Source organism: Oncorhynchus clarkii, chromosome 6, assembly GCF_045791955.1.
Source record: "Oncorhynchus clarkii lewisi isolate Uvic-CL-2024 chromosome 6, UVic_Ocla_1.0, whole genome shotgun sequence".
NCBI classification, from domain to species: domain Eukaryota; kingdom Metazoa; phylum Chordata; class Actinopteri; order Salmoniformes; family Salmonidae; genus Oncorhynchus; species Oncorhynchus clarkii.
Window position 1 is genome coordinate 59193588 of NC_092152.1, and position 144179 is coordinate 59337766.

Genomic DNA, 144179 nt, shown 5'->3' on the forward strand with positions numbered 1-144179 from the left:
AATGACAACCACACACTTCCATATTGCTGTGTTTGTAGGAGGAACCTTGTCTTTTGCAGTCAACATTTTCCTATTATAAAAACTATACCAGTTATGCAAAACATGCCACCCTGTTTTCCCTCAGTCTCAACGTTCATTATTTGATCTATTTCAGACAGGAACTCCGAGCACCATTCAGCATATTAAGAGGGTGAACATCCTGCTTGCTTTGCATGTTACCATATATTCCAATCAGGGGAAGAGCCCTTATCTATGAGACAGACCCACAATATAGATGCGAACAAACACAAACACACACACAAACGCAGTCAAACGCAGTCATGACCATTTTGTTTTTGTTGTTTTGCAATAATGTCTTTCAAATACTATATCTAGTTCCAACATTGCCTCCTAGTGGCAACACTATTGCCAGTGTGTTTTTCTAAGACGCAGTCAACCTGTTTGGAACCGCAGTTTTTGGTTTTTGGTGGAAATGTATTGGATGAAAGAGACTCCAAGGTTAATTATGCCTTTGAAGTGGCAGTGGGGAATGGATTGATTGATTTGATTTGATGTAAGTGTTTTGACAAGATTAATTGAATTCAAGGCAGGGATACTGGTAGATTTCAGCACCTTGGACAGCACTACCCTCCTTTCCTGACAATTGCATGATTCATGAGCACATTTGTCTAAAGGCTTGATATATATCACCATGTAGTTAAATGTTACCCCAATGGACTATTTTAACATAACAGGTGCAAACTTTGCACCAATGCAAAATCGCTCAATAAATGTGGGCCATATCATGTAAACAAAGCTAATGATTAAAATCACACATTGGTCCATACATCTTGGTTTGTAATACAGGCTTTCCTGAGGATAATCCTTGTCAGCTGCCTCAGCACTAGGAGGAAGAGGGAATAAGCAGAGACAGAAAGGGGGAATAGTGGCCACACTTTATTAAGTAATAGAATGGGTAATGTGCCAGCCTCACAGTTATACAGAGGGCTGCAGTAAGCCCTGTGTCACAGACTTTAAATTCCTCCTCTGGAATACCAATACAATCTTCTTTGGAGCATTTAGCCATATTGGAAGAGAGAGCGCGTGTCTCTGCTGTACAATATTACAGCAATTGCCAAGGCTTTTTCCTGATGAAAAAATAAATGAAATCGCTGGAGTTAGCCGCCAACAAACAGATAGGCTATAGCCTTACACAGCACATGGCCGTGAATGTGAGCTAGATGTAACTGTGGGCCAGTGTGTTGGGTTATCGGTTTCACTCACACAGAAATAGGTCCAGTGCTTTATCTGGTCAGAAGTGCTTAATCTTGGATCTCTCAGAGAGTGGAGGTTCTGGCTGCACTGTACTGGAGCCATGTCAGAGATGGGACAGCTCAATCAGCCTGAGAAACCTGGCAGGAACCTGGAGGGTTCCGTTTCACCTTATTTGGATGCTGTGTGGAAGTCATGCTTTTCTCAGTACTGATAAGCTCATTGGGTAGTGATGGTCAAGGAAGGATCAAAGTTACGCAATGTACAACATGGCCCAATGCACAATCTCTGCAAACTGTGGGAGTGTGTGCATTCATGTGTCATGTTTCACTCCCACATGATTAAAAACCAATGAATGTGAGATCAAACAGGGACATGAGGTTGGAAGTTTGCATCCTTCACATCCTTAGAAGTGAGAACTTCATTATGCCAATATGTACATGAATATGTATTCCAACTTTAGAATAACATAATGACAGATGGTCCGACTCATTAAGTTTAATAAAATGGGAAAACTCAATATGACAGAGATATTTTCAACTCAGTAGAGATTAGAGATTGAGAAGTTCCCAGTCATTCCCTAAGGGATGTGACTTTTCTCAAGTGTTAGAGAGAAATGTCACAGTGAAAGTGAAATCAATTCCCCAGTGTCAAAAACAAAACAGTCTCTTTCTATGGGGCTATTTGCAAATGGCTGCCTCTACTCAGCTCCTCTCCCATATCCCTCATTCATCCATTAGCATACAGGCTTTATGTTACATCTCTTCCCAGCGGCTGAAACTCAGCAACCAATGTCATCAGTGTTAAAAAAAGGCTGTGAGACGGCGGGGACAAGGCAGGGAGACAGAAAAAAGGAATGTTCCCTTGGTGTGCCATGCACACTCAGACACCTCCAGGTCCAATTAAGGTGAGCAGAAGATCACAGCTCTGTCTTGTTCACGCTGCCTGTGTACTGCTGCACAGTGGAGGCTGGGATCATGAGGTCAACTGCACGTCTGCGTCTGCCACCGCCCGACTGTGCCGCCTGCCATGAGCAATGCACATCAGGCAGGACTGTGATCTGGATGAAGACGGCAATTAAAAGGCAAAAGGTGAAGCGGTTGGAACGCTTACTAACGGACCAAGGTGCCCTTGAGCGGCCCGGCGTGGTACTGTCTCCATGAGGACAGGCTTAGGTCGAGCCCCATTAGATAGACAGGACCCATGCAGATTTTGGAGATAAAGGATCTGACAGATAGGGCCCTCGCTGGCGCAGTGATAAATAAACATGATCTTCCCATTGTTTAGCGTGGCTGGCAGGAGTGTTTCTCCATGCGAATCCTACAAGGAACACAAGCCTCATGAATAAGCCACGAGAGCCGGGGTGACGTCTCCACAGCAGGGAGAAGTAAACATGTCTCAGTACAGCACGGAAACACCCAGACTACACCAGGATAGTGGATGGCAGAGACAGACTCTAAACTCTAGACTCTACAGAACATATCTTAAGCCTATCATTCAGAGGATGACAGACAGGCAAACAATACATTCCGTGTTATACCCAGGCCAGTAGTATGTCTGTTAGAGGGATGGACAACCATGGAACTACACTATATGACCAAAAGTATGTAAATATAGTGTGTGTTGGTGCTCAGGTGTAGGTGAGTGAGCATGCATGAAGGGGTGCATTACGGCATAGCTCAGTTAAATCCCTTAACTGACTGAGATAGAGATACAAAGAGATAGAGGACCAACCCCAAATGACATCAAACCCGATCAAAGAGTTTGTGTTTGTCCCAGCTGGAGAGCTAAGTTTAGGTGCACTTCACCCTCCGTATCCGACTGTGTGGCACCGACCAACCGACACATCCTCTGGCACCCAGTGGCCCAGCGGCATGAGGAGAGTGATACCCTCTCCTGCTAACACACCTTGTCCTTGAGCTCCCACGCGGCGCTGCGCGGCGTCACACTCCAGCGAAGATAACAGTGTCAAAGTCAGCCTCTCAATAAGGTTGATTCAATTTGTCTGTTTGGCTCAAGGGAAAAGGCAGGGGGTTAAAAGCTACAGGAGAAATAGACAGGGGGGAGAGAGATTAGATGTAGGGAGTGTGTGTGTGTGGGTGGAAGAGAGAAGAGGATAAGGAGTTAAACAAGCACTCATCGGCTGAGACAGGAGGAAAGAGGAGGTTGAGGAGGGAGGATAAATAGTAGGTTTGAGAAAAAGGTGGTAGAGACTTCCTTCACACCATGGGGCACTTAGACATATGGTAATGGCCTCGCTGGGGTGTAAAGCATCAGAGGATGGACAAGAGGAGCAGGGTCATAGAGCAGGGAACTCTAGTGACCTTGTGTAAAGGAGCTCTTTGTTTGCCCTGTGTAGGGTTGCAAAGGAAGGGTATATTACTAGACTCTTTTGAAGTTTACCAGTAAACTACCAGAATTTTGGATTTTATGTAATGTATTACAAGACTGTAACGGTTCTGTAATGACAGAAGCTGGGAGACGAGAAGCAAGTACAGGGTGTGGATTTATTAATAAATAGACATGAAACAAAACAAGAACAGCGTCTGGGCAGGAGAAACATAACATCAATGCTGACTCAGGAATGAAACTGAGGAAGTGACAGATATAGGGGAGGTAAATGACGTGATGGAGTCCAGATGAGTCCCGTAATTAAGCGCAGGTGAGCGTAATGATGGTGGCAGGTGTGTGTAATGATGAGTGAACTGGTGACCTCGAGCACCGGAGAGGTGGAAGGGAGCAGACGTGACAGTACCCCCCCCCCCCCCCCCCCCCCCCTCTAGGGGTGCCACCTGGCGTCCTGCCTGGGCGAGCCTGACGGGCCAGCTGAGGCATGGAAGCCTGACGAGCCAGCTGAGGCATCCCCGATTGCTTTGGCAGCAGCACTTGGACCCGACGTTAACAAAAAATACAAATACAAATACTCCCTGATATTTCCAATTGTAGAGTCAGCATTCTGTAACGGTTCTGTAACGACAGATGCTGGGAGATGAGAAGCAAGTACAGGGTGTGGATTTAATAATACATATACATGAAACAAAACAAGAACAGAGTCTGGACAGGAGAAACATAACATCAATGCTGACTCAGGAATTAAAATGAGGAATTGGCAGATATGGGGGAGGTAAATGACGTGACGGAGTCCAGGTGAGTCCCATAATTAAGCGCAGGTGAGCGTAATGATGGTGGCAGGTGTGCGTAATGATGAGTGAACTGGTGACCTCGAGGCTCTTTTGGGTACTTCAGATTATTACAGGTGTCTGTAATTATCTCTTGCCCCCTGTGTGGCCTTATCACGTGTAAAACATATAAAATAATCAAATAAGATGATTTCAAAAACGAAAATAGAATGACGAAGCTGTAAAACATTATCCTAAATATAAACCATCAACTTAGTGAATATCATTGGTGTTTAATATGAGGGTTTGAGCATGAAATATCCTTTATATTTTTTTTTACACACTATTTATTTTGTTCTAAATGTTTTGGGGACAAAATTGTGGCAGTTGTGAAAAAAGTCAATAGTTGGAAGAATTTCAGAGTTCATTGAAAATTAATGCCATTGTTGATTAGATGCTTTTTTTTCCTTAATTAGGCAATTTAATCTGTAGCCTTTTGGTTTATCCACTAGAAACTCATGGACAATAATGTATAGTGTACTATTTGTAGTTTTGTTATTCAAGTATAAATTACCAAATATACCATAGATTGCAATAGATTACCTGTTCATTTGCAAAATTACAGAAGATTTTGGTAAAATTACTGGTAGTTTTGCAATCCTAAACTATGCTCTAGGGTTGTTGCCAACACATTTCCGGTCTTTACTGTAACTTTTGAGCAGTTTGAAAGCCAAAGGGAAACAATGGAGCTCACAGGTAGACACCACTCATTCAATGAAGCATTGTGAGTACTGCAGAGATAACTCAACAAAACAGTTTTAAGATTTAAGCACAAAATGTAACCATTATCAATCTTGTGCTGTATCTAACAGATCCCCCCCCCCCCATGCTAGTAGAATGCAGTGAGCTCTTTTATGGTGTCAGTGATAGAAAGTGTATATCAGTTATATGATCATAGATAGATACTGTGAAATAAAAGACAGAGAAGGGCGATGGAGCTTTTAAAAACAACAGGACCAAATCCTTGAAAATTGTAACTTATTGGAGAGCTGAATGCTTTGTAACTTATTGGAGAGCTGAATGCTTTTCCCAGCCAGCACATAACATTCAGAGAACCATAGAGCTTGGTAAGAGCATGGTTGTCCTATGGTTATTTTGCATTCAACCTTCCCACAACTTTCTGGGAATGATGCAGGATGGTTGCTTGGTTTTGGAACATTCTCAGCACATTTAAGGAACTTGACAAAATAAAAGTATTTTCTTGGTATTTCATTACTTGAACAGAAAGTTTCCTACAAGTTTAGACATGGTTACATTTCGTTAAGAAACAACCTTCTTCTGTGGTATTTCAGTACTTCAGCATAACGTTTCCTCGTGGTTCTATTTAAAGTAATGTTCTCAAATTGTTCCAAGAACTTAAATAACAACTTTCTTCTGTGGGAATTTCAGTACTTCAGCATTACACTTCCTCGTGGTTCTATTTAAAGTCATGTTCTCAAATTGTTCTGAGAATGTTAAGGAACGTGCCATAAAAACCACAAGAAAAAGTTCAGAGAACGTTCTAAGAATGTTATTTAAAAACACATAAAGTCAGTTCTCAGCGTCAACAAAACGCTACATATCCTCTATCTTGCTAAGTGTGTTCAGGTGTGTTGGTCACACCTGATCTAATTGGCCACACCTGATCTTAATGAGTGCTTGTTTCCTTTGAAATGCGGTTTGTTTGAATAGACCAAAATGAACAGCTTTGTATGTGTAAAAAATATTGCATGGTAGCTTCATTATGGTGGCGCAGTGGACTAATTCCATGGTAAGACAACAGAAGATTATAGGTTTGAATCTCTCTGATGCCGTGTCACAATAAAAAAAATACATGTGTTTGCCTGATTAATGCCTAAGGAAAGGCATTTCCAAGTGTCAAATGTGTGCCTGGAGTTTAACAAAGTTAAACCAAAATAAGCTAGCAGTGTTATTAAATGTCTTCTTAAAAAATTCAGTGAAAGTTTTCAGGAAGTTATTCAAAAACCTCCAAATAACCTTTCATTTCAATTCTCAGAGAGTTAATAAAACCTCCCAGGAAAAATTGCAAGGAACCAGAGTAAAACGTTCTCAGAACCTCGCTGCAACCTAAAAATAAACATTCCAAGGACAAGTGAAATGTTCACTTTCAAAAGTTTCAGTTTTACTGGACGGGAAACGTATTGCTTCGTTCCTAGAACCAATGGGAAACCAAAAACGTACGTTCCCACAACTTCAGAGGAACCAAATGTGCTAGCTGGGTGGTGTGTTGGTGTGTATGTAGGGGGAGTTGGGGAGTGAAGTATTGGGGTCCTTATTAGTAAACTACCTCCAACGCAGATAAGAAGATATTTGGGACCTGTCTCGTTTCTCTCAGAGTTAAATAGTGTGCCAGCATCTGATTTTGTCCTCATTGATCCGGCTAGCTTTCAAATTGGCCCTATAATATGAATGGTCAACCTCAAGACAGAGCAGAGAGGGTGTTTGTGAGATGCTGCTGCTGCAGGAGACACTGACGCTTCCTCTAGCACAGGTATTCCCAAACTGGGGGTACGCGCAAAGCCGTCAGGTGTAAGGCAAATAAAAATGTAATTCACTTTCCTTTTTTTTTTTTTTACAAAATAAATAGATAAATATATATTCTTCTTCACATTTTCAAACAGACCATTTATATTTTCCAACAGAGCTATACATTTGGGTGAGTTTTTTTTCTCGCCTGAGTTACCGCGTTTCAATGCCAAAAATAAAATGAAAACCATCTAATGTTCAGCGAAAAAACAACACAATGTCAAATACAGGTAGCCTAGTCAAATAATTAACATCCAATCACATTAACCGTTACTCTCCCGCCGGAATTCCACTAATGGTCCGTATGTAGCCAAACGTAGCTAGTGCTCATTCCGTTTCCTCGAGAAATGGATAAAGGGTGAAAAGAGGTAAGGACCGCGTCCATAGAGACACACATCAGCTCTCCTGGTAGTACTGCCCTTCTTTGGACACTTCTTTGTTAACAAACATCCAAACAAGCTTCAATGCCTTGCAACACTCCTTCCGTGGCCTATAACTGCTCTTAAATGCTAGTAAAACGAAATGCATGCTCTTCAACCGATTACTGCCCGCACCCGCTCGCCCGACTAGCATCACTACTCTGGACGGTTCTGACTTAGAATATGTGGACAACTACAAATACCGAGGTGTCTGGTTAGACTGTAAACTCTTCTTTCCAGACTCACATTGTGCATCTCCAATCCAAAATTAAATCTAGAATCTGCTTCCTATTTCGCAACAAAGCCTTCTTCACTCATGCTGCCAAACATACCCTTGTAAAACTGACTATCTTACCGATCCTTGACTTCGGCGATGTCATTTACAAATAGCCTCCAACACTCTACTCAGCAAACTGGATGTAGTCTATCTCAGTGCCATCTGTTTTGTCACCAAAGCCCCATATAGTAGCCACCACTGTGACCTGTATGCTCTCATTGGCTGGCCCTCGCTACATATTCGTCACCAAACCCACTGGCTCCAGGTAATCTATAAGTCTTTGCTAGGTAAAGCCCCAACTTATCTCAGCTCACTGGTCACCATAGCAACACCCACCCGACGCACACGCTCCAGCAGGTATATTTCACTGGTCATCCACAAAGCTAACACTTCCTTTGTCCACCTTTCTCTGCTGCCAATGACTGGAACGAATTGCAAAAATCACTGAAACTCGAGACTTATATCTCCCTCACTAACTTTAAGCATCTACTTGGGTAGACTGCAGCATCCACCAAGAGGCTCTTGCTGCCAAGGGATTGCCTGACAGCTTGAAAGACGTTTTGGACACGAGAGTGAAAATGGTTCACTTTGTTATAGCAAGGACCCTGAACTCTCATGTATTTTCTGCACTATGCAATGATATGGGCAGCAACCACGATACGCTTTTACAACATATAGAAGTGCACTGCTTATCACAGGGAAAATAATTTACACGTTTTTTGTCATTAAAAGACAAGCCTAAAGTTTTCTTTACTGACCATAATTTCCACTGACCGCTTGCATGATGATGAGTTTCTCACACGACTGGACTAACTGCGTGATGTTTTTTCTCGCCTGAATGATCTGAATCTAGGATTACAGGGACTCTCCGCAACTATATTCAATGTGTGGGACAAAATTGAGGCTATGATTAAGAAGTTGGATCTCTTCTCTGTGTGCATTAACAAGGACAACACATAGGTCTTTTTGTGTGCAAATGAACTCAAGCTTACGGACAATGTCAAATGTGATTCGCGAAGCACCTGAGTGAGTTGGGTGCGCAATTACACAGCTACTTTCCCAAATGTATGAAACAAACTACTGAATTCATTATTCCATTCATGCCCTGCCTGCCAGATTTCTGGATTGGGTTGCGTTCAGAGTATCCTGCCTTGGCAAATCGCACTGTTAAGACACTGACGCCCTTTGCAACCACGTACCTATGTGAGAGTGGATTCTCGGCCCTCACTAGCATGAAAACTAAATACAGGCACAGACTGTGTGTGGAAAATGATTTTTAGACTGATACTCTCTCCAATACAACCCAACATTGCAGAGTTATGTGCATCCTTTCAAGCACACCCTTCTCATTAACCTATGGTGAGTTATTCACAATTTTCAATGAACAAATAAGGTTTTATATGTAAGATGGCTAAATAAAGAGCAAAATTATTGATTACTATTATATTATTATTTGTGCCCTGGTCCTATAAGAGCTCTTTATCTCTTCCCATGAGTCGGGTTGTGACAAAAACTCACACTCATTCTCGTGTTTAATAAATGTATCATATAGTGTGTGTGTGTGTCAGGCTTACAATGATGGCAAATAACAACATTTGAGAGTGCGCTGACCCTGGTGCTGGAGGGGGTACGCAGCAGGAGGTTGAATGTTTGAAGGGGTATGGGACTATCAAAAGTTTGGGAACCGCTGCCCTAGCACAACAAGTCACCTTTAATGAGTGTTCATTTCTGGTACAAACACTGGGTAGCCCACCCCCCACACATTCCTACCAACCCCCTCACATTATAGCCATGTGGTGGAAAGCATGGGGTAGTGGAGACAGACTGCAATGATGAGTGGAACCACTGACTGACTGATTGATTGTATACCTGACTTTGTTGCGACAAGAGTTCTATCGTCTCACCTCCTCATCCTGTTTGAGAGACACCTTTCTGATCTGTCTGTATGTCTGTCTCTTTCTCTCTTTTTCTCTCTCTCTCTCTCTAGGAGAGAGGGAAAGAGAGTCAGGAACTGGGTTGAAAGAGAGAAAAGAAGAGGGAATAGATAGAGAGAGGAGGGGGCATCTGACAATATGTGCTCTCAGTGACCACATCCCTTCTCACCCCACAACCTATGGTAGATAGAAGACTTTCAGAAATTACATCAAGTATTAACAAACTCCCACAGCAAAAAAAGTCCCAAATGCCACTTGGATGAGCCCATACCTCTCAATCCCATCTCTCCCCCACAGCACCCATCCCTCCCACTACACTTTCCAATGCATGCTATTAGGAGGTCAACGGGTATCTATGGGACTGTGCTTTCACTCAGGCACCCCACCGGTTCTGCCATCTACGTGATAATGGCTCCAACAAGAGCAACAGGGCCAAACATGACCTACACATCACTGTCTCTGACCCAACTCACATTGCAATTAAAGCAATTCCCCCTGCAAATGCACTCAGAGAAAATACATTCATAGCTAATAGCTTAGCTTTGTCCTATATTTATATATACATATATATTATTATTTATTTTTTTAATCCCAGCCCCCGTCCCCGCAGGAGGCCTTTTGCCTTTTGGTAGGCCGTCATCGTGAATAAGACTTTGTTTTTAACTGACTTGCCTAGTTAAATAAAGTGAACTAAAAAGTAAAAAAATAAATAATAATTAGCATTGCCACCCTAGTGTGCCAAGGAATTCATTACGGACCTCTCGATCAAGACGTAATACCTTCTTCTCCATGTATCTGAACTGCTTCATTTTATTGACACAGATCAGACAGCTTATGTGCACAGAGCCAGTAGGGGGGACTTTAATCTAGCAAGTATGTCTTTTTACTTGACTTCAGAGGCAGATTAACACTTGTAAAATGAACAGGGTTTATGATGCCTCCTGCTATGGTGATGGGGCCCTAAGGATAGACACTGTCTGCATGACGTTAAAATTAGTTTAATCTTACATCTTTAACAACTTGCTTTATGTGCCACACCGCTTCCTGAGTTAATTGTTAATTTATTCACCTTATTATGACTGGTTGTTAGTTCCACAGGCAGAAAACAGTGTGTCTGCGTCTCTAAAACAGTATGAATAATCATTTAGAAAGACTTTCAGGCATTGCCTACACTTTTGGGGAAAAAAAGGGTTCCAAAAGGGCTATTCAGCTGTCACCATAGGAGAACCCTTTTTGGTTCCATGTAGAACCATTTTTGGTCCCAGGTAAAACCATTTTGGGTTCCATGTAAAAACCCTATGTGGAACCGAAAGGGGTTCTACCTGGGACCAAAAGGGTTCTACCTGGAACCAACGATATTCTTCAAAAGGTTCTCCTATGGGAACAGCCAAAGAACCCTTTTAGGTTCTAGATAGCACCTTTTTTTCTAAGAGTGTACCACAGTTGCACACTCTAAGCAAAATGTATCCTGATTAATCAAAGACAAATAATGAAACTTAAGAGATACCTGTGGGTATTAAATTTCCAATAATTAATGCAATTTGATTTAATTACAACCAACATTAAGATGACAAGGACTATTTCCCTACCACCAGTGTAATTCTTGATTATTTTTTTTGACATATCAATGTCAACCAAGATGGATGAGGTATCAAGAGTTTGTGTTTTGAAAAACAAAGACATACAAGAAAAGTGAACAGGGAAGCACTTTGACATCATTGCATGCACAACCTAGTTTTACATGTAGGTATATTTCAGAAGTAATTTTGATATTACGCTGTTATAAAAGCTAACATTTTACTATGAGGCCTTTGATGCTTCCAAGAGGAGAGATATGGTGTGTGTGCATCCCATCACGGAACACATAAAAAGAAGACCTGTGGTGGATTTGAAGCTACAGTGAGGCAAACTTCAGGCTGAATCAATGGGGTGTCTCAAGGGTAGATGGAAAAGTTTGAGTGAAGGCTTACAAGCCAATCTGAGATAGAGTGTTTCGCACAAGAAACTGCTGTGAACCTTTTAAACTGAAATACATACAGTGCCTTCAGAAAGTATTCATACCCCTTGACTTATTACACATTTTGTTGTATTAGAGCCTGAATTCAAAATGGATTAAATATAATTTTTTTTATTCACAACCATCTACACACAATACCTACCCCATAATGACAAAGTGAAAACATGTTTTAGAATTTCATTGCAAATGAAATTTACCTAAGTATTCACACCACTGAGTCAATACCTTGTAGAAGCATCTTTGGCATTGATTACAGCTGTGAATATGTCTAGGTAAGTCTCTAAGAGTCTCTATAATCTTCCCATTATTATTTTCTAAATTCTTCAAGCTCTGTCAAATTGGTTGTTGATCATTTCTAGATAACTATTTTCAGGTCTTGCCATAGATTTTCAAGTAGATTTAAGTTAAAACTATAACTCGGCCACTCAGGAACATTCACTGTCTTCTTGGTAGGCAACTCCAGTGTAGATTTGGCCGTGTTTTCGGTTATTGCCCTGCTAAAAGGTGAATTAATCTCCCAGTGTCTGGTGGAAAGCAGCCTGAACCAGATTTTCCTCTAGGATTTTGCCTGTGCTTAGCTCCATTCATTTATTTTTTATCCGAAAAAACTCCCTGGTCCTTGATGATTACAAACATACCCATAACATGATGCAGCCACCACAAATGCTTAAAAACATGGAGAGAGGTACTCAGTAATGTGTTGTATTGGATTTCCCCCAGACCTAACACTTTGTATTCAGGGAAAAAAAAAATTGATTTGCCACATTATTTGCAGTATTACTTTAGTGCCTTGTTGCAAACAGGATACATGTTTTGTATTATTTGTATTCTGTTCAAGCTTACTTCTTTTTACTCTGTCAATTAGGTTAGTATTGCGGAGTAACTACAATAATGTTGATTCATCCTCAGTTTTCTCCAATCACAATCATTAAACTGTTTTACTGTAACTGTTTTAAATTCACCATTGGTCTCATGGTGAAATCCCTGAGTGGTTTCCTTCCTCTCCGGCAACTGAGTTAGAAAGGACGCCTGTAGTGACTGGGTGTATTGATGAACTAGCCACAGTGTAACTAAACAGTACTTGCAAAACACCAGTCTCAACGTCAACAGTGAAGAGGTGACTCCGGGATGAGAGTTGCAAAGAAAAAGCCATATCTCAGACTAGCCAATAAAAAGATAAGATTAAGATGGGCAAAAGAACACAGACACTGGACAGAGGAACTCTGTCTAGAAGGCCAGCATCCCGGAGTCGCCTCTTCACTGTTGACGCTGAAACTGGTGTTTTGCGGGTACTATTTAATGAAGCTGCCAGTTGAGGACTTGTGAAGCGTCTGTTTCTCAAACTAGACACTAATGTACTTGTCCTCTTGCTCAGTTGTGCACCCTCCCACTCCTCTTTCTATTCTGGTTAGAGCCAGTTTGCGCTGTTCTGTGAAGGGAGTAGTACACAGCGTTGTGCGAGATCTTCAGTTTCTTGGCAATTTCTCTTTTGAGCCTGTAATCGAACCCACAAATGCTGATGCTCCAGATACTCAACTAGTCTAAAGGCCAGTTTTATTTATTCTTTAATCAGAACAACAGTTTTCAGCTGTGCTAACATAATTGCAAAAGGGTTGTCTAATGATCCATTTTAAAATGATAAATTTGGATTAGCTACCACAACGTGCCATTGGAACACATGAGTGATGGTGTCTGATAATGGGCCTCTGTATGCCTATGTAGACATTCCATAGAAAATCTGCCGTTTCCAGCTACAATAGTCATTTACAACATTAACAATGTCTACACTGTATTTCTGATCAATTTGATGTTATTTTAATGGACAAAAAATGTGTTTTTCTTTCAAAAACAAGGACATTTCTAAGTGACCCCAAACTTTTGAACGGTAGTGTATATATAATAATCCACGTTGACATTATAGAGTATTGTGACAAAAATTCTCTAATTAATAAATCAATTCTGGCTAAAACACAACAAAATGTGGAAAAAGTCAAGGGGTGTGAATACTTTCTGAAGGCACTGGAAGAATAATTGTGTGTTCAAATCTTATCCATCATTATGGGATCAGTGGAATGGACGTGGGGCTGAACGATTTTAGGAGGAACATGACAACATGACCCTATCCTCTCTTGGGGAGAGGACCCATTCAAATGAATTTACAACTCTTCAAGGGAAAGTGTCCTTGTAGTTATTGAAAACAATGAATCCACTATATACTCCCGTCATTGATATACAAGAGGGAAGAAAATGAAGATATCTGCAGTTAGGATACCGCATGAAGATGGACTTTGAAGGGTCTTCAATGCTCGAAGACACTCAAAGCTGACTCTGTTCTGATATCAGAATAAATGTTATTACAAAAAATGACAACAGACTGTGAGAGTAGACACTGATCATTGAATGACAGGAACAGAAGGAAGACATCTAGTCTGATGAGATCTAGTGTTATGAAGTTCAAAAGGCTCAGTTAAGTGGTATGTTCACCTGAAATACCACTCAATTTATTAAAACTGAATATTATTGCACTTCCTGTTCTATTTGCACAACCCTTAAAGAGTTTCAGGCTAGGCCATGTATGCTATCTGTGGTGGGTAATTGTCTTGACAGCCAGCCGGCCTCCAAACCTCCTCAGTCCAAACTGTAGGGTTTTGCCTGAGACACTCAGCAGGACCCAGAATTCACAGGAATGAGTTCTGTTCCCCCTCCTACATTATTCATCCACCATGCTCACAATGCAATGTCATATACTACAAAATGGAAGAATTTATTTTGTTGATGCAGTACTACAATTATGTACCCTTTCTTCCTAGAATATGAAAGAATGCTTATTGTTACCACAGAGTCTTGAAACAGAACTGGATTTTGAATTTAAGTCAATGTTCAATTATGGAGCAAACCCAGGCTGGTGAAATGACCCCACTGGGCACAGACATCAATTCAACATCTATTCCACGTTGGTTGAGCATAATACAATTGAAATGACGTTGATTCAACCAGTGTGTGCCCAGTGGGAACGCAGCTGGATTGCCACATTTGCCAAGTGGAGCAAACCCCTAGACATGTATCTATGACTGAGTGTTTTAGCAGAAACCATCAATCCTCAAATCCACATTGAATATCCTGTTTTAGATTTGCATAATGTACGAACCCCACAACCCATAGAGCTATCCAAATGTGGTTTTGTTATGTGTAAGAGGCAGAGGGGAGTGTAGGATACGACAATATCTGTCAGAGAGTCTGTCTATAAACTGAGAATTGTAGGACATTATCGGTTAGGACAGATGGCTAGGTTTCATTGAACATAACAGTGGGGGTTCTCTTTCAGTGCAGACAAATGTACAGTACCAGTCAAGAGTTTGGACAACCGTACTCATTGCAGAGCGTGCAAAGCTGTCATCAAGGCAAAAGGTGGCTACTTTGAAGAATCTCAAATATAAAATAAATGTTTCTTTTTTTTAACTTTTCTGGTTACTTTTTTTGCTTATTACATGATTCCATATGTTATTTCATAGTTTTGATGTATACACAATTATTCTACAATGTAGAAAATAGTAAAAATAAAGAAAAACCCTTAAATTAGTAGGTGTGTCCAAACTTTTGACTGGTACTGTATATGTCACAGGTTGGTGAAACTATTGAATAAACTGTCCCCAGGCTACAGTACAACAATTACAGTACAACAATCCAACAGTAAGATTATCCATTGTACCAATCTGCGATACTTTTACCACACCTTACAAAAGACGGTGTCAAGGAATGGACGATTAGAATGATAACCAGGAGCGTAATGCCACTACAATGGAAAGCCATTAGTATCAGCTCACTGCTTTAAAATGTCCTTCTGTTATGGGTTGTAAAGGTGATGCGTTCTTTGGATCTTGGTTGAGTAAGCAGAGTGAAATAAAGACAAATCACAAATAATAATGCTGAATCATGCTCCTACGTCGCTTCGATCAGCAATCCAGACACACTCAGGCAAATATTGGTGAGGCCAATTCTGTTTCTCTTTTCTCATTCAGTTCCACTCAACAACTTCTACACTCACTTAGGTCCACACAATGGTGATGCCACCTGTCTGAAGAAGACTCAACAAGGTGGAGGGGAGATTGCTGAGGATTGTGGGGGATCAGAGCTGGTGATTCTATTCTAGAGATCACTCAAACCCAGTGGTGTAAAGTACTTGAGTAGTTTTTTGAGGTATCTGTACTTTACTATTTATATTTTTGACTACTTCACTACATTCCTAAAGACAATTATGTACTTTTTACTCCATACATTTCCCTGACACCCAAAAGTACTCACTATATGTTCAATGCTTAGCAGGACAGGACAATGGTCCAATTCACGCAATTATCAAGAGAACTCATGGTCATCCCTACTGCCTCTGATCTAGCAGATTCACGAAACACAAATGCATCGTTTGTAAATCATGTCTGAGTGTTGCAGTGTACCCCTGGCTATCCGTAAATTTAAAAAACAAGAAAATTGATTTATACTTTTGCTTTTGACAGTTAAGTATATTTGGAACCAAATGCTTTTTAGTAGAATTTTAATGGGTGACTTACACTATTACTTGAGTACATTTATATTAGAGGTCGACCGATTAATCGGAATGGCCGATTAATTGGGGCCGATTTCAAGTTTTCATAACAATCGGAAATCTGTATTTTTGGACACCGATTTGGTCGATATTTTTTACACCTTTATTTAATCTTTATTTAACTAGGCAAGTCAGTTAAGAACATATTCTTATTTTCAATGGCGTCCTAGGAACGGTGGGTTAACTGCCTCGTTCAGGGGCAGAACGACAGATTTTTACCTTGTCAGCTCGGGGGATTCAATCTTGCAACCTTACAGTTAACTAGTCCAACGCTCTAACCACCTGCCTCTCATTGCACTCCACGGGGAGACTGCCTGTTACGCAAATGCAGTAAGCCAAGGTAAGTTGCTAGCTAGCATTAAACTTATCTTATAAAAATCAATCAATCAATCAATCATAATCACTAGTTAACTACACATGGTTGATGATATTACTAGTTTATCTAGCGTGTTGCATGTAATCGATGCGGAGCCTATATTTGCTCCAATGTGTACCTAACCATAAACATCAATGCCTTTCTTAAAATCAATACACAGAAGTATATATTTTTAAACCTGCATATTTAGCTAAAAGAAATCCAGGTTAGCAGGCAATATTAACCAGGTGAAATTGTGTCACTTCTTTTGCGTTCATTGAACGCAGAGTCAGTGTATATGCAACAGTTTGGGCCGCCTAATTTGCCAGAATTTTACGTAATTATGACATAACATTGAAGGTTGTGCAATGTAACAGGAATATTTAGACTTATGGATGCCATCCGTTAGATAAAATACGGAACGGTTCCGTATTTCACTGAAAGAATAAACATCTTGTTTTCGAGATTATAGTTTCCGGATTCGACCATATTAATGACCTAAGGCTCGTATTTCTGTGTGTTATCATGTTATAACTAAGTCTATGATTTGATAGAGCAGTCTGACTGAGCGATGATAGGCACCAGCAGGCTCGTAAGCATTCGTTCAAACAGCACTTTCCTGCGTTTTCCAGCAGCTGTTTATGACTTCAAGCCTATCAACTCCCGAGATTAGGCTCATGTAACCGATGTGAAATGGCTAGCTAGTTAGCATGGTGCGCGCTAATAGCGTTTCAAACGTCACTCGCTCTGAGACTTGGAGTGGTTGTTCCCCTTGCTCTGCAAGGGCCCTGCTTCGAGGGTGGCTGTTGTCGTTGTGTTCCTAGTTCGAGCCCAGGTAGGAGCGAGGAGAGGGACGGAAGCTATACTGTTACACTGGCAATACTAAAGTGCCTATAAGAACATCCAATAGTCAAAGGTTAATGCAATACAAATGGTATAGAGAGAAATAGTACTATAATTCCTATAATATCTACAACCTAAAACTTCTTACCTGGGAATATTGAAGACTCATGTTAAAAGGAACCACCAGCTTTCATATGTTCTCATGTCCTGAGCAAGGAACTTAAACGTTAGCTTTCTTACATGGCACATATTGCACTTTTACTTTCTTTTCCAACACTTTGTTTTTGCATTATTTAAACCAAATTGAAAATGTTTCATTATTTATTTGAGGCTAAATTGATTTTATTGATGTATTATATTAAGTTAAAATAAGTGTTAATTCAGTATTGTTGTAATTGTCATTATTACAAATAATTTTTAAAAATCAGCCGATTAATCGGTATCGTTTTTTTTTTGGTCCTCCAATAATCGGTATCGGTGTTGAAAAATCAAGTGGTCGACCTCTAATTTCTATTAATGTATCTACACTTTTACTCAAGTATGACAATTGGGTACTTTTTCCACTACTGCTCAAACCAAGGGGGCAAAAAGTGAGGGTTAAGGGCATGACAAAGCCAACACCACTCCGTGTTGAGTATTGAAAGGGCCCTTATTGGCCCGTATAGTGTAGGGGCGTTGGGTTGACTCATCTAGGTCTCAATGGGGATTACCCAGAGTTTAGTGTAACTAAGCCTCTGTAATATTGATTTGAGTGTGTTTGTGCTCTGGTCTACTTCTCTGCGAGAACCTGTAAATCAATCCACTCCAGCCGCTAGCCACACCCACTGTCCTGTTGAGCTTCATCGTTCTGGTCGCCATTAGTTGCAACACACAACTCATCAATATTCGACACATACCTCAATACAGAGCAGCAGTCATACATGTATTTTATCCATGTGGCAACCAGCAATCTCAGTTTTCTGCAAAGAAAGTGAATACATTCAGTCAATGCATTTTTTTGTCACCGTAACTATGACCTCTTTGGTTACTGTTAAGTGGTTAGAATCCTGTGGTAGCCATGCTGGTTAATAGAACCTTACAGAGGTCAGCCAGGTCAGAGAGGTTGCTGCAGGTTGCTGCCGGCTTTGTGCCCTCTTGTAGGATCTGGTTGTCTGATAAACACTCCATTCTCAAATGTCTGCTGATTCATAAGCAGAGAAGCTTTTCCGTCCGTTTTTTAAGAACTTAGAGTTTGCTCCACTTAGGAGGACCTTTCACCATATTGCCTAGAACTACTGTGTTCCCTCAGGTCTGCAAAAACTGAAACGGTAGGGGCTACAACTAGGAGAAGGTCCTTGCGGGAATTGTTTTGTAACCAAGGCTGTTTTTTGCATGTATTTAACGCTGTTCCATCAACAGACCAGAGTTGTTAGTCATTAGAATTACAGTGTGTAAGCCCTCAGGTATATCCCCACCAGTGTAATAGCAGTGCCAGCAGTGCACGTCTTTATCCACAGACTACTCTGTTGAAAGATGTTTGACTCTTCTCTTCCATCTCCTACTGATGTGGCAATAGAAAGAAAAAAAAGATCCTCGCTGTAACACTTCCAGCTTTCTCCGCCCATCACGGGGGACCATTCATGTGGCAGCCTTATTCCTATGTATAATTCTTGGAGATGAAAATGTTATGGCTGGGGAACTTCATCTGTGTAACAACAACTCAAGCCAGCTGTTTCGGTGCATCTGGCAGAGCGGAATGGGTCACAGAGGCCCACAGATGGCAGCTTGTTTATGCGTCTTCACGCTCTGGGTCTGCAGCTTCTATTTTGGGTAATTCAGAGTGCACTTTTCTGAGCATTCAGAGTGCTCTGCACTCTGTGCCTCTGAGATATTCTGTAAAAGGTTGTGTTACCAAACCCTAGCACAGAAGAGCAGCCTCCCCTCTCCCCGCCTGTTTATGTTCCAGGTTGAGGAGGGAACAGAGGGAGTTATTCCCTCTTTATCAGGTTTGTTGCTCAACACTGCAGCAGCAGTAGCCTAACCATCCATCTGTAATTTGTGAGGGGCCGCCTCTCGTGACAAAAGGGATGAATGCACTGTAATTGTTATGAATGGGTGGAATCAGATAAGAAAACAAAGAGCGTTGGGAGAAAACAAACCCAATATGCTACATGACAAGGTTGAATTAATCTGAGGCTCTTTAAAGAGCCACTAGCGCCACTGCAACCAGGAGTCACTGAGGGTCTGATTTACTGGCTAACTGTCCGTATTGCATAATCATTAGGATAGGACCGAGGGGCCCTGACGGACCCCCGTCAAATGGACAAAGCCTGTTCAACAGGTGTAAAGCCTTGTCCAACCCCTCCATTAGGAACAGCATCATGAATGGAGGAAACCTCCACAGGGAGCGTGTGTCCTCCTCAGCGTAGCTGCAAAGGAGCCATGTTGTGTTGGAGACGGCTGGATGAGCAAGAGCACACGGAGCCTCTGGTGTCCTGAGCACATTCCCAGAGGAGAACGAGTGGAAGAACAGATGGAGGCGTGTAGAGATGCCATCTTTCACTACGAGAGTTTAGTGGCTGAAAGGAGAGGGCTGGGATGGGCGAGTGTAGGGGCCTGGATAGCTACATAAATTCTGAACTCCCCTGCCCACGGAAGGAGCTGGACAACCTGGTCCCTGTCTGGAATTGAATGTGTAAATCAGACTGAAAATTGGGAGTCAGTCCATGAAAAGCAACACCTGTTCACTTCTTAACTCGATTTCTCATCTTAATGTGGCTTATTTCTTTACTTTTAAACTTTCTAAAAACGCATGTCTAACAACTACTGTAGATTGCCCAAATTGAGACGCCTCGAAGTAGAGTTTCTTACGGTATTATTTGCACGTCTCTACCTAACACTAAACATTCATCAGTTAAAGCCACCTTGTTAGGTTATTATTCTCTCACATGTATATCATTGTATCGTGTGGCTGTGGCAACACTTGGATGAAACAGAATTCACACAATTAGTTTAACTTCCTTAAATAAAACTGAATAGACTCCCTGAGACCAAATCTTTTTTGGAAACAAAATTACTGTGGCAGAAACAATTAGAGTGGGCTTTTAATTCTAACATACTTGGCTGGTAATGGGGGGTCCCGAGTCCCATAAGGCGGCGCACAATTGGCCCAGCGTCATCCGGGTTTGGTCGGGGTAGACAGTCATTGTGAACAAGAATTTGTTCTTAACCGACCTGCCTAGTTAAATAAAGGTTACATTTTTTTTATTTTATGAAATAATGAAGGATAGACTGATTAATAGGTATGCTCATACAAAGTTACATTAAATGTGAATCTTATATACAGCACACAGTGCTGTGAACTCATACATCTTAGCTCATCCCCTTCACTATGGGGCTTGAATAACTGACTTTGCTGAAAATAGACTTCTGGAGAAATAAGAATTTGAAGCAGAGCAAACCAACAGCCACCCCAGTCACTGTCTATTCACAGTACCTATTTGTCTCACTTGAATGCATTGTGAATGGCTGGGTACTGTTCATGCTGACTCTGAAAGATATTTCATTACTTAACTGTCCATTGTAAATGGGACATATGGAAGTTTGTTCTGGGGATAGAAAACCCTTAGATTGGTTATTTTCTATTGATATATGCAGGATGACACATCCACTTCTGATATCTATGAATAACAAGGCTTTTTGGACTATGGGAATAACCTCAGAAGGTTCAAATGAAACACTTTGATTTAGCATATGACTGATACAGGTCATATGCCCCTGAAATAAGAGTAAATATGCCATGTACAATGGCTTCGATGATCAAGATTCCTGCAGCAACATTAAATGTGAATTATTATGTGGATTATTATTGAATTTACATTTTTGTAGGGGTTGCTACATTTTTCATAAGGGAAAATCAAGCCTCAAATTTCAAAGTGGAAATTACAAACTTCAGAAGCCTTTTCAAACCTGAAAAACATTGCAAGTTTTACATTTCCTGCTTTGCAGTAAAATTCTCCTGCAACAGGGTGACCAAATTAAGATCCCACTTCTGTAGACCATCAGGAAACAACACACTTTCTTCTCAATCTAGATTTAAACACAACCTGGTGAGTCTCTCTCTCCCCTGTAATTCCCATTAACATCCCAGTGAGTAATGAGTCTTAGCTGATTAAACATCTTTATCCCTCTCACACACTGATTATCTAAGCCAGAGAGGGATATGCTATCTTCAGGAGGGATGAGAAAACAATCACTACTAACATGCACACACACGGACATGCACATACCGCGCACACACACACACACACACACCACACAGATGGGATCATTCCCACAAGTCTTCCAAGTCTAAATCCTAAGCTAGATGAAGGATGGTGAAGGGGTTCTGGGAGGGGCTGACAGTGAAGTTTCACAAAGTCCTCAGAGGAGTTGTTCAATGCCTGCGGTATTTAATGAATTAATTAACAACATAGTCCTTTGTAAATGAAATACTATGTTCAGTGAGATCTAAAGACTTTAAACTTCGAGGACAGCAAAAACAATTGCTCTATTTTATTACGCATTCATATTTTTTTTCCTTTCTTCTTTTCCTAAGGGCAAATCTGTTCCAATATTGTTTGTGCCAAGAAAGCCGTCACTGTCAATTTAGATTTGGCTGTGATTAAATAGCCTACCAAGTTAAATTCAATGTGACATTGCCCCTGCTGTTAAGAAGCCTAAAATTATTTTTATTTGATGGAGAAAGGAAGAGAGAGAGAAGAAGAAGATAAAGTTGGAGAGGGAGAAAATTGCCCTCACAAAAATGTTCCATAAACCAAGGCTCTTGATCATGAAGTCAGCGCTTTGCCCGATTAATAAAACCTCCCTAATAAAAATGAGTTGTTAACATGACTGGGGTTACCATCTGTATGGACCAGTTAGGAGATCTAGATGTCAGCCTTTATAAAATATCCAACCCTCTGCTGTCGTTTTCTTATCCTTACTGTTTTAACCACTACTTCTCCTCCTCAGTCTCACACAGTATCCTCTGTTTTCTTTTTTTTCCCTTCCATTCTACATTTTCTTGGTCTAATATTCTCGCTGTTTATCTTTCCCCTCCTCTCCTCGCAGTGTTCACGGAGGAAATCTAGCAGCTCTGTTGGGGTTCTCTAGCTTGCATAGGGAGCCTGCTGTTCCACCAGCCCTCTGCTTTACACCAGTGGAGGAGATGCACATCAAACAGCAGAAAGACAGAGCCACAGGCTGTGAGAAGATGGAAGGGGACGTGGAGGAACCGCACGACTCAACCTCTCCTCACCACCGGCACCAGCTTGTTTCCCAATTATCCCGCCACCTCTGCTTTGCTCAGCCATATTTAGCAGACGCGGATAGAGACATATTCAAAGGTAACCCTGTTATTATGACATTTACAGGAGACCAATGCCCTTTGAGAGATCGAGAAGAGAGAGGGGACTTGAGTGGCTGTTACATTTTCCTATAGCTGTTGTCATCTTGAGGTTGAGGTCGAGGATGAGGTTGAAACCCAAGTGTTTGATTTCTTAACGCATACTTTGCACAGAGAGAAAGAAAAAAAAACGAAGCCATATATTCAGGATATATTTTTTCCTGGAAAGGCCAGATTGTGCAGAGGTCATGATGGGGGCAGTGTTAAGGGGATAGGGTGGTAACCAGCGGCGACAGAGGGTCAGACAAAAGTCTGTATCAAGGTGGACATGCATGCTTTGAGGGTAATGAATGTAAATGTTCAGAGTCAGACACACACAAACAGTCACACAGGGAGCCGATCATCACTGACCCTATAATAAACTCTGCGGGACAAGAGGCACCAGGCACAGCTTAACTGGAGGCCAGGAGAGACAGGTGGAACGGTTAAGTAGGTGTCAGGCATGGGTCCACCTTGTCTTGTTCAGAAAATAGGGGATAAATGTGATTTTAGTGTGTGTGTGCTTGGAGCCCTTAAGATTTCCAGAGCCAGCACTGTTGAACTAGGGACATCAGCAGAAAGAGAGGGGGCTTTCACACAAGGATGCTTATGAGGGTTATCCTATTTGTTCATTATTTGTTATCCTCGTGGTACATTTATTTGATACACAACCAATATCACAGACTGCATAAGGGAGTGAGGGGGTTGAATGGCAGGTTTTCTGGGTACTCTGACTAGACAGTTTCCCAGCTCGTTTTGTAGTGAGCCTGCTGTATATAAGTCTCCTCCTGCCGTCCACGGGATGCATAAACCCATCCTCCGTCAACAGTAATAAGACTCCGAGGGGAGAACACACACGGAGTCATTCAAATCCCCTCTGCAAGAAAAAGTCAGCACACTCATGCAAGCAATTAGCAAACAAAAAAACCTACGCACTATTTGTCAAATGATCCATCTGAAGCCCGTAATTGCCTCAACCGGATTTACATACTGAAGGATAATAAGTACAAAATGTATTCTAATGTGACAATGAGGGCCCTGACATGGGGCTGAATAGGGATGAGTATTAGCGTTGTCGGGGAGAGTATTTGCATTCAGCTCAAGGTGCGTTTATAGATGTACAGCAATCAATGCTATGATGGAGACCAGAGTCCTTTTATAGAAAAGCTGCCCTCACGTCCTTACTATGGCAATAATACGGCCAGTTTATCCCTCACTTGTGACGACAATTGGCATTGCTTTTGGCAGTACTGCTGGGCAGTAGAGTTGAATGGAGAGAGCCATGTCAGCTTACAAGATCGTGGTGGTTTTATGACCCTTAAATAAGGAAGTGGTAGGAGACCTAACCAATACCCACTGTAGGGCTGCCTGACACTTGAAAACAGCAGATTGGCTTGTACTCATCACAGCCTGGGGAGAGAAAAAAAAGGGAGATATAACAGTAGGAAGAGATTTTCATGCAGAGCAACAATCTGTAACAATCAGCGATGGAGAGAAATGCCGTGTTGGAGTACTATCTACAACATTGTCTATTTTTTCTGTTGCATATACATCAGTATCTATACATATCTGGTTATTTTTTTGTCCCTGTTTTTTTAGTGGCATATCTGTGTATGTTTTCTCTGTAGATGGACTAACCCATTTCTTTCCACTACACCATGGAGCTATGGTGCATCTCTAAGTTGATGTATGAGCCGGTTTTCTGCAGCATTCCTCTCCTGCGTACAGCGTGAGAAACATTCAGCACCGCAGGAGCAAGGGAATCATTACTCTTGATATCCACTGATGTGTCTTGACCTGCTTTCCGTAAATGGGTAACTCACACAGTCTTTGTTTTCTCTTCAATTTGTTCACTGTTACTCTTTTAGACCAAAAAATACAAAAGCCTCTGCTGGAATCTCTTGTATGAGGGATTCCATCTGTGTTTGGGTGTTGCTAAGATACCAGGTTTAATTCCTTTTTTCAAACTGTTGCTAGCCATAAAGACTAGTAGCCTATACAATACTAATGTTTGGGTAGGGGATTATAACTTTGTCCACTATTTTACTCCAACACCAAATATGACAAATTCAATGTTTACTGTTATTCCATGTACTGTAGGCCCAAGTAAAATCACAATGATAATGAAACTGACAAAGAACCTGAAAGATAAGCCAATAGAGACCATCAACATTTCTTGGTAAAAACGATAGCTGGGGGGGGGGGGGGGGGGGGGGGGGGTATGAGGAAGTTCACTGCTTTAGTGTTGTTGAAGAGAACTTCAACTTCAAAACAGTCTCTTGATATTAGCTTTAAGCCATCGGTGCGAGAAAAGAGATGATGCCTGCCCTATCAGTGGTATCAGAAATAGACTGGCAAGGGGCACCGTAGCAAGAGCTGACAATTACCCGTCTTTAATCCAGCCCAATTGAGTGGGACCCCCCACCTGGGCCTGTTGAGGATGACAGATGGTATGAGATATTGCAGTCATTAAAGCAAGAAAACTGTGGCAGATGACCCACCAAGACTCCATCGATCTGGCTCCGCAGCAGGGTCTGGGTTCGACACACTGATTCTGCCCCCCTGACTCCCAACAAAAGTAGAAAAAGGGGGCAACAAAATGAGATGAAGCAAGTGAACGTATATGGATGAAAGCTTTTGGTGTTAGCAGTAATTCTCTGTAGCCTTACGACTGTCTGAGGGGAGGGACTTTATGGATCACAATTAAATGCTGCATCTAACCAGCTAAATATCTAACTTAGTTACACGGTCATGGATTTTCTGTAAAGATCCTGTCTACTTCCTGTTTTAAAATAATTCATTAGCTCTCTGCGATTGGAGGTGGTCTATTCTTGAGAGTGACAATAATAGCCTGTTTCCGATAAAGGATTTTTAAAAAAAAGCTTTCAACACAGAACTTTTAAAGGGCTCAATTCATCCATTTTGGCCTACGGATAATTGTCTGCCATCTGTGACAGATCTAACATACTTCTCTCTCTCCTCAAACGGAGCTGTCTCCAAACACATTGGCTCTCCTTTTTTACTGATCAGGTAAAGAAAGGCATGTGTGATGGCAAATGAATAAGCTTACATGAATAGCTTACACACATTTTTTTCTCTCAGTCAAATCTACCTCTCACGTACGTCAAAGCCATTGGCCCCATTTCATGCTAGCTGTTGTGCCATGCCAAATGTGAGGTTTAGCTGAAGCCAATCGCTCCACAGATGGTGGCTGGTAGATCAGTTGAGGACAAACTTTATTCGGTAAAACAAAGCTTTTGGTCCTAGTTTGTCCATTGATTGTGTTCTGAGCACATAGTGGTAATTGTATGCCAAGAGCTTGACTGGCAGAGAACGGAAACATATTTTAAGTCCTTGTCAGTTGCGATTTCGTTTGTAGCTTTAGCTATGGGCGCTAGGCTAGACTTTGTCAGTGAGCAACATGTGAAACATAAGAGATGAAATAGTACTACGGATATCTGTCTGCAGCACAGACATTTACTTTCCATGTTGTAGCTGCCCTGTAGCACAACAACCACATTAGAGCACACTCTCACTCCCAACAGAGTACCTCATGATTATCATTGCCAGGCTGTCAGCATACAGTCACTGATGTATCAATTCCAAAAAATTCAATGTCAGTATGTATTGATCGGAAATAGTCTGGTTATAGTCTGCTGACACTGGAGAAAAATAATGGAAATAGACGAAAATCAGTCCTCCTACACGCCTCCTCGACTCCCTTTTATTTACTTCACAGGGACCTCAGCTAAAACCCCATATATCCATTGTGCTGATGGCAGGGTATTTTAAACAATCTTCACTCATACAGTTGCAATTAGCAGCTCCAAAGGATTTAATGTTCGACCCGCTGGTTGCCCTAAGGAGGCACATTCCAAACTGATCAAAACTGTCTAAAACAGCACTAAAGCTGTTTGGCCAAGATGATTACCAAATTTAACATGCGTGTGAATGTAAACAAGCAATCACATATGCGCGTACACACACAGGGCTTGTTCGACATTGCAGCTGACATTGTAGGCGACTGCGGACTGACTGATCTATCAAACCTTGCATCGTAAATAGCTACTCATTATTATTTGTAAATCAGTCAGTCAGCTACAATTTACCCACAATGCATCACATATTTGAACACACACCCAAGCACAAGAGTGCATTCAGACTCACCACATATGTTTGTCTGCCATCTTCAAGTCATGCGAGGACAAGAGACAAAAACCAAGATAGCAGACACAATTATTTGTTCTACAGTATTCTATATCAGAAGCCAGACTCTCCCCACAGAAATAAGTTTTCCCCTTTCTTTTCCCTTTGCTTTATCTAAACAGCCTCGTTTTTAAAAAACTGCCTTCCCTCAGATTACTTTCTGTGCCCTTCAATACCCCTGGCCAGCCTCCATGTTCAGAACAGATTTAGGCGCCATGGGTTGTGAGCAAATATTTCCATTTTCTGTCACAAATCCATTTGAGGTCCCGTTTCCTTCTCTCCCCACACACACACACACACACACACACACACACACACACACACACACACACACACACACACACACACACACACACACACACACACACACACACACACACACACACACACACACACACACACAAGTAGGGATGTTGAGGTAACCAGTCATGATCGCAGTAATCTCCTCTTATGCACTCTGGACATGCGTTGGTAGTACCCGACTCGCTAACAACCATCAGGTGGCTAATGGCCAGGTACTCAGGGTTCTATTGTCCCTCAAACCACTCTGACATCAATGTAAATGAAATCAAGAATCACATCAAACCCTTATCAAAACAGTATGTGCTTTTAAATCTCACCTAAATGTGTTTGATCAATTTGAAAAGAAGTTCAGCAGTTTGCAACTGAGTGGAAAACATGGTAGTTGTGGATGTTGTTTCATAGCCTAACACAACGAAATGGACAGCGCTTTTTAAGGTGACGATTCATTCAAAACACCCATAAGCATATTAGAGCTTATGCATTTGCATAGGCCTATATATGAGCCCAAGCACACCATATGGGCCAAGGCTATACTGTTGGTTCATTGATTGTGCAGAGCAGCTTACAGTGTTAGCCTACAATTATATTGAATTTGTATTTGATTTTGAATAGCCTAGTAAATAGGGCTTTTTTTCTCACAATTAATAGGTTGACATTACCTTTAGCTACAGAATATCTCACACATGCATGCACACACAAATCAAATCAAATTTTATTTGTCACATACACCTGGTTAGCAGATGTTAATGCGAGTGTAGCGAAATGCTTGTGCTTCTAGTTCCGACAATGCAGTAATAACCAACGAGTGATCTAACCTAACAATCCCACAGCTACTACCTTATACACAAGTGTAAAGGGGTAAAGAATATGTACATAAAGATATATGAATGAGTGATGGTACAGAACGGCATAGGCAAGATGTAGTAGATGGTATTGAGTACAGTATATACATATGAGATGAGTAATGTAGGGTATGTAAACATAAAAGTGGCATAGTTTAAAGTGGCTAGTGATACATGTATTACATAAAAATGGAAAGATGCAGTAGATGATATAGAATACAGTATATACACATACATATGAGATGAGTAATGTAGGGTATGTAAACATTATATTAAGTGGCATTGTTTAAAGTGGCTAGTGATACATTTTTTACATCAATTTCCATTATTAAAGTGGCTGGAGTTGAGTCAGTATGTTGGCAGCAGCCACTCAATGTTAGTGGTGGCTGTTTAACAGTCTGATGGCCTTGCTTTTTTTCAGTCTCTCAGTCCCTGCTTTGATACACCTGTACTGACCTCGCCTTCTGGATGATATCGGGGTGAACAGGCAGTGGCTCGGGTGGTTGTTATCCTTGATGATCTTTATGGCCTTCCTGTGACATCGGGTAGTGTAGGTGTCCTGGAGGGCAGGTAGTTTGCCCCCGGTGATGCGTTGTGCAGACCTCACTACCCTCTGGAGAGCCTTATGGTTGTGGGCGGAGCAGTTGCCGTACCAGGCGGTGATACAGCCCGACAGGATGCTCTCGATTGTGCATCTGTAGAAGTTTGTGAGTGCTTTTGGTAACAAGTCGAATTTCTTCAGCCTCCTGAGGTTGAAGAGCCACTGCTGCGCCTTCTTCACAACGCTGTCTGTGTGGGTGGACCAATTCAGTTTGTCCGTGATGTGTACGCTGAGGAAATTAAAACATACTACCATCTCCACTACTGTCCCGTCGATGTGGATAGGAGGGTGCTCTCTCTGCTGTTTCCTGAAGTCCACAATCATCTCCTTTGTTTTGTTGACGTTGAGTGTGAGGTTCCTGACACCACACTCCGAGGGCCCTCACCTCCTCCCTGTAGGCCGTCTCGTCATTGTTGGTAATCAAGCCTACCACTGTAGTGTCGTCCACAAACTTGATGATTGAGTTGGAGGCGTGCATGGCCACGCAGTCGTGGGTGAACAGGGAGTACAGGAGAGGGCTCAGAACGCACCCTTGTGGGGCCCCAGTGTTGAGGATCAGCGGGGTGGAGATGTTGTTACCTACCATCACCACCTGGGGGCGGCCCTTCAGGAAGTTCAGTACCCAGTTGCACAGGGCGGGGTCGAGACCCAGGGTCTCGAGCTTGATGACAATTTTGGAGGGTACTATGGTGTTAAATGCTGAGCTGTAGTCGATGAACAGCATTCTCACATAGGTATTCCTCTTGTCCAGATGGGTTAGGGCAGTGTGGTTGCGATTGTGTCGCCTGTGGACCTATTGGGGAGGTAAGCAAATTGGAGTGGGTCTAGGGTGTCAGGTAGGGTGGAAGTGATATGGTCCTTGACTAGTCTCTCAAAGCACTTCATGATGACAGAAGTGAATGCTACGGGGCGGTAGTCGTTTAGTGTATGATAGTGTATAACAGTGTATGATTAACGTTTCCCTTCCTTACAATATATTCCATAGAAATGGCCATGTGAGGGACACCAGGAGAATTGCAGGCTTGACAAAGTAATGGGGAGAGTTGGAAATTGCCTGACACAGCTAATTAACAGCCAACCTGAAGTAATTCTTAATTTAAAATAATATGAATTCTCATAGCAAATTAAAAAAATTATAATAATAGGAAGACAAAGGAGTCTCAAACTTCTCATTTAAAGACTAGAAGAGTATTCATTAACTCAAACAAATTCAGATATTGTTGTCACTAATTGTTTTTTTGATCAATCAGATCAGCTATTTTTGCCATTCATTGGGCAAAAGGTCAGAATTGGGCTGCTTATGTGAATGCAGCCATTTAGGCCTATCAAATTGTTCATAATGGTCTGTTGTCAGAAAGTGTCATGGCATAAAATGTCATTTTAGCATAAAAGCTAAGAGGGAGGGGAGCTACAAAAGTTGAGAGAAATAGTGAGTCTAAAAGCCAGCCTGTCAGCTATCTCCCCTCATATGACAAAGTAGTTAGAGGACAACAGACAGGCCCTTCCCTCTCCCCCAGAACGACGGCCACTGCTCGTTCCTGTAGACACTCACTATTTATAAAAAGGACACCACTTCAAACAGCACTTTCTACTGTCCTCCATCACCCAGAGCTCTTGTTTTTGTCATCCTAGAATTCTTCTATTGAAGATAAAACGTTTGCCAAAAAGCCCTGCAGTTTCTTTCTCCACCCGTTCTATTTGACATCTATGGCACGTCACTGAAACGTTGAGGAAAATCTATAATAATCGCCTGTAGTTTCTCAACACAAAACCACACGCTTCCTGAGCGGTCCTAGCAATAATTGGTTCCTCAGATGACAGTATGAAAACCCACCTCGATCCTGTTCATAGATTCTTTCCAATACCCGGACAGTGTTCAGACCTATAAGTTATATTTATTTGTTATTCCTATAGCTTAAATTTTTTTAAACAAAAAATATCAGTTTTATTGTCACATACACAGGAGCAAATGAGGGTTATGTGCCATGCTCACAGGTAGAGACAGATTGTTCCCCTCGTCGGCTCGGGTATTTGAACCAGGGAACTTTCGCTTAATGCAGAAATTACAAATATGCTATGATAATAAGGAAATAAGCAGAGGGGGGGAGTAACGCCTTAACACGACACATTCCTTTAAAGCCCCCCCCCCCCCCCCCCCCCCCCCCCCCCATTCACAAAACACTATGAAATGATCGATCCCTAGGTTGTTAGTGGGTCCATTAAATGTGTATGTAAAAATATTCAATTTAACAAAACCATTTCACATCCAATTAGTCCATTCTCCCAGTCAAATGCTGACCTAAATATGGACTTTTGTCAGTCTGTACTCATCACCAGATACATTTTTTTTTCTCCATCATTGGGCAGATGCTTTCACTGACATAATGATTACCGGCACCATTTAATTCAGTTTTGAATTTGTGGAATAAATTGGTCTATTGAGGTCAGCCTGGGACACCTCATAAGAGGCAGTACAATGTGTTGTATTTCACAGGGGCATGCTGGATTAGGTAATTAATCAAACTGTCTGTGGTGTAATGAGGTTTTACCAGCCCTTTAATCCCCAGAAAATTAATCAACTGGAATTCAACAATTGTGAGCATCTTATAAAAGGCATCTTATAAAAGCCCAGAAAACCAGTGAGCACCCTTCCAGATTTCACCCCTCTCATATGACCTGTATCCAATTGTAAAAAAAAACAAAAAACAGATCAAAACTTATATAAGTACTAATTTTAATTGGCTCATGATTTAGAATGTTTACAGAGTGTTTTCAGCAACATTTGATAAACAAATGGCCAGAACTAGAGGTGAGGGTGAGACACTAACTCAAAATAAGGCAACGTGATTTCTCCCAACAACAAAAGCATTTCAAACAGTGTCATCTTAACAATATCCATTACAAGAAATCATACAATATCCACCCCAAAAAAGTGAAAAAACATTTGAAGGACATTTGAGTCTCATCATTAGTCATAGTGAAAATAATTGTGTTTATCAGACTCAGGTCTCCACGATATCAGTATACTAAAATGAGAATTGTATTAAAAAGCCTTGATAAAAAGCGTATAAAAGTATGCATACCCACTCACTAGTCAGTGCAGCAAAATTTAGCAAAGAGGTTGGAATAAATCAAGTAAAAGTGTGATTGTGCATGTACGGAAAACAGAACAGGAAGAAGGGTCAGTTAGTCTCAGTACAAGGTGCCGAAGCTGCCCATGCCGTTTCTCCTGAACTGGTTGTCCTGTATGGAGACAAACATCTCCTGGGAGAGCAGGTTGTCATCTGCCTGGGTCACTCCCAGCTCCTTCAGCATGCTCTTCTGGCGACGCTGCTTCTTGGCTGACGTGGCCACCAGCTCCCTCTTGATGGCATCGTTGCCCTCCGTGAACTCCGGAGGAACGGCGTAACAAGACGAATAGGAGACTGGTTCCTTCACAGAGCAGTCGTCCACCACGATGAGCTGCACGTCCACATCCACCACGATGAGCTGCACGTCCACATCCACCCGCATCTTCCCCTCACCCTTCATGTCCTCGTTCCCTTCTTCTATATCCAGTTGCTCATCTGGAAAAGAACGTGAATCCGTTCATGACAGGCTTGTTAACACCTCGCTGTGACATTCAGACCTAATACCACCACTTCCACTTCCTTCTCCATCATGACATTCGGATTTGTCATGTATGAAAACACCACGTCTTCCTGTGAAATATTACTATATTCTGTTCAAATCAGACTGACAGTGTATTCTAACAAAGACTGCCCTTTGGGATCAATGGTAGATAATTGCCTTGCTCTTACCTTTTCAAATCCAAATGCAAGCAGCCTCTTTTCGACGTTTAAAGCGGAGAATGGAGTGTTGAGAAATGTTTTATTAACAGCTTTTTTGCAAATTCCGGATGGGAAATAACAAGGGACCATAATGGACATCATCTTTTCAATAACAACGCAAATGACAATTACTACCCGGTTGTTGGCTTAGTAGTGTCTCCGCAAAAATTAATGAATGTTGCAGATGATATTTTTAAAGGGTAATCTGAAGAGAAGAGATAGCTTTGTTTATTTCGTTTTTTTTTTTTTAAGGTCAAATTTCTGCCACTTTCGCTCATTCTCCTGTCTGGGGTTAAACAATAAGGGACATTCCATTACAGGACATCGGAGAGTGAGGGAGATGAAGAGAGCAACTCCAGATGTATTTTAAGCCATGCCACCTTCAGCTGCACCTTTTATTCTGTAGCTGCCCTGGACTGAAGGTCAAGCACATTTTCTCACAAACTTCCCAGTGAAACCAACTCAGGTTTCCAGAGACAGTAAACCCATTGATGTGGGAAATACTGAGTAAGACTTGGTTAGTACCTAGTCTCGTGTGACAATCCTGTCTTGTTGATTCTACCTAAGGAAGTCTATTGGAACTTCCGTATTGGATTATGTGCTTGAATGGGAGCGCTGGTATTCAATACTCAACCAAAATTTTCTCTAGGTAGAAATGATATTTCCCCTCAGAGGCATTACATTTTTTTCCTTGTTTCGTCCATGTCTCTTTTCATACCATGTAAGAAAGTTTGAGTAGCTTGTGCGGTGTTAGTTTTGTATCTTAAGCTTGCTCGCTTGTTGCAGATCTCAATTTTCATGAAGACAAAACTCGATTCGGAACGCCACCAACGCAAAATATGTGAAAGATTTGATAAGTGTCGATGCATCACTAGTTTCCATCTAGACTATGTTTTACGGCACCCCTTTTTTTTATATAATATTCCTGAGGAAAACTTCCCCAGGCTTTGGAACTAGTTCATACCTGTAGGGGTGTCTTCCTGTGCAGCCTCGCCTGGTACAGCATCACTAGGTTTGACCAGGATCACTCCGTATCCCTTGTTGTTGTGGATCACATTGTTCACCATGGGGATCTTGGGCATGGTGTCCAGCTCATCAGCAAAGTCCTGGTGGGGTTGAAGGGATGGAGGAGGTTGACAGATGAGCAACAGAGAGAGGGGGGAAAGACAGGCATAAACAGAGTCATCACGTCGGTCTTCCTGCTTAAGTTGTCCTGGCCAAGTCCAACACACCGAGCAGAGAGACAACAGGAAGGAAAGCTCTGTGTGAGGGAGCGATAAAAAACACACTACCGTTCTAGCCTCAGGGAATGAGATAAGACCCCAGAACTCGTCTGAAGGTAACAAGGGAAATAAGTCCATATTTGTTTTTGCGGTGTGTGTGTGCATTTTAACATCTTTCTCCACTAAATTCAATTTCGGTTGAGGGAAGATAATGCCACAGGCTTAGAATTGAACTGAACCTAGGAAGAGATGGAGGTTGGATGTGCTAGTGCTGGGAACAGTAATATACAGATTGGTAAATGACCAGTAGAACTTAAAATCTCCCAACTTGATCAGGATTCCTTCTTTGCAGTGATGTATGCCATTTCCCACCATACTGCAGACATTGCCAGGATAGATCTCCACACCAGCTCCCTATAGCACAACAGTTATCAGCATGTAGAGACACAGCTAGGCTACTGCACGGCCTCAGACACACACAATGATTAACACGAGAGCTAGATCTGTACTAGTAAAAAAAAACAAAGCCACCATGAAAGAGTGATGACTTCTCACCTTAGAGCCGTAGAGGTCACACGTGTTCATAGTCAAGTGGGCTGACGTCCGCACAATAACACCGGTCGTCTCGCACTGAAGGACACAGTTCTCCATCTCCAGCTTACCCTGATGTACACCTGGAGACAAGAGGGAAATAAGATGAAGATTGACACTAGGAGGTAAATAAAGACACCAGCTAGATCCTAGTATTCAGAATGCGTGTATGACCATAACCCCATTCTCCTCCTGGAAAGTCATTGATATATGGCTGTTGCCAGATGTTAAGCAGTGCCAGCAGCTTAGGCAGAATTACTAACGCAGGACAATGGGTAGAGTTGGGGGGCAGGGTTGATGTAGAGGCAGCATCACATTGGGAAAAGGACTAAGAGGACTCACAGAGGATGCCTTCGATAGCGTCGTGCTGGATGAACTTGACGTTGGAGATCTTCACGTCGGCTCCTGTTGACGCCACAAACGAGTCCCCTTTGTTCTTCTTCTCAATCACCACCTCATCAGGTAGGCCGAACCCTGAAAAGAAAGAAGATTTGTTTGCCTAAATCAGGGCCTAAAATGTTATTTTTGGTCCACCAGTCACCATTTAAAAATCTACCAGCCACTCAGCTCTCCCCCCCACCCACCCCACACAAAAAAACAGAAGAGCATGCTTTGTAGTTTTTCTAAAACAAATTCATTACTAGTAAGAAGTAATGTGGTATATTGTATAATTAAATTTGTGGCCTGATTATTTGGTTTGCGCTTAGTGGGACTAACATTTGTTTTCAACAGGAGAATGACCCAAAACACACCTCCAGGCTGTGTAAGGGCTATTTGACCAAGGAGAGTGATGGAGTGCTGCATCAGATGACCTGGCCTGCACAATCACCCGACCTCAACCAAATTGAGATGGTTTGGGATGAGTTGGACTGCAGAGTGAAGGAAAAGCAGCAAACAAGTGCTCAATATATATATGGGAACTCCTTCAAGACGGATAGAAAAGCATTCCTCGTGAAGCTGGTTGAGAGTATGCTAAGAGTGTGCAAAGCTGTCATCAAGGTAAAGGGTGGCAATTTGAAGAATCTCAAACATATTTTGATTTGTTTTTTGGTTACTACATTATTCCATAGGTATTATTTCATAGGTTTGATGTCTTCATTATTATTCTATAATGTAGAAAATCTTTTTAAAAAATAAAGAAAAACCCTTGAATGAGTAGGTGTTCTAAAACTTTTGACCGGTAGTGTATGTCTGCGGCAGAGGGACAAGAGAGCCATGAAAAAGGCATTTTGATCTGTCATGGAGATAAGTGCTGAAAACATGTTGGCTCAACATTTAAAAAGATGGCGAACAAGCAATAGAATGATGAGCTATGTTTTGGCGTAGGTACAGCCGACTAGCGCTAGCTAACATTAACTACCTAGCAATAATCTAAACTTGGAGCCACAGTATCGATAGGAACTCTGTAAAAACAATAGGGCAATACTCTATTACTGTATTGATCCCCCCTCCCCACCACCAACTGTACATAGAAAGAATACATTTAGATTAAATTGCATTTGCTCCATCTTTGCATGCTGACGGCTGGGACAACTGGGTCATGGCTCAATGGCCACAGTGTTGGGTCTGAACTCTCCTTCCAACCTCGCAGTGGTGTACATGACAAGTAGTGATTCAGCACAATCCCAGGCAGGCAGAATGTGATGGACAGTGTTCTGACTGCTAGGGTTCATTATTCTCTGTTCCTTGACAGATGGCCTGGAGACAGGTGTTCCACAATGTGGCCAACAATTCTACAGCATTGGCTAGGTTCCACACGCCGCCATTGGAAAGGCCAAAGGCTGAATATCGATTGGTAAAGTCATAGGCCCATGCACACATCCAGGAGAGGAAAACCCTATTCCCAGTGGGCTTCATGACTGGCAAAAATGTGCTGCTGCTTAGAGAATTATTTTTTTTAAATGCTAAAACGGGTGCACTGATTGCAGATCAAGAATCCAGTCTGTTCTTAACAAGTGCTGACTGACTGAACCTCCTCACTAATGAATTGTAATGTCTCCTTAGGAACACGCTTTTCGGGAAATTCTCGCAATACTTATTATGAAGATAGATCATATGCATTTTTTCCCCTCCGTCTTTGATACAGCAATATCCAAAAAGCAATAAACGCATGTGTGTGCCCTACTCCTCTAAATATCAAAGGCTCTTTGGTGGGAGGGAGAATTCTATTATGGTAATCCGGCAGTGGTCTAATTGAGTTGCTCTTTTCCTGTCATGGTGCAGTGCCAGGCAGCGCTGCATCATATTTCCACACCCTCTTTATCTCAGCTTTCAGGGGTTTCCTAGCACCACAGGAGGGCACGCACATAGAAACAGACGCATGTAAACAGCCCCTCCAATCTCCCCTCCCTCTATCCAACTCGGCAGGCCCCCTATTTGCATAAAGAGACTGACGTGGCGCCTCTGCTGTGACCTCTCCTCGCCCGAGCTAGCCTTCTCTATGCATTAATATCATCCCTGTTCTTATGCTTACTGCGCCAGCAAGCTCTATTTTATTCCCGAGGGCTCCCTCTGTACATCCCACATCCTCTCTGCTATACGTTCATTTCACTCCATGTGCTGTAGATTGAGTGGTTGTTTTACCTTCGACACGCATTAACACGCCACATAGTACAACCAGTACCATAACAGTATCATCTGCAGGTGAAGACTTGATTTCATCTGAAACACTTACACAAGTGTTCAATATGAAAACAACTTCCATGGCCGTAACAGTACTTCGCAGCACATTAGTCACAGATATAGCAACAGATTCTTGAGTGACAGAAAGGGATGGAAGGATTCAGACAACCTGCAAAATGTGTTGAACAACTCACTCACGTAAAAAAAAAAAAAAAAAAACAGAGGGACATTTTTGCAATGAATGAACATCGGACTTCAATAAATGGAAAACAGAAAATTAGCAGAGGCCTCTTGCTCGATTCGATTTTCACAATACCAGATTCTACTCCTCATTACCTGAATCCAGTAAGAGGCATCCCTGGCTGGCTAATAGCAACAAAGAATACATAACATAAGATAATAAATACATAACAGTGCAGGCTGCAGAGGGGAGGACACCTCATAATAATGGCTGGAAATGGAGTGAATGGAATGGTATCAAACATGTGTTTGATGCCATTCATTTCCAGACGTTATTATGAGCGGTCCTCCCCTCAGCAGCCTCCACTGATACATACAGGTAACTGACAAAATAAAGGAAACAACAAAGTGTCTCAATAGGACGTTGGGCCACCACACCACGAGCCGGGAACAGCTTCAATGCACCTTGTCATCAATTCTACAAGTGTCTGGAACTCTATTGGAGGGATGCAACATTCTTCCACAAGAAATTCCATAATTTGGTGTTTTGTTGATGGTGGTGGAATCTCCCATTCGTGTTCAATTGGGTTGAGATCTGGTGACAGACGGCCATGGCAAAGAGTTTACATTGTTTTAAGTCAGAAACCATGCCTGTGTGGAAGCACCTGCTTTCAATATACTCTGTAGCCCTCATTGAGTTGTTTCTCCATTACTCTGGCAGTTACCTGTACATACATACAGCAGTAGTGCATCCTGCCATTATAAAGGCTGCTTGCAGAAATATGAAAAATTACCTTCCACTGATATGGAGTCTGGGATACTGATGGAGCTGGTGACAGTGTAGTGTCCTTGAAGGATGATGACCACGTCTCCCTTGTAGCAGGCACTCACAGCCAGCAGGGGCTCACTGTGAAACTAATATTTAAACACAGAGCATTTCCAGTACACAGTCGGTCTATACAACACAGATCTGCGCTCACGACTAAACAAAGAAAGACACAAAAACACATGTTTTCTGCTTCTAACGTCTCAGTGGAATACAAAGATAGAGCCGAGGCATTCAGGCGAACAGACACAGCTTCTACAAATCCTGGTGGAATGCCAGTGTACAGGAACTAGGGAGGTCAAATAAAAAAAAGCCCACACACCTTAGCAAATCCCAGCGTATTAGACCAATACACAAGTGTGACATAGTTAGAGAACTTAACCACTGGGTTCCATCTCTGGTCATCTCATTAAACAGGCCATTTGAAATTGAAACCTGGGCAAACTTACATTTGACAAAATACAATATGCCTAAGAATGGATAAATGTCATGGATGTAAAAAAAAAATATATATATATATTTTTTAATGATTTTATTTGTTTGCCATACATGTACTTCAAACTCGTCCCCAGCAAATTTGGGCCCTAGCTTGTCTGCCATCAGGCTCTGCAGCTGGCTGACTGTAGTGGAGACGGACACGACATGGACCATCCGGCCACCGGAGACACGAGGCCCCTTGGCCCTGCAAGCCTGCTGCCCTGAGTTCACCTTGTATCCCAGCACATACCTGCAGTGTCAGGAGAGAATACATTTATGTAGAAGAACACAATGGTACAGCATTGGACAAAGCAGAATGGTTGCATCTCCACTTTCCAATAGCGTCTCAAAGTATAGGCCAGGGGAGGCTGCTGAAGGGAGAATAATTACCGGAACGGAGCAAATGGAAAGGCATCGAACACCTGGAAAACCCATGTGTTTGATACCATTCCACTGATTCCGCTCCAGTCATTACCACGAGCCCGTTCTCCCCAATTAAGGTGCCACCAAGTGTGCGTTAGTGGTAACTATAAATTCAATTGCTGTCCCTCTTTTGTATTCTAACCAGAATATGATGCATTGAACTGGACTGTAGTGTACTGTCATTCTGTGAGAAGTTTTGCTCTCAACTGGGGCAGTATAGGTCAAACATGCTAGCTCAGGGACAGAGGTGAATCCAATAGCCTTTACTCAGCCTTCCTATTTTTCCCTCTGTTAGGAGACCAACTTCATCAGTCACACAACTACTCCCTCAACACACTCTGCAGAGGCACTGATAGCTCCTCTCAGTCTTCCCACCCCGTGTCCCCTTGGCCAGCTACCTGAGCAGCGGGTTCTCAATGATCCGGAGTTTGCGCTTCAGAGCCTCCATCTGCTCGTACATCCTTAGGCCCTCCACCATGGACACGTTGTCCAGCTCCGACTCCGAGTCGCTGCTGATGCCGTTCCGCAGGCTAGAAAACTCCTGGAACTTCTGAGAGCAGCGTGCCAAAAGAGAGTAATACTCTGTCACAAGTCCAGCAGGCACCCGATCCTCCAGAATATCATAAAACCTACAGGGTTGACAGCCACAGAGAAAGATATACTTCTTTTGTTTTCCTTAAAACACAATCGCATTATGAGGACTGCTGGGAACAAATTGTTCAGCAACATTGGAGGGCAACGAGAGGTTAAGGTGGGATAACTCTAGAGGAGATGCTCAGAGCACAGCATTGTTTGTTTGATGGCCATGTCCGGCACTTGAAAATGTTCTTAACTATTATTTGGAGAATGACTCGAGACCCTCCATTCTACCTAAGGAGCCGATCGTGAATGGGTTAAAGACATTCTTTGTCTATTAAAAGCAAAATCGGCAAACAGTGTCCTTGGTATAAACTAGGAGCTGATTGGTCTAACATGAACAAGCTTGTGGATTTCTGCTGAAGCCAATAAGATATATTTTAACCCTCTTCTCCACCCATAAAAAATAGGAGACGCCACAGTACACTCACAATCCCCGGGTACATACTGCCATCTAGTGGCCAAGGAATAATCTGCACCCTCTCACATACAGCATTGAACATATCCAGCTCTAACCATTAGACACGGAGCTTGCTCAAGTGTTCCTGAACTGCACTCATTTACAATGCTCTACAGGTTCCTATGCCATATGGCCATTCTGATAGCGGCATTAAAAATAATGGGTTCAAGCTAGCCGTGTCATTGGCAGATCTGAACCAATACAGCCTAAATGAGAATGTGCCAATCTAGCCCACACACACGGACTAATCTTCCCACCCCCACCCCCCCACTATCACCCTTCTACACGTACAGCCTGAGGCGGGGCTCCACACATCTGACAAAGTAGTCAACGTCATCATCCTCGTCGTCCCACTGTCTCCAGAAGACACCACGAAATTTGAACACACCCTTCTTTTATTTGGTATCACATAAGAACTAGTCCATATATTATTTTTTTGCCGCTGTAATGTGACGGGTGATGTCGGTTCTGTCTCGTCTGTCAAATCAAACTTTGTCACATGCGCCGAATTCAACAAGGGTAGACCTTACCGTGAAATGCTTACTTTACAAGCCCCTAACTCTTCTTGAACTGCACTGTTGGTTAAGAAAATATTTACCAAATAAACTAATGTAAAAAATATATTAAAAGTAACACAATAAAACAACAATAACGAGGCTATACAACTTACAGGGTACCGGTCCCGAGTCAATGTGCGGGGGTTAGGGATGAAAGGGTTACTGGTTTCACGATGAACCACGTTAAAATTCCAGACGATAAGTATTACCGTTTCACATTTTTATTATCATTAAAAACTCACGGTAAATACTGTCCAGCATCAACCAGTTAGCAACAGTCTGACGAAGGCGCAGCATGCAACGTGGGTTTTGTTGTGTGTGAAAACATGATGGAAGGCAGTGACAGTGCTCGGGAGATTTGTCAGCCTTCTAAGAGGACCAAATCTGAAGTGTGGTCTTATTTTGGGTTTTAGGGGAACTTAATCGAAGATTGTCACCCTGTCTGCAGAACATGCAAATTAAAAAATTGCTGCGAAAGGGGGAAACACTTGTGACCACCACCCACTTCTTTATAGCGAATGCAAGGTAAGCTTTCCCTCAATGCATGATGTGGGGACTTCGGAATGGGTGAAAAATACCATGGTTTGTCTGTTTAACTTGCTAATAGCTTGTCAATAATGTAAACTGAAGCTTTCAGTGTTGCCTACTCTTGTAAAAACACTACACGTTGTTCGGCTGCTGTATACACCCATTGCACAAGTTATGTACAGCCAGAAGAGGACTTCCTAGGTTCTGGCCTTTCTAGGGAGTTTTTCCTAGCCACCGTGCTTCTACACCTGCATTGCTTGCTTTTTGGGGTTTTAGGTTGGGTTTCTATATATCACTTTGTGACATCAGCTGATGTAAGAAGGGCTTTAAAAATACATTTTATTTGATGTAGTTGTCACCCAAACAACATATTTTATTCATTTACAATCCGGCAGACTTCGACTTGGTCGTAAAAGTGTTTCAACAGGAGAAACACTATAGACTCCTATACAACACAAATACACTGTATTTATGTCAATTGTTGGGCTCATCGCAATTATCACTGTCTTCTTAAGACTGATTTGTATTCATGTAAATTGTGCATGGGGTCATTGCATATTCTCAAATGCAACACAGAAGATAGACTGTGTGTGTGAACAATAGTAATTATAATGTAACACCAATATTAATAATACATTTTCTATTCCCTTGTTTACGGAGTGGTCGTGCAGCAGGCTAACCCAGTGATGCTACTGGTCCCTCCTCATCTACAGTTGTGACAGACTCAAGCAAGCATTTTTAAAAAGGCAGGCTGCTTATGCACCCACATTAAAACAATTCTCAAGACCTCACTGCAGCCCTTTCATTGGGTTGAGAGGCCGGGCTTTCTGAGGCTGATGAAGGTTGCCGTGCCTCACTACAAAGTGAGTGCTGCTAATTTTATTTGTTTGTTTATTTGATTGCTTAAGGTTGTGTTCATTTAAACTTGCACTAGGGAAACTTTTACCTCATGGCGCCATCGTTAATGTTATTATTTTAATGTTTATGCACACAAAACGTGCATAGTGCTGCTAATTCTATTTGTCGGTTTTCAATATAAAATTTGGTGAAATGATTTCAGTGTGCGTGTCAGTACTTTATGAACATTTCCAGCACATTTTAACAATACCCCGATAATACTGATAACCGTGGTCACTATAACCGTGATACGAAATGTTCATACCGTTTCATCTCTAGCGGAGCTACAGGTTAGTTGAGGTAATATGTACATTCAGATAGGGGTGAAGTGACATGTCATGTCCATTGACATTATTCTGAGTGCTTTTGTAAAAAAAAGTTGACATATTGCAGCTTTTAACCACTCCAAAAAAATATGTTTTTCTAAAGTTCTATCAAGTGGACAAAAAGACAAGAAGGATACATTTTCACACACACAGTAAGTCAGGCACAGCAACATTGAATGGCAGTTCCACCCCATGCAAAGTCCGACAACAAGAGGCATGTATCACAGGTGCTTTTTCTTGTGCTTTCTAATCTGACATGGAAAGAATAACTGCGGCTTTAACAGCCCTTTGGAAAAAAAACTCAGCAGTTTTATTAACAATGGGGACTTACCGGAGGTGCTCAAGTGCCAGCGCAGTCTGGTCAAAGTCCCCAGACTCATCAAACACCACATGGAGCTCCTGCAGAGGCACTTTGTGCAGTGTGGCCTCTAAGAGGGTATTCATGGCCGCCTCTGTGAGCTCGCAGCCTCTTGTCTCACACTGCAGGGGCACCACCAGCTTCACCTTGGCTTTCAGCTCCTTATAGTTCACATCCGCCATCTGAGGAAAGGGGCATAAGTATGAGGTTGTGACCTTCATATGACCATTTTTCAAGGGTAAATGGTTAGGAAACCTTGTTTGACTACTTCTGCTCCACTGATCAGATCCAACCATCTGTATAACATTGGAAAAGATAGCTGTTTCACTGTTTAACCAGACCTCTGGATTCAGATTCCCTATAAAACTGCATCCAGAATGCAAGTGTTCCAATTCATTTCATGCAGTGTACAAAGCACAGCTCCATTAGACAAGTCTCTTGCTGGGAAATCTTTCAGGTCGAAGTGACTTACCTCCACTGGCACATCAAACACGTCTGTGCACCACTGTGCCTGCCAGTCACAAGGCTCCATAACCTTCTCCAGGTAGTCAGCTGTGAAGGCCTTCACCTCTGATGTTTTACCTGTGCAAAACAGCACAGACAGCATCTGAGACAACACCTCAAGTCAGCTTTGTTTAGATTTTTCACTGGGAGCCTTGGAAGATCGATCAATGGTTGTAGTAATCATCTTTCATCCTCTTTAGCCAGTAAACCTGACAACTGAATTGATGTAAGACCATGTAAGGTTATCATACCTAGCGTGTAGTCTTGATAGGCTTTGAATCTCTCGTAATAAAGCAGTTCATTTGTCTGAAAGGTGTCAGGAAGGGATGCATCTCCTACGCATTCATCACGTTGCAACTGAGTACCAGCCATATCAGGGTTGAAGTAGTCTGTGCCACTGTCACCGTCATCCTCCTCATTCTGAAAAAGCCCTGTGTTAGAAAATAAAGTATCAGTTAGATTGATATATAATTTACTACTTGGATGCATAGTGCAACGTGGTTTCCTTCCCTTTTGCCCTATCCTTCATGATCAATTACTGATCTGGCATGGCCTAGCAGCGGGTATTGATCAAGGGGAGACAAAATAATTCCATGGATAGGTACTGATACATTTTCTCTCTCTAACAGTTCTTTGAAATACAGCAAATAGAGATGAAAGTAGATATACCTAGCCTTATTTGCTGTTATGAGTCAACAGTTGGTGGCATTGCGTGTTTAGCTAGTTGCAGTAACATTAGATAACTAGCTAAGTAAATTGACAAACGTGAACGTTAGCATGCCAACATTATTAGCTAGGTTAGCTGCACGGTTGAGACGTGCAACAATAGTTACTAAACAAAACCATGTCTGACAACATCTTCTTGTCGCAAATTAAAATCTCTGGCGTCCTCTTCTAATTCAACTCCAAATCCACTTTGTCTGTCTTGCTCTGTCCACTTTCACTTGAAGTCATTGAATCTGCTGTCGACATCATTCTATCGGCCGCCGTGTTCTTTTTTTTGTTGTTGTCATATTTCAAAAATCAACTTACATCGCTACATCAAACGCAGGTATTAACAATACTCAAACATACAAAAAATATCAATAAAATAATACAAAATAAACTATTTAAGTGCAATTATATTCACTCTGAAAAGATCGTATTATAATGATTCATGAAGATGTTATTCTTGTTGTTATTCACTAGGGCTAATGTTTTAGTAAGATAATTCAATTCAATCAGAAAAAATGTGTAATTTTGGTATAGAATTTTGGAATTTTTGTTCGTGTATAAAGTATTTGGCAACAAGAATGTAAAACATTTACAATCATTTCAGTGGTTTTGTTATCATTGCAATAGTAACATATATCTTTCATGTAAAAAATATAGGCAGTGTTCATAATGGTAAATAAGTACTTTGCAAGGTTTTCCCAAAAATCTGACACAAATTTACATTCAAAGAACAAGTGAGACAGATTCTCACCTTCGTTTTCACAGAAAACGCAGATATCATCAATAGCCACAAATTTGGAAATCATCATAAGATATATCTTATGTAAAATTTTGAAGTGCACTTCCTTAGTTAACTTTCTTTGGTATACAGTATTTGTAAGGCCTTAACCATGCATTTTTCCAGACAATGTCAGGAATAAGCATGTTCCAGAAAAACTTTCCTCTCGGTGTAAGTTGGTTTTGTGAATGAAGAATTTGTCTTATATATTTATTACAACAAGATCTCTCAAGTAAGCCCACGCCTTCCAATCTGAGTTCTGGATAAACTTTGTGATCATTCCCAAAATTAAGATGAGTTTTCATAAGTGTAGTTAAACCACTGGGAACGGCTTTGATCACAGAAATAAACTATCTGAAAGGTATTGGAAACTCTTTCAATGTTATAAATTGTTCATATGTGAGAATATTACCCTTGTTGTTGAAAATATCAAGAACAAAGTCAATATTCCTCTCATGCCAGCTGGGGTAGAACAATGACTTATTCCTTACAGTAATGTCTGAATTATTCCACAAAAGAGCTTTATGAGGGGAAAAATTGTGCAGGAAACATATTTTCCAGGCCATTAATGCTTGTTGGTGAAACCTAGCCAATTTAGCAGGTAATCTTTCAGGAATATAATTACATTTCAGTAAAAATTGAAGACCTCCCAACACATTATTTGGAATGAAATACCATATTGAATCGGTATCGATCAAACAGCTTTTTCAACCAGTTTATCTTGAAAGCGTTATTTATGTCAGCAAAATCCAACACTTCTAGACCGCCTTCAGCTCTTTTGTTAGAAAGGACAGATTTTTTTAGTTTGTGAGACTTATTTTTCCAGATTAAGTCAAGAAAGGTCTTATTGATCTCTTTACAAGTAGCTGGATTTACACATAACGATAATGAGGGGTACACAAAACGAGACAGTTCCTCTGCCTTGGACAGAAGTACTCTCCCAAGTATAGAAAGTTCTCTTTGTAGCCAATTATTAAATATATTTTTAGTTCTCTTAATTTTAGGAGAGAAATTCAAATGTTGTCTGACTAAGTGATTTTTTTGACAGATGTATTTAACACAGTCCTTTACAGGAATATTTTCTATTTCTTTATCATCCGAGTCAAATAAACATAAGATTTCACATTTAGAAACATTCAGTATTAATCCTGATGCAATAGAAAATGCAGTTATAGCATTAAGGGCATGTGCGACCTGGTCTTTGTTTCTTAAGAAAATAGTAGTATCATCAGCCAGTTGGGAAATTTTGATTTCTTTGTTAAAAATGGTTACGCCATACAAATTTGCATTATTCAGAATATCTAGAGATAGAAGTTCCACAACCAAAATGAATAAAAATGGCGAAATTGGGCATCCCTGTTGTACACTTCTGTTGATACTAAATATTTTGGATGTATTAAGGTTTAGTAGCACATAGCTATTTATATCTTTGTAAAACATGCAAATTACTTTAATAACATTTTCACCAAATCCAAAAAGTTTAAGACCTAAAGAGAAATTCATGTTCAATTGTGTCCAAGGCTTTACAGAAGTCTAGGACAACCGCATCTGTATAGGACAACCGCATCTGAGTCAATTGCATCTGAATAATCTATAAGGTCCAAGACTAAACGAATGTTAGAGCTTATGTGACGGCCCTTCATAAATCCTGTTTGAATCTCATTTATAATGGTATCTATTCCTTTTATTAATCTTTCAACCAGAGCAATCAATTTGTAATCAACATTTAATAAAGTAATCGGTCTCCAATTGTCAATGAGAGAAGGGTCTTTATCAGGCTTCGGAATCAATAAAATAAGGCCCTGTTTCATAGTGGAGACCATTTCCCCCTTTTCAATGCAATCTTGAAACATTGAAAATCTGGTCTTCTAGCAACTCCCAAAACTGTCTATAGAATTCAACTGTCAGGCCATCAGGGCCAGGTGATTTCCCTTTTTTCATTGAATTCAGAGCCTCTCTAATTTCTTCAATTGACACAGGTGAATCGCAAACTGAGTGAAAATCATCCTCAATTACAGGGACATAATTCTGAATGTGGCAAATGTAGCTTTCACAACCATCTTCCTGAAATTGAGAGCTGTAAAGGTTTTCATAAAAGGAATTGACAAATGAGGATATTGTAATGGGATCTTTGCATAAAAAATTGTTCATTTTGAGTGCAGTTATAGATTTTCTTTTGTAGTTTCTCTTTTCAAGTGCAAAAAAATAACTAGTGTTTCTTTCCCCCTCTTCAATCCATTTTGCTCTTGACCTTACAAAGGCACCCTTTGCCAGATCCTTGTAAAGCTGTTCTAATTCTAGTTGTAAAGACCTGAACACAGACTCCTCTTCTTCAGATAGATTATCTTTCTTTAGAAAACGGTCAAGCTTGCTCATCATCTCCTTTTCTCTAAGGTTCTTTAATTGCATCAGCTCTTTGACGCGTTTCATGGCTACCACTCTGACTTTAATGGCTACCACTCTGCTACCACTCTGGCCCCCGTGTCTCCTCTTGCTTCAAGCTGAGGCTCCGTCATAGATGAACAACCATCTTCTTCAGCCAATGTACAACTTTCAAACTAGGCACAGCAGGGGTCCGAATGTACAATAAAATCCAGCACTAAAATGACGGGTGAGTTAGCTAACTGACTGTGCCTTTGCTAAGAAATGCACTTTCACATTGCTCATTTCAAAATTTCCCCGGTTTACGGAGTCCCGACCGTTGAGCATTGCCGTTGGCTAAAGGTTTGGCGTGGTTCAGTTGATGTGCGTTCCCAATAGTAAACCAGTTCTTTTTTTCTTCTTTTTTTTTATATATGAGTGGAGATGTATCACAAATTGTAAAGAATCTTTGATAATATGTTAAATCAGAGGCATTTATATATGAAGGAAATGCCTGGTCTTCCCTATACCTTTGACCTGTTATATTGTTTATTCAGATCAGTGCATATGGGAGCCTCCGGAGGAAGGTGAGGAACGCACTTTGATTCTTTAGAAACAGAATAAAAATAAGAGAGAGATTGAGGGAAAAAATAGAGGGGGAGAAAGAGATACAAAGATAGAGGGGAAAGAGAGATATCCTTTACCGAGATAAAAGCCTTAAAGGGATACTTTGGGATTTTGGCAATGAGGCCCTTTATCTACTTTCCCAGAGTCAGATGAACTCGTGGATAACTTTTTACTGCCTCTGTGTCCAGTACGAAGGAAGTTAGAGGTGGTTTCGTGAGCCAATGCTAACTAGCGTTAGCACAATGACTGGAAGTCTATGGGTATCTACTAGCATACTAGTTAGCAACTTCCTTCAAAATGCACATAACATAACAATTGTATCCACAAGTTCATCTGACTCTGGGAAAGTAGATAAAGGGCTTTATTACCAAAATTCCAAAGTACCCCTTTAACATTTTTCACGTTCAAGTGGTAGCCTACTGCTGACAGCATAATTTTCAGTGGTAGAGTGGGAATACAGTCATTGTTTCTGGGCAGTGGTTTACACACCAAGCAGTAGTCCTGACTGAGGTAATAGTGAGTCAATGATGTCGTTTCAGAGGGACAGTGCACAGATGGAAGGAATGAGTAAGAAAGAGCAGAATGAGAAGGGGGGAAAGTGTGGGGGATGTCTAGAATAAGTCTTTAAAATGAGATGGACAGTGGTGACTGGTGACGTCCTGACCCTAGTCAGAGCAATCTGGTGTCAACCTCCTGATTCTACCTGTCCATCAGCATCTCCATCTTAATCCATCAACCTAATCAGGTACATCAAACTGGCCAGGTCACTATAAAGAACATTCATTTCAAACTGTGGATTTACATTAATTCACTATTGGAAAATGTCTGTTTACACTGAGCATTATTAGAGGATTGTTTTATTGTCAAGCATGTTGCTGACTGGTATAAATCAGCATCTACATGATAAGCATGGTGGCTATTCTGACACGTAGCTTGTCACAGGCTATTTTTCATGTTGGCTGAGCACATATAATCTGATGACTTGGTAACAACACACAGAGGACCACAGGATAACAAAGGGACCACTCTGTATGACCTTGTGAACTTGTCAAGCCAGCAAGCATTTGCATCAGAAATGAAACAATGATTTCAGTCACAGATGTGTTACGTGTAAGTAGCATGATGTGTTATTGTATAAGTACCCATCTAAGGAAAATCTGAACTATCAAAATTGCAACATCCTTTGGACCTGATTAAAATGGCTCACACAAATTAAATATGAAGACCTAACTATTAGTTATAATAAAATAATATTCACATTCACAAATAGCGTACTACAACTGTCAGGTTATAAAGTTAAACATGTAAAATGCAAAGAATAGTTGGTTAAAAAAAAAATACCTGACTTGAATTTTTGACTATTTGACTGTGACTGTGTATGAGCCCCTTTTCACGATCTAGCTAAACTACCACTGTCAGAGCAGCATTGAAAAAGGAAATACTGTCCTCTGTTGTTATTATTTGGGATAGAATCTGAGCATGAAGGTAAGCAGCACTGTCGACCTCACTAGCTAGGTTTTTGTTCATTGACCGTATTATAACCCTCAACCACAGACAGTCATACATCCTTATTTGAAGTTGACCTACAAACTACACACCTAGCTGTTTACACCTGTTTATGACGAGTTTGTGGGATATTTTCATGGGTTGTGTTTATATAGTGAAAGGCGTATGTTGCTGTGCTTTAGTGGACCCAGTGCAAAGCCTTGTCAGGTGCAGTCCTAAATCCCTGAAGTTCATACTTTTTGTCCAGTAGGGGTCAGCAGATACATTTTCAAGAGACAGATTCATTGTTCAATTCATATTTATTATCAAATACATTACAGTATTATCAAAGATTGATTTTATTTCAAAAGGGGTAAAGTGAACTTGCTGGTGATGCAGAAAATAAATCCTCAGTAAGGAGGCAAATAGAGGCCTTTTGAGTTGAAAATTGTAAAACCCTTGTGACAATATTTGAGTATGTTAAGGGTTAATTATTGTTTTTTGAGACCTTAATGTGTAAGGAACACATGTTCTGTGGGCGTTCACAGATGGACTGTCATTTAGGCCACTTCAGCCTCCTGACAGCATGCCCACGTAGCCAACACTCAAAAATAATCTGGATTTGAAACAACTGAATTTGAGTGTTGCCCACGTAGCCAACATTCAAAAATAATCTGGATTTGAAACAACCTAATTATTTATTTATTTATTTTTGGTAGACTAGCGCAGGGTAAATACTGGACAGAGCACAAGCTGGGTTATTTTTACCCAGACAGTTGGGTTGTGTGAATAACTAAACTGGCTGGGTTGTTCAGATTACCCAAACATGGGTTAATTTAACCATCAGTTGGGTTATATTCACTTCCATGCTGGGTTGAGTCCGCAGCTGGGTATTTTATAATGTAATCCTTAGTGTCTTTTCAGGAGGCATGGCTTTCAGACAGTTATTTTGGGCCACCCATGAGAGTAAATGTAATTCCTGTTCATCTGTTCTGTTGTATTGTATCAGATGTTAAGATAGTACACCGCAATTTTAAATGTTCCTTATACATTTTTGCATATTACATGTTATAATATAATATTAATAATATTTAGATTATTTATTACATATTGTAATAAAGTGGTAACTATCCCAACATTGGAACATATACACTTCTGTAAGCCTCATAAAAGCTTCAAAACGGTCTGAAATGTGATTTTCTTTGAAGTTATGCAATAGGAAGGTGGGAGGGGGTATCGAGAGAGAAGGGACAGAAGTTAGTGCTAACAATTTTTCATGTGCTAACAATACAACAGAACTGTCACGACTTCTGCTGAAGTCGATGTCTCTCCTTGTCCGGGCGGTGCTCGGCGGTCAACGTCGCAGGTCTTCTAGCCATCGCCAATCCATTTTTCATTTTCCATTTGTCTTTTATTTTTTTCCCACACACCTGGTTCTCATTTCCCTCATTATGTGTTGTTGGGTATTTAACCCTCTGTTTCCCCCATGTCTTTGTTTGGTATTGTTTATTCTGTTTAATGTTATGCGCACGTTAGTCTGTTGCGCTGAGTTATGTTAACCCAAATTGTTATTTTGTGTTTATTTTGCAGTGTGCTTTTGGTTCGCCTAAATAAAAGGCTCCGTTGGCTACCCAATATCTGCTCTCCTGCACCTGACTCTCTTACAGCCATTTACGCATACCTGACAAGAACAGAGGAACAGGAACAACATTTACTCTCACAGGTAGCCAAAAATTACAATATCTGAAAGCAACGCCCCTACTAAGCTATGCCTACCTTCTGATCTGACCCACTGGATCATATCTCAATAATAACACAGCATCAACAACCCAACTTTGCTATTTTCTCAAGAAAACAACCCCACTAAGTTGGCCAATGCCTGCAACCCAGCAGTTGGGTCATCCAAACGCATTTTTTAGAGTGTGCTCAGAGTCATCTGTCAAAATTGTACTTTTCATTGCTGCTTGCGGTTCTGTCAACGATATGACAATTTTATATATTTTGCTCTTAAGTTGTTTCATGTCGGTCACCATCAGTGGTGTAGTGCTGTGTAGTGTCATTTCCAAAGTATTCCCACAAATAACAAAAGAGACCAATGTGATTGTGTTGCAATGTAATCAAGTTATGAAGTGATTCTTTTCAAATACAATTTGCAGTGTACAAGTCATTATCATTATGTTCCGACCCGACCATCCGTCCCGCAGCTGAATCTACTTGCCTACCACTGGCCTAATTTATAATACGGTAGGCCTAATTTGGTGTTTTCGAATGTTATAAAAACACCAAATTAGGCCTATATGAGCCACTATGTGTAAGCATAAACAATCTGCAATTAGGATGATGCATAGTATGTATATTCTAAAATGAAATTATACAGTAGGCTACATGTCGGTTAATTGAGAAATTATGACATAAAAAAAAATACAAGATTTGCTCCGGTACCTAAAAAAAATATCACTAGACCACTGGTTACCATGTCAGGTCAAAGCAGTCCACTCTAGCCCCCTTGTTTATACTCTTTCGGGAAAAAAGTCAACCTGTCTCTGTGCACTCAGTAGTACATAGATGAACGCTGCAATGGTCCTCCTGAGTTCCAGACTGAAGCTGGTCCATAAGCCAAGGTTTCTGTACATCAATGTCTCCAATGTCACTAAGTATATAAAATACTGTAATTTACCAGGCACTTGTGTCACCTTATGTGGAGAACACAAATGAATCTACACTGAACAAAAAGCGTTGGGCCCAAGATTCATGAGCTGAAATACAAGATCCCATAAATGTCCCGTACACACAAAAAGCTTATTTCTCTCAAATGAAGTCCACAAATATGTTTACATCCCTGTTAGTGAGCATGTCTCCTTTGCCAAGATAATCTATCCACCTGACAGGTATGGCATATCAAGTAACTGATTAAACAGCATGATCATTACACAGGTGCACATTGTGCTGGGGACAATAAAAGGCCACCCTAAAATGTGCAGTTTTGTCACACAACACAATGCCACGGATGACTCAAGTTGAAGGAGCATGCTGACTGCAGGAACTTCGACCAGAGCTATTGCCAGATGATTGAATGTTAATTTCTCTACCATAAGCTACCTCCAACGTTGTTTTAGAGAATTTGGTAGAATACGTGTATGGTGTCGAGTGGTCGAGCATTTTGATGATGTTAACGTTGTAAACAGTGTGCCCCATGGTGGCAGTGGGGTTATGGTATGGCCAGGCATAAGCTATGGACAACGAACACAACTGCATTTTATCGATGTCAATTTAAATGCACAGAGATACTGTGACAAGATCCTGAGGCCCATTGTCGTGTCATTCACCCTCCTCCATCAGCTCATGTTTCAGCATGATAATGCAGAGTCCCATGTCGTAAGGATCTGTGCACAATTCCTGGAAGCTGAAAATGTCCCAGTTCTTCCATGGCCTGCATACTCACCAGGCATGTCACACATTTAGCATGTTTGGGATGCTCTGGATCGACATGTACCACAGCAAGTTCCAGTTCCTGCCAATATCCAGCAACTTCGCACAGCCATTGAAGAGGATTTGCACAACATTCCACAGGTCACAATCAACAGCCTGATCAACTCTATGCAAAGGAAATGTCATGTTGCAAGAGGCAAATGGTGGTCATGCCAGAAACTGACTGGTTTTCTGATCCACGCTCCTACCACAGGAAGCACCAGTGACTCTGTCTTTAAAAAAGTGACTGGAATATGTTCCGGGATTCTTCCGATGGCATTGAGGAGTACACCACATCAGTCACTGGCTTTATCAATAAGTGCATTGAGGAGGTCGTCCCCACAGTGACTGTACGTACATACCCCAACCAGAGGCCATGGATTACAGGCAACATTTGCACTGAGCTAAAGGGTAGAGCTGCCGATTTCAAGAAGCGGGACTCTAACCCGGAAGCTTATAAGAAATCCCACTATGCCCTCCGACGAACCATCAAACACCAGCGCCGAGAGCTGCCAAATGACACGAGAGCTGACAAATGACACGAGCCGACCAGACAAGCTAAATAACTTCTATGCTCGCTTTAAGGCAAGTAACACTGAAACATGCATGAGAGCATCAGCTGTTCCGGACGATTGTGTGATCACACTCTCCGTAGCCGATATGAGTAAGACCTTTAAACAGGTCAACATTCACAGGACCAGACATGTACTCTGAGCTTGCGCTGATTAACTGGCAAGTGTCTTCACTGACATTTTCAACCTCTCCCTGTCTGAGTCTGTAATACCAACATGTTTCAAGCAGACCACCATAGTCCCTGTTCCCAAGAACACTAAGGTAATCTGCCTAATCTGCCATGAAATGCTTTGAAAGGCTGGTCATGGCTCACATCAACACCATTACCACAGAAACCTTGATCCACCTAATTTGCATACTGTACCAACAGATCCACAGATGATGCAATCTCTACTGCACTCCACACTGCCCTTTCCCACCTGGACAAAAGGAACACCTATGTGAGAATGCCAGTCATTGACTACAGCTCAGTGTTCAACACCATAGTGCCCTCAAAGCTCATCACTAAGCTAAGGACCCTGGGACTAAACACCTCCCTCTGGAACTGGATCCTGGACTTCCTAATGGGCTGCCCCCCAGGTGGTAAGGGTAGGTAACAAACACATCCGCCATGCTGATCCTCAACACGGGGGCCCCTCAGGAGTGCGTACTGAGTCCCCTCCTGTACTCCCTGTTCAGTCATGACTGCACGGCCAGGCACGACTCCAACACCATTAAGTTTGCTGATGACATAACAGTGTTAGGCCTGATCCCCGACAACGATGAGACAGCCTATAGGGAGAAGGTCAGAGACCTGATCGTGTGGTGCAAGGACAACAACCTCTCCCTCAATGTGATCAAGACAAAGGAGAAGATTGTGCACTACAGGAAAAGTAGGACCGAGCACGCCCCAATTCCCATCAACGGGGCTGTAGTGGAGCAGGTCGAGAGCTTCAAGTTCCTTGGTGTCCACATCACCAACAAACTAACATGGTCCAAGCACACCAAGACAGTCGTGAAGATGGCACAACAAAGCCTATTCACCCTCTGGAGATTGAAAAGATTTGGCATGGGTCCTCAGATCCTCAAAAGGTTTTACAGCTCCACCATTGAGAGCATCCTGACGGGTTGCATCACTGCCTGGTATCGGCAACTGCTCTGCCTTCGACCGCAAGGCACTACAGAGGGTAGTGCGTGCGGCCCAGTACATCACTGGGGCCAAGCTTCCTGCCATCTAGGACCTCTATACCAGGCGGCGTCAGAGGAAGGCCCTAAAAATTGTCAAAGACTCCAGCCACCCTAGTCATAGACTATTCTCTCTGCTACCGCACGGCAAACTCTACCTACATGTACATAATTACCTCAATTACCTTGACACCGGTGCCCCTCGAACATTGACACATTGACTCTGTACTGTTACCGACTGTATATAGCCCCGCTATTGTTATATACTGCTGCTCTTTAATTATTTGTTATTCTTATCTCTTACTTTTTTAGGGATTTTCTTAAAACTGCATTGTTGGTTAAGGGCTTGTCAGTAAGCATTTCACAGTGCTACACCTGTTGTATTCCGCGCATGTGACAAATAAGATTTGATTTGATTTACCTTTATTAAGGTATCTGTGAGCAACAGATGCGTGTCTCAATTCCCAGTCATGTGAAATCCATAGATGATTTCCTTATGAACTGTAAGGGAGTAAAATCTTTGAAATTGTTGCATGTTGCGTTTATATTTTTGTTTAGTTTAGAATTAGTATTTGACACAACTTTGCAAAGCCAGCCACAATATTAATATTAATATGAAATTAGATGAGAATACCTTCCAGACATTACATTTTCATTTATTTTTGCCTTGGAAATTCATATTTTCTAACAGCAAAAATTATGTTTAGAAAGAAATACAGAAAACCCCATATGCCTTCAAATGTTGTGTATTCTAAGGAATTAACTATTCTAATCTTTATTTCACTGTCTTTATATACTATCTGCTCAAACAGACATAAGAGATAGGAATCATATGTCCTGTTTTTTTCAGTTCTCACAAGCACTGCAAAACAACCAATAAAATCGAAGCTCTCGTTTTATGTAGGCTGCAGCCTATAAAAACAGCATCTTCCTCTTCGTTTTCAGTCTTCACACGAACCCCATGGAATGTCAGCTTTAACAACTTTAACATGCTATTGAAATTGGCTGGTTAAGCTAATATAAAAATTAATAAAAGTAGGGACAATGCAACCCGAATCTTTATTACTGGGTGCTGGAACTTCCATGGCCGTCACTTCGCATTGGAAATCGAATGAGATGCTCAACTGGTCTGTGGTTACCCAGGGAAACGCCACGGCGCTTGGTGATATGGAGATGCCTGGGAACCCACGTTCGCAATATGGACAATTCTCTCCGTCTACCTCCGTGTTCTTGGCCGTGCTCATGACGCTTCTTGTCTTCGCCACTGTGCTCGGCAACGCGCTTGTAATATTAGCCTTTGCGGTGGAGAAAAGTTTGCGAACTCAAGGGAACTTTTTCTTTTTGAATTTGGCCATAGCCGATTTACTCGTTGGTGAGTGCGTAAATGTATTGTGTGAGCAAATACATCGTGTGCCATTGTTGTAAAGGTATACATACTGTTGTGCATGATTCATACGCTACTGCTACCCATACATATTTTCTCTCTGTACTGTTCTATATTGCCAAAATATCTGAACGCGTTTCAAATGCGTGCTTAATAGTCGTGCGTAAAATGTGTGTTCCATCCCACCTGCAGGCGGCTTTTGTATTCCTGCGTATATCCCCTATGTCATTACCGGTGAGTGGCGACTCGGACGAGGTCTTTGCAAGATATGGCTGGTGGTGGACTATACTTTATGCACTGCATCAGTGTTCAACATCGTCCTGATCAGCTTCGACAGATTTATATCTGTCACACGAGCGGTGAGAAAACACTTACGCATGATTATCCTTTCCTGCAGCAGGTTTCATTTTCAACTGTCTGCGAGTGATATGGAAGTAATGAAATGTAAATCCATATCAAAATATCATAATTGAAAGGTTTTCTTTAGTGCACCAAGAACCTGTGTACACCCCATTTCAATAATGCCACCATTCCGTTATTTCTGTATCAGGTGAGCTACAGGTGTCAGAAAGGTGTGACCCGGGAGGCTGTTCTGAAGATGCTGAGTGTGTGGCTGGCTGCTTTCCTACTCTATGGGCCAGCGATCATTATCTGGGAATACATCGCTGGTAGTAGCGTGGTGCCCGACAAAGAGTGCCACGCAGAGTTTTACTTCAACTGGTATTTCTTGATGACAGCATCCACTGTTGAGTTTTTCACCCCCTTTGTTACTGTCATGTACTTCAACATCAGCATCTACATCAACATCAGGAGGCGGAACCAGGTGAGGGATGAGCAGCCTGTCGAGGGGCCTGGGGACTGTGAGATGGAGGCCCTGAAAGCTGGAGTTCAGCATGTATTCTTCGTCAGACCAGTGGAAGGTGAAGCCCAAAGGATCCCAGACAATGCTGCCAGGTTAGGAGGTATTCTATCTACTGCTAAAGTGTCAGCAGTAACTGGGAACAGCAACCATGAGACAAGTAAGGACAGCACGATTCTGGACCTTCCTCCACTGCAAGTGGGTGATGTGGTTCAGCATTCCAGGAGGACGCGGTTCCAGTCAGCGGAGCACTCGTTCAGTAAACAGCGCAGCCAATCTGAAGTAGCTGCCAGTCGTTTTCGTCTCTCAAAGGACAAGAAGGTTGCCAAGTCCCTGGCAGTGATTGTGTGTGTATTTGGCCTGTGCTGGGCTCCCTACACACTGTTAATGATCATTCGTGCAGCATGCCATGCCCAATGTGTCCAGCACTACCTGTATGAAATCTCCTTCTGGTTACTGTGGGTCAACTCCTCCATCAACCCTGTCCTTTACCCGCTGTGTCATACCAGCTTCAGAAAGGCTTTCAGAAAACTGCTTTGTACCACCAAGATTAAAATTCAGCCACAGTATATGGAACAAATGTATTAAGCATGACCAAATTGCACTGACAACTATGGCCTTGTCCTGACAGTTGTACATAATCAGTTGTCTCATGATGTTAGTGTAGGCGGACAGGTCGTACGAGTGTTGCACAACACTGGGTACAGACGGTCACCATGAATATTGTTTTTGTATTTCTGTGTAGCATGTGCTTGTTTGCAGGTCTTACAACGTGTATTAGTTACCTTTACAACAAATGTAATGTCGGTTTTATGTTGAACAATAAAAGACATGCAGCAGCTCACCTCCAATGTGTTTATTGCCCTGGCGTCTACCTTAGGCTTCAGGCAACAGTGTTCAAAACCTTTTTGCAACACATACCGTCTGTTAGCCTTTATATAGGCACCAAAATGCCGCTAAATGACAAAGAAAAACATGTTCTCAGCTGTGATTGTTGTTCCGTGGGCCATCAACGAGAGACGGTCTCCATTGAACAGTCACCTAGCAACGGATGAAGTAAAACTGAATAACAGCCATCGACCGGAGATAGCTAATTGGTCCTCATTTGTTAAGCATGAGTCACAACACAACCTTGACCATCCAAACTAAATAGTAGAAAACACCGAAAGTGTTTCTAAAAATATAACTTTCATAATAACCTTGTCTTTCATAAAAGGGTGACCATTTTGCAAACAAATGTCGATCCATTCACTAACGTGAATCTCCCTTTCAGTGCACCGACTCAGTATTAATTCAAAACCAGAGGCTAGTTACCTGCAGCATAACAGAAGATGGACACCAAGTTATAGACATGTAGGTTTTAATATCAATTTGTTTATTTGCCCAAACGACATGATATTTATTCTGTTTTTGCTGATTTACAAGTAGCTCATACATACAATAGATAGGGTTCAGAATCCAGAAGACAACGAGATGAATAGAACCCAACCCCAGCAGAGATCTTTTAATCAATGTGGACATCTAAGAAATTAAAGGTTAGCTGCCACTTTAGTAGCGCCAGTGACAAAGGGGTATCATACACATCAGTTCCTCCTACCACTCTATGTAAAAGCATGCACCAACACACGCCGCTTAACTCTCTACAAATGGCTGTCAACCACAGAAGTAAGGCCGCAACCAGAAAAAAAAAAGCTCAAGCTAAATGAGTGAAGCAGTTGAGGAGAGAGAGAGAAAGAGGAGGGCAAAGGAAAATCTACAGCCGACTGCCCAGGTGTTAGTCCATGGAGGAGAAGGGGTTGTTGGGTCACAGCGTTAGGTCAATGGGATAACTCTCCCCCAGTACGACCTAGTAATGATGAGACATAAAAGCAGGCAATTTCTTTCTTTTGCATGACCATGAAATCATGATGACGTACAGACAGAGTAGATGAGTAGGGTACAAAGTTTAAACATGAGCTTCCACTGGCTATATCTTCGCCTTCTGAGGGTGACGACGGACAACAGAAATGGTCAAATATGATGGAATGACAACACACAGGAAGTGCAAGACAAACTGCAGCCTGTACACCATGTATTCTCAAAAGCAACACCTTTAAATGCAACACCTTATGCTAAAAATGGTCAAATGAAATAAAGGGGGATGATAGAAGGAAATAGAGTGAGAGGAGAAAAGATAGAAAGAGAAAGAAATAGAGAGATGGAAGGCAGGTGTTGTTGGTGGGGTTGGCATTTTTCCCAATGGATGGAATACCCTGGTGTGAGTGTACATGTGTGTGTAAATATATATATAGATATTTATAAGTGTAGCGAGTCCTACAGCACCAGGCCCTCATAAGCAGGCCCCTCGGCCTCCGGCGACTCTCTCTGCAGACGCAGGTGCTCCAGTGTGTTGTGGAAGTGTTTGTTGATCTGCTCTGTCTCCTCGCTGGCCTCCAGGTTTGGCAGGTCCTCTCGGATCTTCTGGATCAGCTGGTTCAGAACCTGGACCGTCACCTACAGGGGATCAAGACATGTCATGATTTCAAATAATAATTTCAAATGAATTGAAATTAGTGAGAAAAAAAAAAGTACGTATTACCTACTGTAGATATGCAGAAATATACTCAGTTATAAGACAAAAGTTATATAATGATTTAGAGGGAAAACAATGTCATCAGTGTCTCAAATTGTTCTGACTATGGAGCCCCTGTTCTCAGTCCCTGGAGGCCTAGTACCCTCTCTAGATGTTAAGAAAAACACCCTGTAAGACACCCCAACTGTCTGCCTGGGGAGAGTGGGTGGGTGAGGTGTAGCCTCCTGTCCTTCCCTCCTTGCTGCGCTGGTAAATAACCACCAAAGAGTGGGCGTCCCCTTGGTGTCCTAGCAAGTCCCAATACTGTTCCAATAAACTCAGAGAACACAGGAGATTGGATGGCGTCACTCCAGGCAGCTCAATGTGACCGTCTGCACTTGAAGTGCGTTGAAAAGACGTCAGGATTTCATAATGCAAGCCTGGTTCTTAAAAAGCAGCATGTCAGGAATGAGTGGTAGTATAGACGAGGAGGACAAAAGGGAAGAAATGTGCACATACCGCATCATTCTCTCTTTCGTAGAAACAGACATATCTGTTCAGGATCTCAATGAAGAGCTGCACTTGCAATGACGGGTCCATGCACTGATTGGCGATTTTCAGGGCCTTCTTTAAGCACTCCATCACCCTCTTCCCGTCAAGAATCTGAGGACAAAGACGGTGGTGTAAAACTATTTTACCACGCATTCACACACACGCCACCTGTGATGAAGAGGAAGTTGAAACTCTGAATATAAATATAGAACAAAGAGAACCTCTTACTGCATTTCCCACACTTCAATACTCTTGATTATGTGTCATTATGAGCAAGGAACCTTAGAATTACCACCCTGCTTGTCATATGGGGATTTTTTTTTTTTTTTTTTACATCTCATCAGAGCAGAAGACAAAGCAAGGCAATCAATCTCAATACTTGGTTACTAGACTGTTACTGCATGTCTGTTACTATGGTGACACCATCATCTTTAGAACGGCACTGTATTTAACACAATAATTATATATTTATCCTCTTTGTGATCACAACCCCCACCTCCTCTCCATTCTTTTCAGTGTTGCGTCCGGACCAGAAGAGGTGTGCACAGATGCTGACGGCCCGACACTGGTCTGGCTTCTTGAGCAGTTTGGAGGCAGCGAGCGCACACTGTGTCCTCAGGGGCTCGTGGTTCTCCTCGCTGAAGCATTTTGTTCTCTCAAACGTGCCGATGATCAGCGTGATAGCTGCTAGTTGAGCCTTGGAGTCGCTGATCTCATCCTCATACAGGGAGAAGGCCTGGGGTGGGGTGGGGGGGCAGTCGTATGTTATGATTCTCAGAGAAAACAGATATAGAAACATTTCTGACTGTGAAATCAGTGGATCAATGCTGCCAACACAGGGCACAAGTAAACCTAAGGCGAAGAGGGGCAGTGACCTCCTTCCTCCAATATTTAACACTCAACCCATTTTGTCCCTTGTACCTGTGACATAAACTCGTAGGCCACAGTCTCGTGGTTCTCAAAGCCAATCTCTCCTGCGGCCAGCGCCCCCTGTAGGAAGAGTCTGAGGGGCAGCTCAGCCAGCTCAGCCTTAATCAGAGCACTGATGGTTTGGTGGGCAAACGAGAAGATCTTCTGGCACTTCTTCTCCCATTTATCATCCTGTGGGACGTGTCCAACAAAGAGGAAACAGTTCAAATCCACCTTCCTGTTTATCATAAATCATCCTCTTCACAACTTCGTAAAAAAAAAGATATGTATACTGAACAAAAATATAAATGCAACAATTACAAAGATTTTACTGAGTTAGTTCATAGAAGGAAATCAGTCAACTTAAATAAATTATGCCCTAATCGATGGATTTCACATGACTGGGCAGGGGGCGCATCCATTGGTAGGCCTGGGAGGACATAGGCCCACCCACTTGGGAGCCAGGTCCACCCACTGGGGAGTCAGGCCCAGCCAATCAGAATGAGTTTTTCCCCCACAAAAAGGCTTTATTACAGACAGAAATACTCCTCAGCATCCCCCCTCCCTGACGATCCCACAGGTGAAGAAGCCAGATGTGGAGGTCCTGGGCTGGCGTGGTAACACGTGGTCTGCGGTTGTGAAGCCGGTTGGATGTACTGCCAAATTCTCTAAAACAACGTTGGAGGCATCTTATAGTAGAGACATTAACATTCAATTATCTGGCAACAGCTCTGTTGGACATTTCTGCAGTCAGCATGCCAATTGCACACTCCCTCAAAACTTGAAGCATCTATGGCATTGTGTGACAAAACTGCACATTTTAAAGTGACCTTTCATTGCCCCCAGCACAAGGTGCACCTGTGTAATGCTCATACTGTTTAATCAACTTCTTTATATCTCACACCTGTCAGGTGGATGGATAATCTTGGCAAAGGAGAAATGCTCACTAACAGGGACGTAAACAAATTTGTGCACAACACTTGAGAGACTTGTACACTTGTGTGTATGGAACATTTCTGGGATCTTCCATTTCAGCTCATGAAAAACGGGACCAACACTTTACATGTTGGGTTTATATTTTTGTTCAGAAAAGTTAGGGTAAGGGTTACGTGGCGTACTGATGAAGAGTTCTCTTTGTAGCGGAAGGCCAGCTGATAGGCAGCAAACACCAGCGGTGGAAGAGTGTAGCGAATCCGCTGGTTCCCCCCAGCACCAAAGTGCTTCCTGGCTGTATTCAGGATCTGAAGAACATGATGGAGCCCTCCATTAACATATGCCATGAAACACATCTCCTGAAAACACATTGATACTGTGACGGAATTCAACTGTATGGGAAGCAAAGCTTACCAGATACTGTTGGTCGGGGTCATCGGAAAGCAGCAGATGAATGAAGCGACCCACAAGGCTCTGCTCCTCAGCAAAGTCCTCTGGGTCTGGGTCCTCAGCGGGCTGGTCTGGCTGGTCCTGGATCAGTGTCGACACCAGGGACAGGATGGCATCCACCTTGAGGGAGAGAGAAAGCGGTGCTTCAGCAGTGAGATATTTACAGTGCTTTCAGAAAGTATTCACATGCCTGGACTTTTTACACATATTGTTGTTACAGCCTGAAATAAAAATGGATCAAATTGAGATTGTGTCACTGGCCTACACACAATACCACACAATGTAAAAAAGTGTACTTTTGTCTTTAGATAAAAATAAATAAAAAAATAAATAAAAAATGAAAAGTATTCAACTCCTTTGTTATGTCAAGTTTTTTTTTAAAGCAGACACTGTATATCCCTTTGAGCATAGTGAAGTTATCAATTACATTTAGATAGTGTATCAATACACCCAGTCGCTACACGGATACAGGCATCCTTCCTAACTCAGTTGCCGGAAAGGAAGGAAACCACTCAGGGATTTCACAATGAGACCAATGGTGACCTTAAAACAGTTACAGTTTAATGGCTGTGATAAGAGAAAGCTGAGGATGGATCAACAACATTGTAGTTACTCCAGAATACTAACCTAACTGACAGAGTGAAAAGAAGGAAGCCTGTACAGAATACAAATATTCCAAAACATGCATCCTGTTTTCAATAAGGCACTAAAGTATAAACCTGCTAAAAATGTGGCAAAGAAATGCACTTTTGGTCCTGAATATAAAGCGTTATGTTTGGGGGCAAATCCAACACAACACATCCCTGAGTACCACTCTTCACATGTTCAAGCATGGTGGAGGCTGCATCATGTTATGGGTATGCTTGTCATCAGGAAGGACTAGGAAGTTATTTAGGACAAAAATTAAACACAATAGAACCAAGCACAGGCAAATCCTCGAGGAAAATCTGGTTCAGTCTGCTTTCCAACAGACACTGGAAGAAAAATTCACCTTTAAGCAGGAAAATAACCTAAAATACATGGCGAAATCTACACTGGAGTTGCTTACCAAGAAGACATTTAATGTTCCCGAGTAGCCAAGTTACAGTTTTGCCAAATTGGCTTGAAACTCTATGGCAAGACTTGAAAATGACTGTCTAGCAATGATCAACAACCAACATGACAGAGCTTGAAGAATTATAAAATGGGCAAATATTGTTCAATCCAGGTATGCAAAGCTTACCCAAAAACACTCACAGCTGTAATCGCTGCCAAAGGTGATTCTAAAATGTATTGACTCAGGGGGTTGAATACTTATCTAATAAATACTTATCTAATAAAAGAAATGTGTACTTTTAAAATTTTATATAAATTTCAAAATCATAGAATTTTACAAATGATATTACAGAATATTGTATGGACTGTTGACAAAAAGGACAATTAAATAAATAAAAAATCCCACTTGGTAACATACCAAAATGTGTAAAAAGGAGTGTAAATACTTTCTGAAAGCACTGTATCATCAACAAGTTCTTGAGCAGACTGGAAAGGGCTATTAGTGGCAACAACAACAAAAATCACCAGACTGCAAGTATATTGTAATGGAGTTGAAGTTATATCGTGGCCAAAAAGGTATGGGTGAAGATAGTTATATAAGTTAGGGGGGGGAAAGGCTTTTAAAAAGGCCTCTTATGGCATTACTGGGAAATCAATGATCTCCTGGAGTCCCACTAAGAGCGCTCTTAGAAAAGGCTGGTGCTCTGAATCATTGTTCACATTGACCTTTTCCAAATTGAAAAGTTAGAAAAGGTTATTATGACTTTAACAGCCAATATCTTGAAGAAAAGAATTGATGAAAATAAGTAGCCAGACTGCATGGAAGTACACAATACAAAGAGCCTTTTGTTCATGCTTACCTAAACAAAGTAAGGTGAAAAGAGCCCAACAACAAGAAAACACTTATGAGAAAGAACACAGCTCAATGTGCAAAAATATAAGTAAGTAGCACATATCAGTACGTGTTTGTGTGTACAATACTGGTCAAAACCGTTTTTTCTTTATTTGTACTCTTTCCTACATTGTAGAATAATAGTGAAGACATCAAAACTATGAAATAACACATATGGAATCATGTAGCGACAAAGAAAGTGTTAAACAAATAAAAAATATATTTAGATGAGATCCTTCAAAGTAGCCACCCTTTGTCTTGATGACAGCTTTGCACACTCTTGGCACTCAACCAGCTTCATGAGGTTCTTACTTGGATTGCATTTCAATTAACAGGTGTGCCTTGTTAAAAGTTAATTTGTGGAATTTCTTTCCTTCTTAACGCATTTGAGCCAATCAGTAGTGTTGTGACAAGGTATGGGTGGTATACAGCAGATAGCCCGATTTGGTAAAAGACCAAGTCCATATTATGGCAAAAACAGCTCAAATAAGCAAAGAGAAATTACAGTCCATCATTACTTTAAGACATAAAGGTCAGTCAATCTGAAAATTTGCAGCCCAAATAAATGCTTCACAGGGTTCAAGTAACAGACACATCTCAACATCAACCGTTCAGAGGAGACTGCGTGAAAAAGGTCTCATGGTCGAATTGCTGAGTGCTAAGAAGAAGAGACTTACACTTGGGCCAAGAAACACAAGTAATGGACATTAGACAGGTGGAAATCTGTCTTTGGTCTGATGAGTCCAAATTTGAGATTTTTGGTGTTTTTGTGAGACGCAGAGTAGGTGAACGGATGATCTTCGCATGTGTGGCTCTCACCATGAAGCATGGAGGTGGTGGTGTGATGCTGCTTTGCTGGTGATTCTGTCAGTAATTTATTTAGAATTCAAGGCACACTTCACCAGCATGGCTACCACAGCATTCTGCAGTGATACGCCATCCCATCTGGTTTGCGCTTACTGGGATTATCATTTGTTTTTCAACAGGACAATGACCCAACACACACCTCCAGGCTGTGTATGGACTATTTGATCAAGAAGGAGAGTGATGGGGTGCTGCATCAGATGACCTGGCCTCAACAATCACCTGACCTCAACCCAATTAAGATGGTTTGGGATGAGTTGGACTGCAGAGAGAAGGAAAAGCAGCCAACAAGTGCTCAGCATAAGTGGGAACTCCTTGTTGGACTGCTGGAAAAACATTCCTCATGAAGCTGGTTGAGAGAATGCCAAGATTGTGCAAAGCTGTCATCAAGGCAAAGGGTGACAACTTTGAAGAATCTCAAATATATTTTGATTTGTTTTAAACTTTTTTCATTACTACATGATTCCATGTGTTATTTCATAGTTGATGTCTTGATTTTTCTACAATGTAAAAAAATAGTAAAAAATAAAGAAAAACCCTGGAATGAGTAGGTGTGTCCAAACGTTTGACTGGTACTGTATGTGTGCGTTGGTGTGTGTGTGAGTGTGTGTCGGTGTGTGTGTGTACTGACCTGCTCCTGGGATATAATGGTGGTGTTGTAGTCCAGAGTGTTGCTCAGAACGTAACAGCTCATGCTTTTGCGGGACTCATAATCAAAGTACTCGAAGAGTGGTGGGAAGTGCTTGAGTTGCAGAACGGTCAGAATGTTGTTGTAGGTGTCCACTGGGATCTTCAGCAGCCTCGTCAACTCTTTCGAGACCGCGCTACTGGTTGCAATGCTTCGAAAGGGGGGAGACAATGGCGTTGAGAATGAAAATACTGAAGTAGCTACAGCAGTTTCCTTTGTCAGCTATTTATGAAAATTGGGAAATATAATAACTTCCAAACATCATATGGCTGAAAAAAAATTATATATATATATATATATATATATATATATATATATTGTCTAAAGAAAAAAGGGAATTACATTAAGAAATTACATACAACTTCTTACAGAGATTTGAGATCATAGATGGGGATGATAAACTTTATTTATTTTTAAAAATTCATTACTGTTTGATGAGAAAATGTACTCTGCAACTGGCTTTCTTTTGAGATTTGTAAACCTTTCAGTCTAAAGTATTGCTGAACAAAGCACTGTAGCCTACTCTAGCACTTTGCTGAAGAATTTGGTTTTTCTACTAGCGGTTGTTTGTTCAGCAAGCTCTTAATGCAAGACCGGTGGCAGGTATATAAATATTTATTTTCTTGCCTGTTTTGCATGTTATTTTGGCATTAATACATCACATCAGTTTGCAAACAATATAAAATTATATATATATATATATATATATATCATTGAGTTAATAAAGCAGCATACAAACATGGTCCTTTTTTGTTTTCTTGAGTGAGGCAGCTCCAAAATGCAGGTGTTTCAGCCTAGCTCAGTGCTTTATGTGGTGGTGGGGCAAGCCAGCAGAAAATAGGAGCATTGTGCCGTGATTGGCTCAGTGTTCTGTCACTCATGGGGGCACTAAATAATCGCCAAGTTTAAGTCCTTAGTAAGGGTAGACATCCAAGATTTCAGACCTTTGGGTCCTGCCGTAGAGTTATATTACAAGTGCCCTTCCAAGAAGGCTCAAGGTCATCGGCCACAAATAAAATGACGTCAATGACGTTATATGCACTGTAGATTTGATTGGACTGATCATGTCAACATCTTACTTCAAAGTCTTTGCTAGCAGTCATTATGAATCAAGTTGACAATCTACTGGCAAATCGTTTTTAATCCTCGTCATATGAAGAGAAATAATGAAGATAAATTATAGATAAAATGTATCAGTGCTCGGCCATAAAGATTACACAAGTTGGAAATTGCAAATTCAACAATGAGTGGTTTGTAAGGAATCAGTAGCTAACTGCAAGCATTGCAAAGCTTGCTATTCAATGGCGTGGCTGTGTGTTTTTTTCCCCCCTGGTTCGCACCATAAATCCAGAGAATTCCAGACTTTGATGACAAAAAAAATATATATTTTCACCAACGTCGTATTGTAAACACATAGTTTGTGGCCAGTGTTTGATTGTTTGCAAACCTTTTTGTACAGATTTGACAGTCCTACTGATAGTATTTAACACGTCAAATAGTGTTATATGGGGCCTCCCAAGTGGTGCAGTGGTCTAAGGTACTGTATTGCAGTAAAGCTGTGCCATTAGAGATCCTGGTTCGAGTCCAGGCTCTGTCGCAGACGGCCACGACCTGGAGACCCATGGGGCGGCGCACAATTGGTCCAGCATCGTCCAGGTTAGGGGAGGATTTGGCCGGCAGGGATGTTCATGTCCCATCGTGCTCTAGCGACTCCTGTGGCGGGTTGGGCGCATGCACGCTGACGCGATTGCCAGGTGTGCTGGCTTCCGGGTTAGGTGGGCATTGTGTCAAGAAGCAGTACGGCTTGTGGTTGGGTTTCGGAGGACGCACAGTTCTCGACCTTCGCCTCTCCAGAGTCCGTACGGGAGTTGCAGTGATGAGACAAGACTGTCACTACCAATTGAATACCACGAAATTGGGGAGAAAAAGGGGCCATTTTTTTTATACAAAATATAAAAAAGGTGTGACAATTATTTTTTCCAGATGTTATTTCTTTCATCACATTCCAAGTGGGTCAGAAGTTTAAATACAGTCAATTAGTATTTGGTAGCATTGCCTTTAAATTGTTTAACTTGAGTCAAGCGTTTCGGGTAGCCTTCCACAAGCTTCCCACAAAAAGTTGGGTGAATTTTGGCCCATTCCTCCTGACAGAGCTGGTGTAACTGAGTCAGGTATGTAGGCCTCCTTGCTCGCACACGCTTTTTCAGTTCTGCCCACACATTTTCTATAGGATTAAGGTCAGGGCTTTGTGACGGCAACACCAATATCTTGACTTTGTTAACCTTAAACCATTTTGTTACCATTTTGGAAGGATGCGTGGGGTCATTGTCTATTTGGAAGACCCTATAGCGACCAAGCTTTCACTTCCTGACTGATGCCTTGAGATGTTGCTTCAATACATCCACATAATTCTCCCTCCTCATGATGCCATCTATTTTGTGAAGTGCACCAGTCCATCCTGCAGCAAAGCAGCCCCACAACATGATGCTGCCACCCTCATGTTTCACAGTTGGGATGGTGTTCTTCGGCTTGCAGGTCTCCCCCTTTTTCCTCCAAACATAACGGTGGTCATTATGGCCAAACAATTCTATTTTTGTTTCATCAGACCAGAGGACATTTCTCCAAAAGGTACGATCTTTGTCCCCATGTGCAGTTGCAAACCGTAGTCTGGCTTTATTATGGCGGTTTTGGAGCAGTGGCTCCTTCCTTGCTTTACTGTGGATATAGATACTTTTGTACCTGTTTCCTCCAGCATCTTCACAAGGTCCTTTGCTGTTGTTCTGGGATTGATTTGCACTTTTCGCACCAAAGTACATTCATCTCTAGGAGACAGAACGCGTCTCCTTCCTAAGCGGTATGACGGCTGCATGGTCCCATGGTGTTCATACGTGCATGCTATTGTTTGTACAGATGAACGTGGTACCTTCAGGCGTTTGGAAATTGCTCGCAAGATTGAGCCAGACTACTGGAGGTCTACAATTATCTTTCGGAGGTCTTGGCTGATTTTTTTAAATGTTCCCATGATGTCAAGCAAAGAGGCACTGAGTTTGAAGGTAGGCCTTGAAATACATCCACACAGGTACACCTCCAATTGACTGAAATGATGTCAATTAGCCTATCAGAAGCTTCTAAAGTCATGACACCATTTTCTGGAATTTTCCAAGCTGATTAAAGGCACAGTCAACTTAGTGTATGTAAACTTCTGACCCACTGGAATTGCGATACAGTGAATTATAAGTGAAATAATCTGTCTGTAAACAATTGTTGGAAAAATTACTTGTGTCATGTACAAATTAGATGTCCTGACCGACTTGCCAAAACTATAGTTTGTTAACAAGAAATTTGTGGGGTGATTGAAAAACGACTCAAACCTAAGTTTACGTAACCTTCCGATTTTAACTGTAGCAACACATCAGTCAGAGCCCTGTCTGCTGCCAGAATGCTCATTCATGAATACTCAGTGGAGAAGTGCAACTTACGTACAAAATGAGTCTGAGGACAAGCTGAAATTACAATAAGAAGCATTTTAGATCTGCGTTTATAAAACGCAGCAAGATATTTCTTATGCGTTTTATCTATTTTTTCCTGTGTTACGCAACCCCTGCTAAAGTAATTTCATTTTAATTTCCATTAATGTATATCTTTGGTCCGATGAATTCCTCTACCAAACAAAGGAGAAGCAGAACTATCCACATGATCAACTATGTAACACTGAGACAGGGACATGGTAGTGCTCTTACTGCTCCAGGTTGAGCTTATTGAAGATCTCCACTGTGCTCTCCAACACCTTGTCCACATAGTCCACCCGGTCAGGGTAGCACTTCATTGCCAGGTTGATGAGGGACACCTGTAGTGAGACCACATCCTCCGAAGGCATGTCCTGGCGGGACTGGAGGGAAAACATGAAATACAAAATATGTAATAACATATAATGTAGTCTACTTCAGTTGAATTACTTAAACATCCACCAAGGTCATGAGATTGAGTCGATGAGAGGAAAACTAGATCTCGATTTTGTGCCCGAATTTGTCTTTTGAGCGAGAGATATTGATATCTGCAGGGGAGAAAGAAAAAGAAGAAGAATAAAAGCCTTTCTCCATCACTTACCTGTATAACTGTGGCTACTTGTTGGGAGAAAATATCAAACAGTTTGATTTCAGCAGGGATTCCAGGTCCATCTTCTCGGTGAGCAAACAAAGCCAGTCTAAAACAGAGAAGATAAATCACGTCAGTGTGTTTCAATACAATACCAGGGAAAATTGCAATCCTGTGTGTTGTGTACTGATTGAACTGAAATCATATGTAGCAGAGTTTACATCACCTGTCAATGAGAGCGATGATGATGTTTTTGACATTGACGTGCTGATGCAGGTCGGCGCAGGAACGAAGGAATAGGTTCAGTGTCTGAAGGTGGAACTCATCAGGGAAAACCTGTTATAGAAGAGGAGAGCCAGGCCATAGACAGCAGGGCAGGGTGACTCCATTTGACCAGTCTATGTGATGAATCAGTAACAGTTAATGCGTATGCATTTTCTACTACAGACCTTGACGCAATGACAAACTGGAAACGGTAGTTACCTGAATGATGCACTCCATGAGATATTCTTGAGCCAGGGAATCTCTGCAGTTTACCACCTGTTCTAGGACACCGGACAGCACAATCTGGGGAGAGAAATAACCCAAATACAATGTAACACAATGGACATCCTCTCTAGATATAAGGGACTTAAGTATTTGTTTATTTTCTGCACGTTGTAATGCATATTCAATGTAATATTTTATCCAATGCTGCATCCCTCTTTGCCAAACATAATTTCTAAGGTAAAGTAGATATAATAGCAGAAATAAAACATCCAGAGGTGCTCAGGGTTAAGAACCTCTCTCGGAGCTTGTCAATGATCATCTTCCCTTGTCTCCACGCCCTCCGATAGACAAACGACAAAGGCTAAACCCTACATAATTCTATAGGTGCTCTTTATTCTAGAACAGTACATGATGTGTTCCTATGCTCCCCTGCATGGCATGATTCTCTCAATTCAAGTACATTAATTCATTTGCAAGGCACAAAAAAAGCATACTGATTCATATTAACTACACAGTATTCAAGTCAGTTTCAGATTAATCATACATTAGCATTCAGATTTAATGTCAAGTGCTCCATTTTACCTCTAGTACATGCAAATGTGCAGCTCTAGACATCGAGATATATATATATATATATATAGGCAGACGTAAACACAAACCTGTTTATACTTTTCCACGTTGACCCCCTCCAGCTGGCTGAGTCGAACCAGGTTGGTCCCGACCAGGATGCGCAGCTCTTGCCTCTCCTTCTCCCTCTTCTCCCTGTCTCGGCTGTGGCCCTGGTGCTGCATGCGCACCCACAGCTTATTCATCTCAGCAAAATTCAGCAACACAAAGTCAATGGAGTCGTTAATGTCTCCCGTCATCGCATCCTCCCCCCTGGAAAGACAGACGAGGACCAAAAGTTCTGCCTCGTTAACTGGAGCATGATATATCAAGAGGAAGTATATAAGCCTTTTCATTAAATCAATAACTCTAAGGTCACATTTAAACCTTCTGGGATGATTGCTAAACAACTAGCTCAAATCTCTTTCAATCAGAGGACGGACACAACGTAATGAGAAGGTCTGATAAATACACTGTGAGGCCTGGATTGCGAGTGGGAATCGGTCGATGAGAATGAGTGAGGGGCAGCTCAGGAGGGGAGCCCCGTGAGGAGAAAATCTGAATTGCCTCCTCTTTTTCCTCATCTCCTTCTCAAAAACCATTGGATGAGAAAACCAGAGGTCCCTCCCCTCTGACCTTCTCCTCCAAAGGGTTTCATGAAGGTGGCAAGGCAAGAGGATGCAAGGAGTATGCAATTCAGATTCTCCCTTTGTTCTTACTCTAACTGCTCCCCGTCGTCAGGCAAGATGTTGCGGGTGCACTGCAGCAGGTAGTTCCTGAGGAACAGGCCTCTCAGCGGGTGCTGCACCCCACGACACATCTCCACCAGGTCCTTCAGGATGTCCTTGCGCGACTGAGGGAAGGAGCGAACATACACCACCCCCACAGTGATCAGCAGGTAACTGGGAGAGAGGAGAGGGGGGGGGGTCATTCCTCTAGGGTCAAGCTCCTTCATCTGATTCGCAATGCCTAAAGGAGGGCATTGTTGTCACATGATTGATCACATGTACATGTAGGCTAGTCCAAGAGAACATGTGCAGCTTTCCATTTACACTTATTCACTATCTGAAACGATCATTAGGATGCTTGAGTACTCACAGTCTGGGGATGATGTTCCCTGCATATTGAACCAGCTCATAGAGGTCCGCCACCTTCCTGCCTTTGGCAAACTCATCTGTCAGGTACACCTCCAGGTAGTGGAGCTCATCAGAGATGGCCATGTCTGCACTCAGAATTAGGGACTCATAGCACAATTGTAAACAACACCAAACATAGACTTGCCTAGAACAGTCAAATGATCTGGAGAATGAGGAGTGCATTTTGTTTCTATGTCTAGATCAGAGATCCATAGGTTGCTGCAGGTAAAGGATACAGAGTTCGTAGTAGCTCTTTGGCGATAACATGGAGGTCCTGAGTTCGCCCAGCATGTTAGATGCATGTTTTAATGCATCCATCAGCTTGTTCTTGTCCTACAGATGGAAGTGTCAATCAAACAAGTCAAGTAACAAGTCAATGAGTATACAGTACAGTTCGTTTAATACCTGATACACTGCTCCAAAATATGCTGTAATGTAACTTGCGGCTTGGAAACACTGTCTCTCTCATACACTGATGAGGGTCAAAGAACACAATATAGATTTGCTATATTGTTAACAGAAAAGAGAAGGAAATCAAACGGACCCACAAAGGAGGAAATAGGTAGATCTTACCAGGCAGCGCTTCATCTGAAATGACTGGACCTTGACAGCCTGCACAGCTTCATCAAGTAGCTTTTCCTGCTCGTCCTGGGGTGACTGCTGTGTGGTAGGCTGAAAGACAGCACACAGAAGCTCAGAGGAATGCCATGCATGTTACTCTGACATACTCCATCCACCATTACAGCTACAGTGGTTTACAGTTACAGGGAGCCGAGACATGACATTGACTCAGATGCTCAGTAAACTGGCTATGACCACAGGAAAATAATTCAATGATTAGTGGTACTGTACTGGCCAACATAAACATCGAGTTAGCTCATTCATAGTTATTCTAATGTCAGCCCTCTGGATGGCCTAAGATTAGAAATTGTGAAAAAAATGTCACATGCCTCATCAAGAGTGTAGTAGGTGTAGACTGCAAGCTAGCACTGAGTCACCAGACTATCATCAAATGGTTCGCTACTGATTCGTATGCACTGTGTTCACACGAACCATGTTCATTTCTAGCATCACCAGAATGAATGATCAATGACTGACATCTGTTGGCTAACCTTTGTTATTGAACTAGATAACTAACGTCAGTTGTGGTTTGTATATTTGGACCTCTCTGTCACGGATAACCAATCGAGTTTAGCTAGTTAGTTACATATGCTAAGTTAAATCGATATTATCTTTGATCTGTACTAGCTACGTTAGTTAGCTAACTGGCTAACGCGTCTAGACATTTCATGAAAATACTAGCTAACAAACTGCACTCCTTTGACTTGGTGAAGTTCGTGTCTTAAAAGTAAGAGATGAAACTAATCGGCCATAAGAGATGCTAGACATCAAAGAATCGGGTCGATTCTTCAAAAATGAAATATGTTGACAGTTAGTCTACAGCCTTAGCCAGCTACTAGCTAGCATGTAGCTATCTGGCTTTTAACTAGGCCGTAGCTAACTAGCACCACCCACAATTTGAGTCTGTTTTCGAGTCTCAGCCATACAGCAATAACAAAAAAACAATACCGAAAAGTAATGACTCACATAGGAGGATTGGATGGATAATAATCACACGTATTATTGTGTAGCTATTTTTGCCTTTTCACTTACCATGATTATCAAGTTTGTATCAGCAAACTGGTAGCTAACCCTGAAATCGTTTCCCAGTCATGTGACTGCTACCAAACCACCAGCTACCCGGTTTCCACAAGTTACCACAGCCACAAAGTCAAAATAGACTATGTCGTAAAAATGTATGAAAACAACTATTTGCTTTTATGTCTTAATTTAAGGATATGATTAGGCATAGACTGTGGTTAAGGTTGAGGTTAGGATTATGTTTATACTCCGATTTTAAGAAGATAAATTGTATACATGGGCGGGGTTTATGACTTTGTGGCTTTAATAACTAGTGAAGACCCCGCTTCCCTTTCCACAGAATCGCCCGCATTGGCTGAGCCGAAAACAAAGTGTGGGAATACGTCTCCCATTGGCTAAATTACTGTCTGCAGTAGTGTTAGCGCAAATATTTAGACGGAGATCCAATTACTACAATGTGATATAGGCAAATATATTATGAGTAGAACATTTGATGCTGAATTCCTTTCGTAAATAAATATGCTGTTGTTATTTTCAGCAACAAGTACGCAAACAGACGTCGATGGCTGGTAGGCGTGGTGGTGTCTGCCAATTTTGACGCGAAAGGCATGTTTATGTGCGATAACTCGATTGGAGAAGTTTGCTTTTTACTCTCTCGTTGGCAGTCACGAACATAAGTTAGTTAGCGGAAATTGAAAATTAAATGTCTACTAAACTTGCATCTAAAATGGGCATAACCTCTGCAAGAGTTTTAAGGTGAGTCTGTAAAACGATGATATTGGCTAGCTAGTATACGTGAGACAGGATCATAGTTCAATCAACATGTACCATTTGACTTTAGGTAGCTAACTAACCTGCTTGCCAACAGTTGTTATTATTCAGCTGCTTGATAACCTTCTGGATATAGTTTCCTAAACTCTGCATCTACATTACAGCCAAGCAGATGAGTACGTGCGGTTATCCCTGGTTAAATGTACAGGACTCGGAATTACGACGGGTACATGTAAAGCAGTAATTTGCCTAGAACTGGTAGCAACATCAATGAAGTTTCCTCTGGACAAAGTACGTTTTTTTTTTTTGCATTAGCTTTGATGACAAGGCATCTAGCCTGTTAATCAAATAACCAAATGCCCTGGTGTTGCTCAGGTAACGTGCCCTATGAATACTGCTTTTGTGCTATTCCTCAGGAATATGACTTCAAATTATCCGGGTTGAACAAGAAGCAGTATCAAAGCAATCTGAAGGCCTGAGATTGAATGCATGCTTGGCCTCGAGTCTCACCTAGGAGTCGGAGACCTTACTGTTCAGTTTGGGTGCATGGATGCAATCAAAGTAGCCACCCAGAACGGTGAGAACTTGAAGAGTAGCCTACTCTGGCCAACACACAACTAATCTTCAAATATTTTGTTAACTACTATTTTCAGCAAGTCTTCTCTCCTGAACAAGACACCGTCCTGAATATCATACATTTGTCAATGTAAATATGTTAATTTAATAAGATGAATCCATGTTTGTGTTCCAGGTATGAAGCAAGCCTTCCTGCTGCTCAGTAAAAAGATGTGGACCTGTCAAAACCACTCTTCACTACAGCTGCTTTGAACGCTGCATGCGAGTGAGTGTTATAGTATTTCTGTTACTGTTTATCCATAAACCATTCAACCTGATTATTAATGAAACCTAATCACTATCCCCATGAACATCTCTCCAGATGCTTGAAGATCAAAGTGGATAGGAAGCTGTTAGCATCATCTGGTGCTAAAAAGGGAATCTTTGACAGGCTGTGCACCCAGTTCCAGAAACTGGGACAGGACATCTGCAGTAAGTCTGCTGTCAAATGTTAAAGGGGTTTGACTAACATATGGTGGGAAATGGGTGAAAGCCCAGGGAGGGCCTTTGGATGTAAAAATGTACTTCCGAGCAATAACGTTCTGTTGACAAACAATACCTTTTTTTGTGACATACGCTTCCGAAAGCTGGGGTTTGAAATATTGTGGCCTTTTTCATAGTGGCTATTTGTACTTTTGCCCCTGGTGTGGGGGTTTTTACTTTCCTGGGTGAAAAGAGAATCTAGGTCATCCCTCTCTCTCATTGTTGTCGTGGTTACCGCCTGGTGGGAGAGAGTGGATGTTCTATTTTAGGACTGAAAACTTCAGTGAGTTGGTCTCCCAATCAGGGATGTCCCGATCGCGGCATACAACATGCCTATTACAATCAATCTCAGAATGTCGTAGCTATGATCTTTAAGTATCTCTTGATATTTCTTTTCCCCAATGGAAGAAGCCACTCCACTGAAGAATCTAGTTAAAATGGCACAGAAAAGACGAACACTCATAGAAAATATAGAATAAAGAGGAAGGTAAGTGTGACCAAATAATAACCATACCAAATTCCTGATTATGTCCTTAGAAAAGTGTAACTTTTAATCTTTGCTGTATTGTGGGGTTAAAACGGTGTTGGGGGGGGGGGGGGGATATTTTGTGCTGTCTATCAAGGCCGACGTCTCAAAAGCAGAAGAAAGAGGACTCTGAGGAGTGCGCTACACAGGATTACGAAGAGTGGAAGCCGAAAAATCTTGGAAAATGCACTTAAAGCCAATACATAAAAGTTAATTTGATAGTCAGCTCAGCCATAACGTGGAAATGTTTTCACAACCTTGGGCTTGTGATCAGTGAAAATGCTGTCTACAGTGCTGAGTAGTGAGGCTGGAGCTCTTGTTTTCTTTGCATGTGAACTCTAATGAGCAGGTACTCGTCTAGTAATGAAGCACATATGCGCTTACTTCAGCTTTTGGAGAAAGTTACCTGACAGGTGTTTTTATTAGTTACAATTATTATTTTTTTATCATTGTTTATTGTTTCAACCATGCTTGTTTTATGCTATAAGCCTTACCCTTGTAAGCAAGCATGATGTGTTTGTATTCCATACAGTACTTTGCCTTTTCTGCCCCTCAGTGGCAGTGTATGAGACTTACTTTAAGAGAATTCTGCTGTGCTGTTGCTGGTCAATGTGTTGGATTTGTACAGTTAAGATTAACAGTCTGTGGCGTTTTGGCGTTCACAATTTATGGTGGACGATAGACAGTCTTACCAGTTGGCATTAGCAACTGTTTTTATTTAGACAGACCACAGTATGAGTTGGAAATGGTTCTAAGTTTTTTTTTCACCATTCATTTTTCCATCTGGGATTTTAGAACTACTTCCTAAGTTTTGATAACCACACATCTCTCTCATCAATAATTAGCATTGCGAAAGGGTAAATTGCGGCGACTATATTGATGACTCCCCTCTGAGAGAATTACACAGCTATCAAATCGTCACGCCAAGGTAAGCCTATATCTAACACGCAATTTAATTAGAATTGTCATTCAAGTGGCGCAGCGGTCTAAAGCACTGCATCTCAGTGCTAGAGCTGTCACTACAGACCCTGGTTTGATTTCAGGCTGTATCACAACCGTCCGTGATTGGGAGTCCCATAGGGCGGTGCATAATTGGCAAGGCATCATCCGGGTTAGGGTTTGGCCGTCAATGGAAATAAGAATTTGTTCTTAATTGACTTCCCTAGTTAAATTTTAAAAATTCACAATGTGAAAAATGAATGGTGGAAAAACCATTGGAAGCATTTGTGTTTATGGGTGCTATGGTGATTCCACTGTGCCAGACTATTGACAATAGTATAAGTCTGTCCATTTGTGGCTTCACTTAATTCTTTAAAATAACATTTCTAGTCATTGAGTTATTCTTGGTGAGTTCAAGTGGAGGTGGGGACACTGTCACATAAATAATGCTATATGGGAACACTACTGTCAGTCAGGTTGGGTAGCATGCAAGCAAGTAGCCCATTCAAAGCCTTCATAGAAGGAAAGATTGACAAGACAAGGTCGTCTGTGTGATTTGTAAAGATTCACTTACCATATTAAATAAACCAAAAATGAAAGCCTTGTGAATAATGTGATTTGTGATTTCAACGTGATGTACATTCAGCAAAGCAGTTCAAACATATGTCAGTAAGAGTTGTCATTAAATAAACAATTACACCGAAGTAAGTAGTAGGCTACCTGCTTGAAGCGCACTGAGCCCAGGGTAATTTAGTAAGCACTAAACAGGAAGACCGCACAAAGTTGTGCACTGTACAGTATAAAAAGTTATTAGAATACTACAGTACACTTCAATGTCCATTGCAATTTGCATACCAATGCCAGACACTGTTGCCGATCACGTTCTGTTGCCTCAGTCCAACTAGCATAATTGGCAGGAATGCCTGCCATTGAGGTACAACTACTCAGTCTTTGACAGTCTTCTCACTGCTATACAGTGTTTATGGGATGATTCTGGCGAAACCTCTTCAGCCTGTTGGCTGCAGCAACCACATAGAAGTGTTTCTGCAAGGAAGTAGAATTGAATTTAGATCACTTTCCTATAAAAATAAATAATATATTATTCAGACAATTCACTGTAACACAGATTAAATGTGTAGACCTATGATGGAACATGTGTAACAGGCTTCAGTCCTCACCTTCCACTGTTTGTGAGCGGCCAGGTAGCGCTGGAGCTTGACTTGAGACTTGAGCCGCACCTGATGCAATTTGGCTTTATCCTCCAGATTGTTCAGCCAGGCATGCTTCATGCAGCCAGTTGCACTGAGTCGACTGCTACAATACAGACCCAGGATAGGAGTATCAGTACACATAGGTCTACGGACAAAATGGACATTCATCAAGAGAATTGGTTGACTATAATTTTACACGATGTGATATAACTTTCTAAACCGCATTAATCCTTTCTGTTTATAAACAAGAGTTTTCAATGCCGCTGCCATTATGGGGTGGAAACATTCTCTAACCCATGTCTCATCTAATGCTGGTAGCCTATCATGAAATAGCTGCTGCTAACAGCAGGGATGTACCCATTCCCTGGAAAGAAAAGTAGCCTACAGAGGGAGGCTAATGATGAACCCACCATGGCTGAAAGTGGGAGTTGGGGTGAATAATACACGACTAAGTGCCCCGATTTAGCAATGACCAGATCATTAACGGTGACACAGCACAGAAAGAACAACAAGGAGGCTGTTGCCATCTGCAATCCGGGCTGTCTTTGTTTCCTGCCAGCTGATCACTCAGTCAACAGTCCAGTGTGGAAGCGTACATACAACTCACTCAGGCTCTGGCAGTGTAGTTTGCATTTAAATGTGACTCAAATGTGCTACTTTCTATTGACCTTCTTCTATATGCTGTTTATTCAACTCATTTGGATTTCATGGCACATATTCAAATAACCCATTTAGACAAATGGCAAAATGAACCATCAACAGTCCGATTGTGATTCAGTGGCAATGAGGTGCATTCAGTTGGAATATTCCTGCCTTACATAAACAATAGGCCTTTTCATTTTACTAAATGAGATGGTGCTACAGCCATGATTGAGTGGGGAAAACAATATAAACTAGCACCAACTTCAAACATCTGCTATCTGAGCAGCCATCTGATCATTTATCACTCCAGTGTTAATCTGCAAAATTGTAATTATTCGCATACCCCCTCATGCCTTTTGCACACAATGTATATAGACTCTTTTGTATTCTTTTTTTTCTACTGTGTTATTGACTTGTTAATTGTTTACTCCATGTGTATTTCTGTGTTGTTGTCTGTTCACACTGCTATGCTTTATCTTGGCCAGGTCGCAGTTGTAAATGAGAACTTGTTCTCAACTAGCCTACCTGGTTAAATAAAGGTGAAATAAATAATTAATGACCGTTCCACAGGTGTATGTTCATTAATTGTTTATGGTTCATTGAACAAGCATGGAAACAGTGTTTAAACCCTTTACAATAAAGATCTGTGAAGTTACTTGGATTTTTACGAATTATCTTTGAAAGACAGGGTACTGAAAAAGGGAGTTTTTAAAAAAAAAATAATTTCACCTTTATTTAACCAGGTAGGCTAGTTGAGAACAAGTTCTCATTTACAACTGCGACCTGGCCAAGATAAAGCATAGCAGTGTGAACAGACAACACAGAGTTACACATGGAGTAAACAATTAACACAGTAGAAGAAAAAAAAAAGAGAGTCTATATACATTGTGTGCAAAAGGCATGAGGAGGTAGGCGAACAATTACAATTTTGCAGATTAACACTGGAGTGATAAATGATCAGATGGTCATGTACAGGTAGAGTTACTGGTGTGCAAAAGAGCAGAAAAGTAAATAAATATAAACAGTATGGGGATGAGGTAGGTAAATTGGGTGGGCTATTTACCGATTAAGACACTAACGGCTTACAGACGGTAGGCAATTAAAGAGGCCTTTCTACTGACTCTGGAAAAACACCAAAATAAAGATGCCCAGGTGTCCCTGCTCATCTGCGTGAATGTGCCTTAGGCATGCTGCAAGGAGGCATGCAGATCTGCAAGGAGGATTGCAGATGTGGCCAGGGCAATAAATTGCAATGTCCGTACTGTGAGATGCCTAAGACAGCACTACAGGGAGACAGGACGGACAGCTGATCATCCTCACAGCGGCACACCACGTGTAACAACACCTGCACAGGATCGGTACATCCGAACATCACACCTGAGGGACAGGTACAGGATGGCAACAACAACTGCCCGAGGTTCACCAGGAATGCACAATCCCTCCATCAGCGCTCAGACTGTCCGCAATAGGCTGAGAGAGGCTGGACTGAGGGCTTGTTGTAAGTCCTCACCAGACATCACCGGCAACGTCGCCTATGGGCACAAACCAACTGTTGCTGGACCAGACAGGACTGGCAAAAAGTGCTCTTCACTGATGAGTCAAGTTTTTGTCTCACAAGGGGTGATGGTCGGATTTGCGTTTGTCATCAAAGGAATGAGCGTTACATCGAGGCCTGTACTCTGGAGTGGGATCGATTTGTAGTAGGAGGATCTGTCATGGTCTGGGGCGGTGTGTCACAGCATCATCAGACTGAGCTTGTTGTCATTGCAGGCAATCTTAACGCTGTGGATTGTGGTACCCTTCCTGCAGGCTCATCCTGACATGACCCTCCAGCTCCTTTACAATGCCACCAGCCATACTGCTCGTTCTGACAGGAATGTCAGTGTTCTGCCATGGCCAGCGAAGAGCCCAGATCTCAATCCCATTGAGCACATCTGGGACCTGTTGGATCAGAGGGTGAGGGCTAGGGCCATTCCCCCCAAAAAAGTCCCGGAACTTGCAGGTGCCTTGGTGGAAGAGTGGGGTAACATCTCACAGCAAAAACTGGCACATCTGGTGCAGTCCACGAGGAGGAGATGCACTGCAGTACTTAATGCAGCTGGTGGCCACACCAGATACTGACTGTTACTTTTGACCCCCCCTTTGTTCAGGGACACATTATTCAATTTCTGTTAGTACATATGTCTGTGGAACTTGTTCAGTTTATGTCTCAGTTGTTGAATCTCATGTTCATACAAATATTTACACATGTTAAGTTTGCTGAAAATAAACACAGTTGACAGTGAGAGGACGTTTATTTTTTTGCTGAGTTTAGATGAATAGAACATGAATTGTAAGGAAGATGTAGTATACATACCATTTAGTTGGAATCAGCAGTCTGGTAACAAAGTCCTTAGCTTCCTCTGTGACATTCTCAAATGCCTCTGAATCAAAATCCCAGTTGGCGTGAAGGATGTTGTTCATAGTCTCTGCATCGTTGTCCCCCAGGAATGGAGACAGTCCACTCAGACTATTAAAACAGGGAGATATTCTTGGTTAGTCACATTTTCATACAGTCCTTCTATACATTCACTCATTAGAAAGACAAAGCAGTCATCAAAGTCATGATGCTACAGAGAGCTCTGCCTCAGTGTCCTGTTGCATGGAATGAGAGTATGGGCCAGTAAATACAAAGTTTGAGAATATGAATCTTAGACCCATACTGTACCACACTTCAACACAAAGACTGTGGGCCATTGGGATGCACACAGTTCATTCACGGCCATGGTTGAGGCTGACAGGCAACATTGCGAGGGGGCAGCAGTGGGTATGACTTTAGTAATAGCTGAACAGTCCTAGTGTGAGTGACAAGAGACAAACGTGCGTTTACAGATGGATGGCAAGCATGTTTCCAGTGGCTAGGATACCATTGGTTGACCCTTTACAACAGATCAGGTCCTCATGTTACACCAGAGGAGACTGGTGGGAGGAGCTATAGGAGGACAGGCTCATTGTAATGGCTGGAATGGAATGGAGTCAAGCATGTGGTTTCCACATGTTTGATATTGTTCCATTTATTGCATTCCAGCCATTACAATGAGCCCATCCTCCTTTAGCTCCTCCCATCAGCCTCCACTGTGTTACAAGGTATGACTGATGCTGCTGCCGAGCAGAGGTGTGTGGTGAGTGTATTTGTCAAGCGGAGGTGTTTCTCTCTCTGTGTGTGTGGTAATACTCACAGCATATAAGTAATGACTCCTACACTCCACATGTCCGTTGGGAATGAGACAAAGTCGTAGTTGACCACCTCAGGAGCCAGAAATTCTGGAGTGCCAAAATTGACCTTTAGTTTCTCTCTGGGTCTATACCTGAGGGGAGACAAGCACATTTGAACAATGGGAACATAAAGATCTCACCTATTACAACAGAGCGTCATGGGTGGAGACTCGGAGTTACAGAGATGGCCTACTTTTCACCAATCTGTCTACTGGGTGACTGTTACCATGACTACCTCATTGGCTACTCAATTGAGGATGATGGAAAAAGGGAGATGTCAATAGATGAGATTTGTAGATTACAACAGCTCTCGTCACTTAATGGAGAAAATATTGAGAAACGTACTTTCTGGCCAGACCAAAGTCTATTATCTTGATCTGGTTCCCTGTGGAGTTGACACAAAGAATGTTCTCTGGCTGAGAGGAAATAAGGAGAGCATGTAAGAATCCTCACACCAGGGTGATACGTAATATAATTAAAATCCATGTCAAACAAACAAGTATTGCAATATATTCTATGTATAGTATATGATTTTTACCTTGAGATCTAAATGGAGAATGTATTGCTGATGGAGGTACTGTACCCCCTCACAGATCTGTCTCATAAACACGATGGCATCCAGCTCTGTCAGCTGGTAGTTCTCGTCAACGATCCGGTCAAACAACTCACCACCGTCCACACTGCAAAGACAGGGAGCTGGTCAGTGCCGTAAAAGTGATATTGTTCTACTGTGCAAGAAGCAAAAGAGGAAATTGAGTGGCCTAGAGTTTAATTCCACTAAAACAATGCTTTGTAGCCTGGAACAGTGTTTGCCGTACCCACATGAAATGCAGATAGGTGGTGCTATTAGAGTTGCAATTTCTAAATACTGACTTCATGAGAATAATGACTTACTACTCCATAATAAGCGTAAGGTTTGTCCGTGACTCAAAGGCATCATAAAGCTGAATCAGGTTCACATGGTTAAGTTGGTTCATCACCCCTATTTCATTCTTCACTTCATCCTGTGTTGCCCGGTGGGAGGAAGGAGAGAGAGAGAGAATAAGGAAATAAGAGAAGAGAGAGCAGGAAGTCAGTCAACCTCAGCAAAATGAAAATCACAATCTATCACAGTTCATGATTTTAGAAGAAAATGAATCTAACCACTCTGGAGGGTGCTTATGCCCATATCAATTTGTATGTATATGACACTATACCTTAAACACTGAACATTGAACAATGTATTATGCAGACCTGGGTTCAAATCAATGATGAATATATATACCCTGGATTGCTGATGCTATGTATTGGCCAATGAGAGGCTTTGAAGCCACCGGTCAGCCATATTGGCACACTCCAGTAGGCACAGTCCTCCATAGGAATGAATGGAATTCTGCAGTATTTCAATTAAATGTTCAAGGTCAAAATGACATGCATTTAAGTATTTATGTTGTTGTAGTGGGAACAGTGACGTTAGTAATCTACATTGTTTTACTATAATTTTAAAGTAAACATGAAGGTGTCTGTAATAAAATAAATGTGGCAAAAGGAACATAGACATGAATAAATGCATGTCTATAGCTTCCAAAATATTTTTTACAATGGTGGGGGAGTGCTAAAACGGAGGCATGGGGACTTCAACACACCACCCCCTATCAGTCATCTAATAATGTGGCCCCAATCAACTACTTATAAATAGCCTACTATTTAAAAGTATTTTCAAATACATAATTTCAAATTCCTAACCGACCTGGGTTAAATGCATGGGAGTGTATTTGAGTCAGTGTATTTTACTGTTTTCAAATACATGCCAATACTTTCCAAGTTTATTTCCAAATACATACCAATATTCAAATACTTGTCTCTTACAGTAACACATATATATTTGATAGTATTTGAAATACCCTAAAAAAGTACTTGAACCCTGGTATTATTCCACTAAGAAACAAATGCAAATTGGATATTTCTGATATGTATGAGTACATAAGAGCAATTTGCCATGGAAATCCCGTAATTACCTCTGAACAAAATGAGTACATGACATATTGGACATAAGAAACATCGTACTTTGCTCAGTGTATGGCTGAGTGTCTCTGAGTTTTTGATTGATTAAAAATACATTATTAATCACAAATTCAATACCAGCTTTCTGTTGTACTCATTCAATGTGTCAATAAAGGCAAGGTTAAAAAAAAAACAGTGCTTATAAAGAGTGTGGTGATTAGTAGGTGCAATTCGAGTCACATGTGGAAGGCGAAGGAAGTGAAATTAATCTCGACGGGAGCCGTGGTGGATTTTGGTTAAGAGAAGAGACACAGGTGCATGCTGTATGTACATATGTGCTCTTTAAAAGTGCAATATGCAGAAATCAATCCCCCATTTCCTGGTTGCTAAAATTGTAATAGTTCGCCTACTTTCAGTTTATGTGACAAAACAAGCAATGCATAGTGTATAATCATTGTACCATCTAAACTGCTGTGAATTATATTTTCAATAACCAAAAATATTATATTTTCAGCTGTTTGAAGCTGTTTTAGAGCCAAAATTAAAAGACGCAAAAATGAAACTTATGAACGGGAAGTATAGAAATAGCGCACATAGAACAGTTCTACCGCTTCTTATACCAGGTGGACACTACATGACTTTCAAAATCCAAACATCGCTGAACCTCTCACATTAAACAACTGTCTTTCCTGTGTTTATTTGTCTTGCTTGCGCACACTAATCGATCTGGCACATATGGTGTGTCACACACTACAAGATTCTTCACTTGGTCATGAGGATTCTCCATACCACCACGCTGTCTCGTGAAAACAATGACATGATGATGTGATTCAATTGTTAACATAGCTAGAATGGGCTGTGGCTCAAAGCAGCCTCCGAAAAGCTTTCAGGCAGACATTCACGCTCGCCATACAGAGCTGACATTTGTAGCCAACATTTTGAAATTAATAACATTGCTTCTGAACTTCATAGCTGTAACGATTTTACACTTTAGCTTTGGTCAAAGGCAAGTACAAATGCATTCACCCTGCGTCCCACTGCTGGCTTGCCTCTGAAGCTAAGCAGGGTTGGTCCTGTTCGGTCCTTGGATGGAATACCAGATGCTGCTGAAGTGGTGTTGGAGGGCCAGTAGGAGGCAGTCTTTCCTCTGGTCTAAAAAAAAATCCCAAGGGCAGTGATTGGGGACATTGCCCTTTGTAGGGTGCCATCTTTTGGATGGGATGTTAAATGGGTGTCCTGACTCTCTGTGGTCACTAAAGATCCCATTGCACTTATTGTAAGAGTAGGGGTGTTAACCCTGGTGTCCTGGCTAAATTCCCAATCTGGCCCTCATACCATCATGTCCACCTAATCATCTCCAGCTTCCAATTGGCTCATTCATTCCCCTGTAACTATTCTTGAGGTTTTTGCTGTAAATGAGAATGTGTTCTCAGTCAACTTAACTGGTAAAATAAGGGATAATAAATAAAACACTAGTAGTAGTCATGGCTCCTGCAGGAGAGTACACTTTCTGGGTGATGTGATACTACGTCATCTCACTGGCTTCTTCTCTGGTGAGCGCTCATTGGCTACTGTTGATCACCGTTCACAAAAAATGTTGTTGCACTTCTCACACGACAAAAGCATTGCAGATTTTGCGCCGATAAAATCAAATCCGTTTGAAAATATTGGGACTGCTCAACGGCGAGATCGGTAGCCCTCAGATTGTTTCTCTGACCCGCTCACATTAAATGAGAGTCTGTGACGGCCGCATGCCCGAGTAGGCAACGACATTGGGATTTTGTCTTTGTTCTCCAACAACTTGTCTGGGATAGCTAAATCGGTGTGAAAATTGTGTACTGTACACCCGGCTTGATGTCAATGAAAATAACAGATCAATAATTCAGATTTCTATGTGAATATGGTCAGTTCACCCCAAAAGTTAGATATTGCGACTTTAATTTCATTGCATAGAATTTTTTTTTTAAATTTTGAGATAGAGAGAGCGTGTGTGTGTGTGTGTGTGTGTGTGTGTGTGTGTGTGTGTGTGTGTGTGTGTGTGTGTGTGTGTGTGTGTGTGTGTGTGTGTGTGTGTGTGTGTGTGTTTGTAAGTGTGACTAGCTCTTTAATCTGCGGCTAGAGAATTACTCACATTGAACCTCATAAATAAACTTAGAGAGAGGTCAGGGTGGGTGTGTAAGGTTGGAGTCAGAGAGAGGAGGGGTACAAAGACCACAGGTCTGTTGTTGTATATCCACTTACTCTCTCCCTCATTCCCTTTACTTTGATCAACTTCGCAGCGAGGATTAGGCCCGACGACAGTTCTGCGCACTTATGGACCTGCCCAAAACGTCCCCTGTGGAAACAAGGACACTTATGAGTGCATAGATACTTTACATACACTACCGTTCAAAAGCTTTTTTTCTTATTTTTTTGTCCATTAAAATAACATCAAATTGATAAGAAATACAGTGTAGACATAGTTAATGATGTAAATGACTATTGAAGCTGGAAATGGCAGATTTTTTATGGAATATCTACATAGGCGTACAGAGGCCCATTATCAGCAACCATCACTCCTGTGTTCCAATAGCACGTTGTGTTAGCTAATCCAAGTTTGTCATTTTAAACGGCTAATTGATCATTAGAAAACCCTTTTGCAATTATGTTAGCACAGCTGAAAACTGTTGTTCTGATTAAAGAAGCAATAGTACACAGCATTGTATGAGATCTTCAGTTTCTTGGCAATTTCTCGCATGGAATAGCCTTCATTTCTCAGAACAAGAATAGACTGACGAGTTTCAGAATAAAGTTCTTTGTTTCTGGACATTTTGAGCCTGTAATCGAACCCACAAATGCTGATACTAATCCAGATACTCAACTTGTCTAAAGAAGGCCAGTTTTATTGCTTCTTTAATCAGCTCAACAGTTTTCAGCTGTGCTAACATAATTGCAAAGGGGTTTTCTAATGATCAATTAGCCTTATAAAACGATAAACTTAGCTTAGCTAACACAACACAGGAGTTGCTGATAATGGGCCTCTGTACTCCTACGTAGATATTCCATAAAAGCATCTGCCGTTTCCAGCTACAATAGTAATTTACATAATTAACTATGTCTACACTGTATTTCTTATCAATTTGATGTTATTTTAATGGGGGAAAAAAAATTGCTTTTCTTTCAAAAACAAAGACATTTCTAAGTGACCCCAAACTTTTGAACGGTAGCGTACATGTGAAAGAAACAGGTGTCAACGCGAATATTTGTTCATAGACATTTATGAACATACATCCTAGCCGCGCAAGCACAGACTCAACGTTGTATTCTCAGAATCCGTGCTTCAGGTTATGTAGAACCTTTAAAATGCTAGAACTCAAGGCTACATACACCCCGACAAAGGCACCAAAGAGCACAGCACAGACCTACAAGCAGTCAATCTTGAGGGGTATCCTTTGCGATGACCTCAGTCAGGGCTTTGCAGACATTCAAGGACCTGTTTTACTCCTCTGGTTTCATTGGAGGTATATCATCATCCGCCACACATGGAGAGTTTACTAAGCCAACTTTTTTATGTAGCAAGAGAGCGCCTCTACTCTACATGGACCAAGGAGATTTTAAAAGCCCCTATGCAAATGGCCACTCAACACCTGCCCAAAATAAAACCCTGTCCATGACAAGCATAAAATAAGCCCGTGCTTATTTGCAGACTCTGTGGGGGATTAGCCATGTCTGTGTTGCCAGTTGTTCAGATCTGCTGCTGCTACGTACTATCTCTCCTTGCTTTGCCCATCGCCTTGTATCATGCTATACTGCACAGTCTGTCAGTCTGCTAGCCCTGTTTATCTGCTAATGCTGCACCTGGTTACCACTGCTGCAGCAAGCTGCTCCTCTTGTGTTTTCTACATCGTTGCTGTCAGTCAACATCATTGGGTAGATGCCAACCTGACAGTCTATTTATAGCAGTAGAATAACAGTTGGTAACCCTCACTTACAGTAAGTATGTTGTGTTTGGGGGGGGGGGGGGGGGGGGTAACAATAATGGGAATAATATATGCAACACCACAGTCTGTGTGTACGGTAAACACATTCTCGTTGCCCTTAAGAATTAGGACTCACCCTCCAAGAACCGCGTTAGGCTTTACAGCGTAATAAGAGCCCATCGGGACTTGCTTGGCACTCACAATGCGGTGCTCAAAGGGAGCAGGCAAGGGTGGGCAGTCATCTGGAAGAGAAGAGCACCGGAGCATGATTTATTATATGCTTGGTGGTATGGGTAATGATCTGTGGACTTATTGGAAGATTGACAGACCACGAGGAGCATATTTCATGCTGCATTTCACCCAGTAACATAGCGCTGTGAAATCCATATTGTGATGAAAATGACATTGATATTGCACTTCTTACCTATGACCAATAGTTGTGCATCCAGGCCTGCCGCCTGTGCAGCTGCTGTAGGGTTTTTAACAACTAAAGAGGGAGTTGGCTGAGGGATAACTGGTTTTGCAGAGTATTTCACTGCCTCAGACTCTGGTTGAGGTGGAACAGGTTTGTGCTGCTCTGTGGCCGCCACCGGCTCAGGCTGGACCTGAGGGACAATCGTTGCGGACTCTGGTTTGGTGACCACATCCAGTGGGCTTGTTAGCGCACTGCTGCACGGGGTTGGTGGTGTTACAATGATAACAGGTTCCTGAGGACTGACTGCAGCCTTTGTAAAGTCCTCTTCAGGGAGGGGGTCATCCTTGGAAGGAAGAGAAACACTTTCAGGGGCTTGCTCCAGCGGTTGCTCCTCAGTGGTGGAGATAGGTGGCTGTGATACAGTGGGCCCTGGTCCTTTTGGAACCTCGGTCTCCTTGACTTTGATGTACTGACTGTCTAACTCACTGCTCACCGAAATCATGGTCACATCAGGAGTCCTAGCAACACAGTAACATTACAAAAGAGTCAACGTTTGAACAATGCATAGACCTACACTTTTTCTTCATTAATGAAACAGAATATACATGTAACTAATGAAACCAACGTGACAGCAATATATTAGATTGCATTTTAGATTAGGGTGTGTTTATCAGTCACATGTACAGGGACGCAGATGTAATTGCAGGGTACAGTGAAAATATTATGCTCCGGGCTCCAAGAGCGCAGGTCAAAATATAGATAGCCTATTTTTTTATTTTACTAGGCAAGTCAGTTAAGAACAAATTCTTATTTTCAGTGACGGCCTAGGAACAGTGGGTTAACTGCCTGTTCAGGGGCAGAACGACAGATTTGTACCTTGTCAGCTCGGGGATTTGAACTTGCAACCTTGCGGCTACTAGTCCAATGCTCTAACCACTAGGCTACCCTGCCCCCCCCCCCCCCATCACTCATATTGTTACTATGAGTAGTGAGATACTGATTCAGTACCCCCCATTCAAGTACCCCCCATTCTTGGAATGCCACTTAGAGTAGGCATGTAAAAATTGGCAACAACAGAAGGACCCTTTGATGTTCTTTATCCCCTTTAGCATGTGCCTCGTGTTTCTCACCCTACTCCGAGTGAGAGCCCACTGCCACTTGAAACCCTTTCATTAGAGACATGAAAAGGCAGCAGTGGGTTTTAGCTTGAGGATCATTTATTAAATCCCCCCTGTGCTTTCACATTTCTAGCTGAAAGTGTACGTCAGTGATTGCAGGTGCTTTGTTAGATCTCTTTGATGACAATTGATGTCAACTTAACAGATCCACCTGTTACGCTTTTCATAACCCTGTTGGGAGTAATGGTACGGCTATTTGTTGACAGCAAAAAAAAAGCACTTAATAACAAGAGAGATTGCACTTTGGATAACTGGCATTTTCTATTGGTTAAGAATCAGTGACAGCCTACCTCCTCAGCTCAGAGAGCACTTCGATGGTGACCTCCACCTGAGCTACGACCACATCAGGGGCAAAGGTCTGGACTCTGGTGGGCTCTCTGCTCTTTAAGGTGACCTCTTTGGGCTTGCGAGAGCCTTTACTACCCCAATCATTATTGGTAGATGGGAATATGGCCTCGTCGACTGCAGGGCCATCTGTGAGAGCTTCGGATAACCTGCAGGGATCAGGCTCAGGAGGAGTTGGGACTTCCACTCCATGGTCTGCGGCCTTCGCTTCCTTTACAGGGAGCTCTACCACCTTCTGGTCACCTGTGGGAGAACAGCAGCATATTTACCAAAAGGAATTAGCTCAAGTAATCACTCATTTGCTTATGGAATCCCCATCCACTCACATTAACTTTGCAGAAAATATCCAGGCAGTTGTCAGTAACTGGTCAACATTGACTGAAAGCACCTTAAAACGCATTTGATGTAAGAAATGGGATATACATTACCAGTCAAAAGTTTGGACACACCTACTCATTCAAGGGTTTCTCTTTATTTGTACTATTTTCTACCATTGTAGAACAATAGTGAAGACATCAACAGTATGAAATAACACATGTGGAATCATGTAGTAACCAAAAGAAAAGTGTTAAACAAATCAAAATATACTTGAGATTCTTCAAAGTAGCCACCCTTAGCCTTGATGACAGCTTTGCACACACTGTACAAATAATGTTTGATTGATTAATTGATCCAGGCTGTATTACAACTGGCCATGATTGGGAGTCCCAGAGGGCGGCGCACAATTGGTCAGCGTTGTCCGGGTTTGGCCGGTGTAGGCCGTCATTGTAAATAAGAATATGTTCTTAACTGACTTGAGTAGTTAAATAAAGGTTGCATTTGAAAAAATGTAATTCAATTGAAAAACATTAACAGAAAAATATGTATCAATGCCAACAGATAACACAGAGACAAGTCCAGCTTACCTGTGGCGATTTGTAAGCCCTCTTCCTGGACCTGAGTCCCCTGGTCGCAAATAGTGACTTTAGGCTTTACTCTGCTATCTTCTGATTTTGTTTTCTGAGGGAAGAGAACATCTTTCATATATATTGTTGCTTACTACTTCATCACAATCAGGTTTAACAATCATTCTCCCACCAATGTGGTATCGTTTGAACAAGATAAACCACATATAGCAAACAGAATAAATAAAAAAGTTCAAAGCTGAAATATCTAAGTGTTTGTTCACATCCACTCATCACCACATTGCCAATACAACAGGCATGGAGTATGATTGAGGCATGGTCTTTTTTAGTATTAATGATGAACTGGTATGGCATATTTGAAATGACAACACATAACTGATAACAGATGCCTACTGGGCCGACTCAGCTGGACTCTGTTATTAGTTTACACTAAGCCATGAGTAACTGGGAGATGCCAGCAGTGGATATGGCCTGGAAGTACACCGCAGGGTCATAGCATGGGAGGGCAAGAAGCAATGTTGTTGTGATCTGTGTTCGCACGGCATACCTTACTGGCTCTCATTATATAGTCCATCTGTCTGCCTAACACTAAATTAAACTGCACTATCTCCACTAGAGGTCGACCGTTTAATCAGAATGGCCGACTAATTATGGCTGAGTTCAAGTTTTCATGACAATCGGTAATCAGCATTTTTGGACACCGATTGTGGCCGATTACATTGTACTCCGCGAGGAGCCTGCGTGGCAGGCTGACTAGCTGTTACGCGAGTGCAGCAAGAAGCCAAGGTAAGTTGCTAGCTAGCATTAAACTTATCTTATAAAAAACAATCAATCTTAACACAATCACTAATTAACTACACATGTTTGATGATATTACTAGTTTATCTAGCTTGTCTTGCGTTGCATATAATCGATGCGGTGCCTGTTCAATTCTCATCGAATCACAGCCTACTTTGCCAAACGAGTGATGATTTAACAAGCGCATTCGCGAAAAAGGACTGTCGTTGCACCAATGTGTACCTAATCATAAACATCAATGCCTTTCTTTAAAATCAATACACAAGTATATATTTTAAACCTGCATATTTAGTTAATATTGCCAGCTAACATGAATTTCTTTTAACTAGGGAAATTGTGTCACTTCTCTTGCGTTCCGTGCAAGCAGTCAGGGTATATGCAGCAGTTTGGGCTCCTGGCTTGTTGCGAAGTGTGTGAAGACCATTTCTTCCTAACAAAGACCATCATTATTTTGCCAGAATTTTACATAATTATGACATAACATTGAATATATATAATATATATTTAGACTTAGGGATGCCACCCGTTAGATAAAATACAGAAAGGTTCCGTATTTCACTGAAAGAATAAACGTTTTGTTTTCAAAATGATAGTTTCCGGATTTGACCATATTATTTCTGTGTGTTATTATGTTATAATTAAGTTTATGATTTGATATAGCAGTTTGCCAGCAGCTCTTCGCTGTGCTTCAAGCATTGACCTGTTTATGACTTCAAGCCTATCAACTCCCGAGATTAGGCTGGTGTAACCGATATGAAATGGCTAGCTAGTTAGCGGGGTACGCACTAATAGTGTTTCAATCGGTGACATCACTCGCTCTGAGACCTTGAAGTAGTTGTTCCCCTTGCTCTGCAAGGGCCTCTGCTTTTGTGGAGCGATGAGTAACGATGCTTCGAGGGTGGCTGTTGTCGATGTGTTCCTGGTTCGAGCCCAGGTAGGGGCGAGGAGAGGGACGGACGCTATACTGTTACACTTGCAATACTATGGTGCTTATAAGAACATCCAATAGTCAAAAGGTTAATGAAATACACATGGTATAGAGAGAAATAGTCCTATAATAACTATAACCTAAAACTTCTTACCTGGGAATATTGAAGACTCGTGTTAAAAGGAATCACCAGCTTTCATATGTTCTCATGTTCTGAGCAAGGAACTTAAACGTTAGCTTTTTTACATGGCACATATTGCACTTTTACTTTCTTCTCCAACACTTTGTTTTTGCATTTTTTTAACCAAAGTGAACATGTTTCATTATTTATTTGAGGCTATATTGATTTTATTTTTGTATTATGTTAAGTTAAAATAAAAGTGTTCATTCAGTATTGTTGTAATTGTCATTATTACAAATGTAAAAATTAATCGGCCGATTAATCGGCATCAGCTTTTTTTGGTCCTCCAGAAATCGCTATCGGCGTTGAAAAATCATAATCGGTCGACCTCTAGTCTCCACCCCAAAAAGATCTACATTTCAATCTATTAGTCAAATTTATTTTATAAAGCCCTTTATACATCAGCAGTCACATTGGTTTTTTTTGGTTGTTTTTTTGTGTTTTTTTTACAGCCACCGAGCCTCAAACCCTTAAGAGCAAGCAATGCTGAGGCAGAAGCACAGTGCTTAGTAGCCCTTGATCCTGACTCTCAGTTCCATTACATTACACATAAGAGTCATTGGACGAAGGGGTCTTCTGTAGGGGGGATTTTTTTTTCTTCCATCAGCAACCTTATCTTTCATATAATAATTTTCAAAAAACAAAAGTCAAATTTGTACACACCTTTATAGCGTTAGGGTTCCAACTTATCCATATTATGTTACAGTGCTTGTTTTTACGGAAAACAGACGGTAGAGAGAGTGGACTACCTGTGCTAATTAGCTATCTGCATCTTCAAACAGCTGTGTGTAACCAGAAGACAGATGCCACAAAAAACGTTGGCTGCAACAGTGTTAAAACAGTGAGTGTGTGTATTTTGAAGTGATGTGACAGTAGAGGATTTATATTTCTAGAACTTTACCAAAGTGGACACTCGATTAACATTTAGATGGAGTACTGTATTTGTCTGTTCACAGCCAATTCACCCTTTAAACAGAATGTGTAAAGTCCTTGGACTAAGGACTCCAAGGAGTCCAATGTTGGGCTTTAAGAGTACTTGTGTGGCCATTAAGGCCATATTGTTTTACAAGGCGTATATTGGTGCTATATCTGAGTGTTTAACACCTTTTCTGTCTTCGGAGTTGGTCATTTTGAGGGATTTGAATCTGGATTGGCTATCCTTGGCCTCAGATCAATTTAAGAACATATAGTGCATTGGTTTTAAACTCACTCAATTGACCTCAAAACCCACATGGCTAAATGTGAAAAACCCTGTTAACTCCTCCTTGATTGATTTAATTCTTACTGAACCGCATAAATGTTTGTCGAGCGGGTTATTTACATATGATATCAGTGGTCATTGTCCCATAGTATGTATTAGAGATACGAAACAGCAAAATACTAATATTAAGAACATAACTTTTTTTTAAATGTTTCTCCTCAATGGTTTTTACATGACATGTTCTACTCTGATTCAGCCACTGTATCTTGTATTCCTAACCCTGAGTTGGCTCTAGAATATTTATTCCTCTGGCAGATAAACAAGCCCCTATTAAACAATTCAAAGATAGCTCAGAAGAAAACCAAGAGTTAGATCTATCTAAGCTCATTCAGGTGAGAAATCAGGCCTGGGTCAAAGCAAGTTAAACTGACTCTGTAGTGGATTGGCAATCTTTCAGACAATTAAGAAACAGATACTATCTCGATTAAGAAAGCTAAGTCAACCTACTTCCTAAGCGTTGACCCTGCTGGTGATCCTTCTACATTTTGGAAAACAGTAAATGCACTGAAGCATACAAATTCCTCTTCACCCCTGCCTAAACAAGTTCTGTCTGACTCTGGCACCATATCTGAGAAGAATGGGATAAGTGATTCTTTTTAGTTTTATTTGAGAGAATTGGTGGTTTAACTGACCCTGTTCAGTCAATCAACTGTGCTTCCCTTTGCCAGCCTCTAGCTGACTGGACAGTTAACCCGTCAAATTCTAGTGCATCTCTGTTTTCATCTGAACAATTTACTATCTGTGGTGTGCTAGATGCCTTGTTTAAGATTGATGTAAAACAAATCCACTGAGGCTGATATGCTTGATCCATTTTTTGCTGCAGCTCTCTGCCCTCCTGAATAATTAACCCATATTTTTACCTGCCTATTATATCTGGTACTATCCCCAAGGTTTGAAAGGCGGCCCATGTACTCCCCCTTCACAAAGGTGGAGACGCTTGTGACCTAAATAATTAAAATCGCCCTATTTCTAAACTTTCTTGCCTAGCTAAACTATTAGAATCCTTAATTCTCAGCTAAGATCTTTCTTATCTTTGAAATGCATTCTAAATGTACATCAGTCAGTGCTATAACCTGGTCTAAAAACTATCTCTGCTGCAACCCTAGTTATAAATGTGGTTAACTGTATGGTTAAAAGGCAACATTGTGCTGCCCTCTTCATTGACCTGTCAAAGGCGTTTGATACTGTTGATCACTCACTGCTAATTCAAAGGCTTTCCTCAATTGGCCTAGACCAGGCTGCATGTAACTGGTTAATACATTTATTGACAGATAGAACTCAATGTGAATCTACTGATGGTGTTAAATCAGGTTTCCTGGATATTACAAAAAGGTGTCCCACAGGGTTCTGGGCACTATATTGTTTACATTAACAATATTGATTTGTCTGTAAAAAAAAAATTGCAACCTGCACTTGTATGCCGATGATACTGTTGTGTATGCTTCTCTACCAACTGAGCCACACAGGAGGATGGATGTTTTCTTGAGTGATGATTTTAAGCATATGCACTTTTGATGGTGTCCATATTGATCGTGTTCCTGCTTACAAATATCTGGGCATCTGGATAGAGGAAAAGTTGTCTTTTAAAAAACTGTGATGAGTTAGTTAAGAAGCTGAGAATAAAAATGGACTTCTTCTATAGAAATAGAAAGCAGATTATTCAGTCGACGTTGCTATCGGTCCTCGACTACGGCGACATCATTTATATGAACGCAGCTGCCACTTCATTAAAGCCACTAGATGCAGTTTATCATTACAGGCAACAGTTTAAGTGCTCATCACTGCATTCTCTAACCAGAAAGTTGGTTGGCTCTTTGATGTCACGTAGGTTGATACATTGCTATGTTTTCATATATAAAGCCCTTTTACAAAAACTCCCACTGCAGCTAACATCTTTACTAAACTTTAGACATACGAGTTGCCACATCCGGTCTCCGGGATGGCTAACTCTGGAAATTCCTTTTGTCTCTACTGACTTAGGTACAGTGCCTTGCGAAAGTATTCGGCCCCCTTGAACTTTGCGACCTTTTGCCACATTTCAGGCTTCAAACATAAAGATATAAAACTGTATTTTTTGTGAAGAATCAACAACAAGTGGGACAAAATCATGAAGGGGAACAACATTTATTGGATATTTCAAAAAATTTTAACAAATCAAAAACTGAAAAATTGGGCGTGCAAAATTATTCAGGCCCTTTACTTTCAGTGCAGCAAACTCTCTCCAGAAGTTCAGTGAGGATCTCTGAATGATCCAATGTTGACCTAAATGACTAATGATGATAAATACAATCCACCTGTGTGTAATCAAGTCTCCGTATAAATGCACCTGCACTGTGATAGTCTCAGAGGTCCGTTAAAAGCGCAGAGAGCATCATGAAGAACAAGGAACACACCAGGCATGTCCGAGATACTGTTGTGAAGAAGTTTAAAGCCGGATTTGGTTACAAAAATATTTCCCAAGCTTTAAACATCCCAAGGAGCACTGTGCAAGCGATAATATTGAAATGGAAGGAGTATCAGACCACTGCAAATCTACCAAGACCTGGCCGTCCCTCTAAACCTTCAGCTCATACAAGGAGAAGACTGATCAGAGATGCAGCCAAGAGGCCCATGATCACTCTGGATGAACTGCAGAGATCTACAGCTGAGGTGGGAGACTCTGTCCATAGGACAACAATCAGTCGTATATTGCACAAATCTGGCCTTCATGGAAGAGTGGCAAGAAGAAAGCCATTTCTTAAAGATATCCATAAAAAGTGTCGGTTAAAGTTTGCCACAAGCCACCTGGGAGACACACCAAACATGTGGAAGAAGGTGCTCTGGTCAGATGAAACCAAAATTGAACTTTTTGGCAACAATGCAAAACGTTATGTTTGGCGTAAAAGCAACACAGCTCATCACCCTGAACACACCATCCCCACTGTCAAACATGGTGGTGGCAGCATCATGGTTTGGGCCTGCTTTTCTTCAGCAGGGACAGGGAAGATGGTTAAAATTGATGGGAAGATGGATGGAGCCAAATACAGGACCATTCTGGAAGAAAACCTGATGGAGTCTGCAAAAGACCTGAGACTGGGACGGAGATTTGTCTTCCAACAAGACAATGATCCAAAACATAAAGCAAAATCTACAATGGAATGGTTCAAAAATAAACATATCCAGGTGTTAGAATGGCCAAGTCAAAGTCCAGACCTGAATCCACTCGAAGAAACTGTGGAAAGAACTGAAAACTGCTATTCACAAATGCTCTCCATCCAACCTCACTGAGCTCGAGCTGTTTTGCAAGGAGGAATGGGAAAAAATGTCAGTCTCTCAATGTGCAAAACTGATAGAGACATACCCCAAGCGACTTACAGCTGTAATCGCAGCAAAAGGTGGCGCTACAAAGTATTAACTTAAGGGGGCTGAATAATTTTGCACGCCCAATTTTTCAGTTTTTGATTTGTTAAAAAAGTTTGAAATATCCAATAAATGTCGTTCCACTTCATGCTTGTGTCCCACTTGTTGTTGATTCTTCACAAAAAAATACAGTTTTATATCTTTATGTTTGAAGCCTGAAATGTGGCAAAAGGTCGCAAAGTTCAAGGGGCCGAATACTTTCGCAAGGCACTGTAAATCAGCTTCTAGTGGAGCAATCTTCTAAATGTACTTTACATGTAATATTTTGGTGCCTCTAGGCCAATTCAGAAAGCTAATTGAGGGCTTATTTATTGATGAATGTGTTTGGTTTTTTATGACCATGTTTTTCTTTCTGCTTGCATTTTGAAGTGTGTATTTTCTGTCATTTCGGTAGTGCTCATCTGTAAAAGAGACCCTGGTCTCAGTGGGAATCCCTGATCTAATAAAAAGGTTGAAATAAATAAATGAATAAATAAGAGATCGTATTGAAAGACTATTCTAATTCCTAATTATGTGTTCAAACGAATAGATGACCAGCATTTGGTTCCACCTGCCTTCTAATGGTTTGTTAGTAGGCTACTGTATGTGGTAGCAAACATTAGTATTTAATGTCAAGATTATCAAGATGCCAGTGATGAAAACCTAATTTTGACATGAATCAGAAAATAGATTCTTCATACATTATATGTAATCCAGATTCTTTACCCTAAATTGTCATGAGCTGGAAGCATACAGTCAGTGGGAAAAAATCCCTCACACTTCAGTTTCACTTTGAACATAATGCTAGCCAACAGCCTGATCTTGACAGTAACATTACTGAAACAGCTCACATTGTTTCCCAACAGCTGAACAAACATTCTAGAGACAGTCGGTGACACGGGTCGCCTGGTTAAGTGACATTGCACAAGGCTACTATAGTAGCAACACTTTGCACTGGGAATTTCAACTGACATTTTGCTGGACAAACGTCCAACTTCAATTTACACTTCCTCATTATGTTAGGTCATGCCCTATGAAAATAGCAATGACCACTTATTGAGAGTTAACATTTAACAAAAGATGCTGTTACAGTAGTCAAATCACGAATATTGAAATCCTTTCCCACAAGCCCAAAGCATGAATTAGTCATTTTCAAAAGAGAAATTGTTCCCTTTATTTTACACCACATCATTTGGTGAATTAAACAGGATGAACGTTGCATATCCAATGCTGCAAATGAACTAATTTGAACTCATGTTCCCATTTGAATGAGAAAGTATTTAAAAAGTGTGCGAACTAAACATAATGACAGTGCACTCAGTACATAATGCACTGCGTACTTTCCAAAGGTTAAATTAAGTGGGTAATGGCTCACAAAAATAACTGATTATAAAATGTTAAAACCATAACTCAAACATTGTCAAGCACCTAAGGACATCACATTTAGTTCTGAAATGGCAAAGATGTGCCAGCCCGTTTTAACATGAGCTCACTGACCTCCTCCTCTTGGATGTACAGCAGGCCCTGTTTCCTCCAGGGTACGATGCCTTTCAAGATGAACTCCACTATCTTAGAGCTTCGGAAAACTTCCCCCACGTATCCCCAGAGCTTGTCCACGGCCGAAACCGAGCTCTCTATTCCTTCAATTTTCTCCCGTTGCCATTTACCCTCCTGCTGCAAGTTCTTCAGCAGTGCCACGGTTTCCCCACACATTACCCTGACCTCCGAGAACAAGGCTGGGTCCCCTCCACCTCCACGAGAGCCCCTGTCCACTGCCTGGGGGTCCCTGTCTTTTCTGAGCTGGGCCAGGTCCTTCTCCAGCATCCCCATGCCCTGACACACCATATCCAGCCTCCTGAGGACCTCTGTCTGGCTACAGGCTATCTGCTCCACCTTCACCTCAAGCTGATTCAGCTTGACCTCCATGCCTCCCAGGCTGTTCAGCAGGCTGTTAGTTGGCTTTTTCATTGCTCCAGAAGGGGCCCCAGCATTGTCCAATTTACCCCCCTCGTACATCTTAGCAATGCAGGAGGCCAATGTCTCTGGTTTACTCATAGTTCCAAGAAATTCCACACAGAAGGGAACAAGTGTCAAGCGAGACAAAGGAAGCTGTGCTAATCCACCTTGCTCCAAGCTGAATTGGATCTATTTTAGTTCAAGCTCCCGAGGTGGTGTTGTTCCGCTCCCATACAGGCAGTCTGCCGGACCCTGTTGTCTGTATGTGCCAGAGACATGACACTACTTAAATAAACACCAACTCTTCGCTATCTTATCTTTCCACTTGTCCCCCCCCCCCCCCCCTCTCTACCTACCTCTCTGTCCCAACCTTTTTATATAGTAGCCCCCACACTGCCAAAATTCCAATGGTCGCTTGACGTCACCAAAACATTTAAATTCAACCTCAGAAGATGCTGTTGACTGGTGGGCATGCAAGGAATGACCTTTTGAATATGGCCTTTCGCCAGTATTAAGAGAGAGATGTTGTGAACTTTGGAAAGGTTGTTGTTTTAAAATGTTGACCCACTGTCATGTTGCTTCCCCATTGGTATGTACAGGTTGTTTGTTAGTTTGCTGGTTGGTATATGTTTTAGTTTGTTTACTGGTGCTGATAGAGTGAAGTGAACCATTGGTGGATCTAAAGGTTCTGGTCCGCCCAGCACAGCTGCTCTGATTGGGTGACTGTCCCCCATCATCGCTCAAAGGAAAGTGACTTGACATTGGCTGACACTTCCCTTTAAAAATAAACCTCTGTAGACAGAGGAATGATGAAGTGCAAGCAGGAATCTAAGCAGTTGCCCTCTCCCTCTGGTCCATGGTAAGGGAGACTGGGGTTGGTTGCCTCATGGGTTGGTTGTCACAGTGCATATCACTCTGAATCTAGAGGGTGCTGTGTAATAATAAAAAAATTCAAAATGTATTAATTATTTGTCTAAACATAACATGTGTAAACATAACAAGATTCAATAACAGACAATCTGAACAAGGTCAACAGACATGTGACTAACAGAAATTGAACAATGTGTCCCTGAACAAAGGGAGGGGGGGTCAAAATCCAAAGTAACAGTAACAGTCAGTATCTGGTGTGGCCACCAGCTGAATTAAGTACTGCAGTGCATCTCCTCCGCATGGACTGCACCAGATGTGCCTGTTCTTGCTGTGAGATGTTACCCCACTCTTCCAACAAGGCACCTGCAAGTTCCAGGACATTTCTGTGGGGGGGGGGGGTCAAAGAGATCCCAGACGTGCTCAATGGGATTGAGAACACTGACATTCCTGTCTTGCAGGAAATCACGCACAGAACGAGCCGTGTGGCTGGTGGAATTGTCATGCTGGAGGGTCATGTCAGAATGTGCCTGCAGGAAGGGTACCACGAGGGAGGAGCATGTCTGCAATGACAACAAGCTCAGTCCAATGATGCTGTGACACACCGCCCCAGACTATGATGGATCCTCCACCTCCAAATCGGTCCTGCTCCAGAGTACAGGTCTCGGTGTAATGCTCATTCCTTCGACGATAAACACGAATCCGACCATCACCCCTAGTGAGACAAAACTGCGACTTGTCAGTGAAGAGCACTTTTTGCCAGTTCTGTCTGGTCCAGCGACGGTGGGTTTGTGCCCATAGGTGACGTTGTTGCCGGTGATGTCTGGTGAGGAGCTGCCTTTACAACAGGCCTACAAATCCTCAGTCCAGCCTCTCTCAGCCTATTGCGGACAGTCTGAGCTCTGATGGAAGGATTGTGCATTCCTGGTGTACCTCAGGCAGTTGTTGTTGCCGTCCTGTACCTGTCCCGCAAGTGTGATGTTTGGATATACTGATACCGTGCAAGTATTGTTACACGTGGTCTGCCACTGCGAGGACGATCAGCTGTCCGTCCTTTCTCCCTGTAGCACTGTCTTAGGTGTCTCGCAGTACGGACATTGCAATTTATTGTCCTGGCCACATCTGCAGTCCTCATGCCTCCTTGCCGCATGCCTAAGGCACGTTCACGCAGATGAGCAGGGACCCTGATCATCTTTCTTTTGGTGTTTTTCAGAGTTAGTAGAAAGGCCTCTTTAGTGTCCTAAGTTTTCATAACTGTGACCTTAATTGCCTACCGTCTGTAAGCTGTTAGTGTCTTAATGACCGTTCCACAGGTGCATGTTCATTAATTGTTTATGGTTCAGTGAACAAGCATGGGAAACAGCGTTTAAACCCTTTACAATAAAGATCTGTGAAGTTACTATGATTTTTACGAATGATCTTTTAAGGACAGAGTCCTGAAAAAGGGACGTTTCTTTTTTTTACTGAGTTTGTGTTTTTCATTGGTAAAATAAAAAACATGTAAAGTATTTCTTGTTATTTTTATTATTTTTATTCAATTTATTATTATTTATTATTATTTTTATTTATTAATATTTTTATTACATTTATTATTATTTTTTTATTTTTTTTATTTTTTTCTTGGGCCTCTATAACTATATCTATTTTTTTTTTGTGTGTGTGTGTGTGTGATTTGGATTCATCCCCTCTACCACACGGAACCCCACTAATCCTACCGACGGAAACGCACGAGGTGGCTAATAACAGACCTCCATCCTATGCTAGCTTGCTACCGATGGCCCGGCTATCTGTCTAAATCGCCGTGACCCCAACCGACCTCTCTACTCACTGGACCCTTTTGATCACTCGACTAAGCATGCCTCTCCTTAATGTCAATATGCCTTGTCCATTGCTGTTCTGGTTAGTGTTTATTGGCTTATTTCACTGTAGAGCCTCTAGTCCTGCTCACTATACCTTATCCAACCTATTAGTTCCACCACCCACACATGCGATGACATCTCCTGGTTTCAATGATGTTTCTAGAGGCAATATATCTCTCTTCATCACTCAATACCTAGGTTTACCTCCACTGTATTCACATCCTACCATACCTTTGTCTGTACATTATACCTTGAAGCTATTTTATCGCCCCCAGAAACCTCCTTTTATTCTCTATTCCAGACGTTCTAGACGACCAATTCTTATTGCTTTTAGCCGTACCCTTATCCTACTCCTCCTCTGTTCCTCTGGCGATGTAGAGGTGAATCCAGGCCCTGCAGTGCCTAGCTCCACTCCTATTCCCCAGGCGCTCTCTTTTGATGACTTCTGTAACCGTAATAGCCTTGGTTTCATGCATGTTAACATTAGAAGCATCCTCCCTAAGTTTGTTCTATTCACTGCTTTTGCACACTCTGCCAACCCGGATGTTCTAGCTGTGTCTGAATCCTGGCTTAGGAAGACCACCAAAAATTCTGATATTTTCATCCCAAACTACAACATTTTCAGACAAGATAGAACTGCCAAAGGGGGTGGTGTTGCAATCTACTGCAAAAATAGCCTGCAGAGTTCTGTCCTACTATCCAGGTCTGTACCCAAACAATTTGAACTTCTACTTTTAAAAATCCACCTCTCTAAAAACAAGTCTCTCACCGTTGCCGCCTGCTATAGACCACCCTCTGCCCCCAGCTGTGCTCTGGACACCATATGTGAACTGATTGCCCCCCATCTATCTTCAGAGCTCGTGCTGCTAGGCGACCTAAACTGGAACATGCTTAACACCCCAGCCATCCTACAATCTAAGCTTGATGCCCTCAATCTCACACAAATTATCAATGAACCTACCAGGTACCTCCCCAAAGCCTTACACACGGGCACCCTCATAGATATCATCCTAACCAACTTGCCTTCTAAATACACCTCTGCTGTCTTCAACCAAGATCTCAGCGATCACTGCCTCATTGCCTGCATCCGTAATGGGTCAGCGGTCAAAAGACCTCCACTCATCACTGTCTAACGCTCCCTGAAACACTTCAGCGAGCAGGCCTTTCTAATCGACCTGGCCGGGGTATCCTGGAAGGATATTGATCTCATCCCATCAGTAGAGGATGCCTGGGTATTTTTTTTAAATGCCTTCCTAACGTTCTTAAATAAGCATGCCCCATTCAAGAAATTTAGAACCAGGAACAGATATAGCCCTTGGTTCTCCCCAGACCTGACTGCCCTTAACCAACACAAAAACATCCTATGGCGTTCTGCATTAGCATCGAACAGCCCCCGTGATATGCAGCTGTTTAGGGAAGCTAGAAACCATTATACACAGGCAGTTAGAAAAGCCAAGGCTAGCTTTTTCAAGCAGAAATTTGCTTCCTGCAACACTAACTCAAAAAAGTTCTGGGACACTGTAAAGTCCATGGAGAATAAGAACACCTCCTCCCAGCTGCCCACTGCACTGAAGATAGGAAACACTGTCACCACTGATAAATCCACCATAATTGAGAATTTCAATAAGCATTTTTCTACGGCTGGCCATGCTTTCCACCTGGCTACTCCTACCCCGGTCAACAGCACTGCTCCCCCCACAGCAACTCGCCCAAGCCTTCCCCATTTCTCCTTCTCCCAAATCCAGTCAGCTGATGTTCTGAAAGAGCTGCAAAATCTGGACCCCTACAAATCAGCTGGGCTAGACAATCTGGACCCTTTCTTTCTAAAATTATCTGCCAAAATTGTTGCCACCCCTATTACTAGCCTGTTCAACCTCTCTTTCGTGTCGTCTGAGATTCCCAAAGATTGGAAAGCAGCTGCGGTCAACCCCCTCTTCAAAGGGGGGGACACTCTTGACCCAAACTGCTACAGACCTATATCTATCCTACCCTGCCTTTCTAAGGTCTTCGAAAGCCAAATCAACAAACAGATTACTGACCATTTTGAATCTCACCATACCTTCTCTGCTATGCAATCTGGTTTCAGAGCTGGTCATGGGTGCACCTCAGCCACGCTCAAGGTCCTAAACGATATCTTAACCGCCATCGATAAGAAACATTACTGTGCAGCCGTATTAATTGATCTGGCCAAGGCTTTTGACTCTGTCAATCACCACATCCTCATCGGCAGACTCGACAGCCTTGGTTTCTCAAATGATTGCCTCGCCTGGTTCACCAACTACTCTGATAGAGTTCAGTGTGTCAAATCTGAGGGTCTGCTGTCCGGACCTCTGGCAGTCTCTATGGGGGTGCCACAGGGTTCAATTCTTGGACCGACTCTCTTCTCTGTATACATCAATGATGTCGCTCTTGCTGCTGGTGAGTCTCTGATCTACCTCTACACAGACGACACCATTCTGTATACTTCTGGCCCTTCTTTGGACACTGTGTGAAAAACCTCTTGGATTTAGGGGGCGCTATTTTAATTTTTGGATGAAAAACGTTCCCGTTTTAAACAAGATATTTTGTCACGAAAAAATGCTCGACTATGCATATAATTGACAGCTTTGGAAAGAAGACACTCTGACGTTTCCAAAACTGCAAAGATATTGTCTGTGAGTGCCACAGAACTTATGTTACAGGCGAAACCCAGATAAAAATCCCACCAGGAAGTACCACATTTTTTGAAACCACCTCATGCCAATGACTCCTTATATGGCTGTGAATGAGCTATGAATGAGCTTACGTTTTCCACGTATTCCCCAAGGTATCTACAGCATTGTGACATCTTTTTACGCATTTCCATTGAAGAATAGCCGTAAGGGAGCATATTTAGTAAGTGGTTACATGGTGTCTCCCGCAGAAAATCTTGCGTAAAATACTGAGGTAGCCATTTTTCAATCGCTTCTTATGAGAAACCAATTGCCTCGAAGGATATAGTATATAAAAATATATATGTTAAAAACACCTTGAGGATGGATCCTAAACAACGTTTGCCGTGTTTCTGTCGATATTATGGAGTTCATTTTGAAAAAAGTTTGCCGTTGTAATGGTAGCATTTTCCGGTCGATTTCTCAGCCAAGCATGATGAACAAACGGGAGCTATTTCGCCTACAAAAATAAGATTTTTGGAAAAAAGTTACATTTGCTATCTAACTGGGAGTCTCCTGAGTGAAAGCATCCAAAGTTCTTCAAAGGTAAATGATTTAATTTGGTTGCTTTTCTTATTTTGGTGAAAATGTTGCCTGCTGCCAGCAGAGCTAGCATAGCATTATGCCATGATAAACTTACACAAATGCTTGTCTAGCGTTGGCTGAAACGCATATTTTGAAAATCTGAGATGACAGTGTTGTTAACAAAAGGCTAAGCTTGTGTTTGAATATATTTATTTCATTTAATTTGCGATTTTCATGAATAGGAAAAGTATTTATGTCCGCTGCGTCATGCAAATTTGTTTGAGGCTATGATTACGCTCCCGGATCCGGGATTGCTCGTCGCAAGAGACCCTCCAGGCAAGCTTCAATGCCATACAACTCTCCTTCCGTGGCCTCCAATTGCTCTTAAATACAAGTAAAACTAAATGCATGCTCTTCAACCGATCGCTGCCTGCACCTGCCCACCTGTCCAACATCACTACTCTGGACGGCTCTGACTTAGAATACGTGGACAACTACAAATGCCTAGGTGTCTGGTTAGACTGTAAACTCTCCTTCCAGACCCACATCAAACATCTCCAATCCAAAGTTAAATCTAGAATTGGCTTCCTATTTCGCAACAAAGCATCCTTCACTCATGCTGCCAAACATACCCTTGTAAAACTGACCATCCTACCAATCCTCGACTTCGGCGATGTCATTTACAAAATAGCCTCCAATACCCTACTCAACAAATTGGATGCAGTCTATCACAGTGCAATCTGTTTTGTCACCAAAGCCCCATATACTACCCACCATTGCGACCTGTACGCTCTCGTTGGCTGGCTCTCGCTTCATACTCGTCGCCAAACCCACTGGCTCCATGTCATCTACAAGACCCTGCTAGGTAAAGTCCCCCCTTATCTCAGCTCGCTGGTCACCATAGCTTCTCCCACCTGTAGAACACGCTCCAGCAGGTATATCTCTCTAGTCACCCCCAAAACCAATTCTTTCTTTGGCCGCCTCTCCTTCCAGTTCTCTGCTGCCAATGACTGGAACGAACTACAAAAATCTCTGAAACTGGAAACACTTATCTCCCTCACTAGCTTTAAGCACCAACTGTCAGAGCAGCTCACAGATTACTGCACCTGTACATAGCCCACCTATAATTTAGCCCAAACAACTACCTCTTTCCCTACTGTATTTATTTTATTTATTTATTTTGCTCCTTTGCACCCCATTATTTTTATTTCTACTTTGCACATTCTTCCACTGCAAATCTACCATTCCAGTGTTTTACTTGCTATATTGTATTTACTTTGCCACCATGGCCTTTTTTTGCCTTTACCTCCCTTATCTCACTTCATTTGCTCACATCATATATAGACTTGTTTATACTGTATTATTGACTGTATGTTTGTTTTACTCCATGTGTAACTCTGTGTCGTTGTGCTTTATTTTATCTTGGCCAGGTCGCAATTGTAAATGAGAACTTGTTCTCAACTTGCCTACCTGGTTAAATAAAGGTGAAATAAAAATAAAATATATTTTTTTATAAAGGTTTGAATTCTGGGATTATACATAAAAAATATGTTTATAGAAAAGAGAAAAAGAAGAGCTATTCCAAACCTTTTTCTGAGTTACTAGGTCAAGCCATGTGGTTACTAGCATTGGTTGGGTTGGTAGTCATCAACTCATTGTAACCATACTGTCCGGGGACATTATACTGGCAGTGACACAATATATCCCAAGCTATTTTGTGCTGTTGCTATAAAAACCTCCTTTCCCAGTAAACACAAACACCTTTGGCCAACATATCAAAATGTGTTGGGAATACAGTGCCTTGAGAAAGTATTCGGCCCCCTTGAACTTTGCGACCTTTTGCCACATTTCAGGCTTCAAACATAAAGATATAAAACTGTATTTTTTTGTGAAGAATCAACAACAAGTGGGACACAATCATGAAGTGGAACGACATTTATTGGATATTTCAAACTTTTTTAACAAATCAAAAACTGAAAAATTGGGCGTGCAAAATTATTCAGCCCCCTTAAGTTAATACTTTGTAGCGCCACCTTTTGCTGCGATTACAGCTGTAAGTCGCTTGGGGTATGTCTCTATCAGTTTTGCACATCGAGAGACTGAAATTCTTTCCCATTCCTCCTTGCAAAACAGCTCGAGCTCAGTGAGGTTGGATGGAGAGCATTTGTGAACAACAGTTTTCAGTTCTTTCCACAGATTCTCGATTGGATTCAGGTCTGGACTTTGACTTGGCCATTCTAACACCTGGATATGTTTATTTTTGAACCATTCCATTGTAGATTTTGCTTTATGTTTTGGATCATTGTCTTGTTGGAAGACAAATCTCCGTCCCAGTCTCAGGTCTTTTGCAGACTCCATCAGGTTTTCTTCCAGAATGGTCCTGTATTTGGCTCCATCCATCTTCCCATCAATTTTAACCATCTTCCCTGTCCATGCTGAAGAAAAGCAGGCCCAAACCATGATGCTGCCACCACCATGTTTGACAGTGGGGATGGTGTGTTCAGCTGTGTTGCTTTTACGCCAAACATAACATTTTGCATTGCAATTTTGGTTTCATCTGACCAGAGCACCTTCTTCCACATGTTTGGTGTGTCTCCCAGGTGGCTTGTGGCAAACTTTAAACGACACTTTTTATGGATATCTTTAAGAAATGGCTTTCTTCTTGCCACTCTTCCATAAAGGCCAGATTTGTGCAATATACTACTGATTGTTGTCCTATGGACAGAGTCTCCCACCTCAGCTGTAGATCTCTGCAGTTCATCCAGAGCGATCATGGGCCTCTTGGCTGCATCTCTGATCAGTCTTCTCCTTGTATGAGCTGAAAGTTTAGAGGGACGGCCAGGTCTTGGTAGATTTGCAGTGGTCTGATACTCCTTCCATTTCGATATTATCGCTTGCACAGTGCTCCTTGGGATGTTTAAAGCTTGGGAAATCTTTTTGTATCCAAATCCAGCTTTAAACTTCTTCACAACAGTATCTCGGACCTGCCTGGTGTGTTTCTTGTTCTTCATGATGCTCTCTGCACTTTTAACGGACCTCTGAGACTATCACAGTGCAGGTGCATTTATACGGAGACTTGATTACACACAGGTGGATTGTATTTATCATCATTAGTCATTTAGGTCAACATTGGATCATTCAGAGATCCTCACTGAACTTCTGGAGAGAGTTTGCTGCACTGAAAGTAAAGGGGCTGAATAATTTTGCACGCCCAATTTTTCAGTTTTTGATTTGTTAAAAAAGTTTGAAATATCCAATAAATGTCGTTCCACTTCATGATTGTGTCCCACTTGTTGTTGATTCTTCACAAAAAAATACAGTTTTATATCTTTATGTTTGAAGCCTGAAATGTGGCAAAAGGTCGCAAAGTTCAAGGGGGCCGAATACTTTCGCAAGGCACTTTATGTAGTGTGCAGAGCATTTGCAGATTGGGAAGACGTCACCGAGACATCAGAATAAAATGTTGATGCCTGGCCAATGTATAAACGATGTAGAACTCTAGAATGTAGAATGTGAGACGTCTTGCCAATTAGCAAAATGTCTGAACTGCTTTTTGCCAATGCATCATGTATATCTGTTGGGCAGAGGAGTGGGAGTGTTGGCTCTTTTTTTCCCCCTCCCCAATTTCATGGTACACAATTGGCAGTTACAGTCTTGTCCCATCGCTGTAACTCCTGTACGGATTCAGGAGAGGCGAAGTTCGAGAGCCGTGTGTCCTCCGAAACACGATCCAACCAAGCCATACAGCTTCTTGACACAATGCCCACTTAACCCGGAAGCCAGCTGCACCAGTGTGTCAGAGGAAACACTGTACACCTGGCAATTGTGTCAGCGTGCATTGTACCCAGCCCGCCACAGGAGTCATTAGGGCACGATGGGACAATTGTGTGCCGCCCCATGGGTCTCCCGGTTGCCTGGACTTGAACCAGGATCTCTTGTGACACAGCCTTAGTGCCTTAAACCACTGCGCCACTCGGGAGACACCAAACACATATTTTTTATTACACACCCACACATGTGCGCAAACATGCGCATACACACAAATATACTCAAAATGTCATACGTTGTTCTCAAGGTATAAAATGCTGAATTCTGTTAGGAATATTGTTCTATAAAACAAAGCCATTTCTAAGACTGTGCTATATTGCGTAATTCCATGTTAAAAAGGAATAAGCTACTAGCAAATGTGACAACCCACCCCATACGACAACCAACCCTGCGATGAGGCTGGTTGTCACAAGTGGGCAAGGTGGGTTTGATTGCTTGTTGGAATAAGATATGAGAATTAAAATAGTCCCTATTCCACCCAAGACATTTCTGTTAATGTTGAAAGGAGTCTTGGAAGATATAAGAGAGAGTAAAAACTGTGACATCCAACCCCGGTATCCCCTACTGTGTCCCCTACTGTCCCATTGGATGGGAATGTTTTCCTGGAACATCCTGGCATTTTGTACTGCATGGGTCTTTCCCCATTTTCCAGTTATTAGTAAAGTATTCAGGTATTGTAAAGAGTGTTTGTTCTTTATCCTACTATTAAAAAAGACAGTTCAATGACAAATGGACCTCAATGATGAAATCTCAATTTCAATGATTCAACAAGCTAGACCTTACATTTTTTTAGGCTAACATGCTCAGCTGTTGACAAATGAGGTCTAGCAAAATTATCTTGGTAAATATGCGTTAAGGCCATTTCTGAGAAGACAAAAGTTTTTTCTAATAATTCAATTATCACACATTCTGGGGATATGTCTTCATCCCAGTGCTGTGAATAGTGATGCAATGATTTGATGAAATGATGGGTCCCTGTCTCCTGGTCCGGAGAGCAGAAGATAGCCCATAGAACCATCGATATGCAACTGTAACACCGCCAAGTAGTGGACGGAGTCCCTTAGGCCCAGTTCTAATGGGCAGAATGTAAGCTGGGTGCTTTATTTATAAAGTCCTTCCCAATGAGACTACAGGCTAGCTCTCTGCCTTGGGCCTACGCCAGGAACCATCCCACTGAAATGTAACCACATTATGCAATGGAGTGGCAATGGAAATCTCTGGTAGGATGCTGGCCCATCAAAGGAATGTGGCTCCGCTGTGGTTTTCCACAAGGGGGTTTGGCTGACTGGGGGGGGGGGGGGGGCGTCACAGCAGCTCTGAACAATCATAACAACTCCATTTACCACCCCTTAACCCAGGGCAGGCTAGTTAGCTAGCGTCCTAGTATATCAGAAAGTAAGCGTTGCTCATAAATGAATGTCTACTCCCCCAAAATGGGGCAGCCAGCTGCATTGAATAACAGGAAACAATAGATAATGAGAGGTGCGGTGACATGGGATCAGGCCAGCGATGATAATGTGACCCAATACACATGGGTCATGGAGGGTGGGCCCGTAATACCAAGACCACAACAACATTTCAAATCCGAACAATCAAGGTCATGGACTCGTTGAACAATTATTAGGCTACTTTGGTTATTTAGTTACTGTATATAAAAACAATAGACAGTCACATTTTAATGGCAAATTAAATGACACAAATAAATAACCCTTAGTCTGAAAAGTAATTTAATATTTCACCTACAATAACTCCGTCGTCATTTAGCACAGATCTATTACATTTATTGCTTTGCTTAACCCTTTACACTAGTGAAAACTGGTCTATATGGATAGGGGGACACATTTGAATGTTTAACAAAATAACTATAAAAAGGATATGCATGACCATGGTAGCAATTGAAAGAGTACACTTAGGATCTTATGGGGAAGTTATCAGACCAAATGTGAGGACACAATAGTTCACCTGAGACAAGACTGAATCCAAACAACAAATGCTCAAAGTTGCCCAATTAACGTGAGGGATTTCGAACAATTGTCAAGTTTAGAACGACTGTCAGTCAAAACCCATATAGCGTTGTGAAGCGGAGACCCTGAGCTCTGACGTCATGTATAGAATGTTACTGTACAGCCACTGCGTTACAATTTAGGGGCTTATCAATGACCAAACCTACCATTCCGACTACTTTAACAATGATTTGTGGGCAGTGGCTTCAAAACAACAACAACAACAAATCTACAATTTAAAAAAAAAAACATTTAGGTGGAAATTATACTTCCACCCAAAAGGGCACTTTGGAGACTGGAAGGGCAAATGGGCATGTTCTCTGCAAAGTTAGAGCCCTATCTGTGCACATGCCTGCCGGGAGGGACCATTAGACATCAAACATACGGACAGTTTCCCTCATTTGCACAGCTGCTGTGGTACCACTAGAGCTACTTAACACGTTTACTTGTATTTAATGTCTGTAAAAGTATCTGTAACAATAGCAGTAAAATAAACATGGCTCCTGGCAGGCACCAATAAAATCACAGAGTGGGAGAACATCAGACAGAGGAAATAAAGGAAACCCAACTAACTGGAGGGTTAATCTGGGTTATTTTCCCTCTGAAATGGAAACGTGACACCAAAGCTACCTCCCTGACACAACAACATTTCAGACCTGTGAGGTCACTGGAGAGGGTATTCTGGGTTTCGTCCAGTCCTCTCCATCTAACCCTGTACCATTACAGCCCATTGTCTACCAAAAGAGAAAATATGAAAACTGTCTGACTGAACGCCTCTGCATAGTTTCCATTCCCCCGTTTACAGGGGCAGTTCCATGTTACGTGACCGAATTTTGTGAGGTGGGGTGAAGAAGAATTGCGGGTGGAGGTCAGTGGGAGGTTTGCTTTGAACCCACAAAAAAACAAATTTGATATTTTCCAATTTTACACTGAATGGAACATTCTGGAGTGCATGTTCGGCTGACAGCATTGTGTGCATGGGAAATTCTCTGGATTTGTATCTGACTGGTATACTGATTTATTAAAACAAGTCCATCATTTTCATGAAGTGTTAGATGCATCTAAGTGTGCGTGGCAAGGTTTGAGCCTAGTGGGTCTAGTTAGAGCTCTTGGCAGACCAGAGGAGTCAGTATTTTGATCTGTTTGGAGAGCTACTGATGGAAAGTCTTTTGCTGTACCTAATGCTCCTCTTTCTCCACGACCCCTGACATTAATATGATACATGTATGTCAATCACAAGTTTAAAATAACATTGTGGTTCTGTGGGAGTAATACCACACAGCATATCAAATCAAAGTTTATTTGTCAAATACAACAGGTGTGGACCTTACAGTGAAATGCTTACTTACAGGCTCTAACCAATAGTGCAAAAAAAGGTATTATGTGAACAATAGGTAAGTAAAGAAATCAAAATAACAGTAAAAAGACAGTGAAAAATAACAGTAGTGAGGCTATATACAGTAGCGAGGCTACATACAGGCTCTGATTAGTCGAGCTGATTGAGGTAGTATGTACATTTGAAGTCGGAAGTTTACATACACTTAGGTTGGAGTCATTAAAACTAGTGTAGTTTTGGCAAGTCGGTCAGGACATCTACTTTGTGCATGACACAAGTCATTTTTCCAACAATTGTTTACAGACAGATTATTTCACGTATAATTCACTGTATCACAATTCCAGTGGGTCAGAAGTTTACATACACTAAGTTGACTGTGCCTTTAAACAGCTTTAATCCAGAAAATGATGTCATGGCTTTAGAAGCTTCTGATAGGCTAATTGACATCATTTGAGTCAATTGGAGGTGTGCATGTGATTGTATTTCAAGGCCTACCAACACCATGGGACCACACAGCCGTCATACTGCTCAGGAGGGGAAGCGTTATGTCTCCTAGAGATGAATGTACTTTGGTGCGAAAAGTTAAAATCAATCCCAGAACAACACCAAAGGACCGTGTGAAGATGCTGGAGGAAACAGGTACAAAAGTATTTATATCCACTGTAAAACGAGTCCTCTATCGACATAACCTGAAAGGCCGCTCAGCAAGGAAGAAGCAAGGAAGGCTGCATGACACATTTGACCCAAATTAAACAACTTAAAGACAATGCTACCAAATACTAATTGAGTGTATAAACTTCTGACCCACTGGGAACATGATGAAAGAAATAAAAGCTGAAATAAATCATTATCTCTACTCTTATTCTGACATTTCACATTCTTAAAATAAAGTGGTGATCCTAACTGGCCTAAGACAGGGAATTTTTACAAGGATTTAATGTCAGGAATTGTGAAACTGAGTTTAAATGTATTTGGCTAAGGTGTATGTAAACTTCAGACTTCAACTGTACATGTAGATATGGTTAAAGTGACTATACATATGATGAACAGAGTAGCAATAGGGTAAAATCCTAGAGAAAGTTTGTAATATTTACCGTATGTAAAATATATCTCAACAAAAGTAATGTTGAAATAGGCCTAGTAATGGTTGTAGACTTCCCAAAGTTACCATTGTTTGTTTGCATGCTCATTGTGGTGGTCGTCTCATAAACAAACTTGAACATTGTGAAAATTCTGTGCAATTTCCAGCGAGTGTTTACTGTGAACACCGAGGTTGTACCCAGTTAAAGTGAACAGTGGCCAAGCATTTGATCATAATGTAGGCCTACCAGAGTGGCCACCATCAAAAACAATGAAGAAAATGCATCCCATACATTTTAACATGGAAATAGCTGTTCTCTCATACAGTCTACAGTAGCAGCAAATGTGCAGTGTTCAATGTAGGCATACAGACTTTTGAAAAAACAAGCAGGTCTTAATATGATAAATGTCAATCACAAGTTCAAAATACCACTGTGGTTCTGTGGGAGTAATACCACAGCATATCCTAGTGAAAGGTTGATGTAATATTTACTTTACTGGGCCGACGGAGCCTGCATCTATGGTCAGTCTCAGCAGAGAGAGAGAGCAGCAGACTGATGATCCGCCTCTCAACATCCCCTCCGCTCTCTCTTTCCTCCACTGACACTGACAAAAAGGGACACTCTTCCAGTTGATGGCAAAACTCGAGTCGCACCGCATTATTTCTGCCTCATGTTGTTACTTCTATTAACAGAAAAAGTGTAAAATTCCTATTCAAAGACCTAAGCAGCTAATAATAACGCATGCCTATCAATACACTTTCCTACTCATTGATTACTGCTGCAATGCTTGTTGTAACGTAAACTCACGTAAACTCGTACATCGCCTTGGTCTGTACAATTGCCCTTATTTTAGTGCCCCAAAAACGTAATACTTCCAGATCAACTGTAATGTCAATACCATTGTAAAGCACCATTTATCCCCTTTCAAACAGAATCAATTACATGACCTAAACGCTGCCCGTTTCTGCATAATTCAAGCAGGCAATGAGCCCCGTGGGTCTTTTTAAAAATAGCGGGTGGGGAAGTTGCGTGATAGTGAGAAGGAGGGATGTTGTGTGGGAAAATTGCTTTTTTCACTCGATCTGTCCAACTTATCACCTTATCGCCTCTAAAATGTAAATAAAACACTATAAAGAGTTTATATAATGTGTCATTACATACCTATTTGAAGGTTTGTGTCGAATTTGAATCGGGTTTTTAGGGCGGTGCTAAAGTGATCTTAAAATAGAGACTTTGAGAATGATGATCGCATGCAATGATGATGGAAAAAAATGACTAGGTATCCCCCCCTTACCCCCGTCACTGTCCATTTCTTGTTTTTAGAGGATGATAGAAGTGCTACACCTGGTGGAGAGAGATTGTAAGACAGAAATAGTTGCTTAACGTGTGCTGTACGTTACGACATGACACGTCAAGATGTAACTGGAGGGTCAGATTTTTCAACTTTTCTCCAATACTATAGAGCCATTACCATGTCGATCAACGCTTGCATAGAAACCTAGCTCACACCCCCGACTTGGACGTCAACACAGTCGCTACAGTCCCATTAGTTTTCTTTGTAGCCTCGTTTGAATGTTGCGGTTGCGCACATTTGTACGGAATGGGGTGAGTTTAAGTTAGTGCTAAATGGAAATAGGAAGAAAGCCATTTCACGGTTTACAAAGTGTTGACAGTGCTGAGTAAGAATTTAAACATGAACTCACTTATTTAAAAAAAATGGCAACGGTTCGCATACCCGGGTGCAGGGCAGCTGAATCGGGTGCACCTACAATTAACAGCCCGAGATTAATAAATAAAAAAAATAGGAACACAAGGATTTATTTATTTTATTTTTTATTTAAACTTTATTTAACTAGGCAAGTCAGTTAAGAACAAATTCTTATTTACAATGACGGCCAAACCCAGACGACGCTGGGCCAATTGCGCGCTGCCCTATGGGACTCCCAATCACGGCCGGATGTGATGCAGCCTGGATTAGAACCAGGGACTGCAGTGCCCTTTATCAACTAGAAATGACTTGGAGATCGGACAGGTTGGTGACCACTCCTCTAGAAAATTGACTGAAGTTCAATCTCGAGTGGTGCTTCTCTTCATTGGCTGATATGTATTCTGCGTGGAATTCCAGGGGAGCTGAGTGGCAGTTTAGCGGGAATGTTGCTAAAAAAATCACTCAAGTACAGCTTCCCAGAGGATAATAGGGATTTGTGTATGTTCTTAAACCAGCTGCCAGAGTTAAAGCTATGGATAACAAACAGATAACATGCTAATACACAAGTGGTGGTTTGTACCGTTTAAGATGTTGGAGGACAATCTTTTTTTTTAATGAGCATGGCCTTATTTTTATTACAGCATATTGAATGACTGTCATGCATATTCCATTCACCTAGCTCACTGTAACATCGATAGGCTTAGGATAGTGCATGCTACTCAAATTTCCCTATACCCATCATGAGGTTGCTACAACCTATGAATGAACATTTACATTGTAGGTGCACAGGTCGAGAGAAATTTGAGTAATCAAGGTGACAGACATTGACACATTCAATACCGCCTTGCACACTCTTTCCTGCATCTAGCTAATCTAGGGTGTAATCATTAGTCCAACAGTTGAAAACAAGAGTTTCTAATGGACAAATTCAGGTATTTTTATCCCTGTTTCGATCCGTTTGCTTCCGTTTAAGAAACGTTTTCCCACAGAATTGGCGGAATGAATACACCCCATGATCCCACACAGCCTACATCGTTGTCACCATATTAAAGTCATAGTCAACATACTGTAGCTACTAAAACTAACACATTATTAAATCCACTACAATCATGCAGTGCAGTGTTCAGTCAGCAGGAAGCAGTTTAGCAGCTACACCGGCGGGCCCCATGGCAATAAATGTATAACACCAAAATCTTACCTTGACTTGAGAGTTCCAGTTTTGGATAGGCATAGCCAACTGTTCAACTATTGTCTTTCTCTCTCTTTGAGTCAACAACTCACCACATTGTATGCACTGAAGTGATAGCTAGCTGTAGCTTACGTGTTCACCACAAGATTCATTCTCTGATCTTTGATTGGGCGGACAACATGTCAGTTCATGCTGCAAGAGCTCTTATAGGTTGGAGGACGTCCCCCGGAAGTTGTCATAATTACTGTGTAAGTCTATGGAAGGGGGTGAGAACCTCAAGTCTCCTAGGCTTTGTATTGAAGTCAATGTACCCAGAGGAGGACGGAAACTAGCTGTCCTCCGGCTACACCATGGTGCTACCCTACAGAGTGCTTTTGAGGCTACTGTAGACCTTCATTGCAAAACAGTTTATTTTAATTATTTGGTGACATGAATATATTTAGTTTAGTTTTATCTAAAAAGGGTAACTTTTTTTAATGTTTCACTATTTTTATTTTATGAAATTCACTTAGGAGGATGGTCCTCCCCTTCCTCCTTAGAGGAACACACAAACACACACACACACACAAACTGTCTTTTGATATGGATAGACAAATACAGACCTTCAAAAATACAACTTATTTTCTGCAAGAAGTCATGTTTTCGGCAAGCTTGTTGAACAAATGATCTAACCCTGAGGGCTATGCTTCATATATTATTTAATAACATAAAATAAGTTTTACTTCATAAGAAAATCTTAATTCAAGGACTTAAATGGTAATTGAGAAAAACAACACCGTAATAACTCACTCTTCTCCCAAATGTTATTTTCCAACTGACCACCTCCAAATAACATTCCCCATGCTCCCATGCTGTGTTAAGGGCAACGATAAAAACTAATGGAGTTAGATATGGTACAGTAAATGTGACTTGTGAATGTGACTTGGTCTCACTTCACTGACCAAGCACTAATGTGATTTTGAGCACACAAGGCTGTTTGTTTGTTTGTTTCTGTTCAATGATGTTGATGCATCGTTTTCTTTGAGAGTATGATGATTTGTGATTTAATATTATGTAACCCTTATGAATATTAGAATGACACAAACATATTCTAGAGTCTAGAAAGGAATTAATTTAGTTTTGCCTAGCATCTTTTATTAGATGCCTATTATTAATTAGGCAGCCTTGTGTGACCAATGGTCTGTCTTGAATCTAACTTCATCCATGAACCTGATTAAATAAAATTACAAAAATAAAACTAGCTTGTATAACCTCAACCCAAAAGCAATGAGTGCCAAGTCTCTTACCGTGAACTTTTGAATGTAGTCAGATACGCTGAAACCTCCAGTGCGTAGAAGGAGAGTTCTATAGACGGAGGTTCCCATCACTTTCTCTCTGCCCAAGGTTAGGACCTACGGTTCTCCATACCAGGGTCTCTGTGCCTTATGGAGAGGGTGAATGGGGAAGCCGGGCCCTCTGGGTACTGAAACATAGTGGAAAAGAAAGATGGGTGCTGACAGAGACAACTCTATCTTATCGCCCGGTGCCTCTTCCTGTGCTGTAGCTGGGTCCCTATCCTGTCCCCTCTCGTAGTGATATCAGCACTGCTCCAGCACCACAGCCGGCCCAGAGCAAAGAGCACTTCCTGCAGGGAGATAACAGCTGCCTGAGATTAGGCAGGGTATGCACGAAATGTGAGTGTCCTGCTTTATTAATAGGGGTTCAGATTGGCCTTTTTGTTTTGGAAGGTCTCTGTGGGGGTCCTCCTCCCACCCAGTGATTATGAGAGGATGATTCCTAGTCTGAGGTGAAGAGAGCCTGTTCTCAGATCTCTCACGAATGCCCTCTCTCTGCACCCCACTGAGGTTAATACCAGTGTACTCCATCCTGTTTACCCCTCCGTGTGTGTGTGTGTGTGTGTGTTTTTTGAGTGCGTGCGTGTGTGTGAACCTGTTAGGGATCTGATCCCACACAACTCTGCTTTGGGGCAACAGAAGGTGCGTCACCAACACTCAAATGCAGTGGCATCGTGTTGCTGGTCTTAACCTCAAAACCACCCATGTCTTACACTCAGGGATAAAGAGGCCCCCTCTCAGCCTGGCAGCAACAGGGTTTTAGGTGGAATGGAAAAGTCTTCACCTCCTGGCAAGCATCCCACTGCAGTTTTTTCCTCCTCAAGAACACCTTGTTTAGAAGTGCAGGGTATTTTTGAAATATTGTCTACAGGCTCTGGCGTCTGCAGGGGAAGTGTCAGCTCTATGATGCAGGAAGAAGTATGCACGCCAGAGGGATGATGTCCCAATGGTCCTAAGGAGATGATGATGATGCACATTTTCATTAGGGCTGACCTGTTAATGTGTCACTGTGTATGTACACGTGCTTGAGCCACACATATGACATATCTATTATGAACAGCATGTAGGTGGTGTGCCGGTGGACTGTCACAATGTCATAATCCTCCTTCTGAGGTGGATGATTCTTCAGTTAACTGTCTGCCTTTAGACATCACAGGACAGCTGGTGGGTAAGGAATCAGCATGATTCGAACTGTTGTCATTACTGGTGTGTATAGAGTTTTACACGTTCTGTCTTAAGTTTTACACAATCTGTCTTTCTTGGATGCCTGACATGTGTGTCTGTCTATGCTGTCGCACTTGTCTCTGCCTCTGACTCACTTAACGTGGAAATTGTACTCAATGTCCTGTTCTCTACGACCAAGTTTTTTTTTTGTCAAAACAGCCCAATGGGTCCTCCAAGACAGATACACATGCACACTAACATGACTGTTAGATAAATGAAAAGCTGGATGATTCTTCCGAACAAGACTTAATAGGGACGTTTAAATCTCCTGAATCAACTTGTTGTTCACATTGTTGATCTCTTACTGTAGTGGTCCCCTGGATGCTAAGACCTCAGAATGACTGTCCAGTATTTCATTGAAAGAGATGTTTCTACCACAGGAGGTTGGTGGCACCTTAATTGGGGAGGACGGGCTCGTGATACTGGTTGGAGCGGAATGGTATCAAACACATGGTTTGATGCCATTCCATTCGCACTGTTCCAGCCATTATTATGAGCCATCCTCCCCTCAGCAGCCTCCACTGGTTTCCTTAACTTTTCCATCTAAATCCAGAGCCAGAGAAAAACACTCAACAAGCAACAAAGGCAAAAGATTCTCTCATCCATCAATCCATTTCATAAAAAATAGCTGGACTGACTAATGTTCTTTGAAGTAGAGTGGCTTATAATTATAATAACCACTTTTCATTTGATGTTTGTTAATTTGAAGACATTTAATTAAATTCTTTCTGCCACATATGATGTCATAGCAGAGGAGACTGAGAGATCACCATTTCACAAAAATTAACATTTACTGTTAATTATATGAACTCAGCACCGGATTCTTATGTCACTGGATTGCCCTCCAGTGGTTGAAAGAGAGACTACATAGCATATTAACATTTCAATGTCAAAGAAAAGGACAAGGCACTAAATTATTTACATTTACATGTAATAATTGCACATGTTACGAAGGGAGTAGGGTCTATAGGAGAGAAAGTGAAAACATTTAAATGTTGGTCTCTAGGACATGAGGGTGGTTCACAGTTTGACATTGGTTTTCCAGTAGGCAACATCCTCAAGCACACCTTACAAGCATGGATTATATGCAAACTATCATATTGGGCAGATAATAAACCGAACAGATTAGATTTTAAAATAATGTTAGGAGTATTAGCTACTGTATGTTTAATCATTTTTTGAATGATAAAATTGTCCTCAAATTCCATAAAGCGAATAATATACAGTATCTCATGTTACATTGGAAAGTAGCCAGGTTACATGCGCCAAGATCTGAACAAAGAACTCTCTCGCTGGTTAATGAGAGCATTTGTGAGTCATGTGACTTGGAGAACACTCCACACTGGAACAAATGGCAATTTTGTTTGAGTAACAATAGACTTTTAGTGTGCACACGTATCTCTCTCTCTCTCCCTAGACCCCTCTTCTCTCTCTCCATCTTTCTGTCTATGGGCACGGGTGCTCAATATTGCTCACTTCACTATTTCCTGTTAGATAGAAAGCCAGGGATCTCAGTGTTCCTGGGGGCATGTGGTAATAGGGAATGGTATTCAGGCTGGGCCAGGCATTTCATCATTAACAGCCCTGCCCAGCCTGGCCTCAGCGTGTTAATGTCAGTCCCACTACCAGCCATATGCAGTAATGATACTGTCATCATGGAACTTTTTCACATTACAGTACATGATTTCAGAAATGTGCTCATCAGGTAGCGTCCTTTATCCTTATACCCTTAAGAAATCCAAATAAGGTCTGACTGCTTGAGTGATTTCCATTAACAACCGATTCTCATTTCAATCATGTTCTACATTTCACAGAACAGTCATTTTCTCAAAAATGTCATTAAGAGTGAGTTTCAGAATTTGGAGCAGTGGTTGACTAATATCATGACTTTCGTTTTCAAATGGTGCTTGTAGATAGCGGATGGATGTGTATTATTTAATGTTTGAATGTATTCGAAACAGAGGCCCAATGTGAAAGTTGACACCCGTCTCCTGTGGTTTTGCATTGCAACAGGCAGGCTTTACTCAAGTATCTTATGTAAATGTTGGCTTTGAGAAGAAAGAAAATCCCGGGTTCACCCTGAATCCCTTCTTCATTGTGTCCAAGTCTCTGACTATTTGAGGGAAATTAATACAATTTCTTAGGGCAGCCAATCCACATAATCCCCATGACATAAAACAAAATGCATCCAGGATCATTTATAGCCATATACTGCCAATGCCCTACTCTTATGAAACTGCATCTGGGTTCTGTCAATTTCACAGTGAATTTAAGGGTCAAAGTTCTTTAATCCAACTCTCAAATAACCTTTTCATTACTTCACTTAGATTATAATTCATTACTTTCCCCCCCTATGGGAACAGCACTGTCTTTTGTTTTTACTCACATGTATTTCCCATAGGGGCATGCTGAACACGGTCTCTTTCTGGTTCACAGAATGGCCACAGTTTCTCACAAGGACTGAGGTGTCAATAAAGCACACAGAACCCTTTTCCTAACCAAGAAGAAAAAGTCTCATCATTATAGCTCATCATTAACAGCCCTGCTTTGCATATTCAAACACCAGCAGTGTTTACTCTTTAGGTTTCACTCATTGTATGAATAACCAGGATATGATGTACGCATGTTTCTGTACATTCATTCATGTACAATGCCGTTTGGTGAACAAAGAGGCCAGGCAGTTGAAAATGTCTCCAACAGGATTATCCTGTGAGGTTGAGATCTGTTGAGAGTTCCATGGAAACTGGGATGTGTTCCAGATGGATGAGCCTTTAATGGCAGGGCCTTTCCCCTGTGGAGGGAGGCAGAGCAGAGCTGGAGAAACGGCAGCAGCAGCTGTCTCCAGGAGAAGTGGGCAGGTTACAAACAGGTGTCTCAGAGGCCAAGCCAATCCCTCTGCCTGCTGCAAGGTAACATATAGACATGAGGGTTGGTAATACACCATAGTACCAGTGAATGATGTGTATGTGCAGTAAATCAACAAAGTACAACACGCTCTTAAATAAAAACGTATATTTGCTCATTAAAGGCCCAACATCTGACAGTGGTGGTTGTGATTAATCTCTTTTAATGACAAAAATAAGTCACATTAAAGAGGATTTGCCTTTGACATTTAAATTACAGGTGTCCAAAGCAAATATGACATATTTAATATAATGTCACCAATAATGAAACAAAAGACAAAACAATATGCATTTAAATTAAGATGGTACACAAGCATTATAAATATAAATGTGCAAGGCCTTCTCCCAAAGTCTTAAGCATGATACAAAATATATTGAACATTATGTTCCAATGGCATCTAGACTTAAATAAACAATGTTTACTAGCACTACAAGCCAATAACATTATAGAAGCCAGTTACAATGCTAGGATGGCCCTCCATGCTTCAACATATATATGCCCTTTTTTAATAGAAATGTTTTGCATTTGCTACCGACAGCTTTCTTGGTTGACAAGGTGATGAATCCTATACCATATCATCTAATATATATATATATATATATATATATATATATATATATATATATATATATATATAATATCTGATTAAAAGATAAATATTCAGATGTCCTACCCCCTCCAATTCCATAAGCTTACTCTAAAGATAAGTTGGTTCCAACATTTCCTCTTGAGCAGACCAGGTGCCTGCTTCTCAATGTTCCCCAACATCTCCATTTTCCCAAGGCTTTGACCAATCGGGCAGGGAGTTCATGGGTCAGAGTTCATACCCTGTTAGACACACTGTGGTGGTCATCCATGGGTTTCTCCACAGTAACAATCTTAGGTTTCACATGTCAATCCCTCAAAGCAACCATCTGGTCTGTCTATAAGATCAGTCTTTGGCCCAGGATCTTTCGGTTGATCTCGGCCAATGCCACCGAAAACACAAATGCTTTCTCATCTGAGAGGTTGGCATAGATATCAACTTCTTTCTCAATTTTTTCTGGTAAAAAAAACACAAAAGAAAATGAATTAACAACATCCCCTGGTTAATAGAGAAAACCCATTGAGAAACATACATAATTTGCATGTGACAACAATAACCTTGGGCAATATATTAACATAATTTCTGTCTTCCACACAGGAGGAACCTGCATAATGATATTTCTCCTTATAGATCAGCTGCTAAAGCACAGGCAGAGTCAGGGACACCATGATTTATTCATGGGTGAGAGGAGAGAGCAACCCTCTCTGTAAATCATTCATCCAAACACAAATCCCCCAGCTCTGTCCCAATACTGCACTAATCACCAGCCTTATCTCCTGTGACTGGAAAATACTGAAATATGACTAAAAGAGTCAACACAAAACAATGAGGAATAACAAAGCTTAGAAAGTATCTTGGAAACGCTTAGTATATCATAACTGCACCATTGTCATTGAGTGTCACTTTTTATTATTGTTTACCTTTCTCCTCCTCCTGCTTCTTCAGCCCAACTGTCTTTGGCCTGCCCCGCCCTCTCCGGATCTGATCCGATTGGCTGTTGGAGCGGCATCGCCTTCTGTTCTCCATGTCATTGGTTGACGGAGAGTTGATCTTCTCTCTGCGAATTCTTTCAGTTCTCCTCCTCTTTGCATCCAACTTGTCTAAATAGACCAGAAAAATGTTTTAAAATTGTATGAACACTAAAATATGCCATATGGAAATGAAAGATTAATGTAAAGTAATGAATTGCCTTCAAATATGTCAAAGTATCAAATGCATCATACATCCTAAGGACAAATCGTCTTATGCCAATGACTCCAGTTTAAATGTATGTTATGGAACATTTGTGGGAAGGCTATATGGTATTAAACATCTTAGCCTCCACATTTTCTCTCCTACCAACCCCCCTCTTCCAACAATACCGCCTTAAAATAACAACAGAATAGCTCCTCTCATATTCAACACGATTCCACCAAAAGGAAGACGCTTGCATTCCCTTTTCGGTGATTCCAATGCATATCTAGCATCCTAGGTGTGCTGTTGCCTCAAAACCACTTTTAGTCATTGAATCAGTGGAGTGTTCTTATTACCAGAGCAGGAGGTAGGCCTATATTTCACTAGGAGTTTCTGTCTAGTGGCCTTTTAAAAAGCCTTCCTCTTCAGAAATTTAAATTACCACATAGGCTGCTTCCTGAGTGGTGTAGGCAGTGAGTGTGCACCCGGGAGTATTTAGGTTTCAAAACAAGGACTGATTGAAAGGGCCAGATAAAATAGTGATACAAATGGACAAATATTTGGTGCCCAATAGAGTAATGCTTTATAACTGTGTAGCAACCCACTACTAACAATATTGTATTAACATATTATTGCATAGTTTTTTAGTAACTCTGTAATAATTGAAAAGCAATAGTATTGCTATTAAATTCAATTGATTGTTTCAAAGTCTGGACTAAGCCTGAAAATATATTTTCTACATCAACCCCGTTTCTGCTATGCGAGAATACACACAACTTCAGAATCTCCCAGGAATTCTAGCCTTATCAACAGCTTGCCCAAACAAGAACACACTTCCTCTTCAGACTGACAATATTGTCATTAAATTGTGACATAATCAATAGTCTGAGAAAACTATTGCACTCCATACTATAACATAAACATCATATACATAACTTACTACTACACCTTTTCCAAGGCTAAATTCTCATAGTCAAGAACAGATGATATTTTTAAAAAGGCCACCGGAAAATAACAGTCTTATATAAATATGTTCCACTAAGGAATCATGAGCGAGCAAAAAAATAAATACAACTACTGGCACTTTTATCCAGGAAAAAAAAGGTTCAGTGCAACCTTAGTCTTCCTAGTCAACAATAATAATGTTTTATTAGTGTCTGTTCAAAGTTACAAAGGAAGTACTAACATTTTAACCTGAAAACCTGAGAGTCTACAGAAATTACAGCGAGGAGAGGCATATGATAAACTATTTAAAGAGAGGGGGGAAGCCAAAACCCATCATTAAAAATCACAGAGCTGAAATTCAAGACCCCTTCCTCTTCAAATGGAACCAGTCTTCTCTGCCTTCAAGATACTTATTAACTACAATACCTCAAAGTTCATTCTGTATCATAAGAAACTAATGAAATTGTATCATAAAGCGAGAGAAGATGCGAGTAATTCTACTCCATAAACTGTCTAATACTAAGTGTTTAATACAACAAAGTTCAAAGGCATGTGTTAACATTCCATTCATAACTTCAGGCACTGCGAAAGCCTATACACGATGATTTCACCCCTACCCAGATATTTATTTTTTAAGTACTAGCCTACATTTAGCATTCCAATCACTCCATCTTTTAAAATCTAAACAGCAGTATTGTATTGGTTCTCATCCTTTAAGGTAGAAATGTGTTTATTATCAGGTAATAAAGTAGAACTAAGCTATTTAAGGTATTTCTATGGCATATTCTTCAAAAAACTGATTGAAATAATTGCTTATATGTTACTGCATTTTTAAACAGTCTGTTTGGAGGGAGATGCAAGGCTATGGGCAGACAGTAGCACATTGATGACACGCACACGGGAAAAGCCCTCATTGGAATAAAACAGTGAACTAGTATTCTGTAAACATGCTCAGATACACAGGCAGGCTTCTGTGCCCTATATCTATTTAATCCTTACACTTTCCACATTTGACAGGATCATAGCAGCATGAGCTGGCATGTAATGGGTTATATAACAATTCTGTATTCTAATTTATTTTCCTAATCACCTTTTAGAAATGGCTTAATCAAATCCTGTTGATATCTGTATTCTGAAAATGTCAAATTTCATGACAACATGATCTAACTCTACAGCTAAATGTAAGATCTAACTTTTCACAGTCAGCGATATAGGCTGCCTTATGCTACTGCAGAAGCCTACAAGAGAGAACTGAGGGAACAAGCTTTTCAGTCAGGAATAAAATATCCCATCCCCCCACTTCTTGCAGTAGGCTACTCACTCAAGCAAATAGCCATTTAAACCAGCCACCACTGCACCACTCAAATGTTATACTCTGATCCAACTGACAAAAAAAATCAACACCAATACATCTTAAGTGAATAACCAGGGGAGGGGGAATGTAATTGTATTAATACATGACTAAACTCAGCAAACTGTATTAATACAATTACATTCTGACTACTTTATCTTCAATCTCATGTGAATGTTTTACAGGCTCATAATAAAACAAAATACCTAAGTTAATAAACATTGTAACATTGAGTGTGTGAAGAGAACGTCAAAAGAAACTATGATTTGTAATCTCCCGAAGTATGTTAAATTACCTATTGCTGGTGGTGATCTCTCATTCAGTTTGGCATTTAGAAGCTTTCGACTAATGAATACATAGCCACAGGGACAAGACTTGCAAGCTACTGGAATCTAAAAAAGAAACAGGTTAAAACATGGTTAATATAAAATATTCCTCCAAACTGAGGCAACTTTGTTGATGAAGTCATCTATTAAGCATAGGCTACATTCCAGAAGCTATATAAACTTTAGTATTTTTTGTTAAACAAGGGCGTAGCCAGTGTTAAACCCCATTATAACTATATTGCCCAACAATTTTGAGATATTAGAGGACTGTCCTTTGTAATTCATGAAAAAGTCCTTAGCGCAATCTAGCTGAAACCCACCACATATTTTGGACACGTGCCGATAACAGCGGTGACATTAAAACGTTCTAATGAATAAAGCGTTTTCAAATCGAATGTAGACTAGTAGCCTACATTTCGTCGACACATTATTTTTGAAAACAAATCAATTCATCGATGCAGTTTAGAGAAATTATATCAAGAAACGATCTAAAAGCTAGATCAAAATGTCGCCGTATAAACTACGATTTATTTGTGTAATATGTTCATTTTTACAATATATCAATGCAGCTACATTTAAGGCATTTCAACGCGCGATATTGTTCTAAGGCTATATATATAGCCTATGATTTGCAAAGTCAGATCACGATGATTAACCAGTTTCAGTTGGGTTACAGTATGTCAGTGTATCAAAAATAAGGAAACGTCGAGCCACATTTGGCGAGCAATAACATTCTGACTCTTTAATCGTATCAACGTGTCATTGAAAGCACTTACTAGCTATAGTTGAGGTACATTGTAACAGTGTTTGAGATCTAATGCACATACTAATTTAGATGATTAGCCTGATTATTTGCATTAGTTTATACTATGTTTCTCCAGATCTTGAATTCATAGGCTACCATATGGGACTTCAGCAGCCTACAGTGGCTTTAAATCCCATGCCTGTGAGGCAAAACAACATTATCACTAAATCATAATATATCGAAATGAACAATATCTATACATTTTCTCACCTGTTGGTCGCACTCAGGGCATGATTTGGTAGCCATTTTTACTTTCTTAGCTTTGTTTACCGACATATTCTGTTTCCTTATCCGATGATTCCTTTGAAAAAAGCCTACTTCAACGCCGTAAAACTTATTTCTGCAATACATGAAGTGCAGCTGATCTTGCTCAGACTGACATAAATTATACAAAAGCAATGACCATGCGCACTGTGGTCAATGAGAGAGAGGATTCATTGTGCTTTTCCTTTACTATGACATGGGGCATGCGCACCACTCAGCCTAAAGAACAGTTGGCTACATACAGTACACTAGAAAATGTTCTGCATAATGCTTACATTTTTTATCCTATCCACTGAGCATACGTTAACCTCTCACAGAGTCGGAAACAGTGCTCAGCTGGAACAAATTATTTAAATATACACAAGTGACTAGATGACCGGAAAGGGGGCGCTGTGTTGAAGCCACTGTGCCTCCATTTTGGCACTCCCCCACCGTACAAATACATTGGGAGCTATATAAATGTATTTATTAATCCCTACATTCGTTTTTGCTACATTTATTCTATTACAGACACCTTAATGTATACTTTTAAATTATATTATGTGAGCTAAGCATAAAAAATGAACAAATATATAAAAACATGTTAGATCATTTAATGTTACATTTAATGACTAATGTTACTTTCCCCACTACAACGACACAAATACATCTAATTTTGTCCTTGACACATTTCCATTCATTCCTATGGAGGGCTGCTCCTACTGGGGAGTACCAATATGGCCGACCTGTGGCTTCAATGACTCTCAACGGCCAATACATAGCGTGGGTTTATATACATCGTTGGTTGGAACGTTCGTGGACTATTTGTTAAACCATATTTAATTACATAAATCAAATGACTATAGCCAACTGAAATTAAATTACTGTGAATGCTTGGCCAACTTGTATTTGATTAGGGCACAAATGCACACCCATTGTATTCTATCAAACCCATTTGTTTTCAGTGGCTGTGATTTTATTGATACAATTGACATCCAAGGTTTTAGAAAATGTTGTACTTATTGTGGTAGGCCTACATTGCATGTATTATGTCTATGTGCCTGTATGATGTACATTAAAGATAGATGGCAATATAAAAACATTGTCTGAAAAGCAAAGAGGCTTAGTGTACATGACTACCATCCCCCATGCAAGGTACCACAGGCTGCCAGCAAGTTTGCTCTGTATTATGATCAGTGAGATACCGTGGTAATAATGGCGACTAAGACCAAACATGTTTTCGATTTGAAGTCAATTCTACTGAAGTATCACAGTGTACAGTGATCATGATGAGTTATGGTGTACAAGGTGTACGATTACAGCATTAATATTGCTTGGAAACAAATGTAAGATTCCTGTGGGATAGGCTATAGCTCAACAGTTTTTTGCGTGACCAAGCTAAGTAGGCATGCCAAAATCTGTCTCCTATATAATTTTCTTCACTTTCCATTTCCTCTTCATCATATTCAGATATTGCAGGAAGCTCTTATGTCATAGGAAATAAATACGAATTCAACTACACGTAGACTTTGAAATAGTCATTGGATCCACTGCTGCCTGAGAGAGAGAATTTCTCCTCTCTTGTTTGACAGTTTTTGAGTTTTGTGTCAGATTAGAATTTGTGTATCATGTACTCACATCTCTGACTGTCACGCGGGACTAGGTGGGTGAGGAAGGAATCAGGCGCAGAGAGTTCCACTGGGAAAAAGTGCTCTTTTAATATGGCACAAAAAATGACAAGCCCAACAACACAGGGCGCGAACAGTAAATGTGACTACCCAAAACACAGGGTGCCAAGTCCAGAAAATATTATACACCTCTACCTAAACGCACACACGTAACACAAAGACAATCCCGCACAAAACAAGGGCGGGTACACATACTTTAAATAAGGAAGCTCATTAAGCACATACAACAAGACACAGGTGAAACTAATAAGACAAAACAAACAGACAAATGAAAAAGGGATTGGTGGCGGCTAGTAGGCCGGTGATGACCTCACTCTCACATCCTTTGTGCTGCAATAGACAGGCTCTGTTCTCCCCCCCACAGCTATTTATGCCTTATCAGCCCCTGTCAAATAATATTCATGACAGGAAAGGTGAATAAACAGTTGTCATTTTACAAGTTACCTCGTCACCCTAGACGTTTGATAACAAATTAATTCATTGTTAACTACCTATTATTGGACAGTTGGTCAAATTTAGTTGATTAAAAAAGCTTTGTAAGTGGTGTTAAAATAGAGAAGTCAGTAATGCCTTTGTTGACATTGATCATTCTTGCACAGTTCAACCCAATGCCAGCTCAGAGGGCCTTTACAACAAGAACAGTCCTATCATTAGTGCAAGACAAATATGTCACTCAGTGGTTTAATTTCCAGTGCACAGATGCTGAAACCAAACTTGAAACACTTGGAATCAAACCAGAGTTAAATAGTGATTTTTGTACCAAATGGAGATTGGCCTCTGCCTGGGGCCTCCAAATCACTAAGTCAGCCCCTGCCTAAAGGAATATATAACAGAGCAGCATACAGTCTTTAAGATACTTGAAATTCTTAAAGTTGTATAATGTTCTCTGACAAAATGCCTAGTTGATGTTTCCTGGATTTGAGTTCAGTATACGTTCAGTATACACGTTATAAATGTCTCACCAGGGTGAACCACCCATGAGTAAACGTTCAGAGTAAAATCTTCCAATTTGATCCATCCCTGAGAAACACTGAGGACAGCAATCTGGCACTGAGAACCAAGAAGTCTGACTGATCAATGGGCCTCCATGCATAGCAAAGGAAACTGTAGTCACTAAACGTGGTCGACGCCTTCATTTGCGTAGGCAACGCCACACGCATTTACATAGAAAAAAAAGCCTAAACGTCCCTTTCTGTCACGAATGTTGAATAAAATCATACTTGAACATACTCTGCCAATTGTCCGTAGGAAAGTATTATTAAACCGACTTCAAAACACAGGTCTATGTGTGTGGGAATCAAGATGCGTTTGCTCATGACCGAAGGCCCGTCCACAAGACAGAAGTATACTAACAGGTGTTTACATGGTTTTTCTCATGTGCTAGGTAATATAAATGTCAACTTTAGTACCGGCGCTCGGTAAACAATACTTTCCTATGGAGATTTTGTCTCACATTTCAAACAGCTGAAGAACCAACGGCACAGACAACCGGTGGATTAAGTTCAAATGAAATGTTATTTAATATTCTGGTTTGTAAGGAAAATGTCCACGATTTTGCAGTGCTTTGTTTCAGACTGTTTACCAACAATTGGTATCAAAGTAAGATTTATTAGGAAAGGAAAACTGCAGTACATGGTTCATATGCAAAGTATGGATTCATGATTCACAAGCATTTCGCTACACCCGCAATAACATCTGCTAAACACGTGTATGTGACCAAAAACATCTTATTTGATTTCATGAGAAATGTCGAATTCTTTAACCTTTTCTGCAGTGTATCTGAAAAGTTGACAGTATTATTACTATATTATAATGACTGTCTAAAACATGTGTCTTTAGTTTGAGAATTGTATTTCCTTTATTTGAAGAATTTAAGAAATTCATTTGAGATGCAAAATGACCTTTAATTGAGGCACTCTTTTACTTCACATTATTTGCTTGTGCATTTTCCAGCCAAAGCCATTCTGTTTTTGACTTAGCCCTGAATCTCCATACCGGTAACTGGATTTTTACCGGTAACTGGACTATTTACATTGACCCCCCCCCCCCCCCCCCCCCCCCTCGACGAACCTGTACCACCCGCACATTGATTCTGTACCGGTTCCCCCTGTATATAGCCTCGTTATTGTTATGTAAATATATTGTGTTACCTTTTTTATTTTTTACTTTAGTAAATATTTTATTAACTTTATTTATTGAACTGCATTGTTGGTTAAGGGCCTGTAAGTAAGCATTTCACCGTAAGGTCTACAGCTGCTGTATTCGGCGCATGTGACAAATACAAATAGATTTGATTGAATGTAGCCCGAGGTTATTAGGATAGTAAGAACACAGTGCAACCATGTATCCAGTAGGTGGCACTATCTGCTTGTTGACCAATCAGCTAACCTCCCATCCCATGCGCTGAGTGTAGTTTGGTTGGATTGATTGAGTAACGAGCCAAGTGAATAAGTGTGGTGCGTTTTATTTGAGAAAAAGTGTGTATGGTCAGTGTAGTATCTTCAATAGACCAACATATAATTGGAGGACACAGGATGTAATCTTTACTTGTCATTTATTAGGATTTGATTTACACCACTATCTATCATGAAGACCAATACTCAACTATCTCTTTTGCTCACAGAACGGTTACCAACCTAGGACCGGTGATAGCGCCGCCTGGTTAGATGAGCCAGCATAATTTATCACCATTATCAACAGTCAGAAACAAAACACTTAGAAACACTTTAGCTTCATTTGATGTAGTGTGCCTGGTACAATTGGCACCAATGGAATGGTCCCAAAAGTGCAAACTCCAAATAAAAAACAAACCCACCTCAAATACTTTTTGACATATATTCACATTTTGACATGACACAGACCCAGGTTTGGTATCATATTGGCAGGCAGTCCTCACTTTTGATCATAACATTTAATTTAAAGTCAGTGTTGCAGTGTCTGTCCAGTTCCAGTTGCTGTCCTGTACAGTCTTAGCAGTCCAGTATTGAAGGTGTGGGAAATGGTAATTCAACCTAACTCGGGCAAATGCAACCCTTCAGAACGTTGCATACAGAAATGTAACCTGATTGGGTGATATTAGCACAGACTATCCATTATGTTGACCAGATACTCAAGTGGCTACTCTAACAATGAAATAAATGTCTTAAAAAATGGAACGCAGTCAGGATGAGGCAAGATCAGGTGAGACCATTCTAACCAATGAGAGGGAAGATACGTATCCGAAGAACAGGAACAACTCTGATATAAAGTGTTTGTTTTTGCCGGGGTGTCACGTGTCATACTTATATCTGTACACTCGTAACAACCTAAGAAACACATGTTCGATAAAATAAGCCTCGCGTCACAATCAAGCCATTCCATATTTTTGTAGACCAAATTCGACACTCACTTTGATTTCCAAACTAACACTCCTCACTTGGTTATGGCGAAAAAAACACAACTTCGCCACCTGCTGGAGAATACATATTTCGCGCTCAGTTATCCCTCTAGCATCGCCTCTTCCTCACATACTATCGTTCTTCATTTTCGGCGGTCATTCATTTCTGTGCTTCTTCTAGCTAACCTTCTGAGATCATGCATCGACTTCAGCACTTGGCAAATAGATCATTGATTGCACGTGTTTTTAACCAGTCTCCAGCCCTTGTGCGGACAAAGGCTCGGGAAACCTCATGTTTAGTGCAGTCCATACGACTCAAAACACAAGGACCCATTGAACAGTATGGACAGAAGAGATTCAGTACAGCGGAGGCAACCGTGGTTTTAAGAGAGAATGGCAAGATGCGAGAAAAGAGTCTGACCATGGACACCCTCAATCCGCAAGTGAAAGCGGTGGAGTACGCTGTGAGAGGACCCATTGTCACGAAGGCTGGTGACATCGAGAGAGGCTTGCAACAGGTGACAACAACATATTTGCCTATCATTCTAACTAGCGAGGGAAAAACAAAACAATAGGTGAGCTTGCTACGAGCTCATGCAACCAGCATTTACTGGCAACTAGCTATTTACACAGCCGTAACTTCGGCACCCCCCCCGCAAACAAACTAGCTAAGATTAGTCATGGATATGTGTGCTCTCATGCTTTATATGATCAACTAGAATAGTGGACGACAGTTGGTTAAATGGAGGAGTAACGTTAGCTTACTAGCTAGTTTTTATAGAATTATGTGTGTAGCGTCTTCCCTCAGTGCCGATACAATGTTGCATCATCCTCCTCGAGTCGCGATGCATCCATCCGCTTGTATGTGTGTGATAAGGAGCCAATCCTTGCTCAACCTTTGTGGTACCTCCTCGTGGACGTGGCAGTGGCAGTGATGAGCTTTGACAGGGGACCACTAGACAGTGAATTTCTCAATCTACCATCCGGGATTTTTCTTTGTTTGATTTTGGAAACGGTCCTCTGCAAACCGGAATGTTGAATAAAATTATATTTGAAGTTACTCTATCGGTTATCTGCGTAGTTGGTCCTTTTGCAGGTAGGACTTTGACTACCGACAGGAAAGTCTTAGCACAACTTTTCAAAGCACTGGTAGTCCGTTCAGATAACTATCACCTGAAGCATGCACACATTATGTAAATACTTGCATGCATACTTGCCAAACATGTGCAGTGCTCATGTTTACATGGTTTTACGCCTGCTTCAAGTGATATAATTGTGAACACAACTCGGTGCTTTGAAAAGTTGGTTTAATAATACTTTCCTATGGCTCAAATTCCAACCTGCAACAGGACCAACGACGCAGACAACCAGTAGAGTAAACTCATTTTTATTATATTCAACATTTCGGCTTAAATAGGACCTGAGAGGTCCATTTCCAGAATCATACACTCTGGAAAAAATGCTCTGACAAATGCCTTGAGGCCGATACGTAAAGGTTAATAAAGAACAGTGATCGTGGCTTCTATTTTCTTTCATGTTATTCAATTGTTACCATGCACCTGCAACAGAGCTAGTTCAACTGTGCAAGTACCTTTTTGGATTCAGAATCAAACACAGAAAAATGCCAGAAGGCGCCATCTGATTCCCAGGCAATGACGAACTTTGCTAGTGAAAGCTCAACCAAAGTTACTAGTAACTGACCTTTAGCTCAACTGTTTTTCATGTACACGTTGTGCTGTTTAGTGATGCCTTTACATTAATATCAGGCAAGGACCACTTGTGATCCAGACTGTTGTGTGGGGTTGTTTAGGCTAGTTTACTTTAATGATGACTATGAGCTACAACACAGAGATCCTTTTATTTACATGCAATTATATGACCTACAAGATCAGTGAACTGGAATTTATTCATTCAGACTGATGCTGTGACTGACCTATAGCCCACACTCCACTTGAATGAAAGCCAGTCTTCAAAGTCTACTCCCACTACTCAAAATCTACTCCCACTACTCTTCTTTCACTTGAGTCTTACACTCGCTTGTTTCTCTGTCATGTTGTATAAGTTGATTGATGTGTGCCTTGGGCAAAGGTAGTTCAACTAATAACAGGTGCCTTCCTAGGGGCTGGTAGGAGCACATGATCCGTGTACCACCCTGACATATACAAGACCACACTAGGGAGGGTCGCTTTGTTATGTCCCCTGCATACTCTTGTCAAAATATGATTTAGATACTGGGCCACCACAGGGGCATTAAAATGAAATTGTAGGACTACAGCCCTTAGGTTAGGCTAATACATCATGTAAAGGATGGTGTCAATTAGAGGTTGACCAATTATGATTATTGGAGGACCAAAAAAGCCGATACCGAATAATCGGCCGATTTAAAAAAAAAAAAAAATGTATTTATAATAATGACAATTACAACAATACTGAATGAACACTTATTTTAACTTAATATAATACATCAATAAAATCAATTTAGCCTCAAGTAAATAATGAAACATGTTCAATTTGGTTTAAATAATGCAAAAACAAAGTGTTGGAGAAGAAAGTAAAGTGCAATATGTGCCATGTAAGAAAGCTAACGTTTCAGTTCCTTGCTCAGAACATATGAAAGCTGGTGGTTCCTTTTAACATGAGTCTTCAATATTCCCAGGTAAGAAGGTTTAGGTTGTAGTTATTATAGGAATTATAGGACTATTTCCCTCTATACCATTTGTATTTCATTAACCTTTGACTATTGGATGTTCTTATAGGCACTTTAGTATTGCCAGTGTAACAGTATAGCTTCCGTCCCTCTCCTCGCTCCTCACTGGGCTCGAACCAGGAACGCAACGACAACAGCCACCCTCGAAGCAGCATTACCCATGCAGAGCAAGGGAAACAACCACTGCAAGGCTCAGAGCGAGTGACGTTTGAAACGCTATTAGCACGCGCTAACTTGCTTGACGCACAACGAAGAGCTGCTGGCAAAACGCACTAAAGTGCTGTTTGAATGAATGTTTACGCGCCTGCTTCTGCCTACCACCGCTCAGTCAGATACTTGTATGCTTGTATGATCAGTCAGATTATATGCAACGCAGGACACGCTAGATAATATCTAGTAATATCATCAACCATGTGTAGTTAACTAGTGATTATGATTGATTGTTTTTTATAAGATAAGTTTAATGCTAGCTAGCAACTTACCTTGGCTTACTTCATTCGCCTAACAGGCAGTCTCCTTGTGGAGTGCAACGAGAGAGAGGCAGGTCGTTATTGCGTTGGACTAGTTAACTATAAGGTTGCAAGATTGGATCCCCCGAGCTGACGAGGCAGTTTACCCACCGTTCCTAGGCCGTCATTGAAAATAAGAATGTGTTCTTAACTGACTTGCCTAGTTAAATAAAGGTATATAGAAAAAAAATCGGCAAATCGGCGCCCAAAAAAAACGATTTCCAATTGTTATGAAAACTTGAAATCGGCCCCAATGAATCGGCCACTCCGATTAATCGGTAGACCTCTAGTGTCAATCAATGATATACCCCCAAGTATGCATAATCATGCAATGTATTTGCTCTTAGACTACAACCTTGACAGGAGTAATTATTTAACCCATCACTTGCTGTGACAACTCATCTAATATACTTTTCTGTCTTGTAGGCCTAAATCTGCCTCAACAGTTACGCTGATAGAAAGAGTAGCCTACTTAGATCAGCACTACACTGAACAAAATATAAACACAATGTTTAAAGTGCTGGTCCCATGTTTCATGAGCTGAAATAATGAAACCAGAAATGTTCCATTTGCACAAAAAGCTTATTTCTCTCAAACCGTGTGCACAAATTTGTTTAAATCCCTGTTAGTGAGCATTTCATCCGTCGTCAAGATAATCCATCCACCTGACAAGAAGCTGATTCAACAGCATGGTCATTACACAGCTGCACCTTGTGATGGGGACAATAAAAGGCCATTCTAAAATGCAGTTTTGTCACACAACACTATGCCACAGAGGTCTCAAGATGAGGGAGCATGCATTTTGCATGCAGACTGCAGGAATGGCCATCAGAGCTGTTGCCAGAGAATTTAATAAGCCGCCTCCAACGTCATTTTAGAGAATTTGTCAGTACGTCAAACCGGCCTCACAACCGCATACCACGTGTAACCATGCCAGCCCAGGACCTCCACATCCGGCTTCTTCATCTGTGGGATTGTCTGAGACCAGACACCAGTCTGATTGGCTGGGCCTGGCTCCCCGGTGGGTCGTCCTGGCTCCCAAGTAGGTGGGCCTATGCACACCCATGGCTGTGTCCATGCCCAGTCATGTGAAATCCATAGATTAAGGCTGATTTCCTTATATGAACTGTAACTAAGCAAAATCTTTGAAATTGTTGCATTTTATATTTTTGTTCAGTATAGTTCTTCATATGTATTTGTATTGAACTATTTATTTATTTATTTATTCATATGTGCAGAGGTATTTACAAAATTCTAATTTTCTCTCAACGTGAATCTAAATTGTACTTTTTTTCTCTCCAGGGTCAGAAACACCCCTTCACTGAGGTCATCAAAGCCAACATTGGAGATTCACATGCCATGGGGCAGAAGCCAATCACCTTTCTCCGTCAGGTGAGGGGCAGGGATTGGTCAGGAAAAGTGTTGTCTTGCAAAGTCATATTTACATCACCTGTCCTACCACCATAAGGTCAAATAGACTTCTAATTCCATTATCACCCTCTCTAACTGGACTGTTGATTCGGTTATCTTGCTAAGGAAATATTCTGTCAGGACGGCTATCTGTTTAGTCCGAGTTACTAAATCAGTCATCCTTGGCTGGGCATCAGTTTGGCTGATGAGGGTGCACATCTACTGTTTTGTTTAGGCTACTATTTGCACTCTGAAACATTTAGAGGAACGTCCTCGGCTCCTGGAGAGGTTGGAAATGGGATCACATTCATTACTACTTAATAATACAGTCATTTCTTAACAGCAGCACAAAATGTGTTACCTATCTCTATCTGGTGTTCTAGAAGAAAAGCCTCTAAAAAAACATTAAGCATATTCTTACTCGACTTACTGTTGGATTCCACCCAGCAAATTTGTGTTGGATAGGCTATCGGTATGAGCACAGAGTATGGTCTCTTCTAGTGAAAGTGCACATTCCAGAGAAGGGGCTACACTATGTCCAGTCTTGTGCTCCATATTGTTATAGCAATCGACTAGGGCTGGGCTATATTGAATTATTTATAATTTATGTATGATCTTCCAAATGCCTATATCTCAAGAATCAAGTTTCTATATATTTTTTTTTAATGAGAGTTTATGTCTGCTTATTCTCACGTTTTCTTTTTGGTCTCGTCTCATTTGCTCCTTCTTTGCTGTGTGCAATGACTTGTAAGCTGTGCACCTTCCAAAATACACAAACACACCAAGCCCCCCCCGCCACTCACGTCAACAAAGATGAGATATCACTTCTTCCTCTCTGACAAGCGGATTCAACTTGCTATTTGAGGTTTGGTTCAACAGAATTGGTCAAATCAATTTTTATTTGTCACATCCGCCGAATACAAAAGGATTGAACCTTACCGTGAAATTCTTACTTAGGAGCCGTTTCCCAACAATGTAGAGTTAAAAAAACAAACAAATTTAAGTAAGGAAACTGAAGGAAAAATGGACACCGAAACGCATTGAGACATTCTTTTACTGTAATAGAGAAGTGAACCTTTCTAACGATAACCTGTCTCAACTCTTCAAATTGTGCGCAGAGCAGACCCTACTAAAACAAGAGTATCACTGAACATTGATTCTGGAAAATGTATGCTCAATTTGTTGCGCGCGACATTGCAGTACCATGTACCGCTATAAGTATTTTAGCCAAAGACTGTTATACTAGCTGTCTAGTTTGTGTTTTTATAACTGTGCAATCAGCATAAAACACTAATTATATAAGGAATAATTGGCAACTCATTCTCATTCTGAGAATTCAAAACAGTTGGAGACAGACAGAATGGTGTGTTCATAACGCTTCAACTGTTCTACCTTGTTAGCAAGCAAATAGATCGAAGTTGGCTAAACTTGAAATGTAAAGATTGAGAAACACGATTCTCTGGTCGGATGAAACCAAGATTGAACTCTTTGGCCTGAATGCCAAGTGTTACGTCTGGAGGAAACCTGGCACCATCCCTACGGTGAAGCATAGTGGTGGCAGCGTCATGCTGTGGGGATGTTTTTCAGCGGCAGGGACTGGAAAACTAGTCAGAATCAAGGGAAAGATGGAGCAAAGTACAGAGAGATCCTTGATGAAAACCTGCTCCAGTGCACTCAGGACCTTAGACTGGGGCGAAGGTTCACCTTCCAACAGGACAACGACCCTAAGCACACAGCCAAGACAACGCCAGAGTGGCTTCGGGACATGTCTCTGAATGTCCTTGAGTGGCCCAGCCAGAACCAGAACTTTAACCTGATCCAACATCTCCGGAGAGACCTGAAAATAGCTGTGCTGCGACGCTCCCCATCCAACATGACAAAGCCTGAGAGGATCTGCAGAGAATAATGGAAGAAACTCCCGGAATACAGGTGTGCCAAGCTTGTAGCGTCATACCTATTAAGACTCGAGGGTGTGATCGATGCCAAAGATGCTTCAACAAAGTACTGAGTAAAGTGTCTGAATACTTATGTAAATGTGATATTTCAGTTTTTTATTTGTAATACATTTGCTGTTTTTGCTTTTCCATTATGGGGTATTGTGGGTACATTGATTTGGGGGGGGGGGGGTATATCAATTTTAGAATAAGACTGTAACGTAACAAAATGTGGTAAAAGTCACAGGGTCTGAATACTTTCCCGAATGCATTGTGTATATATCTCGTGAATCGAGAGGCCATATCGCCCAGGGCTACATACGCCGTCAGGGCAGCTCACTTCAGATCTTCCATTATCATTAAAATAATAGCCCCAGTGCTTGAACTTGAACTATTCGGCTAGCTGTACCAGGAGGCCTGTTTTTTAAATGTTATATTGTTGAAGTACCAGTTGAAGTACCGGTATGTGAAGTCTATTTTGCCTAGTTTGAGTAGTTATATAAAGCCTAACTCTGCACCGCCCATCTTACTTTGTCTCTAATAAACTTGCGTTGTCAGGTGGCTTGAAAGTAAATCTGTCAGTTGCCAATGACATTGTGTGCAGACCAGTGTGTCCATGGAACTGTCGTAAAACTTTCCATGTGATTCAGTAGCTTGGAAGGCAGCAAGCTTTGTTGATGCCAGTCAATGCCACTGCTATGTCACTGTCCAAGGTGACTTGTGTCCCTGGCCCCACTCCCCAGTATTTCCTCCTCTGGAACCATAGAACCTGTGTGCTAATGTCATGCTGCCTGTTTTACTGTGGTCAAAGGTTCTGTCCTAAATCTCATCTGCAAACATACTCTACACCACCTAGCAACTACACTGCGAACAAATAAACACAGAACAGATTGTGTAAATTACTTTTGGCTAGGCTACACTTGCCTTCTATTGACGGATTGGCCAACGTCAATAAAATGATGCGCCCGCATTAATTGATCCGGAAGCTGTGAGTTATGATTCTGAACAGTCAGATGGCAAGAAGCTGCCATGTGGGGAATTGTAGGAGGCACGTTTCAGCTAGTTTTATCTTGCTCTTGATATCTTGTTTTGACTTATTTCATGTCGATGCTAATATGGCAAAAATTCGCTAGCTATCCAACAACTATAACGATATATTTGGGACAAGTGCTCATTGTGCAAATTCATTTGTTTTCAATAAACATTGGAGACTAAATATAGTTTAATAAACATTGGAGACTAAATATAGTTTACATGTTGTCCACAATCTAAGTCAACCCCGTCTGTTTTGCACCATAGTTTCATATGCATTGGTTTTGTTACAAAACAACCAACTATGTACTTCATATTGGTGAAATGGAATTTTGTGGTATCCAATTGTTTTAGTAGCTACTATCTTGTCTCATCGCTACAACTCCCGTACGGGCTCGGGAGAGACGAAGGTTGAAAGTCATGCGTGATACACAGCCCAACCAAGCCGCACAGCGCGCATCCAACCCGGAAGCCAGCCGCACCAATGTGTCGGAGGAAACACTGTGCACCTGGCAACCTTGGTTAGCGCGCACTGCGCCCGGCACAGGAGTCGCTGGTGAGTGACGAGAAAAGGATATCCCTACCGGCCAAACCCTCCCTAACCCGGACGGCGCTAGGCCAATTGTGCATCGCCCCACGGACGCGGCCGGTTACGACAGAGCCTGGGCGCGAACCCAGAGTCTCTGATGGCACAGCTGGCGCTACAGTAGAGCGCCCTTAACCACTGCGCCACCCAGGAGGCCCCGGAATACCATTTTTAAGTGGCTTATTTTATGGCTGTCATTGTGTAAACCATGTATGTAACACCATGTATTTTCCTCCTCCTCACATACCAGTCCTTACATGCAACAAAGGCTACATACAGGAATCATAAATTCCTTTAGAACTGTCAACATGATTGTGTGGAAGGATAACTTTAGTCACTTTCCTCCTGCAGTTCACCTGGGATGCTTATGTAAAGCTATTTACATAATATGTCAAATAAATTGGCATATTAAATTGTGAAAGTGTCTGTGTGTCTTGATGGGGGTGAAGTTCACATTAACACCTCCTGTCTTTATGTTCAGGTGGTGGCTCTCTGCTCATTCCCAGAGCTGTTGGACAGCTCTATTTTCCCGGATGATGCCAAACAACGTGCCCGTCGCATTCTACAGGGCTGTGGGGGACAGAGCTTGGGTGTGTACTGTGTGCTTGTCTGTCTGAGTGCACTGCACTCACATTCCTGTGTTGAAATAGCCTAATAATATAGATTTAAAAGCTGAAAAAGTAGGAGCTTTGGCCTCCTGTGCATGGTTGCGTTCAAAATTGTCTCACTGACAAAGGACAGGATGCTAAGTTAAGCTCTAATGATGTTGTGGCCTGAAAAATGCAGAACCTTAGCATTGTTTTGGTTACAACAATATGCATTTGAAACATTCTTTCTGTGACCTACTGTTGCTGCAAGATATGCCTAATAGTTCATTTAAAACTGCTGTTACGGTTTTCTTGCGGTGAAGGAGAGTCGGACCAAAATGCAGAGTGGTTTCTATTCATGTTTAATAAAGATGAAACACGAACAGTACAAAAACAATAAACGTAACGAGAAAATCTAACAGCCTATACTGGTGCACAAACAAACACAGAGACAGGAACAATCACAAACACACAGTCAAACCCAGGCTACCTAAATATGGTTCCCAATCAGAGACAATGACTAACACCTGCCTCTGATTGAGAACCATATCAGGCCAGACATAGAAATAGACAAACAAGACATCCAACAGAATGCCCACTCAGATCACACCCTGACCAACCAAAACATAGAAACATACAAAGCAAACTATGGTCAGGGTGTGACAACTGCATGGTACAGCGGAGCTAGAAAGTGTATGCAAGTTGAAGTTATCTAAGCTCTCATTTATTTCCTGAAACGGAACATAAAAAACAAATCCAGAGTTTTATACTATATTGTGTGTGTTTTAACTCCAGGGTCATACAGTGCCAGCCAGGGAGTGGACTGTATTCGGCAGGACATTGCTGTCTACATCGAGCAACGGGATAAGGGTGTGCCTGCCGACTGGGACAATATTTACCTCACCACCGGAGCTAGTGATGGCATCGTGGTAAGTCTTTAGTTCTTGACCCTTTCGAATAATCTTCTTACAAACAAAAGAGAGTTGGTTGGTCTTTGTTTAGTCTGAGCTGTCACTGAAAGTTAATTGGATTTATTAGGTATTTTCATGTTTTTTTTCCCTCTTATAATCATTATCGTTTTCATTTGGGATGCTTTCCTACTAGTTGTTGATGTTGTGCAACGATATTCTCATCTGACCGTAGAGCATCTTGAAGATGCTGGTGTCGGGCCAGGGCCGGTCCAGGAGTGGTGTGATGATCCCCATCCCTCAGTACCCCCTATACTCTGCAGCCATCTCTGAGATGGAGGCCGTTCAGATCAACTACTACCTGGACGAGGACAACTGCTGGGCCCTGGATATCAACGAGCTCCACAGAGCCTACCAGGCTGCCAAGGAGCACTGTCACCCCAGAGTCATCTGCATCATCAATCCAGGCAACCCTACCGGTGGGTCTTGCCAGCCAGAACAATGAGATTAGGTTACTTATGCAATGTGACTGTTCAGTGTTCAACACATCAAAGACCAGTATCACACACACCCAAGACCAGTATCACACACACCCAAGACCAGTGTCCACCACATTCAAGTCCAGTGTCCACCACATTCAAGTCCAGTGTCCACCACATTCAAGTCCAGTGTCCACCACATTCAAGTCCAGTGTCCACCACATTCAAGTCCAGTGTCCACCACATTCAAGACCAGTGTCCACCACACCAAAGACCAGTGTCCACCACACCAAAGACCAGTGTCCACCACACCAAAGACCAGTGTCCACCATATCCAAGCATGATCATCTCAAATCTATATGTTGCAAATGTTTACCATGTCCCATAAGGCTAATAAGCATGATGATTAACTTTAAGAGGCAGCTATGTTGATACTGTACCACCATTGAAACAAGCAGGCCAAGGGTGATGATGTCAGGTTGTGTAAGATATTATATGTGGAACACCCTCTACTAATCTGTGTCATGTAGGGTAGCTGATGGCTGTTGATAGCCTGCATAGGAAACGGGATCTGTCTTCACAAGTTGACGTTAGGGTAAAGGAATTTGACTCCCTTTTACAAAAGCTGTAACTTAATAGTCTGTCTGCCACCTAACTTTAAGTCTTCCTGACTTCAGAGTCTGGAAAGGCTCCATAAGGTTGTAGGCAAGATGTGTTGATAATGAAGGGGGCTGTGCTTTTTTTGAGTGTGTGATTGGTTCGCCTCTTTCTCACTCAAACACCAACATTAACAGCCACACAATCAAAGCTCAAGCCAACTTATGTGCACTAAGAACGGGCTCCTGTCCAGACCAGTGTGTCACAGTTCTCCCTCACTGTGTACCACGTGAATCGCATCCGGCAGGCTAGTAACCGTCCGTGAAGCAATACTGTGGTCCTCTGGTTTCCATCTGCCTCCATAATGCAGTACATACTGTCTTTGTAGTCATGGCGTCCCCTGTACAGATGGAAGGCCCATGTAGAGTTTCCCATGTTCTCAGTTTCAGCACCTGTGGTGACCGCTCTCCCCTCCCCTCTCCTTTCTTTCTCTCTGGCAATATCCAGGTCAAGTGCAGAGTAAGAAGTGCATTGAGGAAGTCCTCCACTTTGCCTACGAGGAGAATCTGTTTGTTATGTCCGATGAGGTACTTGTTTGCTGTTTCTAACTACCATGGTGTATTGAACTGAATGGACGCGGACTATTTCTCTCCTTTTCCAGTCCTATGAGAAGTATCAATTCTCCATTGATGTAATCCACCTATGTGTGTGTCCAGGTGTATCAGGACAACGTGTACTCCCCAGACTGTCAGTTCCACTCCTTTAAGAAGGTGCTCTATGAGATGGGCCCTGAGTACTTCAACACTGTCGAGCTGGCCTCATTTCACTCCACCTCCAAAGGCTACTCAGGAGAGTGAGTATTCACATCCACGTGCCCCTCGCACGGGGTCACTATTTCTCCCTAAGTACCCTTAAAACACCACACGTTGTCTGTGCTCACTCTGAATTCTCTGTCTGACCCCCATAAGTAGTCACTGATGTACATTACACTTTCCTATGTATCCGTAACAGGCTGTCCAGCTCGTATAGCACCTTAGTCTCATGCATTTGATCTACAAGAACACTATAAAATGTTAGACTTTGTGTTAGTACGTCATGTTGCCCTGGGAATTTTTTTTATTTTATTTCACCTTTATTTAACCAGGTAGGCTAGTTGAGAACAAGTTCTCATTTGCAACTGCGACCTGGCCAAGATAAGGCATAGCAGTGT

General features: G+C 41.5%; 5 protein-coding genes and 2 pseudogenes across 10 annotated transcripts in view; 3 read left to right on the forward strand and 4 right to left on the reverse strand.

Moving 5' to 3' along the window:
• Window positions 1-31949: 31949 nt before the first annotated feature.
• LOC139412412 (SHC SH2 domain-binding protein 1-like) lies at window positions 31950-47396 on the reverse strand (annotated as a pseudogene).
• An 8013-nt stretch (window positions 47397-55409) lies between these two features.
• LOC139412156 (histamine H3 receptor-like) lies at window positions 55410-57383 on the forward strand. Its single transcript, XM_071158971.1, has 3 exons — window positions 55410-55737; window positions 55942-56108; window positions 56300-57383. Exons 1-3 carry the CDS (start codon window positions 55410-55412, stop codon window positions 57194-57196), a joined length of 1392 nt encoding a protein of 463 aa, XP_071015072.1. The 3' UTR covers window positions 57197-57383.
• A 568-nt stretch (window positions 57384-57951) lies between these two features.
• LOC139411355 (vacuolar protein sorting-associated protein 35) lies at window positions 57952-73725 on the reverse strand. Of its 3 annotated transcripts, none has more exons than XM_071157624.1 (17): window positions 73462-73725; window positions 72382-72465; window positions 72045-72141; window positions 71771-71894; window positions 71392-71574; window positions 70726-70945; window positions 70061-70144; window positions 69804-69913; window positions 69590-69686; window positions 69223-69371; window positions 65426-65633; window positions 61968-62123; window positions 61739-61861; window positions 60633-60812; window positions 60208-60447; window positions 59679-59822; window positions 57952-59101 (listed from the first exon to the last, which is right to left on the reverse strand). In XM_071157624.1, the coding sequence occupies exons 1-17, from the start codon at window positions 73462-73464 to the stop codon at window positions 58922-58924; spliced, it is 2382 nt and encodes a 793-aa protein (XP_071013725.1). In that variant the 5' UTR covers window positions 73465-73725; the 3' UTR covers window positions 57952-58921. The 3 variants fall into 3 exon arrangements, with proteins under 3 accessions (XP_071013725.1, XP_071013724.1, XP_071013723.1); XM_071157623.1 differs by having other exon boundaries at window positions 72382-72468; window positions 73462-73559; XM_071157622.1 differs by having other exon boundaries at window positions 72382-72480; window positions 73462-73559.
• Window positions 73726-73992: 267 nt separating this feature from the next.
• LOC139411364 (origin recognition complex subunit 6-like) lies at window positions 73993-77382 on the forward strand (annotated as a pseudogene).
• LOC139411363 (myosin light chain kinase 3-like) lies at window positions 76533-118106 on the reverse strand. 4 transcript variants are annotated; one of them, XM_071157642.1, is made up of 14 exons: window positions 117552-118106; window positions 90677-90770; window positions 89717-90014; window positions 88742-88766; window positions 88258-88591; window positions 87970-88075; window positions 86116-86209; window positions 82786-82895; window positions 82430-82571; window positions 82237-82307; window positions 81855-81983; window positions 80993-81145; window positions 77962-78097; window positions 76533-77827 (listed from the first exon to the last, which is right to left on the reverse strand). In XM_071157642.1, exons 1-14 carry the CDS (start codon window positions 117627-117629, stop codon window positions 77753-77755), a joined length of 1845 nt encoding a protein of 614 aa, XP_071013743.1. In that variant the 5' UTR covers window positions 117630-118106; the 3' UTR covers window positions 76533-77752. The 4 variants fall into 4 exon arrangements, with proteins under 4 accessions (XP_071013743.1, XP_071013741.1, XP_071013742.1 ...); XM_071157640.1 differs by lacking the exon at window positions 117552-118106 and adding an exon at window positions 98720-99528; XM_071157641.1 differs by having other exon boundaries at window positions 88258-88766.
• Window positions 118107-122418: 4312 nt separating this feature from the next.
• LOC139412157 (UPF0547 protein C16orf87 homolog) lies at window positions 122419-127243 on the reverse strand. The gene is made up of 4 exons (XM_071158972.1): window positions 127124-127243; window positions 126078-126174; window positions 123234-123413; window positions 122419-122769 (listed from the first exon to the last, which is right to left on the reverse strand). The coding sequence occupies exons 1-4, from the start codon at window positions 127187-127189 to the stop codon at window positions 122651-122653; spliced, it is 462 nt and encodes a 153-aa protein (XP_071015073.1). The 5' UTR covers window positions 127190-127243; the 3' UTR covers window positions 122419-122650.
• A 5107-nt stretch (window positions 127244-132350) lies between these two features.
• Window positions 132351-144179, forward strand: part of LOC139411356 (alanine aminotransferase 2-like) — an 18539-nt gene continuing 6710 nt past the window's right edge. The window contains exons 1-7 of the mRNA XM_071157625.1: window positions 132351-132738; window positions 136739-136828; window positions 140880-140988; window positions 141781-141914; window positions 142129-142372; window positions 143477-143556; window positions 143686-143822. Of these exons, the coding sequence (XP_071013726.1) occupies window positions 132418-132738; window positions 136739-136828; window positions 140880-140988; window positions 141781-141914; window positions 142129-142372; window positions 143477-143556; window positions 143686-143822 (1115 nt within the window). The 5' untranslated portion in view covers window positions 132351-132417. The remainder of the gene's footprint in view (window positions 132739-136738; window positions 136829-140879; window positions 140989-141780; window positions 141915-142128; window positions 142373-143476; window positions 143557-143685; window positions 143823-144179) is intronic.

Bases quoted from the DNA above. Each gene is read 5' to 3' on its own strand.
- LOC139412156 (XM_071158971.1), top strand. From the start codon at position 55,410: ATGCAACCCGAATCTTTATTACTGGGTGCTGGAACTTCCATGGCCGTC. The intron at 55,738-55,941 runs GTGAGTGCGTAA...TCCCACCTGCAG, and splicing joins CATAGCCGATTTACTCGTTG to GCGGCTTTTGTATTCCTGCG. The intron at 56,109-56,299 runs GTGAGAAAACAC...TTTCTGTATCAG, and splicing joins TTATATCTGTCACACGAGCG to GTGAGCTACAGGTGTCAGAA.
- LOC139411355 (XM_071157622.1), bottom strand. The intron at 71,895-72,044 runs GTATCCTTTACC...TTCTGAGTGCAG, and splicing joins AAAGAGCTACTACGAACTCT to ACATGGCCATCTCTGATGAG. The intron at 69,372-69,589 runs GTAAGTGATGGA...TTTTCCCTCCAG, and splicing joins AAGTAGCCACAGTTATACAG to TCCCGCCAGGACATGCCTTC.
- LOC139411363 (XM_071157639.1), bottom strand. From the start codon at position 99,277: ATGAGTAAACCAGAGACATTGGCCTCCTGCATTGCTAAGATGTACGAG. The intron at 90,771-98,719 runs GTCAGTGAGCTC...CTCTTCCCTCAG, and splicing joins TGTACATCCAAGAGGAGGAG to AAAACAAAATCAGAAGATAG. The intron at 86,210-87,969 runs GTGAGTCCTAAT...TTGTTTCCACAG, and splicing joins CCTAACGCGGTTCTTGGAGG to GGGACGTTTTGGGCAGGTCC.
- LOC139412157 (XM_071158972.1), bottom strand. From the start codon at position 127,189: ATGTCGGTAAACAAAGCTAAGAAAGTAAAAATGGCTACCAAATCATGC. The intron at 126,175-127,123 runs GTGAGAAAATGT...TTTCTTTTTTAG, and splicing joins GCCCTGAGTGCGACCAACAG to ATTCCAGTAGCTTGCAAGTC. The intron at 122,770-123,233 runs GTAAACAATAAT...TTTTTTTACCAG, and splicing joins GAAGCAGGAGGAGGAGAAAG to AAAAAATTGAGAAAGAAGTT.